The 136,740-nt window shown below is 39.2% G+C and overlaps 4 protein-coding genes and 2 non-coding genes across 7 annotated transcripts; 4 read left to right on the forward strand and 2 right to left on the reverse strand.

Annotated features, from left to right (window-relative positions):
• The first annotated feature begins 7,952 nt into the window (after window positions 1-7,952).
• On the forward strand, window positions 7,953-23,065 carry AMBN (ameloblastin). Its single transcript, XM_024246210.2, has 13 exons — window positions 7,953-8,070; window positions 9,020-9,088; window positions 12,685-12,735; window positions 14,039-14,086; window positions 15,219-15,329; window positions 17,097-17,333; window positions 18,404-18,442; window positions 18,577-18,615; window positions 18,751-18,789; window positions 19,039-19,098; window positions 19,195-19,239; window positions 19,662-19,706; window positions 21,962-23,065. The coding sequence occupies exons 1-13, from the start codon at window positions 8,056-8,058 to the stop codon at window positions 22,505-22,507; spliced, it is 1,344 nt and encodes a 447-aa protein (XP_024101978.1). The 5' UTR covers window positions 7,953-8,055; the 3' UTR covers window positions 22,508-23,065.
• Window positions 23,066-42,285: 19,220 nt separating this feature from the next.
• On the forward strand, window positions 42,286-60,143 carry ENAM (enamelin). The gene is made up of 9 exons (XM_002814836.4): window positions 42,286-42,506; window positions 42,983-43,096; window positions 45,171-45,239; window positions 45,362-45,406; window positions 46,162-46,203; window positions 47,812-48,072; window positions 49,306-49,368; window positions 51,131-51,184; window positions 55,334-60,143. Exons 2-9 carry the CDS (start codon window positions 43,043-43,045, stop codon window positions 58,172-58,174), a joined length of 3,429 nt encoding a protein of 1,142 aa, XP_002814882.3. The 5' UTR covers window positions 42,286-42,506; window positions 42,983-43,042; the 3' UTR covers window positions 58,175-60,143.
• An 8,665-nt stretch (window positions 60,144-68,808) lies between these two features.
• On the reverse strand, window positions 68,809-100,051 carry JCHAIN (joining chain of multimeric IgA and IgM). 2 transcript variants are annotated; one of them, XM_063722652.1, is made up of 5 exons: window positions 99,882-100,051; window positions 80,028-80,115; window positions 75,678-75,801; window positions 70,482-70,562; window positions 68,809-69,812 (listed from the first exon to the last, which is right to left on the reverse strand). In XM_063722652.1, exons 2-5 carry the CDS (start codon window positions 80,089-80,091, stop codon window positions 69,602-69,604), a joined length of 480 nt encoding a protein of 159 aa, XP_063578722.1. In that variant the 5' UTR covers window positions 80,092-80,115; window positions 99,882-100,051; the 3' UTR covers window positions 68,809-69,601.
• A 2,104-nt stretch (window positions 100,052-102,155) lies between these two features.
• Window positions 102,156-104,245, forward strand: UTP3 (UTP3 small subunit processome component). Its single transcript, XM_002814837.5, has one exon. It carries the CDS (start codon window positions 102,390-102,392, stop codon window positions 103,827-103,829), a length of 1,440 nt encoding a protein of 479 aa, XP_002814883.3. The 5' UTR covers window positions 102,156-102,389; the 3' UTR covers window positions 103,830-104,245.
• Window positions 104,246-116,627: 12,382 nt separating this feature from the next.
• On the forward strand, window positions 116,628-116,731 carry LOC112133199 (U6 spliceosomal RNA). The gene has a single exon (XR_002914885.1). It is a non-coding gene; the product is annotated as a U6 spliceosomal RNA (small nuclear RNA).
• Window positions 116,732-117,897: 1,166 nt separating this feature from the next.
• Window positions 117,898-118,003, reverse strand: LOC112133216 (U6 spliceosomal RNA). The gene has a single exon (XR_002914899.2). It is a non-coding gene; the product is annotated as a U6 spliceosomal RNA (small nuclear RNA).
• Between the last annotated feature and the right edge of the window lie 18,737 nt (window positions 118,004-136,740).

The following is a 136,740-nucleotide window of genomic DNA, read 5'->3' on the forward strand; positions in this document are numbered from 1 at the left end:
AACTTGTCCAGGACATACAACTAGACAATCGTGACACTGTATCTCAACTAAGCAGTCTGATCCCCAAAACCGACGCTCTTAGCAATTAAGCAATTCACACCCTATCTTCTTTTACACATTTTTTTCATAGTAAGTCTCATGTCAGCTCATGTGTCAATGTCATGTATTGTTTCTCCAACTAGACTATAACATTTTTTTTAAATGAGCCTGAATTTCTCTCTTTACCTCCATTAAACTTAATACAACGGTCTCTTCATAGCCTTTAGTGAATGCTCTTTAACAAACTCAGCAGTTAAGTGACTAGCACAGGACATGCGCCTGACTTGCTTTTCAGTTATTTACACCAAAAACTTCTGGTCTGAGCAAACCCAAATACCACTTCTACTATAAAACTGACTCTGATGTAATCATGAAGGGTCCATGTGTGAAAAGCCAAAGTCATTCTGTGTTGGCTTGTGGTCAATTCTCTTCTTCCAAAAGTCCTTCTGCATGGGCTTACTACACAGGTACAAACAGCAGGTAATAATCTGGGACAGAAACAAATGAATCATCATTTTAATACACAAAGCAAGTGGGTGTTTTACTTGACAAGCTGCCAAGAGCTACTGTATCAATGGCATATATTTCTGCCGCAAACTCCTCTGTTTGTAAAGGACCAATGCCAAATTTGTTCAGTGTCAGAGTTTCCAGGTAGGTGCCTTTGGAATCCACCATGAAAGAAAGGCAGCAGGGGCAAAAAATGACATCAGCCTGACTCCAATAAGTATTTATGAAGTATACTATCTGAGAAGTTACTGTGAACTAGGAAGCCTTCCAGGGAAGTTATTTTAACTTAAATTTTTATTTTAATGTCTATCAAAAAATTTACATCAAACATGATAAGAGATCCATTCATATATTACATAAAATGTTGTATAATATATGCTCAATGACATAGAAAACACATACGAATTAATAAGAATATCAATTCCTCTGTGGCTAATAAACAAAAACATTAACAATTTACAAAAAAAATGGAAATATAGTTAGTAAATAAATATGTAAAGAAAATATTTAACCTTGGTGATCAAAGACATATAAATTAAAACACCAGTGAAATAGTGCATACCAGTTAACTTATGAGAGGAAAAATTAATTAAATGAACAAATTCTGGCAAAGTTGTGGTAAAACTGGTATAGATGAATTATTAGTAGTGTATAAACTTAGACAATTCAGCAATACTTATCAAAAGTCATAAAAATATGCATATTAACTAGGAATCATACTCATGGTAAATTATACCAAGAAAATAATTCAAAATATAAAAATTGTTTTGAATCTTTACTAATTAAAATACTCATTGTAAAAAATTAGAAACAACCAAAGGTTGAAAAACAGAGGTCCTAAGCATCGACTTGAAGATTTATTACCCAGACAATTAAAAAATGTAATATTTATCTCTGTAGCTACATGTCAATATTTATGACATAAAGACCAATACAAAATGATATTTACACTATAATCATAACTATGTTAAACATGAATTTAACATGAATAAGTACTGTAAGAAAAAATAATTTTTAAGTTGATGTAGTAAAATTCTGTCTAATTTGTCTTCTTTTATATTTGTATCATCATCACTGTGTTGTTTTTCTGATTCTTGTTCTTGATTATGAAATAAATGGAAGCCAATTAAAAACAATGTCTTCTAACATAGTCTGCAGTTTTCAAAATAATTTTGACCATCATATTAGCAGGCAAAAATAATCCAAATTTGACTTCTATATTGTAGCACTATATGATAATTATATCAATAGATTTCACTTATATTTATCATTTATTTTAGTAAGTATTAAAAATTGAATGTAAACGTTAGCCCAAACCATCATGATAATGGGCCCTACAAAAACACTAAAGGATAGCAGGCAAGGTGGGTGGCCTGATGGTCAAGAGCAAGGTCTTGGAGTTTGAGTCCCGGCTATGCTACATACTAACTCTGCAGGATATAAGCCCAGTTTTCATAGTACTTATCTCATAGGGTGGTTCATGAAGATCAGTTAAGGTAAGGAACATGAAGCATAGCACCTGCCACATGTGAAGTGATCAATAAAAATAAGCGACTAAGATTTATATACAATAGACTTTAAGATTCACACAACCTTTATTATTCCTTTTATTATTCTAATATACAAAGGCAGTGTTATTAGTCCATTCTCACGCTGCTATAAAAAACTGCCGGAGACTGGGTAGTTTAAAAGGAAAGAGGTTTAATTCACTCACAGTTCTGCAGGGCTGGGGAGGCCTCAGGAAACTTACAGTTATGGCAGAAGGGGAAGCAAACACATCCTTATCCGCATGGTGGCAGGAAGAAGTGCTGAGCAAAAAGGGAAAAGCCCCTTGGAAAACCATCAGGTCTCATGAGAATTCACTGACTATCACAAGAACAGCATGGAGGTAACTGATCCCATGATTCAATTACCTCCCACTGGGTCCCTCCCATGACACGTGGGGATTATGGGAACGATTCAAGATGAGATTTGGGTGAGGACACAGCCCAGCCATATCAGGCAGCTTTAAAAGTTGGCCTTTCCCTGACATGACCATGCTCTCTGCCTTTGATCCCTTCTACTGAAGCTTAATGCGTGATACTCCATCTGATTCTTTGCTTGGAACACTTAATACCTACCCTTTCTCCCAGTAATTGAGAACTACTGTTCTGCAGCATTCTTATTTTGGAGATTAATTCATGTGGGTTTATGTCTCCTGATATTATATGTGCTTTTTAATTAAGTTATTATTGATTTGTTGTACGCTTCATTAACAATCTCTGTGTTCCTCTCTTCCTTATATAAATATCTGATAAATTCTCTACAGACAGGTGTATGTGGTATGCTCCTTTGCCTCTGCCAGTGATTGATTGGTGCATGTCATCTGCCAGGGGGTAACTAATTCATGTTGACATAGTACCTAAAAGCAATAACTCAGAGCCAGATACCTGAGTCTGAATTCTACTTCTAACACTTACTGACTGTGTCACTTCAGGCAATTTACTTTGCCTCTTTATAGTTTTGTTGTATTATGTATAGAACAGGGAAGAATCACCTTTTCCTAAAGTTCTTGTGAGGATTAAATAAATTAATATATGGAAAACAGTCAAATAATCACCTGTCCACAGTAAGTACTATCCAAATACTAGCTATTAATACTATGATGCACATCGAACACCAAATGAAGCAAGTTAGAGGAATGGCTGGCTTCTACCTCACAGGAATGTTAGACATGAAAGCCATATCCAAAAAATTAGAAGACCACATACAAAGTAAATGTTAAAGATCTTTAATGAGCAAGCTGTCATAATGAAGTGATGAATGACACGTAGTTGGAATTTGGAGAAGGGAAAAATCACAGTGTATTGGAAAGTAGGGGAAGGAGTCACAGAAGAGGTCAAATTTGACTGGGACTTTGCGAAACAAGTTGTAAAGAGACAAGAAAAAAGTCTAGACAAAACCCTCATGTTCATTACAGCATTATTTACAAAAGCCAAGATATGGAAATGACCCAAATGTCCACCGACAGATAAATGGATAAAGAAAATGGAAAATATACGTACAATGGAATATTATTCAGCCTTAAAAAGAAGAAATTCCTGCCATTTGTGACAACGTGGATGAACCTAGAAGACATTATGCCAGGTGAAATAAGCCAGTCACAAAAGGACAGACACTGCATGATTCCACTTATATGAGGTATCTAAAATAGCCAGACTCACAGAAGCAAAGAATAGTGGTTGCCAGAGGCTGCGGGGAGGGAGAAATGGAGAATTGTTCTTCAATGAGTATAAAATTTCTGTTATGCAAGATGCATAAGTTCTAGAGATCTGCTGTACAACAATATGCCCATAGTTAACAATACTATATTGTGCACTTAAAAATCTGTTAAGAGGACAGATTTCTTGTTCAATGTTCTTACTACTTAATAAAAAAGCACACATACAAAAGAACACAAGGAAATTTTTGGAGGTAATGCATATGTTTATTACCTTAGTTGTAATGCTGATATCAAGGTTATATGCATATGTCTAAACTCATCAAGATATATACATTAAATATGTGCAATTATTGTGCATCAATTATACCTCAATAAAGCTGAGAAAATATTTTAATATGAAGCAGATTTTTAGCCTTCATATTTCATTTCCACAAGAATGATAATAACTCATGATCACTGAACATTTCTTGGCTACCAGCTAGTGTGCTAAGCACCTTATATTTTGTATTTAAATTAAATTAATGCTGACCTATGGTAGACCACATTTCATAGATAAAAATATTATATGAGCTTGGGCACAGTGGCTCATGCCTGTAATCCCAGAACATTGGGAGGCCAAGGTTGGTGGATCACCTGAGGTCACAAGTTCGTGACCAGCCAGGCCAACATAGTGAAACCTTGTCTCTACTGAAAATACAAAAAATTAGCTGGGCATGGTGGTGGATGCCTGTAATCTCAGCTACTCGAGAGCCTGAGACAGGAGACTCACTTGAACACAGGAGGTGAAGATTGCAGTGAGCCAAGACTCCATCTCTCTCTCTCTCTTTCTCTCTCTCTCTCTCTATATATATATAAAATATATGTGTATATATATAAAACACATGTATATAAAATATACTATATATACATATATAAAATAGATATACATATATACACATATATACATATATAACATATACATATATACATATATACACATATATATACATATATACACACATATATAAAATATATATATAAAAAATATATATGTGTGTATATATATATAAAATATATGTATATATATAAAGTGAAAACATGGAGGCCAGGTGCAGTGGCTCATGCCTGTAATCCCAACACTTTGGGAGGCCAAGGTGGGCAGATCGCTTGAGGCTAGGAGTTACAGACCAGCCTGCCCAACATGGTGAAACCGTGTCTCTACTAAAAATACAAAAATTATCTGGGTGTGGCAGCGAGTGCCCCTAGTCCCAGCTACTCGGGAGGCTGAGGTATGAGAATTGCAGGAACCTGGGAAGCGGAGGTTGCAGTGAGCCAAGATCGTGCCACTGCATTCCAGCCTGGATGACAGAGTGAGACTCTGTCTCAAAAAAATTAAAAAAAAAAAATACTACATGAAGATTATATAGTGGCTCACTCAATGTCATATGACCAGTGAGTATTACAGAGGGGATTTAAACAGCTGTGCTCTCAACCACTTTACTAACATATTCTGCCAGATATTGTTGCTCTAAATTTTTCATTGTAACTTTTTCTATGGCCTATGTCTCTTCATGTGTCTCACATGTTTTGTCACTTTGAGTTTTTTTTATTTTGCTGTACTTTGGACACAAGTATTTTCTTATAACTGACTCTCTGATTCTTCTTCATACAGGTATGGTCTTGGCCAACATAACATGGTTTCCATCACCTATGGTAATTTCCTTAATATCTATAATCACTGTCAGAAACTCATTCATACATCCATACTAATTTCCAGATTTCCTTGTAATAGAAAAATTTTTTGTAGGATATATTAGTATTACATTTACCAACTTTCCCAGTAACATACACCCCATAAAATCTGACAAAAAACTGTTTATTAGCTGAAAAAATGAAACCAACTCCAATTGATTACAATCATTATTACAATATGAATGCACACTGTCTCATGCAAAGCGGGAAACAAGATTGGAAAGAGGAACTGAAATGTTCAATTGACTGTCTAGTTACAGAGGGTGAACTTTATGACAGCCTTAGAGATCCTTACATAGTTTCTGAGTGGGGCAGTGAAATGCCAAAACCAGTATTTTAGGAAGATAAGTCTAGTGTTGGTGTGCAGGATACTGGAGGAGAAATAAACTACCAGATAAACATCCGGAAGTCAATAAGCCAGAATGGAGTGTGACATTTAAAAAAGGAAGAAGCAACAGTGCGTATGATATACTGGATATTTGGCTCAAAAGCAAAGCGGAACATAAGAATCCTACCAAAACATCGTTATTAGTGTGTCACGATCACGCTTATAAATTTTACAAGACACACACACACTATTTGCCAGTTTTGTAGCCAACTAGGAAGCTCATTCCTATGGATTCAGCATCAACTTCCACAGAGAAAATGTCCTCCATCAGGTCCCTCCTCTACCTCCTTGGAGCTTATGAACCTAGCTGCCAGCACTCCTCCTCCTCCAGCACACACACACACACAAACACACACACAGTGTTCTTGTGGTCTCGTATTTCGTGTAGTTTCTCCTACCAAAAGGACAATCAACTCATTCATTCAGCACCCAATAAATGGCAGCTGCTGCATCTTCACCATCTCACCAAACCTTAAGACAAGCTCAGGCTGGGCGTGGTGGCTCACGCCTGTAATCCCAGCACTTTGGGAGGCCAACGCAGGCGGATGACCTGAGGTCAGTAGTTTCAGACCAACCTGGCCAACATGGGGAAACCCTGTCTCTACTAAAAATACCAAAAAGTTAGCCGGGCATGGTGGCACAGGCCTGTAATCGTAGCTGCTCAGGAGGCTGAGGCAGTAGAGTCGCATGAATCCAGGAGGCAGAGGTTGTAGTGAGCTGAGATCACACCACTGCACTCCAGCCTGGGCAACATAGCGAGACACTGTCTCAAAAAAAAAAAAAAAAAAAAAAAAGACAAGCTTGTGGTCATTAATTATTATCCTTACATAACGGAAGAAACTGGGGCTCAAAAGAGATTAAGGGACTGCATCAAGCACCAGAGAGAGCATGGAAAAATAATACTTTTCATTTCAATAACATTTTGCTGTTTGCAAAACACATTCACATTGTTCATTTCTTTGCATCCTAAAGATAATTCTGGTATCAGTGGAACACAGAGGTTTTCAGGAGCAGCTTCTAAGATAACATTATTTGAAGCTGTTAGGCCTACATTTGGGTATGGATACAGCTTTCTCTCAAAATACCAGCTTCCTCAATGTTCCCTGTAATTGACAAGATCCCTACTTCCCTAAAAAGTGTACTGACTCATCCCTTCTTCAGAACTAATCTTAAATGCTTATCCCTACCATATCTGAAATCACAACTTTGGAAAGACAAGGATGGGCAGAGAAGTAACAAAAGCAGCTAATATTCAATCCACATCCAAGATATTATCTGTTCACGGAGAAAAACCAATCTGTGTTGACGTTAACCTTTTAAGTGATCGAAATATGTCTTATTAACCTGGCTTGATACTAATGCCTGGAAATGTGTCTATCTGAAGAGTGAACTGACACTTGTGCCCATTGATTTGGTTCATAGAGAATGTTCTGATTTACATCCCCGTCCCCACAGATTTTTTTTAAAATGCACCAAACATTTACCTGAAGTAAACCTGATTCTTGCAGAGGGTCCAACTGTAGTTTCTTACAAAAGCTTGGCTATCTCTAATCAATTATCTCCAGATATGAAAATATCTAGGAAATTCAAGGAAGAAATCACACACATTAATTGTCCATCTAACATTTTAGTGTTTTCTTTTAGACTCTGTGTGTGCTGGGGGGAAGGACAGTAGTTACTTTTACTACAACAAACAGGAGGGTGAAAACCTGAAGAATGCTAGCATTGGGTCACTAGCTTTATCTGCAGTTAAAACCAGCACAAAACAGATAATGGCTTGTTTTGCACCCATTTTACATATATTTTCCCCTGCTCACCAAAATAATTGTCTTCAGAGCCTATGTCCATTATTCCTTTACTGCCTTCCCTGCTATCAAGTTCTCTGAATAAGTACAGGGGCTGCAGTACAATTAAAAATAATGAGACCCTACTGGGCCAATGTCCCTGCACGCAATAAAAGGGTGTGGACTAATTGCAGGAGCAGAGATTCCCGCCCCCAACTCCCCCCCGCCACCCCCTGCCATTTTGCTTCACTTTGATTGGTGGATTGGCACTTTAAATAAAGGTTTCTAATCTTCCCTGAATGAGAAGTACAGAGCAAGTCCCACGCACAGTCCTGAAAAAAATTTTAATCTTCTTTTCTTAGAACTATCTTGGTTGGCATCATCAGGCCCTGAGAGAACAGTGCATGTCAGCATCTAAGGTAAAATGGGATTTTATGATTTCCTGTAACTTCTTTTTTTCCTATCTCCAGACAGCTTTTATAAAGAGGATTTATCTTCATTTGTCACCAGTAGCTGAATTATTGCTTGTTGTAATCCATTAGCATGTCCCAGAGATGACATGCCTAACACCCATTCAACTAAAAAAAAAAAAAAAGACTTTTATCTATAGACTGTATTTTTTTTTACTATTTTTGATTATAGTGCCTAATTTTTTTTAATATTAGAAGATGAGTAAATTTCTTGGCTATTCAGATCTCTATTCATGTAAGAATAAAGAGCTTTTTGAATTTATAGAATAAATTTTAAAACATAATTCATTTTAGGAAGAGGAAAGCTAAATTTGAGACATATTTTCCACTAACATCAAAGGAAATTAAGACAGCCAATTTACTCTCATTTGAAAAGATAAGTTTTGGCATGGTTACGTAGATTACCTAAATATGCAATGATGTACCCTCTATTCCTGCAAATAAAGGTTTGTTATAAAATGACTGTTAGTTGCATTACATTTCACATGCATTTCAAAATGTGTCCCAAAGGGTAGGCAAAGTATAAACTTCTGTGAATAATACCTTATAGACCAATATTTTACTTAGTGGGAAGGATTTTTAAATTCATAATTCACTTTATGAAATGAAATATAGCACTTAAAGAATATCGATGGAGGTTGCTCCTACATATTTATTTAGGCTGTAGATCCATTTAAAACGTGCCTAGATATTTTTTAATTGCTTGTTAATTTATTTCAGAAACTACTACATACAAATCAGTTGTTTAGTAACATTTAGTTTTTGTTTTTGTTCTTCTAACCTTTATCCCGGTTGTTTTTGGAAGAGCAGAGACTCAGGCTCATTTTCAAAAATTGTCTTTTAACCATTCTGAATAAAAATTCATCTGATTTAATTCTCCAACTTAATTATGTTTTAGATTCCACTTTTCAAAATGAAGGACCTGATACTGATCCTATGCCTCCTGGAAATGAGTTTTGCAGTGCCGGTAAGTCAGTCTTTAGAGTGTGTCCCAGAAGAGGTTCTTGATTGTCGAACTCCAAACAACACTGAAGGGATATGGACTGAGAGTCCACGCATAGACTCACTTGATTTAATCCAGTGATGTAGTCCTATTGAGTCAAAAGCCATAGTTGCTCAGATGTCAGTCTTGCAATCCAAAAGTGGTAAGTGATAGCCGGGTGCGGTGGCTCACGCCTGTAATCCCAGCACTTTGGGAGGCTGAGGCAGGCGGATCACCTGAGGTGAGGAGCTCGAGACCAGACTAGCCAACATGGCAAAACTCCATCTCTACTAAAAATACAAAAATTAGCCTGGCATGGTGGTGGGCACCTGTAATCCCAGCTACTCGGGAGGCTGAGGCAGGAGAATTGCTTGAACCCGCGAGGCGGAGGTTGCAGTAAGCTGAGATTGCGCCACTACACTCCAGCCTGGGTGACAGAGTGAGACTCCATCAAAAAAAAAAAGCAGTAAGTGAAGTATGATATTTCTACTAAAAAGTTATTTAAAATAGTCCCAAGACAATTTCTAGATTTTATTCCACTCATTCAAAGTTAAAAGACTTAGATAGATGGCGAAATTTTATTATCAACTTATTGCTATCATTATAAAGTTGAAATGGAAAGAGGAAATTTCTCTGAAAAAAAAATACATTTTCTTCATTTCAAAAAGAACCATCTCTAAATTTCTATGGTTACAAAACTCAGCTAGATAATTCCATTTAAAGCTAGTAATTAACTAGCAAATTTACCTTGTAAACATGAAATTGTGTGACTGAGAGCTGAAGTTTCATAAATCAAAACATATCATAGTGATGGGGCTAATTGTTTATTGCAGTCCCACACCTGATCCATTCTAGTATATATTGAAATGATCTCATACAAACACAACCTTTTGAACACTGAACTACTCCAGCCAACAGCATGCAATTCTGTTATCACAAAAACTTTATTTGGCTGCTATATGCATTTAGCAAATATATTGAGCAGCTGCCATGCATCCAGTAAATAAGACATGGAAAAATGAAAGTAAATAAGACATGATCTCTTGTCTCCAGGAGCTCATAGTTGGCCTCAAATGAACTTTAGAATATTTTAATTCCTTGAAAGAAAAGGTTAGCTACTTGGTTTTCTTAAAGTGTTTTAGAGAAAGAGAATGGAAATGGAGAAAGAGGTTGAAAACTGATTATAATGATGAAAACCTTAATTCCACAAATAAAAATAGCCTCTGTTCCATCACACAAGATGAATTTTAAATGAAAGAAAAATTGAGGGTGCCACCCTAGCTTACCTTTGTATGATACTGACATTGGGATCAGCCTCAGTCATTCACCATCAGTCTAACACATTGGCGTTTTTTGAACCTATAATGATCCACACCTGAATCAATTGGGTCCACTCTGAGGAACAGACCAATTGCTTATTATTGCCACCTGATTGCCTGTCAAATCAGATGTTCTTCTCCTATTAATTCTGCATGGGAAATGTATCCCCTATCTGTATACATTCGTGTAAATATTCTTTAAGTCATGACTTAGAGCAGGTGGAAAGCAAAGTACACTTTGTTCTGTGGTTCAATCCAGGATGTGTTATTTATGCACTGGCAAATAGTGGGGAAGAAGGTCCTGCTCTCACAATTCCCCCAAATTCTCAACAAGCTAACCACCACATACACACATACATGCACAATCACTCTTCCTGTCTACACAGCTAACCTCTTTCCTATCCAGAGTATTTGCTACACATTTATAATGCCTTTCCCTCTGTTCTTTTTTTTTTTTTTTTTTTTTTTTAACAGTCTGGCTCTGTTGCCCAGGCTGGAGTGCAATGCTGAGATCTCAGCTCACTGCCACCTCCTCCTTCTGGGTTCAAGCGATTCTCCTGCCTCAGCCTCCCAAGTAGCTGGGATTACAGGCACGTGTCACCACACCCAGCTAATTTTTGTATTTTTGTAGAGATGGGGTTTCACCATGTTGGCCAGGCTGGTCTCAAATTCCTGACCTCATGATCTGCCTACCTCGGCCTCCCAAAGTTCGGGATTAGTCATGAGTCACCATGCCTGGCCCTTTCCTTCTATTCTTGTCCAAAACTGAATTATTTAAAGAAATTCTCACCATGACCCAGAAGGTGGGATTTTACTTACATGAAAAAGGTGGTGAGTGAAAAAGTAGGGGATGTAATTCTTTAACTTCTTACTCATAAAGGAAAAATAATACCGATATATTTGGTAAACATTCCCTAAATCCTTGTGGTATAACTGAAGGAAAGACGGCATTACAACCCCTTGGTCTTAGAAAGTGAGAATATCCAAAGAACCAGAGACTCTCAAAATCCAATTTACTCTAATTCCTACTCTTCCATTCTCCGTGTTTTCTACCGGTATTTGTGTAAAGTAATAAGGATTGGTTTCGAAAGAAAAATATCTTTAACAAAAAAACAAAAAACGAAAGGAAAAGGCTAGGCATGGTGGCTCATGCCTAACATCCTGGCACTTTGGGAGGCCAAGGCAGGAGGATTACTTGAGCTCAGGAATTCAAGACAAGCCTGGGTGACATAGTGAGACCCCCATCTCTATTTTTTTAAAAAGGAAGCCAGATGCAGTGGCTCACATCTGTAATCCCAGCACTTTGGGAGGCCAAGGTGGGTGGATCGCTTGAGCTCAGGAGTTCAAGACCAGCCTGGCCAACATGGTGAAACTCCGTCTCTACCAAAAATACAAAAATTAGCTGGGCTTGGTGGTGCGCACCTGTAATCCCAGCTACTTGGGAGGAGAATCACTTGAACCCAGCAGGCAGAGGTTGCAGTGAGCCGAGATCATGGTACTGCACTCCAGCCTGGGTGACACAGTGAAACTTAGTCTCAAAAAAACAAAAAAGAAAAAAGGAAAATATCTTACATTTTAAAAAGCTAATTGTATAGATAAGTATATTTTTGAACAACTTTTAAGTGAACACATTAAGTATAATAGTATTTTGTGCTAGAATGCTTTTTATTTAAGGAAAAAAAAACCTTTGATATGATCCCAAAGTATAGCAGGTTTACACATAAAATAATCTTTCACTAAAAATGATAGGGAATTTGCTGAAGCCCTTTGAATGGGAATCCAGTTAGATTTTTCATATGATTTTTCTGAATGTCATTATCCCATGCCATGTCTCGTAAACCAAAATCATGTAGATTTGTCGAAAGCACATGAAAATTCAGCTTGAGTTTGTCCCCTTTACTTTTTTCTGTGGTAATTTTTTAAGAATATAAAGTACTAGTAGTTTTCTATTTTGTTGCTTTATTCTACTTCTCCTTGTGTGTAACTTTAAATCATATTTTGCTTTTAAAGCAACGAAGTATTAAGATGCAGACAAAGGATAGATGATGCAGGTGGGAGCAAAATTATCAAATACTATGTTGATTCTCCCAAATAACGTATGCTCTTCTTCATTCTGCCCAAGCACTCAAGTCATTTGCATAATAAACCAAAATGGTGGCCTCTCAGGTAGCCCTTATGTACTGGAGCAATATCCTATGCCCAATGGGCATTGAAGGAAGTTTTGTACCAATAAGACTCAAAATTATTCTTATTTTCATTCAGTTCTTTCCTCAGCAATCTGGAACACCGGGTATGGCTAGTTTGAGCCTTGAGGTACGTATTGTCAGAATTTTTAACATATTAACTTTACATTGGTTATATTTGTGATACAGGAGAAATATAATGGTGTGTTTCTCAGTTTTCCTAGCCGGCAGTTTGTGGCTGTTATCCTAAGGAGTGCTAGAAAAGTTATGACATTTACTAGAGCTTTGTCTTGTAATTCTACTGCAATTTTAAACTCTCAGGTGTTTTAAGTTTTAGAACATTGTTTCTATGCAAACCAAAGCAATATTAGTACTTAATGCCTTATATATAATATGCACATTAATAAAATTACTACATTAATTAAAATACATTGCTCTGTACTCACAGTTTATTTTTAATCCTGCTCCTTATACTATCTGACATGATAAAGTTCTCATGAAAAAAATGTACCTGTACAAAATTTAATTTTTTGTAAGTCTGGTAAATAGCATTAACATTGTACTATGATACTTCCTGCATAAGTTGTACAGTGTATTTGTCTTATTGCAGTTCTCATGTAATATATATTCTGTTTAGAAAACTCCAGCAAAACAGAAATTTTGGTCATGTCAATGAAAAATATTGACAGTTATATATAGAAAGATATTTATAAGATTATAAATTTTTCACAAGGTCTTGTGAAATTTCCGTGCGTCATGGTAAGCTGGGGGCAGTCAATACCTATTTGAGCTAGATGCTTACTTCACATGGAAGCTAATTTCGCTGAGGGTTTTTTTTGTCACTTTTTAGCTTAAGTTCAATCGAAAGCATTCTAAATCTCTTCCCATGAAAAAAGTGAAATTGACATTCTGTTGAAATGGTGGCATTCTCGATAATCTATCCAGATACTTAACATTTCTTTCAATAGTTTTTATTTTTAATATTTTGAAAGATTTATTGTATGGGAAAGAGGTAGAAGTTTTATTTGTTTGTCTTGTTTGTTTGTTTCAAATTCCTCTTCTGGCTGAACTTGTAAAGGGCAAAGTAAATTAAACGAGGAGAAAAGAGTCAATGAAGCAAAGTCCTCACAATTACATTTATATTTCAATGGAATGAGCTATTTTCTCATGTTTCAATGTAACCTCCATTTAAATAATACTTTTTCTCCTTTAATTAATGATAAAAGCAACTGCATTATTTTAATAGCAATAATAATAACAATGGCAGAACCAAATTTAATATTTCCACCTTTCGGTGATGATTTGTGTCTACTTTCATTTTATTAAATTGATTCACACCAAACTTTGTGTTGATAATGTCAAACATCACGAGAAATCAGTTGTGTCAAACACAGCATATGCGATAAACAGTAACCCACTTTTTTTCTTGATAGACAATGAGACAGTTGGGAAGTCTGCAGAGATTAAACACACTTTCTCAGGTAATCATATTTCTTCTTGCAAGTATTCATGGTGGTGGTAGTGTAAATATTAGCAGCAGCATTATAATTCATCAAATTTCTTTATGAAGAGACAATATACTAAAGATTGGAAGAACCAAGAAGTAAATGAGAGCCTAAAACAAAATAAGATACAGTGACAGGGAAAAACAAAAACAATATTGAATTTTATTTAGTTAAGAAAAGAATCTTTTCCTGCATTATTAATTTTATTATATGGCACAAAACACAAGTGCTTAAAAAGCTAAATCTCAAACAAGTTTATGCAAATATTGCAGACTAGCTCAAAATGAAATTTAAGTTCATTGAAAGGAAGAGTTCACCTATCCATTTGATTTACTTATTTTATTTTTATTTATTTATTTATTTATTTAGACAGAGTGTCACTCTGTTGCCCACGCTGAAGTGCAATGGCATGATCTCGGCTCACTGCAACCTCCATCTCCTGGGTTCAAGCAATTCTCCTGTCTCAGCCTCCCAAGTAGCTGGGATTACAGGCATCTGCCACCACGCCAGGCTAATTTTTGTATTTTTTACAAGAGTCGGGGTTTTGCCATGTTTCTAGGCTGATCTCGAACTCCTGACCTCAGGTGATCCACCCACCTCGGCCTCCCAAAGTGCTGGGAGTAGAGGCGTGAGCCACCACGTCCTGCCATACCTATCCATTTTAAATTAACCAACATCACTTTTGCTTTTGCTATATTTATGCTATCTGTTGATTTTTTAGAAAATGAAAACCAGACCAGGAGCAGTGGCTCACGCCTGTAATTCCAACATTTTGGGAGGCCAAGGTGGGCGGATCATGAGGTCAAGAGATCAAGACCATCCTGGCCAACATGGTGAAACCCTGTCTCTACTAAAAATACAGAAATTAGCTGGGCATGGTGGTGCGTGCCTGTAGACCCAGCTACTCAGGAGGCTCAGGCACGAGAATCGCTTGAACCCGGGAGGTGGAGGATGCAATGAGCTGAGATCACGCCACTGCACTCCAGCCTGGAGACAGAGCAAGATTCCATCTCAAAAAAAAAAGAAAAAGGAAAAAGAAAACCAAATATAACCAATGTTATATTTAACATTTAAATATAAGCATGTCTTTTTTTATCCATGTCTTTAGTATTCTAGATATGGCTTTGGAAAATCATTTAATTCTTTGTGGATGCACGGTCTCCTCCCACCACATTCCTCTCTTCCATGGATGAGGCCAAGAGAACATGAAACTCAACAGGTGAGTGAATAGCAACAATATGTTTGAAACCTCAAGCTTTAAAACTTCTTCTTACTTGCCTTCTTTAAGTTATGATATATTAGAAACAGCCAAGTCCTAGCATTAACAAAAAATTATTCTCATGCCAAATAAATCAAAGCCTATAACTGCTTTTAGCGCTTAAGAAATATTTTTAAATTTAAAACTATTTGCATATTTATTTAAAATAGGAAGATACAGACTCCAAAATATGAGACCTATATTAAAGATATCAGTAAACAATCCTCAAAAATCAAAGCAGGCTACATCCTGGACAATTTTCATTTGAATCAAGATTTCCTAAATAATTACTTAAAGGCTAATTTCAAATGATGACAATAATCCTGGTTAAAATACCATAGCCAGGTGCGATGGCTGACGCCTGTAATCCCAGCACTTTGGGAGGCCAAGGTGAGTGGATCACTTGAGGTCAGGAGTTCGAGACCAGCCTGGCCAACGTGGTGAAACCCCGTCTCTACTAAAAATACAAAAATTAGCCGGGCATGGTGGCAGGCACCTGTAATCTCAGCTACTCTCAGGAGGCTGAGGCAGGAGAATCGCTTGAACCCGGGAGGCAGAGGCTGCAGTGAGCCGAGATTGTGCCACTGTACTCCAGCCTGGGCAACAGAGTGAGACTCTGTCTCAAAAAAAATTAAGAAATTAAAAAAAAATCATGAACCCTGCAGAAGTCAATAAATATATCAATCTGTTAACCATTATTGATTAGGTGCCTAATAAATACATAAACCAAATTGTGGTTTGGTAGTAAAAGTGAAGACGTTTCAGAATGGCTCCAAGGATTGTGAAATTTCATATCTTATCTGATTCAAATAGGACAAGACAACATATTTCAAAGTGCTGAATTGTGAGATGTGAGTAATGAATACTGCGTGAGCTCAGAGAGGGGTGATGGCTGGAGAGGCAAAGCAGAGCCCCAAATTGTTGTGAGACTTCCTTGCTGGTCTGAGGAGTTTGCAATCAATCTACAAACAATAGGGAGCCATTCACCACAAGTAATTTCTAGAAGAAGCAACAAAACATGGTGATTTTAACAGGGAATTTTTTCTTTTAATATATGGACTCAGAACCAAGATTTAACAGGGAATTTTAGTTTCAGGCAGTCTTCCACAGCAGGAGCATTACCACGAGGTCACATTCAGTAGGACAATAAATTATGTTAATTGTGACTGTTTCTTCACTTAATTGTTTCCAAAGTGGACTCCATGATGCAAGAATTTGATTGGCATTTTAATTAATTACCCTTTATCCTTTCATTAGCTCGAAAAATATATTAGGCACTCACCATGGGCCAGGCACTTGTTAGGAGCTATGTTATGTACAGGGGCTATAAAGAAAAACAAAACATATCATTCTCTCTCCGTTGACTGGGAGACAAAGATTTATAACAAATAATTATCATCCAGTGAGAAAGTGGTAAAATAAAGATACAGATACATACAGACAGCTATGGGAACTTAGAGAAGGACATGACTCATCCTACCAGGAGGTTCATGTAGCTTCACCTTCATGAGCAATGGTGGTCCCAAAGGAGGTAGGGGAGGCACACACAAGACCTCCCCAAACAACATTAACTCTAACTGGTGCTTGCTATGTAAACTCAACTTCAAGACAAGTCTCCTAGCCTCCCTTCCAGATAGAAAGTGCCCCAAGGCCCTTTGTTTAGAAATTCTAGGCACCGTTGTTTAATGAGCCATCCCTTCCTAACACTCTTTTCAAATTTCTCTGCAGTATGAATATTCTTTGCCTGTGCATCCCCCACCTCTCCCATCACAGCCATCCTTGAAGCCTCAACAGCCAGGACTGAAACCTTTCCTCCAGTCTGCTGCTGCAACCACCAACCAGGCCACAGCACTGAAAGAAGCACTTCAGCCTCCAATTCACCTGGGACAGCTGCCCTTGCAGGAAGGAGAACTGCCTCTGGTTCAGCAGCAGGTGGCACCATCAGATAAGCCACTAAAGCCTGAGGTACTTCCTTTCTCTTGAAGTCAGGATCAGAATCACCAGCTAACCTAATAGAAGAAAACGAATTTGCAGGGCACTTTTAAATAATCGTAGCCTTCAGGCATAATACATGATATAAACATATTCTTAATCAGTCTTCCACATCTGAGATTTATTTTTTGAGTAAAACGTAAATATCCATTCCTATCTTTTGCCATCAGAGACAGGGCATGGATTCTAAAAGATCCTGTGCCTATAAAACTGGGTTTCTTAGTTGCAAAAGATGAAAACTCCCATAGGAAATAGAATAAAACCCCAGAGAAGTCCAGGTTTCCTATCACTGGTCTTTTTTGGTGTTGGAAAGACTGAGAAAAGTGATTGATCCCTCAGCATAACATGTAGGATTTTGCATTATTATCTCTCTGACAGAGATACAATAGACAGAGTTTGCAATCAATCTACAAACAATAGGGAGCCATTCACCACAAGTAATTTCTTGTAATAATGTATTATTATTACAATACGCAAAAGTATCTTGTAATAATGTAGAGAAAAGTGTAATGGATTAAAAAAAAAGGAAGGTACCAAGTAACCAGTATGTTGTAGGCATGTATCATTTCCCCATATCACCCTGCCTACAATCCTATAAAAATACATATTATCAGCCTTTTTAAAGAAAGGAAGACAGATTTTGAGAAGTTACAAAATTTGCCCAGGAGTACACAAAAATTAAGTGGCAGAGCCAGGGTTCAAACCAACCAGGTATGTTTCAGTTCCAAAATTCATTACTTTCTAATCTGCAAGAGATAGGAAAGCCGTGATAGATGTGCCTCATCCCCCTGCAGGTACATTTGAGTAATGTTAGTAAAAGACCATTGCGAACTTTTGGGTCATACCTCCCAAAACACTAAAAGAAAGTAAAATAATGAAACTCATTTTAATTGTTTTATTGTAATTGTAAACAAGATAAGGATGTGATCAGTTCACTTTGTCTATTTTTTTATTTTTAATGTCACTTTGTCTATTTTTTATTTTACTGTTGTCTATTTTGTTTATTTTTTGACCGATAATTTTAATATTTATCTGTGATATAGCTCCCAGGAGTAGATTTTGCTGATCCACAAGGTCCATCAGTAAGTACAGATCTCAATGAGACACTTTCTGTATTTTATTTTTAATTTTTATTTGTTCACTTTTTTATTTTTATTTGTATTTAACTATTTTGTTCATTTTTTACTGATAATTTTAATATTTATCTATAATATAGCTCCCAGGAATGGATTTTCCTGATCCACAAGGTCCATCAGTAAGTACAGATCTCAGTGAGATGCTTCTATTTTTTATTTTTATTTTTATTTGTTCACTTTGTCTATCTTTTATTTGCATTTATTTATTTTGCTCATTTTTTGACTGATAATTTTAATATTTATCTGTAATATAGCTCCCAGGATTGGATTTTGCTGATCCACAAGGTTCAACAGTAAGTACAGATCTCAATGAGACACTTTCTTGCAAAAACTGTCTCTATATTTCAAACAATAAGAGCAAATTTTTTCATTGTCCCATTTATCCATGAATATGAAGTATAATGGGTTCCTTTGTTTTCTTACATATTAAATACTTATTTTCTATACTAATCCATCTGCAAATGTGTTTCATATACCTCAAAAATTACTGTTATGGGGATATGCCTGTGAGAATTACTTATTCTGTTTTCCACCATTTAAAGATTTTCCAAATAGCCCGTTTGATTTCTCACGGACCAATGCCACAAAATAAACAATCTCCAGTAAGTTTTTTTTAATACCACATCTCTGTTTGCAATTTACTTAAAAGTTTTTCCATTGGAAAATGCATTTTGTGATAATGATTGTATTTTATTTAGCTTTATCCAGGAATGTTGTACGTGCCTTTTGGAGCAAACCAATTGGTAAGTCCATATTCCATAAAAAGTATTGTTTTTAATTAAATTTTATCTTAAGAGCTAAAATTCAAAAATCTAGGTCTCACACAAGAGATTCCAAATAAACATTCTCTGAACATTTACATTAGTACTGAAATATTAAGGAGGCAAACTTCCTATTTGGATAATCTTGGCCAGACACACACACACACACACACACACACATATGCACACACAGGCACACAAGGGTATTAAAGAAAAAATAAATTTTAGATCTGAATTATACGATTTGACTACATTTATTCCATAATGACTCACCTCTCCACTTTGCCTCTGTACACAGCATTAATATTAAGGTTTAAGTGAAAATTAAATAACTTTTAACTTTGTCGTGAGTAGATAAGAAGGTAGCTGGTTCGTAATTTGATGCAATATTTCTTTTTGAACAGAATGCCCCTGCCAGACTTGGCATCATGAGTTCAGAAGAAGTGGCAGTGAGTAATGTCTTCTAACTCTTCTTAAAATAGTGGCCAGTGAAGAACAGTCACTTATGACTGGCTGTAAGAGACGTCTGCCATGAATGTAGCCAAATGGGCATGGGACTCAGATTTTTCCACTCCAAAAACTAAGCTTAATTCTGAAGCAATATCCAAAGATTTCATCATGTTTCCTATGTAATCTTTCATTTCTGGGTGATGACTATTCTTGAGCGTAGTTTTGCCCCATTGCTTGTAGATGAACAGAGGAGAAACCTCCCCTTGAAAGACCGTCATTGAACTATAAACACTTCAAACCAAAAAGATACATGTGGTTCATACAGAGTTCTTGTTCTTTCTGGGACCATTTAACTCCTCAAAACATCAAATTCAATAGCATTACAAGTAATTCAGATCTCAAAATTGAAAGATCAAAAAGCAAAAGAAAACCAAGTTTAAAATGTGATTATTGTAAATGTCAATGTGCATTGTCAATGAGCATATACTCTTATTATGTTATTATCCATGCAAGTTTAAGATTTGCGATCAATAAAGTCATACAACTTGACTTTTTCCCTAAGAAAATTTTTGTCTGTTACATCTGTTAGAGCACAAGGCAAGACAAAACAAAAGCTATATTGAATTAACAAATCACTGTCAACTATAGATCCTATCAAGTTAACAAACACACACATATTATCTGTGAAAGAAAAATTACATCTCAGTATTTTTGTGTGCCTTCCATGTGCCACACACATAGGAAAATACTATAAACAAAACAAGGTAAGATTCTTGTTTTTGGCTGGGCGCAGTTGCTCATGCCTATAATCCCAGCACTTTGGGAGGTCGAGGCGGGTGGATCACCTGAGATCAGGAGTTTGAGACCAGCCTGGCCAACATGGTAAAACCCCATCTCCACTAAAAATACAAAAATCAGCCGGGTTTAGTGGCGCGAGCCTGTAGTCGCAGCTACTCAGGAGGCTGAGGCAGGAAAGTCACTCGAATCTGGGAGGCAGAGGTTTCAACTAGCCGAGATCACACCACTGCACTCCAGCCTGGGCAACAGAGCAAGACCCTGCCTTAAAAGAAAAAAAAACAAGTCTTGTTTTCAAGGAACTTACAGTCTAATGAATGGAAAAGATAGGTACAAGGGTAGATATCTAATGTCAAAATCATGGGGTAAAAGTAATAATAATTTTATTAGAGAGAAAGAGTCAGAGAGGAAGGGCAGTTAGCCCAGTCCAGGGATTCACAGTATCATCCCTGGAGGAGATGATGTGAAAGCCGAGAGAGAATGAAGAGTCAGGAGAAAGGAGAAGGAAAGAGTATTGTATCTATATAGCACCAATACAAGTGGCTGGAAGTTCAAAATTCAAGTAAGTGTTAATTGCCATCATATAATATTAATTATTTCTATTCTGCCTCATTCCCAAAAGATTTTGCAGAGCTTATGAAAAACACACAATAAATATAACAAAAAAGTGAAGGTAGGATTTAAAATGAGTCATAATTTCAAGAAAATCAGAATACAGATATGCAAGTCACACAGTCCTGCTCAATTGCTACAAACAGCCTAAGATTTTGGATCCCATATTTCTGGCGGCAAAGGTAGAAAAAGAAACATGGTCAGTTCTGGTATTCTATTTGTCCACAAGAAGAAAATATTTTAGTTACTCCAGGGAAGTCAAATTTTTTTCTTAAACTTTGTGGTTTAAAAAAATTAAAGTCTTAGCTGGATGCAGTGTCTCACCCCTGTAATCCCAGCTACTAGGGAGGCTGAGGCAAGAAGATCACTTGAGCCTAGGAGTTCTAGACCAGCAGCCTGGGCCATATAATGAGACCCCTAAAAGAAAAAAAAGTACATGGAACTTCATTTGGGGGACACTGAAAAGTGCCATTGACAAGATTCTCCCTCAACAAATGCAGTTATGAATTTCAGTTCTTATTTGTTTTGTGATGGTAGTACTCATTTCAACTGCTTGTTTTCTTAAAATTAAATTCAAACTCACATTTGCTTCAAGTCTTGCTTCTGCCCTGTTATCTCCCTTTTGTGGAGATCATGCCGAGATCCACCCAGATAAGTGCAGAATCCTCTTCATTCTGTTTCAAAGCCAGTTTAGAGAGAAATGAGCTTACACAAAGCTATCAATCAGCCAACTTCCTATTCTCTACCAGTTTTTTAGAGATCCTTGGTGAATGTGACCAGGTATAGTTGCATGGTATAGTCAATAGCATGTGATAATGACATCTTTGACCAATGTTTTTTTTTCCAGGGCGGGAGAGGAGACCCAATGGCCTACGGAGCCATGTTTCCAGGATTTGAAGGCATGAAGCCCGGCTTTGAGGGAATGCCCCACAACCCAGCTATGGGCGGTGACTTCACTCTGGAATTTGACTCCCCAGTGGCTGCCACCAAAGGTCCTGAGAATGAAGAAGGAGGTGCACAAGGCTCCCCTATGCCAGAGGCCAACCCAGACAATCCAGAAAACCCAGCTTTCCTTACAGAGCTAGAACCTGCTCCCCATGCAGGGCTCCTTGCTCTCCCTAAGGATGACATTCCCGGCCTGCCAAGGAGCCCTTCAGGGAAGATGAAGGGACACCCCAGCGTCACCCCAGCAGCTGCTGACCCACTGATGACCCCTGAATTAGCTGATGTTTATAGGACCTACGATGCTGACATGACCACATCCGTGGATTTCCAGGAAGAAGCAACCATGGATACCACGATGGCCCCAAACTCTCTGCAAACATCCATGCCAGGAAACAAAGCCCAGGAGCCCGAGATGATGCATGACGCGTGGCATTTCCAAGAGCCCTGACAGCTCTAAGATATTAGCTACTTTCTGTATGCACAAGCTTCCCAGCTTTGTCCCCACAGTGTACCTTTTTGCTAAAACACTTATTACCCTTCTGCAGCAAAGGCATTAAAAGCGCTAAGCATATATTAATAAATGCAAGTGGCTAGAAATAGTGTAGGTCCCCTTCTTGCTTTCAATATCTTGTTGAAATAAAATGTGTCAATTGTCTCTGTGATTTAGAAACACTATTAATAACATCAGAGCAAGGGTCTAAGGGTCTCAGCATTTGATCATCACTTCTTCTTAGCTGTCTTAAGCATTATAGAATTTCTCTTACTAGCATGACACTATTATATCCAGGAAATGTGGCACTGCTTTTTCCTCTAAGCAAAGGCAAATATCCTCATAATTCTAAGCTAATTCATTTAAACTTTATTAAATGGGGATTGGTGGTAAACTCCTGACTGGTATTACTGGGTTTGGTATAATTGAATTTAAAATTCTCATTTATAGAGTATTTTATTTAATCTAGTATAAAAAATCTAGCCTATTTTAAATAAAGAATTTTTCTCACTGAAATTATCAGGAATTGTATGCTTATTATTATTATAGATTTAAATGGTTCAAGAAAAGCATACTCATCCTCTACCTTTGCTTCTCTTTAATTCATTGTATTCAATTCATTCATTCTTTCATCAGAATTTTACTGAATATTCATGTCCTGGGTGCAGTGCAAGGTATCAGAGATACAGTCCCTTCCTTCAAAGCTTACAATGGACATGACTGACAAGTAGACAATCACCATAACAAAACCCTAGACCAAGCTCAATTACTTTACATATATTATCCCACAACAATACTGTAAAATAGACACACTCAACCCCACAGCACATGTGAAAAGTGCTATGAAAAGGCCAAGCACAGGGTGCCCCTGGAGCCACAGAGAAGAGGGGCCTAACTCAGCCTGAGGGTCATTGGAGAGTCTAGGAGGAATCAGACAAGTTTTCTCAGAACAGTTTCTAGAAATGGTTTCAAGAGCGAGAGGCCTCACTCTCCAAGAGGAAGAAACAGAAAAAGAGCCATGTGGATGTCATGTGAGAATTAGCTCATTTCTGTGAAATATAATGTGGGAAAGGGGGATGCAGAAAATGACCCTTGCTTGTCACCAGGGCTAGGTTGTATCAAGCAGAACTATACACCTAAATTAAAGGGCTCCCAGCCCAGATCTGGTCACTCCTACAAAGTAGCCTCCTACCCCCTTCTCTTCAGCTTCTCCTAAGTGGCCCAACCCAGGTCTTGGACTCCATGAAACTCAGATTTCTCTCCATCCATTGATGGAGATTCCGTAGATGCAACCCACGAAAAAGAGCCCTGAGATGCCTCCCAACCTGGGGTACTTTAGGAGCCTTACCAGGAGCATGTAGCCACCATCTATTGCCTCCCTCTCTTCAAGCAGGGTTCTGCTCATCCTCACTCCATCAACTGCAGCTGAAAGAGAGATACAGAAGAAAAATTTCAGTTTGCCTCCCCTAGTGTCCCTGGCAAAGGTGCGAGGGTAGGAGAATGACCTCCACAGTAGCCAGCAGATACCCACTGAGATCTATCTTAGCATCGCAGACAGTTTCCTAAAAAGCAGTATGGTACAATACATATAAACAGATCTGGGTTCAAACTTCGGTATCACATCTTATTATCCATGCGACTTTCAATGTGAAACTTAATCTCTCTGTGCCTGTGTTTTCATTTCTATAATGGGGCTACGACCTAGCAAGGAGAGTTGTTATGAGAATGAAATGAGATAAAGCTCACAGATGAAACTGCTGAATCATAACAGTTTCCTTCTTTTCCAACTGATCGTTTTGGTAAAGAGTATTCAGCAAAACAGCAGCAGCAACAGTGGAAGAATGGAATTGTTCCCATTATCTGATGAATTTGTGTTTTTCCATTAACACTCCAACCATTGCCCTGCTGGTCCTTCTTTGCAATTCAGAGCATGCTTTTGTGAGACACAAATGCTGGTTTCCCCAGTGAATCTTGCCACAGCAGGGGCTCAAAGTCAGTCTCTCTTACTGATCATCTGGACACTTAACAATGGTAATAGCAGCCGGGCGCGGTGGCTCACGCCTGTAGTCCCACACTTTGGGAGGCCGAGGCAGGTAGATCACCTGAGGTCAGGAATTCGAGACCAGCCTGACCAGTATGATGAAGCCCCATCTGTACTAAAAATACAAAAATTAGTCAGGTGTGGTGGCATGTGCCTGTAATCCCAGCTACTCAGGAGGCTGAGACAGGAGAATCACTTGAACCCAGGAGGCGGAGGTTGCAGTGAGCCAAGATCACGCCGCTGCACTCCAGCCTGGGCAACAAGAGCAAAACTCCATCTCAAAAAATAACAATAATAATAATAATGGTAATAGCCAGATCAACTTTGCAGGGGAGACAACATGTTGTTGAGTCCTTGAATAACATCTATCCCTGACACTATTGTCACTTCAAATACTGGACCATTGGGCAAACACCAAGGTGGCCAGGGAAAGAGGCTAATTGTCACTCTCAGAAGAAGCCACATTGATTATTGAGAATTTCCTCTACTTTGGTTTTCTTCTACCAGGCATTTACATGAGAAAAAGAAAATCTTCATACTATGTCCCATTCTGAGAAGACTATCCAGATAAGCTGTCTTCTAGACCCTCCTTATCACCGATCTTTCAATTTTATTCTTTCCAAGTCCCTGACCAGGTGACCCATCTGGTACTAACCCTGAGTCAGTGTAGATCTGTATCACAAGCCATCGTCTCCTTCTACACAAAATTGACAACCAGAAATTCCATTTAAAGTTCTGCTCATTGAGTGGGGTTGTAGTACATTGATTGTCTACTTTCTGCTGATGCCAGAATGCCATACAGAAATCCATGAGCCAGGAACATACTCATCAAGAGGAAGTACATGGAAGTCTAAACCACTTACTGGTGCAACCTAACTGAGCCTTCCAGACCTGCTGGAGCCTGATATCATATATATTTCCATTTAAAATAAAATGCTGTTATGTTCCATTTTATGGTTCAGTTGATCATATATCACACAGTTCAAGATGGGCAACTCAAATAACAATCATTTGGCATCCCGTAGTCAGGCATATTGTGTCTACTGGAATCCAGTAGCAAGGCAAAAACTACTTTTCCACAAAGAAACCCCTAAGGTTCTGTGCTATTATTCTCCCATCGGGGCTTGCCACGAGTCTCATACAGCTGCAGATACTTCCAACACATTTGAGTCTTCTGGGTCATAATGCCCAAGCGACAAGGATGGACCCCTTTCGTGTTCTGTCTACTCAAAATGTCCAGCCTTCTGAGTTATACAATATGTGGTATACTTTACTTTCAAAACACAAAGAAGTCCAACAAGAATTGTGCTTCTTTCTTTTTGTAAGGTGGTGCAAGATGCAACAACTTGGAAACAACTTTAGCTATCCCAATATGCCTCAGGCTACTAGACCCCTAGAAATGTTGTTAGCACTGTTAATGTTTTGGTGTTTATCTTCTACCCTCTGGCTTGCTACCTCATATTAATCAAATCCTGTTGCATTGTGTCTCCAATGTACTGGATGAGCATGATGTTCTATGGAATACAAAGGAGATCCAGTACCCTCAGGACTGTTAGGCTAGATTGCAGGAGAGTTGACATAGTCCTAGGGCAAGAGAGTATAAATTTACATTGTTCCTGTTTTTTAAAAGCAAATTACTTCTGATGTTTCTTACTGATTAGAACAGAAAGAAACAGCTACCAGATCACTAGCTATATACTAGGTGCCATGGGCTATGCTGATTTGCTCCAATAAAGTTATCACGTCTGGAAATACATTTGCAACTGGCATCATCACCTGATTAAGATTGCAACAATCCACTATAATTCCTCATGACCCATTTATCTTTTCCACCAGCCAGACAGGTGAGTTAAATGGGGAGGTGATAGGACACCTTTTCTGTATCTTCCAAGTTTTCTATTGTAATGCTAATCTCTGCAATTCTCCCTACAAGACTTGCTATCTTGTTGGGAGTAAGGAAGAAGGTGTACAGTTCTAAGGTCTTCCTTACACTTGGCTCTTCCTACTATAACTTTCATTCCATTGGTATAAGAATCATTGTGGGATTATTATATATATCTATTCCTGGGCTGGATGCAGTGGCTCACGCCTGTAATCCCAGCACTTTGAGAGGCTGAGGCAGGCAGGTTGCTTGAGCCCAGGAGTTAGAGACCAGCCTGGCAACATGATGAAACCCCTTCTCTACAAAAAAATACAAAAATTAGCCAGGCATGGTGGTGCCTGCCTGTGGTCTCAGCTACTTGGGAGGCTGAGGTAGGAGGATAATTTGAGCACAGGATGTGGAGGTTGCAGTGAGCTGTGATCACGCCATTGCACTCCAGCTGGGGTGACAGAGTGAGATCCTGCCTCAAAAAAAAAAAAAAAACAAAACCGGGTGCAGTGGCTTACACCTGTAATCCCAGCAGTTTGGGAGACCAAGGCAGGTGGATCACTTGAGGTGGGGAGTTTGAGACCAGCTTGGCCAACATAGGGAAACCCCATCTCTACTGAAAATACAAAAATTAGCTGGGTGTGGTGGCGCCTGCCTGTAATCCCAGCTACTCAGGAGGCTGAGGCAGGAGAATTGCCTGAACCCAGGAGGTGGAGGTTGCAGTGAGCCGAGATCGCGCCACTGCACTCCAGCCTGGGTGACAGAGCAAGACTCCATCTCAAAAAAAAAAAAAAAAAAATCTGTTTCTCGTCTTACTTCTATAAGCTTCAACCGGTAAACTATGAAGGCTTTTAAGGTTCAGAACCACTTCCTAATAACCCCCCATCTTACACATTCTGCCTACTTAATTGCCTCAGGTCCCTCTGATAGTGGCTTAGGGAAACTATCATGGTATACAATTTGGCCACATTTCAAGGTTCTTCCTCATAGGAACCTGATGTCCCCTCAGTTGAGGGGCTTTAGGTCTGGAAACTAGATAAGAAACTATAAATCCCACCACAGCGATTTGAGTTAGGCTCAGTGAATGTAGAATTTTTTTTTTTTTTTTGTCTTTTTATGTCAAGCAGCACCTTTATGTCAAGTGGAAAGTGGACAATCAATGTAGGACAGGATGTCTATCTATTTTTTCCTATAGACCTGTGATCAAGTAGCCATCATACAGAACCCTATTGGTCAAAACATGCTGCTTAGCATTGCATCCTGTGGCTTATTGGTCATTGCATCCTTGTCTCTGAAAGATAAGCACCACCCCCTGGCCTCTGTCTACTATTTCAGACTCCTATTTTTCCCATTGAAATTCAAAAGCAGCATCCCTCATTATCATATCTGGTCCACAGAGAAAAACTACAGTCTTCATTTCTTAATGCCTTAGTGAAGAAAGTGTTGTCTGGGCTCTTCTGAGTAGAAAAGGGTGAAGAGTGAATCTAGAGGAGTAAATGCAATACAGTCAGCCCTCCATGTCTGGGGGTTTTTCATCTGTGGATTCAACCAACTGCAAATGAAAAATGTCATTGGATCTACAATGAACATGTACAGACTGTTTTTCTTGTCATTATTCTCTAAACAACACAGTGTTACAACTGTTCACAGAGCATTTACATTCTATTAAGTATCATAAGAAATCTAGAGTTGACTTAAAGTATTTGGGAGTATGTACATAGGGTATATGCAAATACTATTTCATTTTATATAAAGGACTCAAGCATCCTCAGATTTTGGTATCCTCAGGTGGGTCCTGGCAATCCCCCACAGATACCAAGGTATGACTGTACATCCATTATGCCAATGTGTCAGGTGTGGCACACCTACCATTGGTGTAAAGACAATAATCTTTATGTAGTAAATTAATAACCTTTTTAAAATGTACATCATGTGATGCTGGTTTTCCATTTACAGATGCACAAAACAGATTTCTTTTAAAATAGATTTTTTTAAGTGATGAGATGTAAGAAAAAATATTAAGTAAATAGAACAGATTGTGATTGGATATGGCAATAATCATAAAGACAGTCCATAAATGATGATGTACATGAATGAACTTTGGGAAAACATTGATTGATTTAATTCAACCTCCTCATTTATGGGTGAGGAGACTAAAAGTCCAGAAGAGTAACTTCTTTTTTGAAGTTTTGGCTGCTATTGGAGGCAGAAGAACCCAAGCCTCTGGATTTCCCATTTGTCACTCGTCCACACAGATCCTCCACAGCACTGAAGTATTTTTTTGAGAACCTAATGAAAGCTGTGCATTATTATTCCCAAAAACGTAAATGGAAACAACACGTAAAATTCCGCCTACAATGTCAGTGATTACTCAGACAGCCTAAAGTTCATTCACGGACCTAAAGTTAAGAAATCCTCATCTAATCATTTAAATACCCACCAATGTGGAGAGTTATACAAGATGAAGCAAATATTTAAACTGACCCAGGCTAAGTGTCTGAATTTTTCTAGAACTCAATAACATTGTCTTTGGGAAAATGAGTCTTAAACACATAAAAGCTTTGAACTTCTAAGTGTGTTTCTCTTCCTTCCAAAATTGCTCAGTACTAAAAAAGTTGACTTCTATAGACAGTATGTGGCTACCAGTCAAGTGACATCAACAGACAGACTGCTGCATTTTACAAAGAGAAAGATCAAACCAGAAGTTTAGATGATTTCTTTCTTCCATAAACATTAGAGACTGGGGGTAAAGTAGAAACAGCAGCAACCACACTTCACAGAAGCCAGACGTTAGAAACACAAATTCCCAGCTTTGAGGAATGATTATTATAAAGCTGTTTGTCATAATAACTTTTGCTGATGCCTTCAGCTGTCTCCCTGCACTTTCATCTTTCCCCAGGGTTCAGCAGCTTTCCAGCCGGAGACCCGCCTAACAACCGGTTTGATAATTACTTAAAGATAAGCTCTAGAGAGCACAGAGAAGGAAATGACCGTGGGTTTTTCAGAGTGAATGTGGATTTGCATTCTAATTTATTCACAAACTAGAAATGTATGGGTGTTATTTAAAGATGTGTTTTGGAAACACTGACATAAAAAAGATCAACCCTGAAGTTATATGTCTAGCACGCTTTGGATATCATTTCAATGTGACTGTCTAGGGCTGTGCTGCCTCCAAGAAGCAAGGAGGACAGTTTTCCAGAAGACAGAAGCTTCAGCACTTCCATGGGTTGCTACTGTTATTCCTCCTCCTCAGGAAAAATGAAAGAAAGAAATCCTGGTAGAGACTATCTCACTGTCTTGGATCTCTAGGGCTTTCTTTCATATCCACCCAATGCCCAACTATGCCAAGTCAGCTACTTTCAAGCCAAGTTTATGAAATGTAGCTTTCCCTTTAACAGCAGATTCTAGAAGACATAGCTTTTGCCTCCATTTGGCAGTTTTGGAATTGTCAGTGCCAAGTGTACATATTGTTGTGAAAGATCCCACCCTGGTTCTAAGAGTTGTTACCTATCCCAGTTTCCTGGAGAATACATTTGTTCAATAATGATTGAAGTGAACACACGTACCAAGCACTGTTCCAGGCGTTAGGAAACCAGTAAACAAAACACCAGATCTAGTGTTCCATGTCAGGTCATAATAAGCCCTATAAAGAAACTAAACTGAATGAAGTAAGAGAGGGAGAAGGGATGTCGGGAGGGTCAAGGAGAGTGCTCTGGGGAAGCGACATTTGAATGCAAAGATTTCAAAACTGAGAAGTTGAGATGAACTGCCAAACACACACATAAAAACAAAACAAACAAACAAAAAAAACTGCATGCTGAGGAAGCTAAATAACTTACTCTTTGGCTCAGAGGGGAATACGAGACCCATAATTAGAAGACAGCCTGATGCCTCTTGACTGAAACATTTCCAGTCCAGTATTCTGTACTACTTTCTGCCACATTCTGAAGCACCTTCCTAGTCATGGTGTTAAACAGGTGAGGGTGTCAGCTCAGAGCCAGTGTCAATGAAATAAAAATAAAACAAAATTAATTAATTAATTAAATAAGCAGGTGGGTGGAGGGAACATGTAAATTAACCTGCATTCCATGCCTGGTTTCATTAGAACTTAAAAACATTTCTTCTTATGAAAGTGCCAAACAGCAATATGGCATGGCTGTTTAAATCCCAGTTCTGCCCTTTCTTGCTTGTGACCCTGTTACTTAATCGCTCGGTGCCACAGCTTCTTTATCTGAAAAGAAGACAAAAATAATAATAATAGAACCCAACACTCAGGATTAAGTAATAAAATTCAACATGTAAAATTTACAACAGTGACTCACACATTTTAAGAGCTCAGTAAATACTAGGCATTATCGTGCTTTTTAGGCTACTGATGTATATAATATCAGCTGTCATTACAATTATTAAAAAATTAATTATTTGTATAATATTTGTTTAAAATCTGCCTCCCTGCTAGCCTATAAGCTCTGTGATGGCAGGGATGACATTTGTCTTACTTCAGTATCTCTAGACCACAGAACAGTGCCTGACACAGAATGTGAGCTAATAAATATTTACTAAATGAGTTAATGAACTAAAAATGGATAATTTCCATAGTCATGAAAAAGAAAGCAAAGATGATGAAAATTTTGCCAATAAAAACCTCCAACGCACACTGACTTAATGAGGCTTTAATCTAGAACTTACTGCTTGTTGTCATAAAAGAGAGCTTTACGTAAGCAGTAGCCTAACTTTACTTTGTATAACCAGCTGTGTGTACATGCTCTACTACTACTTATTGTCCATAACCACTTATCATAAGAACCAAAGTCAGTTAAGCTGTTGTGATTGTGATTGATCTTCATTCATTCAGCTAACACATTCTGGGTACCCACTAGGCCCTGGCACTGTATGGCACTGTACTAGCCACTAGAGACAAAGTGATACCATGATGAGGAAACCTAGACACTGTGGTAAACGTTACCACCAGAAAAAGGACATGCAGAGGACAGAAAAGCTGACTCCGCTGGGAAAGAAAGGGGAAGTTTCACAAGAGGAGGGGATTTTTGAGCTGGCTCATAAAAATATAGGGGAGTATTCCAAGTAGAAGAAGTAAAGAGGGAATTCTAGGCTCAATAAACCACACATGCCAATGGACAAATATGTAAAAAGATCCAGAGAATCGGGAGAGGGGAAACAGAACACTATGACAAGAGTATCAGCATGTCAGGGAAAAATATGTGGTGTTATTTGGGGAAAATAGGAGGAGGCCAGTGGTGACGTGCATGCCAAGCTTAGAAAGTTGCATTTTGTTCTGTAGTTCCCAGGGAACCACCAAGGGTGTTATAGGATTACTACTGGTTTGGGGAAAATTAATCCTGATAATCCTGATGGTACATGGAGGACTGGAGGGTGTACTTGGATAAGCCACAGCTAGAGTTATGAATCCAGTTAAAGCTGTCTCTATCCTCTGTGTCTTTGTTCTTGTCTCTGTCTTCTCTATCTCCCTGACTGTATGTGTGTGTGTATCACACTCTCATTCTCGCTATCTCACTCTCCGTCTCTCTCTCTCTGCTTCTCCCTCTATTATCACCTGGTGTACTGAGTCTCAAACATAGAATGTGATATTTCCTGGGAATTTCTCATGTAGTGAAATGAACAATAAATTGAAAGTCAACATCCCCACGAACCTTAATCAGTGGTACATACCCTAGAAAAATTAACAAATCTCTCTAGGCCTTCACTTCCTTATCTACACAATAAAAGGGCCGACTTACCAGGTTTTATTTAATTCCACAAATATTTACTGAGCACCTGCTGTGCTCTAGGTGCTAGGGATACTGTAGTGAACAAAATACACAAAACTCCCTGCCTTTATGGAGCTTATGCTGCAGTGGAAGACAGACAACAAAATTTAAGCTAGGAAAATATGTGTTAATTGATGATGAGTGCAATGGAGAAAAATAAAGTAGGAAAAGAGATTTAAAAAGATGATGAAGCTATAATTTTCATGAGGTAAGCCCTCGCTGAGAAGGTAGATTTGAGTGAAGACATGGAGGAGGCAAGGGAATGAGCCATACAGACTTTGAGAAAAAGTATTCCAGACCAAGGGCACAGCCAGTGCAAACGTCTTGAGGCAGCTGTATGCCTGGTATGATCCAAAGTAACAAGGCTCATGTGGCTGTAACAGAGGAGGGATGGAGAGTAGCAGGAGCTGGACATCAGAGAGGTAAGATCAGATTCCACAGGGTCTTGTGGGTACTGTAAGGACTGGCTCTAACACAGACTGAGACAAGGAGCCACCAGAGAAGGGTCATGATCTGACTTATGTTTTTAGAATATCACTGGCTGGGGGTTTGAGAATAAACTGAAGAGGGGCAAGAAGCAGAGGGACCAGGAAGGTGGTAAGATTGAACCGCAGTGCATGGAGATGTGCAAAGCGAGCTGATCTTGAAGGCAGAGCTAACAGGATTACCCAGGAATGACAGAAGAAAGGAGTCAAGGATGGTCTCAAAGTTTGAAGTCTGTGGAACTGAAAGGACAGACACAGCTCTTTAGATGACCCTTACATTTTCTTCTGACTCGAGATTCTACAATTTGGAGAAGCTTTTTCTCTTTCTTTTTGGTGAAATCTTCCACTCATTTAGAAACTAGTTCTTAAAAAACAAAATGTAGCTGGGCTCAGTGGCTCACACCTGTAATCCCAGTACTTTGGGAGGCTGAGGCAGGTGGATCACTTGAGGTCAAGGGTTCAAGACCAGTCCGTGCAACATTGGGAAACCCTGTCTCTACTAAAAATACAAATATTAGCCAGGCTTGGTGGTGTGTGCCTGTAATCCTAGTTACTCAGGAGACTGAGGCAGGAGAATTGCTTGAACCTGGGAGGTGGAGGTTGCAGTGAGTCGAGATGAAAAAAAAAAACCTAAAAGTATATGTCACCTCTTTTAAATTATTTTCTCTCTTCAGATAGCTTTAAATAAAGGAAAGTCTATGAAAAAAACCTTAAGAAAAAACACTGAAAAAATGTGCATTTGTTTAAAAACCTAATCTTTTCCAGTTACTCATCTTTTGAATACTAAATTGTGTTCCATTCCACATTTCTCATGGATAAGGCAGTTATTGAATTTTTGGTGAGTTCAGAATGATCCCATCACCAGAGGAAGCAGATGAACTGAGAGGGGCCCAAGCCCAGAAACAGGGAAACTGTCAGCCGGCTGCAGCACTCTATGGTCAAGCAGTGATCCTTGTGCTGGTGCTTGCCTAGCCCTATGCTTAAGGTATTGTATAACAAGTGGAAAGCAGAGATAGACAGATTTTAGTACAAACCCATGCTCCATGGATCCTAAGCCCAGGTTTGTTACCTCATCACCCTGACCCTCAGTTTCCACATGTGTTAAATATCTATTGTGAGGAAAAAGAGAACGTGTCTGAAGTATGCAACCTTGGAGTCTAAGGATACATTCATCTAACATCCTGAGGGGGACCTTATGAGGTCCACTCCCTGTGAATGGATTAACTGAGGTGATGACTGGTGGCTAGTATAGTTTGGCTCTGTGTCCCCACCCAAATCTCATCTTGAATTGTACTCCCACAATTCCCATGTGTTGTGGACGAGACCTGGTGGGAGATAATTGAATCGTGGGGGCGGTTTCCCCCATACTGTTCTCGTAGTAGTGTATAAGTCTCACCAGATATAATGATTTTGTTTTATCAAGGGTTTCCGCTTTTGCATCTTCCTTATTCTCTTTTGGCCTGCGGCCATCCATGAAAAATGAGATTTGCTCCTCCTTGCCTTCCGTCATGACTATGAGGCTTCCCCAGCCCTGTGGAACTGTAAGTCCAATTAAACCTCTTTCTTTTGTAAATTGCCCAGTCGCAGGTATGTCTTTATCAGAAAATGGAATAATACAGTAAATTAATACCAGTAGAGTGGGTCATTGCTGAAAAGATACCCAAAAATGTGGTAGCGAGTTTCGAACTTGGTAACAGGCAGAGATTGGAACTGTTTGGAGGGCTCAGAAGAAAACAGGAAAATGTGGGAAAGTTTGGAACTTCCTAAAGACTTGTTAAATGGCTTTGTGCAAAATGCTGATAGTGATAGGGACAATAAGGTTCAGGCTGAGGTGGTCTCAGATGAGACTTTGAACTCTGGATTTTTTAGTTAAATGATAAAATTAGTTAAGACTTTGGGGGACTGTTGGGAAGGCATGATTGGTTTTGAAATGTGAGGACATGAGATTTGGCAGGGGCAGGGGCAGAATGATATGGTTTGGTTGTGTCCCCACCCAAATCTCATCTTGAATTGTACTCCTATAATTCCCAGGTATTGTGGGAGGGACCTGGTGGGAGATAACTGAATCATGGGGGCAATTTCCCCCATACTTTTCTGGTGGTAGTGAAGAAGTCTCACCATGTCTGATGGTTTTATCAGAGGTTTCTGCTTTTGCGTCTTCATTATTCTCTATTTGCCTCTTGCCATCCATGAAAGACAAGACTAGCTCCTCCTTGCCTTCCGCCATGATTGTGAGGCTTCCCCAGCCTCGTGGAACTGTAAGTCCAATTAAATTTCTTTCTTTAGTAAATTGCCCAGACTCAGGTATGTCTTTATCAGCAGCGTGAAAATGGAATAATACAGTGGCGAAAGGACCCACACGATGCAAAAGCCATAAACTGAGGGCTGCTTCCACTATATATGGGCCTGTTTAAGAAGAGGGGCTTGAAATGTATGCATTGCTTGAATGTAGATGTGTCAGTGTAGGTGCTAACATTTCTGGAAAAAATGATTAGATGATGTCTGGTAAGAGATGATGTAATTGACTCAACAAGCTTCAACTTACTCAATTATCTAGTCTGCTGTAACTATTTATTTAAAAGTTGATTCATCCGGCCCAGCATACATTTCATTTCCAATACCAAGAGAGTACTTTCTTGATTTCGAGACAAGCAAGGCTTTTTTTTTCTACTTTCCATGCAATTGGACTTTCAAAAAATCATAATTTATGTCAGTCTTCAGAACTGAAATTTCTCAAGCCCATTTCATTTAAGTTCATACCACACTTGATTTTTACAAAAAAGAACTTTATAGAATATTGGTCCTGCGGTCCTGACACCTGGAAAAACATAGATATTGTATATGTCTACACTATTGACAGTGAAGTATCCTCATGAGGATCTGAGTTCAAATTCCTATTCTACCTCTTAGCCTTGAACAAGTTATTTAACTTCATTAAGATTCTATTTTTTCAACGGCAAAATGTCGGTAGGGGATCATAGTACCTATCCCACAGGGTTTCTGTGAATTTTAAATAAGTCTTCTAAGCACTTAGCACAGTGCCTACCACATAGTGAATGAAGTTATTCTTGTTATGCGTTCCAAGGTGCTTTTCTACAAGACAATAGTAATGAGGAAGGGTTTATTGTCACTGTTTTATTTTATTTTATTTTATTAATTAAATTATATTATTTATATGTATATACATATGTACATATTAATAATATAAATTATATTATTAGTATATATTATTATATATTAATATTATATATTTATATTATGTATTATATTATATAATATTTATATTATGTATCATATAATATTTATATTATTATATTATATTATATTATATTATATATTTATATTATATATTATATATTATATTATATATAATATTTATATTATATATTATATTTATATTATATATTATATATTATATTTATATTATATATTATATATTATATTTATATTTATATTTATATTATATTTATATTATATATTATATTATATTTATATTATATATTATATATTATATATTATATTATATTATATTATATTATATTTATATTTATATTATATTATATTATATTTTATATTATATTATATAATATTATATTTTATATTATATTATATAGATAATATATAATATATTTATATATATTTAATATATATAAATATATATGAAATAATATATTTATATAATGTATAATATTTATATTATATAATATATTATATAATATTTGAATTATATATTATATATTATATAATATTTGAATTATATATTATATATTATATAATATTTGAATTATATATTATATATTATATATAACATATAATACATTATATATAATGTATTATATATAACATATAATATGTTATATATAATATATGTTATATATTATAATTAACATATAATAATTAGATATTAACATAATTATAATATATTAATAATATAATTTAATTATTATATTATATTATAATATAACATAATTATAATTAATATAAATTATATTATGTATATACATATAATATAAATTATACTTATAATAATACAAATTATATTATTATGTATATACATAATATAAATTATATTATTAATATGTATATATGTAGATACATATATGTATTATATAATTTATATATGTATGTATATATAAATACATTTATATACGCATATATTACATATATACACATATCCCTTCTCAAAACATTTTTTAGGTAGTTCACAGCAAGAAGCAGTAATAAGGTTAGGATAGTTAGGAGGTAGGCCCAAGGAGAAAGTTCACAGACAGGCTTAATATAGGGTCAGAGACAGAGTCACCATGAAACTGATGAAGCACAGAATTTTTCCACTCCCTAGGAGGGGCCCAGACATATGTTCACGTGACCATGAGTTTTTGTAAAATTTTCCCACAAGTGATTAAGACTCTTGTCTCTTTCTACTCCCATGTTCCCTTCATCACACTTCTGTCAAATCAAATGATATTGGGATACCCATGGGTATTTTGAGGAAATTGAGATGGGGAGAGATTTAGTTTGGGTTTAGTGGGATATATTTATGCAATTCACAGTCAACTTCTGTATACAGTTAAACTATTGCTGGCCCTCCTCATCTAGGAACAGCTTCCAGAAATATTTCTACCTCCCATGTTTAACTTTCAATGCCTACTCATTCAACATGCAACCCGAAGGTGCAGGATCAGGGCTCATATTTCCATATGAATGTGTCCACTAAAGCTGGCACTAGAAACGTATGTGGTAGAGGGAAAGTAAGGCTTGAAATGTGTAGAATCAGATGTTATTATGGTGTTGCATCAGGCAGTTAGGAAAAATATTAAGTTGCTTTTCTGGATTTTGTGATATTGGTACTATTTGTCACCTTTTTAAAATCTGAAATTTGTTACAATTTATTGTCATATGAAAACAAATATTAAGACTGTACTTTCAGGGATCATTTCTATAGTTCATCAAAACAAATATTTACGCTTGTACCTAATTTTGTGTTCATTTTCTTAAAGAGATCCCTTAAAATCTAATTAGCTTTGGCTTCATATAACCTGGATCCTCTGTTAATTAGGCATCAAATTTAGCTCTGAGTTTCCTAGTAACCAGAGTGACAGGAAAACACAGAATGTTACATACTTCTTTTTATGGCAAAGGAGGAAATAAACCATAAAATTGTTGTAAGAAATGTAATGAGATATAATGTATTATTTCCATGATGAGATGACACCTAACCCATCTGAAACACTTACTGGGTCAGGCACCGTTGTAAGCACAGTGTATACATTATTCAGTATTTCCAACCCCAATGCCTGTTTTCTTAACCATTGGATTTTATTTTCTTCTCAAGGTGCCGAGAGAAAGAAGCTGATCTTGAGTACATATAAGAGAGTTCTTACTGCTAGAAGCCCAGGAAATAAACACCACCTCTGAGGGTTATCCAAATATTAATAAATCACCACGCGACAATAGTTACTCACTGACTTCACTGAGCAACTTTCTTATTAGTAGACAAAAAGTAGAATTTAAATTAAATAAAATCTGATAAACACTGTGATCTAGTTTCCTTTTTTCTTTTTCTTTTTCTTTTTTTTTCTTTTCTTTTCTTTTTCTTTCTTTTTTTTTTTTTTTAAGATGGAGTTTCGTTCTTGATGCCCAGGCTGGAGTGCAATGATGTGACCTCGGCTCACTGCAACCTCCATCTCCCGGGTTCAAGTGATTCTCCTGCCTCAGTCTCCAGAGTAGCTGGGATTACAGGCACCCGCCACCACACCCGGCTAATTTTTTTGTATTTTTAGTAGAGACAGGGTTTCACCATGTTGGCCAGGCTGGTCTCAAACTCCTGACCTCAGGTGATCCACCTGCCTCGGCCTCCCAAAGTGCTGCGATTACAGGCGTGAGCCACCATGCCCAGCCTAGTTCCTTTTTTCTATACTCTATGAAGATGCTCAGTTTTTCTTTGGGAGGCTTTTTGTTTGCTGTCTTTTTTTAATGAATAAGTAAGCACAATGATGTGAAACATTCCTCAGAAATCTTTAGGAAATGTGACAGTGAGCAGTAATAAAACAACTATTGAGAAAGCTCTAATGATAATAATAGGTAGCATTTATCTATTTATTTATAATATTTAGTTGAAGTATATATTAAGAACTTTAAGTTATCTCATTAAATTCCTTCCTTTTTTTTTTTTGAGACGGAGTCTTGCTCTGTCGCCCAGGCTGGAGTGCAACGGCGCCATCTCGGCTCACTGCAACCTCTGACTCCCTGGTTCAAGCAATTCTCCTGCCTCAGCCTCCCAAGTAGCTGGGATTACAGGAACGTGCCACCAAGCCCAGCTAATTTTTGTATTTTTAGTAGAGACAGGGTTTCACCATTTTGGCCAGGATGGTCTCGATCTCCTGACCTCGTGATCTGCCTAACAAACCCATGGAAAGAATGTTGTCTCCCATTTACAAATGAGGAACTGAGGTTTAAAGAGGTTAAGTCATTTGACCAAAATTCAAAAACAAGTAAGTTGTAGGAATCAGAATTTGAACCCACCATTGAGTTCCAGCTCAGAAAATTTGCTATCCTAATATTCTATGCAAGATGAGTGGGCACCCAAGTCAGGGCTTGCATGAAGAGAAAGCTCAGGAAATGTTTATGGAATAAAGCATTATCAACCCTTTAATTTGTGAGGGATTAAACTGCGCCTCCTCTTCTCTTCTGATAGAAGGATCTCTCGCATTTACAGCCTGAGAACAGGCTATAGGAATGAATAGTTTCAGAAAGAATTCAAGATTGTGGATGCTTAGACACTATTTGGCACCAGTAATGGAGCTCTAAGACACTACTTTGTCTCAGGCGCTTCATTCAGTGATCCTGCAGTGTTGGAGTGCTCTGTTAATAATAATCCACAGAACTTTACCTTCGTAGTTGTACTTAGAGGATCTATTTGCTCTGAGAACTATGAGAACTATGGCTGCATTTATTGTTCTTAAATCCTTAGTAAATCATTATAAGGTGTAATGTGGAACAATGAAGTACCTTTGTGTATTGATCAGTCAGTCACTGATAGTCGGCTACTAGGAGCCAGGCATTTCACTTTTTTTTTTTGAGACAGGGTCTCTCTCTGCCTCACCCAGGCTGGAGGGCAGCGGTGCGATCATAGCTCACTGCAACCTTGACCTCCTGGGCTCTTTGAGGAGCCCTCTTGTCGTCCCATCTCAGCCTCCCGAGTAGCTGAGACTACAGGCACACACCACTGTGCCTGGTTAATATCTTTTTTTGTAGAGATGGAGTCCCACTTTGTGGCCCAAGCTATATTTATTACTTCATTCATTTCTTAGAGGAAACTTATGAGGAAGGCAATATTACCCTCATTTTACTGAACAGGAAATTGAACAGCTGGATAATTTGTGGAAGGTTTAAACTTAGATCTGGCAATTCCAAAACCCAGCCTCTTCCCCTCACATCTAGAGTACGAAATCAAAAGACTTTTCTGCTCCTGCTGGCTTAAAATCTAGAGCAATGAGGGGATCTTAAAAAGTGGAGGCAAAGAGAAGAAGTTCACAGACCTCCTGGAGAATATGAGTTCTTTTTCAGGGGGAGGAAAAAAAAGGTACATTTACACACAAATGCACAAATTCTTATATGCAATTTCTCAGGTTTCAGCTCCCAGGTTAACACATCTTATTTTAAGACTGAGAAGGGTAATGTAGAGAAAAAAATCAAAGAGATACATTAAAAAAAAATTTAAGCCAAATCATAAACATGTTTCACAAACAGTTGTAATTGTCTGAAGGGAAAAATAATTTACAAAATAAATAGAGATAAAGTAAAGGGGGAAAAACTCATAAAGGACTGATTTCAAAACATTTTATAGGCTGGGAGTGGTGGCTCATGCCTATAATCCCAGCTACATGAGAGGCTGAGGCAGGAGAATCACTTGAACCCAGGAGACAGAGGTTGCAGTGAGCCAAGATTGCGCCACTGCACTCCAGCCTGGGTGACAGAGCCAGACTCTGTCTCAAAAAAAAAAAAAAAAAAAAATTATAAAGTTTGAGCTTTTTTTTTTTAAATGAAAGGAAATTTAGTAATTCTCCCATTCCAATTCAACACTACTAAGAATTCACTCATTCAATAACTTGGCTGGATTTTAGAAACATGAATTATTTCATGACAACTAACCACCCTTGTGGCCAAGAGAACAAGGGTAAATAGAGGAAAGTGATCAAAAGTGAGGTTTAGTGGCAACTCCCAACAACCTATATGGGTAAGGACAAAATCAAAAATTACCCTCTACATGAATGGGCACAGGATAGGCCAGGTCATCCAGCATCAGAACTCCCATTTCACTTCCAAGAACACACTGTAGGTCACTGTCCCATAAGTGTCCTACCATTTGCAAATTCATCTCAATGTGCACACAGTATGATAAATACTACTCGGTTTCTACATAATCAGACAAAGGCAAGCAGGTACTTGAAGCAGATTTAACTTTGCACATCTTGGATACACATAGAGTTAAAAGATAGTCCTAGCTTCATTTAAAGTCAAATATTCTAGCACATTTTTATTATTTGTGCCACGAAATATGTGGAACAGGGAGGCACTAAGAAATACAATGTTATTTGGCCCAAAAGGAATGACACAGCACTTCTCTGTCCTTGGAAGAACAGCACCATGGGCAACCACTGGATTAACTTATATACACAATCATACCAAGTAGGAACAGGTTTTGCCATCAAATTCATTCATTCTTAGTTTTTAAATCCCAACATTAAAATAAGCAAACATCACCACAACAAATGTCTTCTCCTTTGAAGCCATAAGAGAACAGGAGAATCCAAGTTAAGCAAAGATAGCAAAGCTTGCTCTTGTCAATTAAAAGTATAATTGGCCCATCTATTTGAAAGTGGAATCTTTATTATGGAAAGTCAGATTTCAGGAAAAAAATCCATAACATAACTGCTTCTGTGAATTCCTCAAGTCCTATTTTCATTAAGTTGTATTATCACCATAGCTGAGAGTTCATTTGCCATTGTACCCAACTCATCTAAAATTCTGAATCCCCAGTGACTGGATTATGTTTGACTTCAAAAAGAACACTATGTCCTGCTAGCCTTCTGTAATACAAATTAAATCAAGTCACTGAGTTTTCATCCATGGATATGACATTCCAGTTCATTTTAATAAAATGTATATTAAGTAAATATATATATTAGCCTGCCTTTTGATGGAGGCAACTGACTTACGACAATAGCATACAGTTAATATTCACCTTTGTTCCTGAAATATCTTTGTTATAAACATAGTTTCTATACCTTGAAAGCCAAATTCACCAAGGGAAGCATCTTCTAAATCTTACTGCTGTAAGCTCATTTTCCTGGACTGTTATTATACGTAATAAGAGACTTGACTTGACAGCTCCTATAATAACACATTCTAAATTTTAAATTCGATGTGTGTTTTTTATCTTAAACTCTTGTGATGGCAAAACCATTTTCCTCAAAGCTGATTGGTTATGCAGATCTACAACAGTGCTTAAATGGAACCTTGCTGTGCCAAGCTTTCTGACAAGGAGGAATCTTTTTATTTTGAGCCTTTTTGATACTGAACATGATATCTGAGTGAAGAATTTTTGTTTTATTATTAAGAAATAAATGTGTCTTGCTTCATGAGATCTCCCTGGCTTCAGCAATTTGTAGTTATTTCCACTATAGACCATTAAGAATATATTTCAAAGGCAAGCTAACAAAGTTCAAGTAAAAATTATTTTTTATATATTACAGCTTCTAATTGGCATTGGGTGAGTATTAGAGATTATCAACATAAATTACATATAGTGTCAAATAATGAATTTAATTCATAGATGTCGGTTAATTCTCCTTATTGCATTCCTTGTTGTTGGTTGTATAATCATTGTATGCAGACTAATCTTCTGATGAAACTTTAAACTCCTTGATTTATTGGGTGTATTTGTTTTTCTTATAAGTTTTTTCCAGCCTTCTTAGACCTCCTTTACTACTGTAACTTTGTACATTTCCCCATAGTGAAGTATAGTTTTGTCAACACTGCCCTGGAAGTATCTCAAAATACAGTGCCTGTGTCATTTCCTCTCTGATTTAGCTTTCATCCTACTTTTAAAGCAACAGAAGATTAAACTTGAATTTGTGGCCCCCTAATACAGGTATGACTGGATAAAATAATTAACATGACATGTGCTGCCTTAGAACTGAAGCTTTGCTATTCATTTCATTTATTTGTTCCATTTCTATATTTTAGTTTCTTCTCAGGCTAAAGCTGTATTTTTCTTAAAGGCTTATAAAAATTTTGCTGAAAAAAATGTTGGTGCTTCGGTGCAGGCTTGGAACCTCTTTTCCTAAACTAGATAACTTGGTGAGTACTTTCATTTATTTTTGCCAATACATACAGGTTCTCAAACTAGATACTGTCAGAAATACACTTGAGAGGGCCAAACACTACTAAAATGTATCAGAAGAATCAAAGAGCATCTGCTTTCACAGATGGAATGGAAGAAGAACTTACACAGTCATTGTACTTTGTGGCAATCATTATGAGTGTTACTTTCAACTCAAAAAATAACTAATTATAGACTTTAATCACTAACTTTTAGAGATGGAAGGGATCTCAGTCATCCAACATAATATATTAATTTTACAAAACAGAAAATGAGTCTTCTATTTGCAAATATAAAGGCTACATCAAGAATCACTGTGACAGCTACTAGAGAGATGAGATGAATGATTAAGCAAGGCAGAAATTAACCATCCAAAAGCACCCTTAAATCTTGGGCCATAATCTTAGAAATATTTAGCAAAGAAAGCTTTCACCAGTATTCTCTTTATTAGTTTCCACATATTGTTGTAATCTATACTAAACACACTAGATTCGGCTGTTATTTTTCATTCTCTATGATGTTCTAACTCTGGAAATCTTTAAATAGTAGGAAAGGTATTTACATACTACTGCTTCCTTTGTTTAATTACATTCTGCCAATTTTTCTAATATATGAAAGATAACTGATTACACCCACAATTTAGGAAAATGTCCATTATAAAAATGCTAAAGCGTCATTTATGTTGCTCCTATAGGAAGTAAACAGAAGGGTGAGCATTGGCTCCAATTATGCTAGATAGACTTTATGTCCAGAAAAGGAAGAAAGAACGAAAGGAATGAACAACAACTGGGTGTCTACATGTTGGTTACTCTGCTAGGAAATGGGCTATATCTGATATACGATGAAAATGAATCATTCTAATTAAAACCTTTTATTTTCCTCTATTGCATATGCAAATAGAAAGTTTTCTTAAGAAATTACTCAAGTAAATGTTTCAGAATAAACCTTGTTTGAAGATGTAAATACAAGACTTAATTTTACAAGTCTTTCATAATTAACTAGAGTGGGATAAATGAATGAACCCTGTTAAAAACAATCTCCAAACTTCATACATAAGTCTATATGTTTAATCAAGGTATCTAATAAAGAGCCAAATTTACTATTTTGCCTATTTCCTATTTCTTCCTATTTTCCTACCCATCTTAGAGCATAAGTGATTTTTTTTTTTCTCTCTGTCGCCCAGGCTAGAGTGCAATGGCACAATCTTGCCTCACTGCGACCTCCTCCTCCTGGGTTCAAGCGATTCTCCTGCCTCAGCCTCCCAAATGGCTGGTATTACAGGTGTGAGACACCACACCCGGCTAATTTTTGTATTTTTAGTAGAGACAAGGTTTCACCATGTTGGCTCAGCTGGTCTCGAGCTCCTGACCTCAGGGGATCCACCCCTCTCAGCCTCTCAAAGTGCCAGGATTAAGGCGTGAGCCACCACGCCTGTCCACATAAGTGATTTTTAAAGGAAGTGATGATGATAATAATAATAATAATAGGAACAATAGAGGAAACCAGGAAAAAAATTAGATTCTGAATATTCCACTTTACTTAGTCTCTATGTAACAGAATATTATCTATAACATCTTAGAAAGTAGCACAAACTTTTGATTTTGGAGTGTGCCCTCCTTGAAACTGAGATTATTCTGTACAATGAATGTAGTTGGACATAACTATTCCTTTATAAATCAACTAGTAACTAGAAACTCAAACCCATCAATATTCCTATTTTGGGGATAACCTCCTAATTTCTAATTTTCACATTCTGGTGCTATGAAATCTTTCTCTTTCTCTCTCTCTCTCTGTCTCTCTCTCTTTCCCTGTCTCTCTCTCTCACACACACACTCTTATATTTCCTTTTAATCTGACTCTTTTGGCAGCTTGAAAATTACCAGGTGATAACTATCTAATAGTTTCTTGACATAAAATAAAAATGGCAGCAGGGGCCCCATCCATTTCCATACTCTCCTTGACAGACAAGTACGCTAGTACCTAGATAAGTGCAGAGTGCCCTAAGCATACTTATTTCACAGACCAAAAATAAAAATCAATTTTTTATTCTAGGTACCAAAAGGAAAAATGAAGATTCTCCTGGTCTTTCTAGGGCTTCTTGGTAATTCTGTTGCTATGCCAGTGAGTATTTTTTAAATGTTAGCCCTTCTCTTTGTGTTCCATCGTTGCATAGCTTAGGAACAATTGTTGAGCTTATTTCAACTGATGTTCTGCATTTGTCACTGACATTCTCTTACTTCCAGATGCACATGCCCCGAATGCCTGGATTTAGCAGTAAAAGTGAGGAGGTATGTATGTTCAGTCTCAGAGGAGAAGTTATCCAGAGTCCTATCCTACACGTTTACTAAAAAGGAGAATATTGAAAAATTGTCTGATATATAATATTTCTTATGAAAAAGGTAAAGAGGGAGAGTTGAAAGTCTTAAACTCTCAAATCAAGGCAAAGTAGTAATTTCCCCAGCCATCAGCCTACCTATGTACTTCAGTGCTCCTTTTCAAGGTAAATGTGGATTTGTGTTAAAATCTAGTTGATGTTACCTTATCTGCTAAGTTTTTTAGCTAGCAAAAGTGACCAATTGTACCAACGGTTATTAGAAGGTAGATGCTTAAAAATAGAAATATCTTTCACATGACTCATATCCCAGATCATTAATCAAATTCAATACATATCAGAAAGATGAATCATCTTGTCACATAATTCTCATGTTCTCAAATCCTGAACTCTAAAAGAATAGAATAGAACATTCAAAAACTTTACAGTAGACCAGATTTTTATTTGCTATGATTCTTTATTGATTATTCTCAAAATAAAATTCTGACTTAAAAGTTAAAGTGCCTGAGAAGCTTCTTTAATTGTATACTTACTTAAAATTCAAGCATAAGTAGTAAAAGGTAATATGACTGTTGTACATTAAAATCAGAAATTTTTACACTGGGAAGTTCTAAGGTTAAAAAAAGAAATTTTACTTATTTCTTACGATTTGTGCATGGATTTAATAAAAGTTTCACTTTGTATCACATTAATGGATTCCTCTGGTTGCAGATGATGCGGTATAATCAATTCAACTTTATGAACGGCCCACATGTAAGTTTTTCTTTATGTTATTTCTGATGATTTCTTGTTTATCTGGATAACTCCATTATAAAGTTTGCCTTAGCCAATAGAGACACCAATCCACATGTTTTAAGTATAATGTAATCATTACAAAAGTTTCAAGGTGGAAAAATTATTGCCCCTATCCTCTCACACCAAATTTTCTTCTTTTTAATTACTATTGTTCTTTCATGTAAATCAAAATAATTATTAATTAGAAATGTTATTTATTTGAGACTGAATCTCAAATGTATAGTCAAGAAAAGATGGTTCTGGGAAAATATCACATAAGATGTCACAAACAATGACAATAAAAATAACATAGTAAGTATTGGTGGGGAGTAAGTTTTACTTGGATTATCTTGAAAGATAACACTACAGTTATGAAGCAAGTTTTATGTTATTTAAATAAATATAGGTTATTCTTGTCACTGTATGCTAATTGTCAGAACAGAAAATCAAGTATCAGGTGGTTCCTTGGCACAATTTTTCTGATAAAATTGTATGTTAGCACAATAACACTACACATCACTTCTGATTTCCATGGAATGATCCTGAGGGCCATTTTGAGGGGAAAATCAAGGACTACATCCATTTTTTTGTAACCCTTTTTATCCAAGTCATTCTCTTTTAAAGCTCTTTGCCTAAAATAATCATTGTAAATTTCCTCTTCCTCAGCTTTTGATTGGCTCAACTTTTTCATACCCTTGTTTTTAGTTTTAATGACTTTGCCTGTGATTTGAAATTTTTACCAACTTAGTTGTCATGAAATCCTGTGTCTTAGTGCAATATTTGCAATTTTGAATTTCATCAATCCACAAAGCGTGGGTACATCATCCAATAGATAGCAAGAGACTAATTAATGAAGACTGGGGATAGAGACAGGTGTTAAACCAGGGAGGAAATATTTGAATGAGAACTGATGTTGCAAGACTGATCATTCATAAATTATCATAAATTTAGAAATTAGCATTTTTATAAATTATCATACATTTATAAATTAACATTTTTAGATTATAACTACTTTTGCTTCCCTGCCCAACCTTGTAATTGTGGCGATTCTAATAATAAAAATGGATTTAGTGAGGATCCACCTGTAACCAAGAAACATAGACACCATATAAGCGTGTTTACACAGACTGAATTTTTATCCTCTCTTTTCCTTTTTTTCTTGTTTTTTATTTTTTGCTTTATAGTCTCACTTCCTTTATCTTATTTTTGTTTTTTCTCTTCTTCATCCAGCCTTATAACAAATCACATGGGTTCTGAATATGACATTAAATCTTCTGTAACCTGACTTGTATACTTCTGACCTGTTAGGGTTTCAGAGTTAGAAAATCATCAGTCAAATTCTTAAACTATTTCCCACCTAATTCTGCCTTTTGGTTTGTTTTGGTTGTTTGGCTTTCTAGAAGACTGAAGTTCATTCTGTAAGACAATGTGTAAGGAAATTCTAACTAAAGATCTTGAAGCTTCCATAGTTAAGTCCCATAGGACTTTTAAGCTCTTCGACTGAGTTTTAGAGGCTGACATTAGAGGATGGAGACAGCCTGAATCTCAGCTCTATTATGATTTCACTAATATTTGCTACCCTTTCAGATGGCACACCTGGGACCCTTCTTTGGAAACGGTCTCCCTCAGCAATTTCCACAGTACCAGATGCCCATGTGGCCTCAGCCAGCACCCAACACATGGCACCCACGGAAATCCTCAGCACCCAAACGTCATAACAAGACTGATCAGACCCAAGAAGCCCAGAAACCCAAACAGACTCAGTCAAAAAAGCCACCACAAAAGCAGCCTTTGAAGCAGCCATCACATAATCAAGCTCAGCCCAAAGAGGAAGCTCAGCCACCTCAGGTGAGACTTGCACAGAAAAATTCCATATCTGTAAATGGCCTTGGAGAGATTTGGAGGGCCATGCCACCCCCATATACACACTTCAATACAGGTACTCTGTTGCAATACCAATGTTTGTTTTGACATGCATCCAAAACTGCATGGCAAGTCAACTCTAATCTTGTTTGGTTCAAATTACCCAAATACTGTTGCCTTTTGAAAGCTCCTTTTAAATTACAGAGACAACATGGTGTAATAATATGAGCACTAATCTAACAGTTGAGAATCAAAGGTTCAAGTCCTATGCCTGGTCCTTCACCTTTCTAGGTTCCTGTTTCCCCATGAGTAAACTAAATGGTTTCCAAGTTTCATCCAGATCTGTGCTTTGATGCTCTAAAATATTGCTCTTAAATTAACATTGCTTCCGGTACTAGTATGACATAAGGTAAGAAGATGTGCAAATGGTTTCTCAAGATCTCATCCAGTGTGGAGGGAGCTTCAAAAATACTGGCTTTTAGGCCGGGCGCCGTGGCTCACACCTGTAATCCCAACACTTTGGGAGGCCAAGGTAGGCGGATCACCTGAGGTCAGGAGTTCGAGACCAGCCTGGCCAACATGGTGAAACCCTGTCTCTACTAAAAATACAAAAAGTAGCTGGGCTTGGTGGTGTGCACCTGTAATCCCAGCTATTCAGGAGGCTGAGGCAGGAGAATCGCTTGAACCCAGGAGGTGGAGGTTGCAGTGAGCCAAGATCACGCCACTGCACTCCAGCCTGGGCAACAGAGCAAGACTCTGTCTCAAAAAAATAAAAAGAAAATACTGGCTTTTGGTCAGTTAACACTTATTATCAGACACTATTACAGACGTAGGGAGTACAAAATTGAATGAAAAGACACTCCTGGATTGGAATCCTGGCTTCAATGATTTACGAGCAATGAGATTTTGGACAAGTGACCAAACTTCTCTGAACTTCACGTTCTTAGTAAAATGGGAATAGTAATAGTTTATATCTTCTGTGGTTATATGAGGATGAAATGAGTTTAACAATATAAAATGCTCAGCACAGAGCCTGGAATGTGTGTCCAATAATACTAATTGTTATTATCATTATCATCTTTGCCCTATAAAAAACACAGAGTTTAATGCAAAGAGAGATGTAGACTCCCAAGTTTCAATTGTGTTTAGTTAGTTTGCTTCATTTTTTTGTGTATTCTTTTCAATACCACATCACTCTGATTCTTTCTTTCTCTCTAGGCATTCCCACCATTTGGAAATGGGCTATTCCCCTATCAACAACCACCATGGCAAATTCCACAGGTGAAAATTTTTTTTTCTTTACTCCATAAGTGAAAAATAATATTAGTATGTTATAATTCAAATTAATATAAATTCATACATTCTGATGGAATATCATATACCAATCAGTAGATGGTATGAAACAAAACCAGCGCATCAGTAATCGTGCAGAAAAAGAATAGAGAATTTTTTGAATTTCATACTCAGACAAATTGGTGACATAAATACAACCTAAATCACCAAACAGATACTAATAACTTAGGTAATAAATTAATTTTAAAAGGTTGTACTACTTCATTGCTATTTCCCCACATCCTTAAGAAATTTTTAAAATACACACAAATTATCTTCATTTAATGTAATGGGGAAACTGGGACACAGGACAAAGTGGAGTTTGAAAACCATAGGGTGAGCTATGATTAGACATTTTCATCCTATCTTACTGTTTCTAGCCACAGATATATCATTATAAAGAATCTTGGGGCTGGGCAAGGTGGCTCACGTCTGTAATCCCAGCACTTTGGGAGGCCGAGGTGGGTGATCACTTGAGGTCAGGAGCTCAAAATCAGCCTGGCCAACATGGTGAAACCCCATCTCTACTAAAAATACAAAAATTAGCTGGGCGTGATGGCAGGCACCTGTAATCCCAGATATTCAGGAAGCTGAGGCAGGAGACTCACTTGAACCCAGGAAGCAGAGGTTGCAGTGAGGCGAGATCATGCCATTGCACTCCAGCCTAGGTAACAGAGCGAGACTCCATCTCAAAAAAAAAAAAAAGAATCTTGCAAAATATTATTTACAAGAAGCCTCAAAGAATCTTAAACGTTTAAAAACATTAAAATAAAAGATAATACTGAAATTGCATCATAGGCATTAAAAATACGAATGGCAAAATAAACTTTTGAACTAAAGAAATGTTAATGGCCAGTTGCTGCTAAACAAACAAAACAACAGGAAATATTTGTTGACTGTTCATTCAGCTATGGCATAGGTTTTCCTTGTCTACAACTCTATAACCAAGAAGGCTTTTTATCAATGAGGAACGATTCATTTTAAGGAGTAAGAGTTCCTTACATTTTTCCTCCTTAAAAGAGTGACTTCCTTTTACTGGCTATACTGAACTAAGGAAATTAAGGCAGTACAAGGTAAAGATTTTAAAAACAGATAAACATGATTCTCATGCTGAAGCAACTATTAATCTCATCTACTTAAAACTTGAGAGGCAGAAATTCGGCCTCCAAGTTTGATTAGGAGAATTAACTTTAGTCAAATAAAAATATCATAGTAATAATCCAAGGATTGTCAGTTTGCAGTTTGTCTCCCTAACATGAAGCCACAGTCTAAAAATAACATTGTTACTTAATCTCTATTATTAGATGTTCTAATATGGATACTTGGATTCTAACAGCACTCAAATTTCTCTCTCTCACCCTCTCTCTCTGTATGTGTGTGCATGGTGTGTGTTTGTTGGGGGTTGCGGAGGGTGTGTTTTTGAGTGTTAGAGGTGGTAAGGAGGATTGCCAGCAGATGCAGCCATACAGAGTATTTTAAGTAGGATAATCTAGGATCCAGCTGAAGCCTTTGTATTTACCAGTATTCACTGTTAGATCATAATTCTTAGCAGCTGGACTGTGAGAGCTAATAACTCAAACGCTAAAAGCTCAGAGTACTAACTGAGCTCAATCATTCACTTGAGCTATTTTTAGACACCCTGAGTCTTACAAACAAATGGCGGCATCGAAAGTGGTTTTCTCCTGTGTTCACTGTGTTTTTCACTTCTCAGAGGTTACCGCCACCAGGTTATGGACGCCCACCAATCAGCAATGAAGAAGGGGGGGTAAGTACAAGTAAAACTACATTCTCCACTAGAAATTACAATCCATTTGCCCCTGCTTTTTTGTCCACATCTAATAAGAAAGTTAAAATCCAACACATGAACCTGTAGCTCAAGCTTCCGTGATTTTTAGAAAATAAAAAAGTGAAACAAATCAAGCCAGTGGTCCAAAGATTGATGCTGGACTCCAGACAGTGATAAATAGAGAAAGAAGTAAGAGTTTCTTAGAATGTTACCCTCAAGAGGAAATTAAGTGATCTCTAACTTCCTGATTATATTAATACAAATAAATTGAAGCCAAGAAAAGATCAATTACTACTCAATTTCACTTTTAACTTACTGGATAAACCGAACCCAGAACCCAAGTCTTCTGTTACTCTGCTCAATGGCCTTTTTACTATACCACACTAGGAGACGAACCAAATGTATATCACAGAGTGATATACTCTTAATATTCCAGCGCTATGTCATCTAAAAAGTCATTTTAGTGATTGTGGCATAGCACCCCACCCCCCTGGAGCTTACTTCTTTTTCCCTAAATATGTGATATGTCCTCAGTGAACTGTGGTAACTTAATAGCTTGACTGGAGAGTGGGGTACAGATTGTTCTTTTTTTTTTTTTTTGAGACAGGTGGGAGATCACTTGAGCCTTGGGGGTGGAGGTTGCAGTAAGCCATAGCACCACTGCACTCCAGCCTGGGTGACAGAGCGAGACTATCTCAAACAAAAGAGAGATTGGCATTACCTGCTCTAAGAGGTCCCTTTCAGCTTTAAGATTATGTATATACACGTTTTGTAAGTAAGTCTTTTCATCTCCCACAGTCTATTGTTAGCATGGCAGCCAGAGTGACCCTGTGAAAACAATAGTCTAATCTTGTTGCTCCTCTGCTCAGTCCCTGCAATGACTGCCAATTTCTTTTCTTTGTTGTCTTTTTTTTTTTTTTTTTTTTTTTTTGTAAGACAGAGTCTCGCTCTGTCACCCAGGCTGGAGTGCAGTGGCACGATCTCGGCTCACTGCAACCTCCACCTTCTGGGTTCAAGCAATTCAATTCTCATACCTCAGCCTCCCGAGTAGCTGAGATTACAGGTGTGTGCCATCACACCTGGCTAATTTTTGTATTTTTTTAGAGATGGGGTTTCACCATGTTGACCAGACTGGTATTGAACTCCTGGCCTCAAGTGATCCAGCCACCTCAGCCTCCCAAAGGGCTGGGATTACAGGCGTGAGCCACCGCAACTGGCAGAGATTGTTCTTAAAATAACATTGAAGATTATTGCGTCAGTAATGGTATAAGGCGCTCTCAAATATATCATGAAATAACCCCAAATAAAAATGATTCAGATAATTGTATGCAACCTAGAAACTGGTACTTCTGATTTTCATATGAGTAACATAAGAAAGGAAGCAGATCCAGGCAGTTATCATAGGCTTTAAGAAGCCTGTATTTAGGCCAGGCATGGGTGGCTCATGCCTGTAATCCCAGCACTTTGGGAGGCTGAGCCAGGTGGATCACTTGAGGTAAGGAGTTTGAGACCAGCCTGGCCAACATGGTGAAATCCCATCTCTACTAAGAATACAAAAATTAGCCGGGTGTGGTGGTGCTGGCCTGTAATCCCAGCTACTGTGGAGCCTGAGGCAGAAGAATCGCTTGAACCTAGGAGGGGAAGGTTGCAGTGAGCTGAGATCACAGCATTGCCCTCTAGCCTAGGCGACAGAGCGAGACTCAGTCTCAAAAAACAAAAAAGGAAAGAAATCTAAATTTAGATAGGCATAATGGCTCACACCTGTAATCCCAGCACTTTGGGAGGCTGAGACAGGAGGATCACTTAAGCCCAGGATTTCAAGACCAGCCTGGGCAACATAGGGAGAATAAAATAAATGTTAGGCGAACGTGGTGGCATGCGCCTGTGGTCCCAGCTACTCAGGAGGCTGAAGTGGGAGGATCACTTTAGCCTGGGAATTCAAGGCTGCAGTGAACCCTGATCTTGCCACTGCACTCCAGCCTGGGCAACAAAGAAAAACCCTGTCTCAAAAACTAAGATGTCTGTATTCTACCTCTTGAGGGCACTACCTGATTTCCTCCATGATCTTGGGAGCTATTTCCTTGCCGGTCTTTCTCATCTCCATCCACAAATGGGGATTAAAATACTTTTTCTTTATATTGTATTTATTTTAAAAAGAAAAATCAAATGATCTAAATGCCACACAAATGTCTAACAAACATACTGACTGAGTTCATGATGATTTAATCATTCATTAAATGAAAATTTATTAAGAACATCCCACTCTCCTCGGTACTGGAAAACAAGGATGAGAAGCATAATGTTTTCATTCAAAACCTTCACATGGGAGAATTAAATGGAAGAATCCCAGGAAAAATAGGAAACTGAAATTCAGTGGGATGATTGTGATGACAGAAATCTGTACTGCTGTGGACTCCTAGGAATAGGACCTAATTCTGCCCACAGAAGTCAAGACACAGAAGATAGAAGTCAAACTGAGCTCTGAAGGATGAGTCAAATTTGCCAGGAGGAATAAATGTGTCAGTGGAAGAAGTTTCAATATGAATAAGCCATGTGCAAAGGCACTGAAACATAAAAAGAATAGAGAACCCAGAGAATTCAGAATAGTTGTGATTTGCAACTGCATAAAGTGCAAGGGGGAGGAAATGAGGCTGAATGTAATAGTTATAGCCCAGATTATTATAAAAAATTGTATTATTATTATATAATATATAACACTTATTAGGCACTTACTAAGTACCAGGCACTGAGCTGTACTTATTTTGTCTCATTTGGCCCTCATGACAACCTACGAGGTAGACGTTATTTTATTATCATCTCCATATTACAAATGAATAAACCAAGGTTAGCCCAGAGTCATAGTACTAATACTGGTGGAATGGGGATTTTAATGCACATCTGTCTAGAGCCCCACTGTTTAGCAGCATGTTGTACTGCTTTGATGTTATGTTAAGGGATTTAGAGTTTATTTTTTAAAGGAGAACTTTAAATACAAATTTAAAGAGGAAAGGGGCCAAATTTCCATATACCCTCTCTCAGCCTCTACTACTCTGATGGCAGTGCAGAAGCAAGATTAAAGGAAAGTAAGACTGCATCCAGAGTAGCCAGTAAGAAAACTACTGTAACAGTTCAGGGGTAGTGTGGATTAAGGAAGTGGGAACAAGGATGAAAGTTTAGATTTTATAGGACCTGATTATTAATAGTCTGGAGTACTAAGAGAGAGCAGAAACTTGAGAAACCGTACAGATAGTGGTGAATGTTGCTTAAATATAGAACATCGGAGGAGGAGATTTCGCGGGAGATGAGCCCAGTTCTGGGTGTATTCAGTTGGAGGTACTCATGAAATCTTTAGTGAAGATGTTTTGCTGCCTCAACCTTGGGTGAGAGTGTTGTGGGTTAGAATTATGCCTTTGGGAGTTGTTAGCAATGTATGCCTATTGAAAGCATGGGCTGATGCAATAGAATTCTTTTTTCTTTCTTTCTTTCTTTCTTTTTTTTTTTTTTTTTAATTTTTATTTTTTTGAGATGGTGTCTCGCTGTTGCCAGGCTGGAATGCAGTGGCACAATCTGGGCTTACTGCAACCTCCACCTCCTGGGTTCAGGCAATTCTCCTGCCTCAGCCTCCTGAGTAACTGGGACTACAGGCATGTGTACCACCATGCCCAGCTAATTTTTGTATTTTTAGTAGAGATAGGGTTTCACCATGTTGGCCAGGATGGTCTCGAACTCCTGATCTCGTGATCCGCCTGTCTCAGCCTCCCAAAGTGCTGGGATTACAGGCGCAATAGAATTCTTAAAAGAGGTATGTAAAAACAGAACAGAAAAATTAGGAGGATGGAGGATGAAATCATTAAAAACAAAACAAACAAACAAACAAAAACTCTCAGATGTATAAGGCCTAAAAAGAGAAAGCTGAGCAGTGGTCAGAAAAAAATACCAGGAGAGAGAATCAGAAAGAGTATGGTCATGGAAACCAAGGAAGAATCAAATTTCAAGAAAGAAAGTAAAGCTAATGATGTTAAAAGAAACATGTGGCTGATAAGATTTCCCTGTTATACTAAAAGATTCCAAACAACACCATGGTGGGAAACAAAGGGTAATTATTGATTTCCATCTTCTTTCCTACAGAATCCTTACTTTGGATATTTTGGATATCATGGCTTTGGGGGTCGCGCTCCTTATTATTCAGAAGAAATGTTTGAACAAGATTTTGAAAAACCCAAAGAAGAAGATCCTCCTAAAGCAGAAAGTCCAGGCACAGAACCCACAGCTAATTCAACAGTCACTGAGACGAATTCTACCCAACCAAATCCTAAAGGGAGTCAGGGAGGAAATGACACCAGCCCCACAGGAAACAGTACCCCAGGACTAAACACTGGGAACAACCCTCCAGCTCAAAATGGGATTGGCCCACTCCCTGCAGTCAACGCTTCAGGCCAGGGAGGGCCAGGAAGTCAAATCCCATGGAGACCAAGTCAGCCAAATATTCATGAAAATCGTCCAAATCCTAATATAAGAAAATTTCCTTCAGGAAGACAGTGGTATCTCACTGGTACTGTCACGGGGCACAGACGGAATGGGCCTTTTTACAGAAATCAACAAGTTCAAAGGGGTCCTCGGTGGAACTTCTTTGCTTGGGAAGGTAAACAAGTAGCTCGTCCAGGAAATCCAGTTTATCACAAAGCTTACCCTTCTACTTCAAGAGGCAATTATCCCAATTATGCAGGAAATCCAGCAAATCTCAGAAGAAAGCCTCAGGGGCCAAATAAACAGCCTGTAGGAACTAATGTTGCCCCACTGGGTCCCAAACATGGCCCTGTTGTTCGCAATGAAAAAATCCAAAATCCAGGGGAGAAGCCCCTGGGTCCAAAAGAACAAATAATAGTTCCTACAAAGAATCCAACCAGCCCCTGGAGAAACTCTCAACAGTATGAAGTTAATAAATCAAATTATAAACTGCCTCACTTTGAGGGTTATATGCCAGTCCCAAATTTTAATTCTGTTGATCAATATGAAAACTCCTATTACCCAAGAGGAGATTCCAGAAAAGTCCCAAATTCTGATGGACAAACCCAAAGCCAGAATTTGCCCAAAGGGATTGTTTTAGGGTCAAGAAGGATGCCATATGAATCAGAAACTAATCAGCCAGAATTAAAGCACAGCTCATATCAGCCTGCTGTATACCCTGAGGAAATCCCTTCTCCTGCAAAAGAACATTTTCCTGCTGGAAGAAATACTTGGGACCACCAAGAAATCTCTCCACCTTTTAAGGAAGATCCAGGGAGGCAAGAAGAACATTTACCCCATCCTTCCCATGATTCTAGAGGAAGTGTTTTCTACCCTGAATATAACCCATATGATCCCAGGGAAAACTCACCATACCTTAGAAGCAATACGTGGGATGAGAGAGATGATTCTCCCAATACTATGGGGCAAAAAGAAAGTCCACTCTACCCCATAAATACCCCAGACCAGAAGGAGACAATCCCTTATAATGAAGAGGACCCAATTGATCCAGCTGGAGATGAAGTCTTTCCTGGACAAAATAGATGGGGTGAAGAGTTGAGCTTCAAAGGAGGCCCAACAGTTAGGCACTATGAAGGTGAACAATATACCTCAAATCAGCCAAAGGAATATCTTCCCTATTCTTTAGATAATCCATCAAAACCAAGGGAGGATTTTTATTATAGTGAATTTTACCCATGGAGCCCGGATGAGAATTTTCCGTCATATAATACAGCTCCTACTATGTCACCACCTATAGAGAGCAGGGGCTACTATGTTAATAATGCTGCTGGACCAGAAGAAAGCACTCTATTTCCTTCACGGAATTCCTGGGACCACAGGATACAAGCCCAGGGGCAGAAAGAAAGAAGGCCATATTTTAACAGAAATATCTGGGATCAGGCAACACATTTACAAAAAGCCCCAGCTAGGCCACCAGACCAGAAAGGTAACCAGCCCTATTACAGTAACACCCCAGCTGGGCTTCAGAAAAATCCAATATGGCATGAAGGTGAGAATTTGAACTATGGCATGCAAATAACTAGGACGAATTCTCCAGAGAGAGAACATTCATCTTTCCCTAACTTCATCCCACAAAGTTACCCATCAGGTCAAAAAGAAGCACATTTATTTCACCTAAGCCAGAGAGGCTCTTGCTGTGCTGGTAGCTCCACAGGGCCCAAGGACAATCCACTAGCTCTACAAGACTACACTCCATCCTATGGTCTTGCACCTGGGGAAAACCAAGACACCAGTCCTCTGTATACAGAAGGTAGTCATACCAAGCAGACAAGAGATACCATCTCCCCAACAAGCATCATACCAGGCCAAAGAAACAGCTCAGAGAAGAGGGAAAGCCAAAACCCTTTTAGAGATGATGTGTCCACTCTGAGGAGGAACACACCATGTTCTATAAAGAATCAACTGGGCCAAAAGGAAATTATGCCCTTTCCTGAAGCCAGTTCCCTTCAATCAAAGAATACACCTTGTCTCAAAAATGATCTTGGAGGAGATGGGAACAACATTCTGGAACAAGTTTTTGAAGACAACCAGCTCAATGAAAGAACTGTTGACCTTACTCCTGAGCAGCTTGTTATTGGTACACCTGATGAAGGCTCCAATCTAGAAGTCATCCAAAGTCAAGTCCAAGAAAATGAGAGTGAGAGGCAACAACAAAGACCATCTAACATTCTGCATTTGCCATGCTTTGGCTCCAAATTAGCAAAGCATCACCCTTCCACCACTGGAACTCCATCTAGCGATGGAAGGCAAAGCCCATTTGATGGGGATTCAATTATGCCTACTGAAAATCCTAACACATTGGTTGAGTTAGCTACTGAGGAACAATTTAAGAGTATAAATGTAGACCCACTTGATGCAGATGAACACAGTCCATTTGAATTCCTTCAAAGAGGGACCAATGTACAGGACCAGGTACAAGACTGCTTACTACTTCAGGCCTAGGGGTTATCTCAACCAAGCATTCTTGGGGAAAGAGAAATCACTGACATTCTATACCAATGGTTCCCAAAATTTTTTCCCCAAGACTTAATTAAGTATCTGACTGTCTTGGTGATCCTTAAGTTTTCTCCCCTCTCAGCAATAGGAGTAGCGACCCAGGTGGAGCTGAGATTAGGCCTCTGGGGATCACCAGATCTAGCACTTTCACAGATTAGTGCAGACCTTAAAAAAGCAAGAAGGCCATGACCATCCCTGCCTCGAAACTTGGAAGTCACTTGTCTGAGTTAGTTTCCTTTTGCTTGATGACTTCTTTTGCTCTCAAAGTTCCATACTTGCAAAATTGGTTTTTCAAGACTGAAAGGCAGATTAACTTTCCATTCTACATATGGAGATCCACACATCAGTATAGTCCTGATGCACTGTACGTTTTTTGCTTGCGTTGATCTTGTCAGGTTTTTTTCCTACTCAATATTCTCTTCAAGCATTTTTTTTCTTCCACTGCCACTCTCTTTACCTTTATCATTTCTTTTTCTTAGCTTTCTTCCTTCTTTTCTCTCTCCCTCAACCATTCTGTATTTAGCTTTCTATTCCTCATCTATTTCTCTATATATATCACTTCTTACATATTAAGCTAGCTACTTTAACCATTACTAGTCTCTTCTTTATGACTACCTCCTCCATATGTCTTCCTCTCTTCCCGCCTATCTGTTTTGTCTCCCAATGTACCACTTATCAACTAATCCCTCTCCTCTCTGACTCCTTTCTTCTCTTCAATTTATCTTTTTCCCTGTTATACCATTTTCATCTTAAGACTGCCTGTCACTCTCTTCCTTTTTGTATCCACTCTCCAAATCGTACCCTAATTTTTTCTTGACCCAGCTTAACCATCATTACAGAATATATTTTGGAAATGGTACACACTGATAGCTACTTGTTTTTAGTTATCTTAGGGTCTCTACCAAGTAGACACAGTTCAGTTAGAGAGACATATTTAAGGAGAAGGGAAGGCAGGATACCCAGAACTAGCAGCCTAGGGAAAAGGCTTAGGAAGATGGAGAATGAGGAACTGAAGAAACTGCCGCTCTGAGACTGCACATCCAGGAAAAAAGACTAGGACTTGCCACACACTGCCAATTCATAATCCACAGGATCTGTAGAAGACATTTTGGGAAACACTGTCTTAAATAAAAACTCAATGTTTAGTTGTTTGTTTTTTTTTTTAACTACTTCAGCATAAGGGATTCTACCAGTATGTGCTACTACTAACATTCTTCAAGTCCATGCAGAATTACTTACAGACACTCTTTCTTGGTATCTTGAATAAATTGTGTAAATTATTTTGAAAAGTGGATATTTCTATATGCCTTGCTTATAATACATCAGGGATTATTATTCTTATTAATAACATGTTGGCCTATTATCTGGATATCCCTTGCCTAGAGCAGGAAAAAAGTCTCAGAATTGCCTAAAAACATACTTTATAACTTTAAGAGATTTCTTAGGATAAATTTTCAGGGCCAGATTTCATAACAAGATCTCAAAAATTTGGGGAAACACAACGTTGAAAACTTCCTGAGAAAAGGAATCTTGCCCTTGAATCTTCTGAAGTACCTAGCACAGTGTCTTGAACATAGAAGGTACCCAATAAATATATATCAATTGATTTTTTAATGACTTTCAACACTCCCATGAAAACACTGTAGTCTGCTTTTCCTGAAAGGTGACTGTCTAGGTTGCTGAATGAGCCACCAGTCCGTAGCTTTATATATTCAGCAACATTTCCATCATATAATTTCAGCGTTAGAAGGGATCTTAGAGGTAGATTATCCAGGCCATCCCCTAGTGCTTACATTCCCCTCCCCCTGGCCAGTTTTATATTTTAATCACACATTGAAAAATTCATTAACTTATTCTGTATAAAACTGTCTTTTAAGAATTATCCTTTCAAAATAAAAATGTTATTGTTTCACTAGTTTATTTTTCCAAATGATTTTTTTTAAATCTCAATATGAGTACTTTCATTACAAGATACTCACTTCACATTTCACCAATGCACGGGTTCACGTAATTGTTTTGGCAGATATGTTGACGTATCTGAATTTATGAGACACTGCTGCTTATACTACCATCTGAGATCGCTGCAATGTAAAATGTAAAAAGTATAGTGTGACACTTCCAAGCTGTCTTGAGCATAAGTAAATATTTTTTCTAAAAATGTATAGTGTGACCAAAAGAATACACATTTTGAATTTGAAAACACACAGTGAAAAGAAGGGAAAACATCTCTCCAGAAAATAACTGTTTTCTTCTTTTTTTTTTTTTTTTTGGTTTTTGTTTTGAGACAGAGTCTTGCTCTGTTGCCCAGGCTGGAGTGCAGTGGCGCCATCTCATCTCACTGCAACCTCCACCTCCCGAGTTGAAACAATTCTCATACATCAGCCTCCCGAGCAGCTGAGATTATAAATGTGTGCCACCAGGCATGGCTAATTATTGTATTTTTAACAGAGAAACGGTTTCACCATGTTGGTCAGGCTGGGCTCGAACTCCTGACCTCAAGTGACCCATCCACCTCGGCCTCCCAAAGTGCTGGGATTATAGGCGTGAGCACTGTGCCTGGCCCAGAAAACTCTTGATGTCATCAGTACAGGTATGCATTTGCAAGCCTGGATACCAGACATGAGTTCCTTACGGTAAAGAATCAATTATTCTCTATGCTCTTGCTAAGTTATTGATAAAGCTTTTAAAGTCTGCTCTAAAGTTAAGGTGCGTGCGGTGGATATGGGAGGCTCTAAAAGTAACCTTCTTGTCTTAGCATCCGAACCCTACCACTACTACTACACTTCTGTGAAGAGTTCCTACATCTAGTGGTCATCTGCTGATTCTAAACTAGCTGGATATAGTCTATGATGTCTTTAGTTAAGGTAAAGAAGAAGAAAAAAAATGTGAGGATTATAAACACAAGAGATAATCCAGCAAGGTTGACACACATCTGCTTTATATGCACAGCCTACGATAAACTTCTCTAAAGGATGGTTGGGCATTAATCCAGGTGCCTGGGGGAAATCTTGCATTTCCTCACCTGACACAGGAAGCAAAGTAGGATGACAAAATGTAGAGCCAAGCCAGACCTCTGTAAACAGCCTAGTAGCCATTAGCATGGAGAGTCTTCTCTGACTTTTTGGAGCACCTGAACATGTAGATAACATGTTTCACTTCAGTCACTCATATCGGCATCTTAATTTTATACACCTTTAAAGAAAACGCAGAAGTAATGACCTTTGAGTTATTTGTATTATTAACATTACTCAGATGTATCTCTGACCACTTGTTTCCTCTTCTCTCATTTACCCCAGTCTCCTTCAATCATGACCTTAAGGAAACTAAAAAAGATTCATCTTGACCTCAGGAAACCAAACTTCATTTCTAATAACTAAAAAAGAAACCAGAAACGTTGGACTTACAAAATCAACAGCTCTGTCCCAACTGCCCCAATCAAAAGTTGGAAGAAAACTTCACTCGATGGAAAATAGACGTTCACCATTTCACAATAAAATATAGCATTAGGTTTTGTCCACATGCACTTCCGTGTGGCTCCACCTCACCCCTAGTCCAATAACATCAGCCACTGAAACTTGTCTTCTTGCTTTGAATTTACAGTCAATTAGATTTAGAAATAGGATTCAACTGGTAACAGGCAAAATTCCATGCTGGCAGAGGGAAAATTTTCAAATGAAGAGGCAAAGAGGAAGCTGATCTGTAATTTGACAAAGATATAATTGTGAAATAGATAAAGCTATTCTCAGGATCCCTTCACATCCCAGGCAAGGTCCTGTGCTCTCATGATGCCCCCATTTCATCCACCTGAGCACCCAACAACTTCCCTTTCTGTGCCTCATCAGAGCTTGACCAGTAATTACCTCTGAGCTTATCCAAATAACCTTATCTCATTCCTTTCTGCACTATATAAAGCTTTACTCCTATTGCTGATGAATATTATTTTTATCTGGCTGATGCTGAATGTGCTTACTTGGCTTTACTCTTTTTTTTTTTTTTTTCTTTTTTTGAGACAGGCTGGAGTTCAGTGGCACGATCTGGGCTCATTGCAACCTCCAGCTCCTGGATTCAGGCGATTCTCCTGCCTCAGCCTCCCAAGTAGCTGGGACTACGCGCACCATCACACCCAGCTAATTTTTGTATTTTTAGTAGAGAGGGGGTTTCACCATGTTGGCCAGGAGGGTCTCGATCTCTTGACCTCGTGATCCGCCTGCCTCGGCCTCCCAAAGTGCTGGGATTACAGGTATAAGCCACCGCGACTGGCCAACTTTACTCTTTTTTTGTTTGTTTGTTTTGTTTTGTTTTTGAGATGGAGTTTTGCTCTTGATGCCCAGGCTGGAATGCAGTGGCGGGATCTCGGCTTACCGCAACCTCCACTTCCCGGGTTCAAGCGATTCTCCTGCCTCAGCCTCTCGAGTAGCTGGGATTACAGGCATGGGCCAACACACCCAACTAATTTTGTATTTTTAGTAGAGACAGGGTTTCTCCATGTTGGTCAGGCTGGTCTCCAACTCCCGACCTCAGGCAATCAACCCATCTCGGCCTCCCAAAGTGCTGGGATTATAGGCGTGAGCCATCACACCCAGCCGCCAGCTTTACTCTTATTGCTAATTAATATCATCTTTATCTGGCTGATGCTAAGTATGCTTACTTGGGCAAATGGCTAACTTGTCAAGAACTGTGCAGAAGGAAAACATTTCTCACCAATGGTACTTATTTATGCCTGCCTTTTAAAAATATCACCCACTTAATTCAAATTAAAAAGAGAGGGCAAAAAGTGCAAGCGTTATAATAGACTTATGACAGGTTAATGAATTGGTCGCACTAACCTCAAAATGCCACATTAGCTTTAAGAAAATATTACAGTATTTGCTGTGGTTTAACTCAGTAAAAATGTTTTTTTCTCAGCTGGGTGCAGTGGCTCACTCCTGAGGTCAGGAGTTTGAGACAAGCCTGGCCAACATGGTGAAACCCCGTCTCTACTAAAAATACTAAAAAATTAGCCAGGTATGGTGGCCGGCCCCTGTAATCCCAGCTACTTGGGAGGCTGAGGCAGGAGAATCGCTTGAACCCGGGAGGCAGAGGTTGCAGTGAGCCAAGATCACGCCATTGCACTCCAGCCTAGGCAACAGAGTAAGACTCCATTTTCAAAAAAAAAAAAAAAAAGAAAAGAAAAAGAAAAAGACAGAAAGAAAGAAGAAAAAGACAGAAAAGAAAAGAAAATTTTTTTCAGAGAAGACCTTGTCAGTCTCATCCCTCAGCTGTTAAACCACATTAGCAGCTGCCTCTGGATTCAGGCTGTTTTCTGACAGTGCTGCATGCCATACCAGCATTATTCCAGTTTTAATGTGTATATGATTGTGGATTGTGTTAAAACGCAGATGTTGATTCAGAGGCTCTGGAGCAGAGCCCATTATTCTGTGGTATTAACATACTCCCAGGTGGTAGTGATTCAACCAATTGGTGGACAAAGTGGCAAAGTGGTAGGGGTGGCAAAGTGGTAGGCTGCTCCCTCTGAATAAGTGGCAACTTCACACTCACCAGGGAAGAAACAGAAAGGTCTTACCAATGAAAAAACTATCACCAATTTGAGGGGATGTGTGTAAATTAAGCATATAAGTGAAAGATTCAAGACGGAAAGAGAAACAGGAGCAGGCTGATCCTGTCTCTATTCTGACATTTGTGTTATGCTCCTTCCTCTTTCACTGCTTGGCTCATGTAGTTCTAGAAGGTTCTATCTCCATCAGGAAAGGCCCCATTCAGTTAGCATCTCCTCCAAGATTACCCCAGCCCTAACAACCCAGCTTCCCTGAAGGCTCACAGTACATGATCTTTAATATTTATTTATTTATTTATTTGAGACAGTCTCGCTCTGTTGCCCAGGCTGGAGTGCAGTGATGCGATCTTAGCTCACTGCAACTTCCGCCTCCCTGGTTCAAGTGATTCTCATGCCTCAGCCTCCTGAGTAGCTGGGATTACAGACGTGGGCCACTACACCCAGCTAATTTTTGTATTTTTAGTAGAGCAGGGGTTTCGTCGTGTTGGCCAGGCTGTTCTCGAACTCCTGGCCTCAAGTGATCCGCCCACCTCAACCTCCCCATGTGCTGGGATTACAGTTGTAAGCCACCATGCCCAGCCGATCTTTAATATTTAATCACAAATGTGTCTTATACTGTGTGCTAATTTTTTCCTGTGTTAGTTTTGCCTATAGAAGAAATAGGAAAACTGAAAAAGTGAGACCCAGTTCTTATTCTTCTTATGTGGCCCTCATAGCACTGTGCTGAGTACAGAGTAGATTCTAAATAAACACCACTCTCTTTATCTTATGCAAATGAATAAAAATTTAGAATTTCACCAAAATTAATATTAATGTATTAATTAATATTAAAAGTTTAATAATGATTAACACTTTTCTAATTATAAAGTATACAGTCTGTAGAATATTTGGAACATTCTATACTAAAAAGTAAAAAGAAACAAAAAAATTACATTTTGGCCTATTTCCCTCAAGTCTTTTTCCATGTATGTGTAGGGAATTTTCTTTTTTTTTTCTTTTTTGAGAGGGAGTCTCTCTCTGTCGCCCAGGCTGGAGTGCAGTGGCACAATCTCAGCTCACTGCAAGCTCCGCCTCCCGGGTTCTGGCCATTCTCCTGCCTCAGCCTCCCGAGTAGCCGGGACTACAGGCGCCCACCATCACGCCCGGCTAATTTTTTGTATTTTTAGTAGAGACGGGGTTTCACCGTGTTAGCCAGGATGGTCTCCATCTCCTGACCCTGTGATCTACCCGCCTCGGCCTCCCAAAGTGCTGGGATTACAGGCGTGAGCCACCGCGCCCAGCTTGGAATTTTCTTAAAGTCACTCCTTTATGCAAAATCCTACATTTTCCTCTTCACATTGTATATCAATTTCCATAAATTTTAAAACACATGATATTTCACTTCAGTTGTATGTAAAATATTTTGAAGTATACCTATATTACCATTCCCTTGATGATGGACTTAAAGTTTCCTATGAATTTTCACTATTATAAATCACATTGTAATAGATATCTCTGTCTCTCTTTGTCTGTATTTCTGGTTATTTCCTCAGAAGTGGAATTACCGAGGAAGATGGTTTGAAGGATGTTTAGACAGGATAACATACTGACTGAGAGCTTTGGCTTTGGAGTCTGACAGCCTCGGAGCTAATCATCAGTTCTCCAAATACCTGAAAAACATTAGGCAGGTTACTTCATCACCCTCGCAGCTCAGTTTTACCATTTGTAAAGTGAAGACAGTACTTGTTCTATGCAATGTTAGGAGAATTAAATGAAACAATGCGTATTAAAAACGTATATTCATTGTATTTTGTAACTCAACCACTAGATGGAAGTGGAGGTTTATAATTATAAAGTAGTGGCTCTCCTGCAATTCCCAGCCTCGGTAGCACCTGGGGAATTTGTGAGACCTGCAATGTCTCCAGCTGCATCTCTGAGCTACTTGATCAGTATCTCTGAGGTGGAGCTCAGCAATCTACTTTAATGAGTCCTCCAGGTAATTCTCATACACTCTAAAGTTTGAAAAATCACTGATCCTGCTGGGCGCAGTGGCTCATGCCTGTAATCCCAGCACTTTGGGAGGCCAAGGCAGGCAGATCACTTGAGGTTGGGAGTTCGAGACCAGCCTGACCAACATGGAGAAACCCCGTCTTCTACTAAAAATACAAAAAATTAGCCAGGTGTTGTGGCGCATGCCTGTAATCCCAGCTACTTGGGAGGCTGAGGCAGGAGAATCGTTTGAACCCAGGAGGCAGAGGTTGCAGCGAGCCAAGATTGCACCATTGCACTCCAGCCTGGGCAACGAGAGCAAAACTCCGTCTGAAAAAAAAAACCCAGAAAATCACTGATCCAATATATATTCACATATATTTACATTCTTTTCTTATTTGTTGCTTAGGCAGGGAGAAGAGCCAAAGAAAATTAACACATAGTAACAACTGTAAATCATGGATTGTTGCTAATTGCTCCCACGTGGTAATAAGTGATATGCAGACACAGCATGCAACCTTATTTTTATAAAAATCTATGTAGTTATTTTTGCTCCCATTTTTCAAATGAGGAAGCAATCTTTGAATTAACTTGCCCAATGTTAGAGTATGTATTTCAATATAGACCACGGATTTATCCACTAGACTATACTGCTACCCCAAAGCCAAGACCTGGAAATCCCATTAAAGGGCTTTACTCTTATTGCTAATTAATATAATTTTCATCTGGCTGCTGCTGAGTGTGCTTACCTGAACAAATGGCTAACTTGTCAAGAACTATGCAGAAGAAAAACATTTCTCACCAATTGTACCTATTTATGCGTGTCTTTTTAAAATGTCATCCATTAAATTCAAATTAAAAAGGAGGGACAAAAAGTGCAAAAATTATAATAGACTTATGACAGGTCAATGAATTGGTCACATTAACCTCAAAATATCACATGAGGTTTAAGAAAATGTTACAGTGGACATAATGATTCTCTAAGAGCCTCAATTGATATTTGTTAAGACTATAGCAGAGTGATTCAGACTTCTCATTGCCATTTACTAGATAAGTGAACCACTCAAATGGCTAATTATCCACTTAGTTGGTTTTCTCATTTATAATATGAAATACCCAAAAAGTTATTGTAAGGATAAAATGAGATGACATAGATAAATCATTTGGTACTTGAAGAATGCTATCATCGTTATCATCACTAAATCAGATAGATCATAATTAGTATTGTGTTAATTTGGACCCTGCAGAATTGCAAGATGAGATTAGCGGGTGCAAGAGATTTATTAGGAAAACATCTGTGAGGGAAAATGGGAAGGGAGCCAAAGAAGGCTGAGTCATCGGATCCTGATGCAGGTCTTACCCATGTGGAGCAAAGAGGATAGGAAGGATGATTGGACAGATAATGTCTGGAGGTGCAGTGCTAAGAAATTTTCAGCAAAGATAAAAAGGAGTCCCCAAGTCAGTGCCCCATCAGAAGAGTCCTGTGTCTCCCAGGAACTGACCTGTCTTAGTGTCCCTTGCACAAACACAGTGGATCTCAGAACTATAGGTCAATTTCATTCCTTGCAGAGAACTGAGAGGCTCCTTTCATGGCCACCACCTCTTACACTGATTCCTTAGTGTGCCCCTCTAAATGTTCCACTAATACCAGCAAATGTTTGAATACAACTTAAAGAAAGGCTTTAATCTAGCCTCAATAACTCTCATTTAAGAGTCACCAGCTACTCCAGATTTATGTTGAATGAGTTAGTATTTATAAAGCACTTACATTGGTAACTAGCACATAGTAAGTACTAAATTGTTACTAGTATGGTAGTATCAGAGTTTAACTGAACTTCTGAAAGAAGGAAGACTTGTGGGACTACAAATTGCAGTCTTCTTCCAGCTAGCATTTAATGAGATAATAATGCTGGAATAGGGGTCTTTCCTATAAGGATCTGCAATGTGGATCTACAAAACTTCTTCTACTGGGTACACCGAGAAACTAAGGCAAAGATGAGGAGAAAGTAAGGGGTCTCTTCAGAAGCAGTCTCCCATGAATTCTCATAGCACTTTGGAAGCTATTTCTTTGCCTTCAGCAGGCTCTGCCAAATAATAATTATTTATGTGTATGTCTTATCTCTTCAACTAAGCTACACTCATGTTCATTCATTCAACAAATATGTATTGAGTACTTCCATGTGCCAGACACTGTTCCAGATGGTGAGGAAACATCAATGGGCAAAAGTGCGTGCCTTCGTGGAGATTACACTCTAGTGAGGGGAGACAGACCATAAACATGACACATAAGTAAATTACATAGTCTGCTAGAGGGAGATAAGTACATTGGTGGGAAGTAGACTAAGATAAAGAAATGGGGTTTGAAATATTTAAAAAGTAGTCAGGGTGGTTCTCACAGAGAAGATGACACCTAAGCACAGTTCTGGGGAGTGAGCAGTGATAGTGACTTTCTCGAGGGCGCTTACCATAACTTCACCACCACAGACCAATCCTGTGCATTTGGTTAATATTTAATAAATGTTTACTGACTAAATGAAATTCAAAGACTTGGCTAAAACCACACTCTAGATTAAAGATCAGTCAAGAATGGATGTATCTTTAATACATCAAAACTGGAGTTTCTACTGAAGCACCAGTGTCCTATGTATATCCCTAAGGAAACACTGAATAATCGGTGGAAGTCATTAAAAATGACTATTACCAGAACAATTCCTTTTCAAGAAACCAACTCTTACTAATCATCTTCCCACTGTTTTAAATTCAGAGTTAGCATTTACTTTCCATAGTACCCTTGAATATATATGTCAATTGGCCTTGGCTTTCTGCCATAAAGTTTTATGTGCCATAATAAACACGGTATTTATCAGGGGGGATTTTGCCCTTTTATTTAATTATGGGTATAAAATGGCAAAGCCACCTCAAATATGTACATGTATGAGTTCTGTGATTAATGCATCATTACATCATACTTACAAACCGTTCATCAATAACAAGTTAACTTACATAAAGAAAGTTAACATAAGGAAACTTTTTTCCAACAAATTATTTCACACAGGTATATGCTTATGAATCTATTTAATTGCTCAGACTGTGCTAGAGAATATGTACCATGAAATACATATATTTCATAAGGTTCAGTTACAAAATGGATGGTTTCAAATGGGAATTTCTTACACTAACCTGATTATGAAAAAAAGAAGTCTGTATCATCTGCTTCCAAGTCTGTTATGTCCAAATATATTTTTAATTATGCATTTATTTCGCTACTTATATAAATATTAGAGATTTCACCTTAAATTATTTTTGTAAATAGTTCTAGAACACGTTTTCCAATTATTATTTTTCTAATGGAGACATATAATTGACCTGTGTTTATGCATATATGTTCTCTATACAGTGAAACATTTTTTAAAGAGAATAGTAAAGAAAATGCGGAAGCTCTGGCTCTCCAAGGCAAAGCCAAAAAAAAAAAAAAAAAGCGGGGGCAATTCGAGGAACATTTTATTACACCTCCTGATTTTCACTCCTTGAGTTTTATTTTCTCCCCTTGTTTATTTGTTTAATGCTAGAAACTGTATTCCTAAGAGAGCATACCTCTTTCAGGTAAGCATGATAATTGGCAGATTTTGATACTTACAGTATGAACATATAATTAAGAAGTGATTACCTAATAAAGATAATAATGTGACTATTTTAATTATTTTGGTGGCAGGGAGTTGGTTTTACATCACCCAAAAAAAAAAAAAAAAAAACCCTGGTTTCAAATTCATTGGTAATAAATATGCTAACTTTCTGAATCAAAATGGAGAGCCTCTCAAGAAAAAGAGCTATGCAGTCAGCAATGACTTAAATTAGTCAGGATAGCAGGCATCTGGGGTTAAGGCTGCTTCCACCATTTTGGTCTCACCACCATATACGAGTGGGACCACAGCTGTGTAGCACTTGTTTCTGTCATAAGTGTAGCAGGTCTCTGTAGCACTGTCTTCATCACAGATATTGCTCTGGGTAGCAATAACTATCTGATTATCCAGCTCCACTTCTGTAGGATCACATTTTTTACAGCTGAAAAGCAAATACATGTATTAGACAATCCCCTCAAATGTTGTCTCAAAATGTGACTACACATTTCAATCCAAAATCAATTAGTTCTTGCAGCTCTGACGTGACAGCAAAGGATGACTCCTTTCAGACATAAGCAGCTCTACAATACAGAATAGCTTATGAGATTTTCTCATCTTTAATATATATTAGTTGAAAGTAAGCAATATAATTAATGATATGATAATATGATTGTTTTATCTACACCATACAGCAATTTCTACTGTGTTAGGCTTATTCCCAACTGTATATCTGTTTAAACAAGTTATTTATAGTGACAAGAAAGGAAGAATTAAAAAAAAATTGATGTTGGAGTCTGTCATTTCCAAAGAAACACCTGCCTGTTTAAAAGATCAAATCCACTTATTGAACTATTAAGAGAAATTGGCCTTTCTATGAATGCCAATAATTATTTCTTTAGAAAAAATGTATAGCTAAATTTTATCTGTGACAAAGTTTTATGAATTTATGATACCTAATAATTAACATAGGAATTAATGTATTCAAAAGTTCAGATTATGTTTGTAAATCTTTATACTCCAACATATTTTCAAAAACATTCTTACTAACAAGGTTAAAATTAAAAGCTATTAACTTCCACATCTATATTACTATGGAAAAAATATATCTTACAGGTCAGACAAATGGTACACAAATCTGGTTCTCAATGGTGAGGTGGGATCAGAGATATTCTCCCTGTTGTTCAGAGGAACACTAAAAGAAAAGAAAGAAAACAGTTAAAACAATGAAATGCAGATATTGTTATTTTTCGTAATAAGTATACAGCCACTATTTCATCAGAACAGTACTTATTGTATTTAGTACTCTATAAGCACTCTAGAGTAATACCATTATGCAGATTTTTATAGTAACCTGCTATATTTTAAATATTTCTCATTCAAAATAAACCTCACAGCAACTCCGCTGTCAACTATCTTTGCTGACTTGGCAAATTTTTGCTTTTCCTTTAAAACTCAACTCACGTTTTACCTCTGTAATAATTATATTGATGTTATCCCCACCCTTCAACAAACTTCTTCCTCCGCAGTCTCATTAATGCTCATATATATTTATTATATCGAATGCCATAACATAGTTGCTTGTCTACAGAGTGGTTGCTTCCCTGGGCTATGTAAGTTCCTTCAGGCAAAAACATTTATGTATTCCCAGTGCCTAGCTAGGTATGTGGCATATGGAATATGTTCAATATTTGTGAAATGGACAGACAGATATTATCATCCAGATTTTAGAGGAGAGGAAATCATAAATAGGAGAGGTTAGTGATCCACCCAAGTTCACACAACAATTAAGTAGCAAAGCTGGAACTTTTTCATCGTGATGTCCCATGAAAAATTAGATGATTGTCAACGAGTTCAGGTGATTTCATTAACTTTAAAATTTTTTTCATCTAAGTCATCATTCCTTCTCATGTGCACCCCTCCCTACCAAAAGGAACAACAAAAACCTTGTGTTTCCTAACTCAGTATTTAGCAATACCATCCAAGCCAACAACCTGGTTATCATACCTGAATCCTCCCCCGTCACATATCTAATCAATCTCACAGTCCAGTTGATTCTAATTATTTTCATGTGTGAAATCCATCCACTTGCCTCTCTTCTCATTATTACTGCCTTAATTCCGGACACCACTATCCCCTCCTAGATTGTAACAATGTCTTCCTTTTGTCTTGACCCCTTCAAACCACTGGCCACATTATTGCCAAACATCCTTTCTAAAAATGCAAGCTTAATTTCCTTCTCTGCTTAAAACCTCTAGTGTCTCTCCACAGATAACAGGGTATCCTCAAAATAGCATAGAAGGCACATATCCTAATATGCCCCTAACTCTCCAGCTTCATCTCTCACAATGTCACCATGTACAATGCGTGCCAGCTGTAAACAATCACTTGCAATTCCACAAACGTACCATGCTTTTCTTATCTCCCATCTTAACAATAACAGTTCTAACATATAATACTGGTTACAGTGTGCCTGGTACTATGCTAAGCATATTACATGATGATCTCATATAATCGTCACAGCAATCCTGTTTCCTTTTCCTGGAATGACCTCCCCCACCTATTAATTCTCTCACTCCCCACACACATTTAGCCAGCAAACTCCTACTAAGCTAACAGCCATCATCCATCCCACCACTTATTCCAAACACCCTTTCCTGCCTCCCACTGCCACCCTTCTCTCCCCGAGGATTGGATTGGGTACCCCTCCTCAGTACTCCTATAACAACCCATGCCCGTTCCTATCATAGCACTTACAATACAGAATTGTAATTGCCTTTTTAATTGTTTACGGTTTCCTGTTAGACTATAAATTCTTTTAAGAAATGGACTGTATTTTAAATAAACTGTTTTATCCCCACCACCAACCCTTAATATTTGGCAGTTACTAAATAAACATTCGTTGAATGAATGAATGAAAGTATTCTTAATAAGACTGTAAAGACTCTAGTAATATCAGAAAAAGGAGAGGCTACCATAAGCCAAACACCGTTCTTTTATGAATTATTGTATTTAATCCTCACAACCCCATAAAGTATATGTGTATAAATTCATACATATATAATTATCCCTTTTTTAAAAGTTTAGGAAAAAGGCTAGTTAAGTAACTTGCCCAAAGTCACATCATTTTAGTAAGTAATGGAGTTGGGAATAATACCATAATGGCAGGCTCGGCATGGTGGCTCACGCCTGTAATCCCAGCACTTTGGGAGGCTGAGGCAGGTGGATTGCTTGAGGTCAGGAGTTCAAGCCCAGCTTGGCCAACATGATGAAACCCTGACTCTACTAAAAATACAAAAATTAGCCAGGCGATGAGGCATGCACATGTAGTCCCAGCTACTCGGGAGACTGAGGCAGAAGATTGCTTGAACCCGGGAGGCAGAGGTTGCAGTGAGCCAAGATCATGCTACTGCACTCCAGCCTGGGCAACAGAGTGAGACTCTGTCTCAAAAAAAAAAAAAAAAAGAAAATAGCCGGGCACGGTGGCTCATGCCTGTAATCCCAGCACTTTGGGACACTGAGGAAGGTGGATTGCTTGAGGTCAGGAGTTCAAGCCCAGCCTGGCCAACATGGTGAAACCCTGTCTCTACTAAAAATACAAAAATTAGCCAGGCGATGTGGCGTGCACATACAGTCCCAGCTACTCGGGAGGCTGAGGCAGGAGAATTGCTTGAACCCAGGAGGCAGAGAGGTTGCAGTGAGCCGAGATCATGCTACTGAACTCCAGCCTGGGCAACAGAGTAAGACTCTGTCTCAAAAAAAACAAAAACAAAAACAAAAACAAAAACAAAAGCCGGGCACAGTGGCTCATGCCTGCAATCCCAGCACTTTGGGAGACCAAGGTGGGCAGATCACCTGAGGTCAAGAGTTCGAGACTAGCCTGGCCAACATGGTAAAACCTCATCTCTACTAAAAATACAAAAAAAAGTAGCTGGGCATGGTGGTGCGTGCCTGTAGTCCCAGCTACTCGGGGAGGCTGAGGCAGGAGAATTGCTTGAACCCAGGAGGCAGAGGTTGCAGTAAGCCAAGATCGCACCACTGCATTCCAACCTGGGTGACAGAGGCAGACTCCATCTCAAAATAATAATAATAATAATAATAATAATAATAATGCCATAATGGCACAGCAATGGCAATATACTTTCAGAAATCAGAACAGGGAAGATCAACACATCAGGCAAAGTGTCATGAAGTATCTGAATTATCTGATTTCAGTAAACAATATAATATAAAAAGAATCATTTCACAAAATAAAAAGATGAATTAGAAGATGATGGAGGAGATTTTAAAAATCTCCTGGAGGTTTAAACATAAGATAGACACTCTTCAACATGGCTTAAGTGCCAATGTCATGTATGCCATTCTTTCCAATTACCTACTACTCCAGCTATACTATCCCTAACACGAAGCTATGTGGGCAGGATCCGAGTGATCAAAGAAAACCTGCCAGAGGAAGTGATGGCTGAACTAAGACATGCACATTGAGAAGGAGTTAACTAGGCTAAGAGGGGTGGGACAGAGTTCTTCAAACAGAGGAACTAGCAGGTGTAAAAGCACTGTAAATGTGGGGAAATAGAGACACTACAGCAGTGCTGAATTTTTTTTTTTTTTTTTGAGAAAGTCTCGCTCTTGTCCCCCAGGCTGGAGTGCAGCAATGGCACGATCTTGGCTCACTGCAACCTCCACCTCCCGGGTTCAAGCGATTCTCCTGCCTCAGCCTCGCGAGTAGCTGGGATTACAGGCACCTGCCACCACGCCCGGCTAATTTTTGTATTTTTAGTAGAGACGGGGTTTCACCATGTTGGCCAGGCTGGTCTCAAACTCCTGACCTCAGGTGATCTACCCGCCTCGGCCTCCCAAAGTGCTGGCATTACAGGCATGAGCCACCGTGCCCAGCCCTAGTAGTGCTGAATTTTTAAACATAAAGTAAAAGAAAAGTGGCAGTGGATGATCTTGAGAGTTATGCTAAGCTTTGTAGATCAGGCCAAGGCATTTGTAATATATCCTAAGATCAATGTTGGGGAAACCATCACAAGACTTTTAAGCAGGATAGTGACAATAATTGGCACATAGATTAGGTGAATAAATAGTAGTAAATATTTTTTAATATGTCCCAGAAATATATAAGCTCTAAAAGGAATATTCTCTATTTATTTTTACAATATTCCTATGAGTTAAGCATGATTTTTTTCCTCATTTAAAGATGAAAAAGTTGAAGTTCAAAGTAGATAAGTAACTTGCATACAAAAACACACAGCTATTAAGTGTCCCAGACAGAATTTAAAACAAAATTCTTAAACACATTATACTTTTTCCATTGATTGAATGGAATGGAATGCTCTGTTCTCTTTCTATAGGAGATTTGATTGGGGAAAACCTGTTAAGGTAGGAGTGGTTTACAAGGTAAACTTATAACTGATTGGATCCAATAGAAATCTAATTTCTCAAATAGTATTAGCATTCTTGCTATTGAAAAAGAACTGTATAGCATATAACTCTGGACTGTGTGTGAAATGAAATGAATATCTGAAATCCAATCTAAAAGTGAGATTGAATCAAATTAGTTAATGTGATCAATCTGCCTTATCTCGATGCAGACATCTGATTACAGTATAAAAGACTCAGTTATCTATATATGGTACAAAATAAGGCTTTAGTGTTATCTGAAGTTTCAGTTTGAACCGATCAAGGGCAACTGAAAGTTCTGATTCAAATTGAAATAACTTGGCCAGGAGTGGTGGTTCAGGCCTGTAATCCTAGCACTCTGGGAAGCCAAGGCAGGAAGATCGCTTGAGCTCAGAAGTTTGAGAACAGCCTGGGCAACATAGTTAGACCCTGTCTCTAGAGAAAAATAAAAAATTATCCAGGTGTGGGGTGGTGCATGCCTGTAGTCCCATGTACTGAGGAGGATCACTTGAGCCTGGGAGTTCAAGGCTGCAGTAAGCAGTGATCTTGCCACTGCACTCTAGCCTGGGTGACAGAGTGAGACCCTGTCTCAAAAACAAGCAAACAAAAATAAATAAATAGAAATAACTCCATATAAACAGTGCATGTTGATGACTAGATTACAACCTTTGTTTATAATTTGATGTAGCCCACTGATTTGAGATTGGCTGTAATCTTTCATTCTTACCCTTAATTTCAATAAAATTGCCTCAAGCTCATTCACAAGACTCAATTCTTTACTCATGTAAAGTGCTACACAGCAAAAAGGGGAGTAAAGAGGTAGGTATTACATTCAAACAACGCTCAGTGTCAGAAAGTATCTCTGCTTAGAACAGGAAAAAAAGGAATATGGAATGCCACGTACATAATTCGGATGTTTCTCTCCACAATGTCCTCATTAGGATCTTCAGAAGAACGGATGATCCTGGAAGTAATCCGGGCACACTTACATTTATTGTCAACAAGAACAATCCTTTCATCTTCTTGGGCTTGAAAGGTAAATGTATTAAAAAGAAAGGAAAACAAAGGTCAATTTATATATTTTGTATTGAGTTATTTTATCTTTCTTGCCTGCAGAAAAATAGCTTTATGGTTGGTTTGTCTCAGCTTTCTCCATTTGTTCTCTAAGCAGAATCTTACATCACAGTGAAGGAAATCCAAAGATACTCTAAAAGGAATTTTCATTTTTTTCTTGAACCGGTCTATGGGAATCTGGGCTGAAAGAATTCTGATTTTCGCATCCTTCCTGAACTCTCATTTGTACTTAAAATTTTTTTTTGTATAAATTGTATTATAGTTAAGAACAGGCATGTTTTCCTCCAAGACAACCTTATTTTGTAAGACTTTTAAATATTCTCTACCACAATTATCTGCCTTTTCATAATAACAATCAGATTATCATAGTACATGATTCAATAAAAAAAAATAAAGGCTATATTTCTTATAAGAATTATTTTAAGCAGGGCGCAGTGGCTCATGCCTGTAATCCCAGGACTTTGGGAGGCCGAGGCGGGCAGATCACAAGGTCAGGAGTTCAAGACCAGCCTGGCCAACACAGTGAAACCCCATCTCTACTAAAAATACAAAAATTAGCCAGGCATGGTGATGCGTGCCTGTAGTCCCAGCTACTCAAGAGGCTGAGGCAGGAGAATCACTTGAACCTGGGAGGTGGAGGTTGCAGTGAGCCAAGATCGTGCCACCGCACTCCAGCTTGGGCAGCAGAGTGAGACTTCATCTCCAAAAAAAGGAAAAAAAAGAATCATTTTAAAAGATAGAGTATATATAGATATAAAGTGCTGAAATTTGCAAAAGCAATTTAGAAATATTATGAGGTACAATCTCAATTGAATATGCCTGTATACAGAAAAAAATGAATAAATGAATAAATACACATATGACCATTAAAGCCTTAACTTTGAATGTCAACATTTATTGTCTAATCTGAATATTAGACAAAGAGGTCTGATAAGTTGTTTGTTTGTTTGTTTATTTGACAGAGTGTCTCACTCTGTCATCCAGGCTGGAGTGCAGTGGCACGATCTCAGCTCACTGCAACCTTTGCCTCCTGGGTTCAAGTGATTTTCCTGCCAGCCTCCCAAGTAGCTGGGACTACAAGTGTGCACCATCATGCCTGGCTAGATCTTTGTATTTTTTTTAGCAGAGATGGAGTTTCACCATGTTGCCCAGGCTGGTCTTAAACTCCTGACCTCAAGTGATCCACCTGCCTCGAGCCTCCCAAAGTGCTGGGATTACAGAGCCACTGCACCTGACCTTGATAAGTATTGCAAGGAATAAACAAAGGAAATTTTGTATCATCTGGATTTGGATCAATTAACAGATATTATTTTAATTTTATTTTTTGAGACAAGAGTTTCACTCTTGTTGCCCAGGCTGGAGTGCAATGTCACGATCTCAGCTCACTGCAACCTCCACCTCCCAGGTTCAAGTGATTCTCCTGCCTCAACCTCCCAAGTAGCTGGGATTACAGGCATGTGCCACCATGCCCAGCTAATTTTTGTATTTTTAGTAGAGACCAAGTTTCGCCATGTTGGTTAGGCTGGTCTCAAACTCCTGACCTCAGGTGATCTGCCCTCCTCGGCCTCCCAAAGTGCTGGGATTATGGGTGTGAGCCACTGCGCCCGGCAAATTATCAGATTTTAAAAATTCAATAACAGCTTTACATAAGTAATGCTATTAAATAAGAGTGCTAATTAATAATAACAATGATGTTGGCCGGGTGCAGTGGCTTACGCCTGTAATCCCAGTACTTTGGGAGGCCAAGGCGGGTGGATCATGAGTTCAGGAGTTCCACACCAGCCTGGCCAATATGGTGAAACTCCATCTCTACTAATAATACAAAAATTAGCCAGGCGTGGTGGCACACCCCTGTAATCCCAGCTACTCGGGAGGCTGAGGCAGAAGAATCTCTTGACCTGGGAGGTGGAGGTTGCAGTGAGCCAAGACTGCACCACTCCACTCCAGCTTGGGCAACAGAGCGAGACTCCATCTCAAAAAAAATAATAATAATAATAATAACAACAGTGATGTTAAATAGGCTTTTTTCATATAATTTCAGCTAAGTGACCTTTAACAATTCCTCTCATTAAGCCTCAACTAAAAAAAAACAAAGATTTAGTGCACGAATTCAAGTTATAAAGTTTAAATCATCAGAATCGTTATAATTTTAACTGGAAGTCTATTCCTGAGACGATTCCCAGAGCAAAGAGGACCTAATGCAGTATTTCAGTCTTAATGATGAGCCACTACAAAAACATTTTAAGACCATTGTTATTGTACTTGTAATTGTTTGAAGTACTTTATAATGCATTATTATACCATTATTCATAAGTTCCTAATGAATCTTCTGACACAGTCTGTGTAATATTGGAAAGAAACATTATGGAGTCAATTCAAGGTAATGAAATAACTCATTAACATCTGAAAGAGGTAAAATGACTTAAATGATGTCCTCTTTCCTACTTGTGTATCCATGACTCTTAAAAGTTTTTTCTCAATGAAATAAATGAGCACATAATGCCTGACCAAAAATATAGATTGTTGAGGACTGACTTGACTATTAAGTCTTAAATAGAAAATGTCTATATTCTATTATGGCATATAATTATTTCCTTACCAGAAACCTGGGAAGTTAATATAGAAAAATATTAGGCAGCCTAACATCTATCAGAAATACATAGCTGTCAGAAAAGGTACAAATACTTTCAATTCACCAAGACTTAGAGTCTAGCATTTGCTCTCACCAACAGGCAGTATTTTTCCTAACAAACCTGTTATTAGGGACTGTGCCTTACTTTATTCCAAGAGCATCTGACACATAGTAGCTGTTCAATAAATATTTGTTAAATTTAATTCACTTCAAACAAATAAGAAAATAGATTTAACAACATATGCTAGATATAACCATAATGAGTTTACTAAAAAGTGATTGCCTTACACAAGGCAGAATAGGATAGTAGGAGTGCGGGCTATAGGGTCAGATTGCCTGGGTTCTGCTTACACTCTTGCTTGCTGTATGACTTTGGTAAGTTATTTCACCTCTGTAAGTCTCAACTGCCTCAACTGTATGTCAGAAGTAATAATAGTATTTATCCTCATATGGTTACTGAGAGAATTAAATGGAATATTATATGTAAAGGAATTAGCATGATACCTAGAATATCATATTCAGTAAGTGATAGCTATTTTATATACAGATGGTCCCCAACTTACCATGGTTCTATTTACGATTTTTCTACTTTATGATGCTGTGAAAGTGATATGTATTCAGTATGCTCCTCAGCTACAATGGGGCTACCTCCCTATAAAGTCACTGTAAGTTGAAAGTATGATATTTTCAACTTTCAGCTTTATAGGGTTTACAGGGAAGTAGCCCCATTATATATATCGTATATTTTTAGATAAGTATATATACTTATATTGTACATGCTTTACTAATATTTTATATTTTAAATCATTAGAAAGTTATTCTTAATGCTAAATTAGTATAAAATATATATATAAGGCCTATTCTTAATCACAGTTCTGTCATTATTCTTCTTGAAATAAGAACCACAGACTCAGTGATAGGAACAATCCAGACAAATTTTAGTATGTCCTTCTAAATGAAAATTATTTAATACTGTACCTCTAAATTCAGAATGTATTCCGTTTTCTGAAGTTGTTTGAAAGATCAGTAAACAAAATAACAAAAGCTCAGTCATCAATTTATAGGCAACCTGTATAACATTAAACATTGTTAAAGGGTCATAATAAATCTGTGGGCTCAGATCCAGGAAAGCTGTTAAAACCAATACCAGCCTCTTTGGGGAAATAAAATCCCAACGCATGCCATGTTGTACTTACAGTAATTATTATTTCATTTCTCCAGAATATTAATTTAAGAGACTCAAGGGAAGGATTATAGATTTTTAAGATTCAATATGGACATTCATATAAGCAGGACTATCTGTAGTTAGCTAATTTCTTATTCTCTAGTTTGTAGTAGGCAAACGAGTAAGTAAGAGAAGAGAAAAAAGAATAAAAAGAGTCTTATCTATGTAAAGACAACTGCCATAGAAAGATGAAAGCATGTTAGGAAAAAGTAGCTGGCTAGCTGGCCAACTTTCAAAGCATAGGTATAAATGTTTAAAACTGAAAAACAGATCTGTCCTATATTTTTCCTTTGATCTGGGATCATTTTCTAAATATCACATACCTTTCACATGAACAGCCTTAATAAAAATGGCCAGGACTCCCCAGAAAAGCAAATGGTTCTTCATCTTGACTTCACTTCTTCTGAAAAACTGGAGCAAAAAAAGTCAGGGTTAAGGTGTGTGATCTATAAGGAGTGTGCAAATGATGGTGCTTCTGCTTTCTTAAAATAACACTCCAGGCAGCTAACAAACTAAAAACAATCACAACTGTGGTTGAAGTCTGAAGTTTAAATGCTGAACTGGAAAAATGTATGATTCACATTTAAGTATTTTCTTGCAAAGCATCCAAATAAAAACCATAATTTGATACAATCATTTTTATCTTGCATTTACACTATATAAATGTTTAAACCAGAAGACTAATAATAATTTCAAGGAAGGATTCCATTAAGAATGTTGAAATAGGGATTTTCCATTTTATTACCTAGATATATTCATATTAGTCTTCAAATCAGACATCTGACACTTATCATGCCTAGAATAATAAATGAAGGGAAGTGATGGAGGAGAGATGAAGGAAGGGGAGAGAAATGAAAGTCCTTTAAGGTCCCAAGTGTATCTTATGTTAATTTTTTATACTAGTCCTTAATTAACCAAGCTACCAGATTTAAATATATCTTTTGTATATATCTTACAATAGATACCTTTTGTATATATCTTATAAAAGGTATCTTTTGTATATATCTTACAAAAGGTATCTTTTGTAAGATATAATCTTTTGTATATATCTTACAAAATCTATATTTTGTATGTATCTTATGAAATCTATATTTTGTATATATCTTACGAAATCTATATTTTGTATATATCTTACGAAATCTATATTTTGTATATATCTTACGAAATCTATATTTTGTATATATCTTACGAAATCTATATTTTGTATATATCTTACGAAATCTATATTTTGTATATATCTTACGAAATCTATATTTTGTATATATCTTACGAAATCTATATTTTGTATATATCTTACGAAATCTATATTTTGTATATATCTTACGAAATCTATATTTTGTATATATCTTACGAAATCTATATTTTGTATATATCTTACGAAATCTATATTTTGTATATATCTTACAAAATATATTTTGATTACTTTCAGTTATTTTATAAGCTCAAACATGGAATTGGAATTAGAAGCTGGTAGATACTTGGCTGGGCGCAGTGCCTCACACCTGTAATCCCTGCACTCTGGGAGGCCGAGGCAGGTGGATCACTTGAGGTCAGGAATTCAAGACCAGCCTGGCCAACATGGTGAAACCCCGCCTCTACTAAAAATACAAAAATGAGCTGGATATGGTGAGGGCCTGTAATCCCAGCTATGCGGGAGGCTGGGGCAGGAGAAACGCTTGAATCTGGGATGCAAGAGGCTGCAGTAAGCCGAGATGGCACCACTGCACTCTAGCCTGGGTGATGGAGGGAGACTCTATCTCGAAAAAAAAAAAAAGAAGCTGGTATTACTAGAAAAACAAGTTGCCATATTTTAATGTGATAGCATTAAGACGGACCTCGTGTCTAGTTACACCTTTCAGAATTGTAAACCCATAATATGATTTTCATTTGAGATGCCTCAACAGAAAACTGAATCATTGCAGTATTTTGTGTAAAAATTTTTTCACTTAATTAGTGTCTTTTTTTTTAACTGATCTTTTGGACAGAGCACCCCCTGCACTCCCACTCCAACATGCTAGAATTTCCTGTCTCTTAGGCAAGGTTGGTTCCAAGACTATGCTGGTTACACAACAGCATCAAATCTGTGTTACTTTTGGTTCTCAGCTCTAATTTTTGAAGGGACTCCTAGAATTTTAAGAGGTAATTAGGAGTACTTCAGAATCATAAGTAAGGCAAGCGGACTTCAAATCTAGAAATATGAAATGACAGGATGAAAGAGACATTAAAGGCTAGCACATGATTGCACTTCTTCAAAGAGTATGTATTGAAAGTCTGTAAGAACAAAGTGCCAGGCACTATCATATGCAATATTACTATACTGTCCAAGTTTATTCCTATTTTAATTTCTACTATCAGTAGGACTTAGCAACTACTTGAGTTTAGGGAAAATATACTGGCATCACATGAACAGTTTATTAAAAAAAGAAACAGACCTGAAAGCACATTATTTTAGTTTGTGGTCAGGAGGTCAAAACAACTATCAACCACTCTAAAAGATCCTCACCCCCAACTGAAGTTTCTAAATAACTGACTTATTCAATCACTCAAAAAAAAATAGTAATTAATAGTCAGCTGGATACCTTTATAATTCTTGAAAAATAAACTCAAGGCTAGACTGCCTTCCCAAAGCAAGTTGGGTAAATCCTTGGGAACAAATTAAAACTTCTCCAAAAGTTTCTTTTTTTATAACAGCAAAGATTATTTAACTCATAATTACTAAACTAAAGAAAAGCTGTATATTTGATATTTTCATTCTTCCAATCGTGCTTTTTTTTTTGAGATGGAGTTTCACTCTCGTTGCCCAGGCTGGAGTGCAATGGTGCCATCTCGGCTCACTGTAACCTCCACCTCCCGGGTTCAAACAATTCTCCTGTCTCAGCCTCCTGAGTAGCTGGGATTATAGGCATGTGCCACCATGCCCAGCTAATATTGTATCTTTAGTAGAGACAGGGTTTCTCCATGTTGTTCATGCTGGTCTCAAACTCCCAACCTCAGGTAATCTGCCTGCCTCGGCCTCCCAAAGTATTGGGATTACAGGCGTGAGCCACTGCACCTGGCCAATCTTGTATTTTTATATATCGATTATGTAAACTATAAATCTAAAATAAATTGCGTTAATAAAAATAAAGTGTGACACATTTGTCACTAGAAGAGAATTACCTATGCTGGCAACATAGGATCTGGACTAGTGTTTTGCCTTGTGTGCTCTAGGGATCATCTGACTAGAACCACTTGTAGTACTGGTTAAAATATGGATTTCTTGGTAACACTCAGAATTTCTGGAGATGTGGCCTTGGAATATGTATTTTCAAAAAGCATCCCAGTTGATTCTGATGTGCACTGAAGATTGAAAACTAATGGAAAAAAATACTGGCCTAGAGCAGGAGGTAAGGGGGTGCAGAATAACTAGCAGCATTAACCATTTATGGAAGAACAAAAGATTAATAAAGGTAATTTTTAAATAAATAGCCATACTGAAAAGTTAGCTGAAGTTTGTATTTGCTTATAATTCTGCTATAAGTAAGCTGTTGCATATTCTTTTTATCAATAACCTACTATATACAAATACAAGTTCCAGTTTAATTTTTAAACCATTTCTTTGCCAGTTTTAGTTATGTTTTTGCCACTAAAAAAATGTAAAATGTGAATAGTAGAACCCTTTACATGTGTGTTAAGTGATTGAGAACTTAGCCATGGGTTCTAAATTCTTAGCAAAAAAAAGAAAGGCTTATTTTTCTATACTCACATTTAAGATTTGTGTAGGAAGAGATTCAGTGATAGACAGCTAGATGAAAGAGATCTTAAAGGTAATTTAGTCTCACCTTCATGACTCTCAATTTTTTTTCAATATTCTATAACACTGAATTCAGCATTTAGTTGAAAATCATCCGAAATAGTTGGATGCTTCACCCCCTGTGGACACAACTCATTTTATTTTGGGATATTCAAATTGTGACAAGACTTTATTCTCATGGGACACAGAATATAACTCCCTGTTTTCCTCCTCTCACTGATGACTCCTTCTGGGTCTCTTGCTAAATTTTCCTCTGAATATTGAGGACATCAAGGCTTAATCCTCATCTTTTCCATTCTCTTAGCCTCTCCCTAATTAATTTTACCTTATCCCATGCCTTTAAACATAGGGCACACTGAGGACTCTCAAATGTATAATTTTAACTTTCACCTTGCCCATTGAGTTCTGAATGCCTATGTCCAACTTTTTATTTTATATCTCCATGTAGCTATCTAAATGGGTATCTAAAACTTAACCAGGTAAAACGGTATTCTTGATGACCAATCCACCCTCACTCTCACATACCAATCTCTTTCTGTCTCAAGTTTTCCCCCATCTCAGTAAATGGCACCTCCATCAGTTACTCAAGCCAAAATTCTCTTTGCTTCCTTTCTTTTCCTCTCCCCTACATCCAATTTACCAGCATGACCTGTCGGCTTTCTCTCCAAAACATATCCCAAATTCATCTGATTCTCTCCGTTTTCACTACCAACCTAGTCCAAGCCTCCATCCTCTTTCCTGGACTACCATAATAGCTTCTATAGTTAAAAAGTAACTTTTCCTTTCCCTCAGCATTGGTGACTAAGGCACACAGATCATAAACAAGAATGACTAAGTACCACAAATCTAAAGCAAGCCAAATATTTCCTCCAAGGTTTGTTAAGAGGCAACAAAGCCAGACACAGTGGTGCATGCCTGTAGTCCCAGCTACTCAGGAGGCTGAGGCAGGAGAATCGCTTGAGGCCAGGAGTTGAAGGCCAGGCTAAGGAAGATAACAGTAGTTTTCAATGTATAACTATTATGTACACATACAATTTTTTTCTAAAAAGAGGCAACAAAACTCAATCTACTTCCATCAACCACCACTCCACCACTCCCATACACTCCCATCTCATCTTTAGAAGACTAGGGAGGGAAGAGGGGGGATGTTATAAGAGCAGCTGTTACCTTGTTGAAATCATAGTGTTTGTGATAAGAGACTCCCACACACATATCCCACCTCGCTTCACCCTTCGGAGAGTAGAGAGTAAAGGTGGGCCACTTTCTTCTCCCCAGATTCAAGTGAGGGAGAGTTTCAAGAAAATCACCCAAGAGATCAGGGACCCTAAAAGCAGGGGAGATTGAGAAGCAATATAGCATAATAGTTAAGAGAAAGAGCTCTGAGCCTGACTGATTGGGTTTATTCCCCAATTCCGCCACTCTCTAGCTAGGTAACACTGGACAAACCTTGAACAAATCACTTAATCTCTCTTAATTTCCTCTATCTGTAAAAGGGGGAAAATAACAATATATGCTTCACAGGATTGTTGTCAGGTTAATATTTATTACATCTATTACATCATGTGAAGAAGTTAGATCTTGGCACACAATAAGTGTTATGTAAGTACTAGTTACTTATTATTATCATCGTCATCATCATTATGTCTTAACTCCTTGTGGAGTTGCAGAAAATGCAGCTACCAACTGCAATGAAGTTTGGGGAAAGCATTACTGGGAGAACCTGACATGGCCCCTTGGGTTGTGGATGTGCAGGAACATCAAAAATGATACATGATCATGCTATATAAAGTATAAATGAAAATATCCAAAGTTTCCAACTTAGGATGGGTGAGGAGGAAGTACACTTGAAAGATATGTTAGCTTTATTTGTAATAGCCTAAAGCTGGAAGCAGTCTAAATGTCCAAAAACAAATTGGATAAACAAATTGTGGTATATCCATTACTCAATAATAAAAATGAATAAGCTATTAATAGACACAATATGGATGAATCTCAAAATAATTATTCTGAGGGAAAGAAGCCAGATAAAAAATTTTTTAAGAAAGTACAGGCCGGGCACAGTGGCTCACTCCTGTAATCCCAGCACTTTGGGAGGCCGAATTGGGCAGAACACAAAGTCAGGAGTTCGAGACCAGCTTGACCAACATGGTGAAACCCTGTCTCTACTAAAAATACAAAAATTAGCCGGGTGTGGTGGTGGGTGCCTGTAATCCAAGCTACTTAGGAGGCAGAGGCAGGAGAATCGCTTGAACCCGGGAGGCAGAGTTTGCAGTGAGCCGAGGTCGTGCCACTGCACTCCAGCCTGGGTGACAGAACAAGACTCTGTCTCAAAAAAAAAAAAAAGAAGAAGTACATAGTGTATGATTCTATATTTGGATATATTTATATTTTTTTCTAGAAAATTCAAACAAATGCATAGTGACAGCAGATCAGTGATTATCTGGGAAGGTGGGGACAGAGAGAAGGGAAGGCGGGACTATAAGACTATAAAAGGACATAAGGAACCCTTTGGAGATGATGAATATGTTCATTATCTTAGTGGTGATAATGAATTCACAGGTGTACACATATGTCAAAATTGATCATATTGTACAGTTCAAATGTGTGCAGTGCACTGTATGTCAGTTACAGCTCAGTAAAGCTATTAAAAAGTTCACATCTTCAGAATTCAGTTTTTTAAGTATGATTTTAGGTTTTTCTTGGGTGCCCTTTACGAAGTTGAGGAAGTTCCCTTCTCTTCCTGGTTTGCTGTGAGTTTTTATCAGAAGTGAACACTGAATATTTGTCAAATATTTTTTCTCTGTCTATTGAGATAACCATATGGTTTTCCTTTTTTTATTTAATATGGTGAATTACATTTATTTTTAAATGTTAAACTAACTTTACATTCCTAGAATAAACCCCACTTAGTTATGATATAACATCCTTTTTATAAATTGTTGAATTTTATTTACCAAAATTTTGCTTAGAATTTCTGCTTTTACATTCATGAGGGTTAATTGGTTTAAAATGTTCTTTTCTTGTAATGTCTTTGCATGGTTTTGTTACTACAATAATGCTGTCCTGAAAAGATGAGTTTAGAAGTATTTCCCCCCCTCCAATTTTCTGGAGGAGTTTGTGTAGAATTAGTATTCTTTTTCCTTAAATGTTTGGCAGAATTCCTCCAGTGAAGCCATGGCCTGGGAACTCTCTCCAAGGCAACATGGGGCAATGGTAATGGTCTCCTTATTTGTTTCCAGTCTCTCCGAAATCACTGTCCTGCATTGCCTAATGTCTTGAAAACCAGTGTTTCTTCCGCATGTTCTCACTCACAGGTGGGAATTGAACAATGAGAACACTTGGACACAGGATGGGGAACATCACACACCGGGGCCTGTCATGGGGTGGGGGGAGGGGGGTGGGATAGCATTAGGAGATATATCTAATGTAAATGACGAGTTAATGGGTGCAGCACACCAACATGGCACATGTATACATATGTAACAAACCTGCACGTTGTGCACATGTACCCTAGAACTTAAAGTATAATAATAATAATAATAATAATAAAAAGAAAACCAGTGTTTCTTAAATTTCATCAGTTTTTTCTAGTTGGTTCAAATGGCAGGGAAAATCTGCACCATTATTCCATCTTGTTTAGCACTGGAGACTTGAAATTAAGAGTGAGTTTGAGATACAAGCTTTTAGACTGAACTAGACTTTTTAAAAATGAGCTTTACTATTTATAGCACTTTTACAATCACAGCAAATAAACTAGATTTTTTAATAATGAAAAAATATTTTTAAATTATGGAATCTTCTTAAAACATTGTCAAAAAGGCAAAGAAAAATTCAATTATAGTAATTGAGAGGCAATAATTGGACGAAAATATGGTTTCATGTTATAACTCATTAAACTATTCACTTACAAACTCTTCTTTAGTCTTACCTGCCACAATTCATTGTCCACTTACCATGAAAAATGATCTTTTCAAAGGTAAATCAGATCATATCTGATTTAAAACCCTCCAGTGGCTTCTCATTACACTTAGAATAAATTCAGAGTCATTAACCTTCCTGATTTCCTGCAACTCCCCCTTCCACTCATCTCTCTCCAGTTACTCTGCTCCAGGCCTTCATATTGTCTTAGTCCCTCTGCCTGCAACACTTTCCATAGCCTTGCATGGCTGGCCCCTTACCACCAAGTCTCAACTCCAATGTCATTGCCTCAGAGGGAACTTTTCTGGCTGATAATCATCCTAACCAATTACCAATCACTATCATATTGCCCTGTTTTATTTTCTTCATAGTTTTTATTATTGTTTGAAATCCTTTAGTTTACTTAGTCGTAACTGTCTCCTCCTCATTAGAATAAAAGCTCCTTAAGAGCAGCATTGTCTTGTTGCTTACTTCTGTTTCCAAGAACAAGTGCAGGATTGCCTCAAGTATATTGATTGAATGAAGGATGAATGAAGAACGTTTTTACAAGGAGTTGAAAACTGCCTCTAAGTTTACGTCTTCTAACAATATTAGTCTCTTTTGTGGATAGGCTCCATATTGTCAATGTCCTATTTAAAGAGCAGTACCTAGATACATATTCAATAGTCAAGTGTAATCTGGCCAGTACAAACAACAGCTGAACTTAACATTTTTCAATAAATGCCACTTAAGATGATAATATCTCTTTTTTGGCAGCTATGTTACACTACTGGCTTTAATTAAAGTGTACAATCTCGTTTTAAAAAATATAAGTGCTTCTATACAGTAATGACTTTCCCATATTTAATATTTAAACAAGTTAGGATTTGGGCATGAGATTTAGCATTGGTCCCTAAGTTTTATCTTGCTAAACTCAGACCAACATTACAATGTCTTAGATTCTTTTTTAATCCAGATTCAGAAACCTAGCACATTAGTTCTTTCTCTCAGCTTTACAGTATCTGCAAACTTGACACATGCCATCAGATCCTTATTGAAGTCATTAAGAAAAATGTTTAATGGGATAGTGCTTAAGATAGACTTTTGCAGCATACATCTAAAGTCCTATCTCTATCAATATCAGTCCATTAATAAGCACATTTTGGGTGCAGTAGTTCATCTCAAGTTAACTCATACATCCATACTATCACACAGACTCAAAGTCTGGGTTTCATCCATAAGGTAACATGAATACTTATCATAAAAGGCCAATCTCTCCTTTATTCTCTATTTTAATGTCATCTCATTTCTCCCCTTGAAAGCCTTCCCTAATACAAAAGGAGTCTTGATAGCAGCCTGGCATTTTGCCACTTGAACTCTTAAAAGGGACGATGATATTTTTTAACAGCCTTCTTGGCCTTAAATCCAAGATGCAGCTGAAATCTCTTGATTTTCCTTTTAATGGATTAATTTCTACATTTAGTGTAATAATTCACATTTCCCATTTGTCCTTGAACTTTATATGAAAAACAAATTTTACTAATAAATAGTATTGCTTAATCAGCTCTAAAAATTAGGAGGGAAAATATGAAGTCTACACGAAACCTTGAATTAAATGTCAATCTGTAAATTCCAAGTAACCCAAAAATCTTTTAGATTTAGAAATAACTTATCAGTGTTCCCAAATGTGCTAGAAAAAAGAAATCCTTTTTGTGTGTGTGATACCCTAAATATATCTGACAGAATCTTCAGTATTATTATAAGTGGTAAGTAAATTGAAAGAGCATCATCAGTCCCGGATCTCCCTAAAAAGTATCATTTTTCATTTCCTTAGCACTCTCATGAATATATTCCAGAATCTATTTATTTCAGAGGACATAAAAAGAAATAAATTTAAAAGAATACTGTAAAATGTATACTCGAGATAAGCATTTTATATCTGACAAATTTACAAAGTCTATTACAGAGGAACTCCATGACTACTTTTACAACCAGGTATATATAACAATCCCAGAAACCCAGAATTAAATGACACACTTGCAAGGAATACAGAGAGGAAATTAAGATATTTATTTCCCTAAAACATAGCTTCTAAAATATGTCAAATGGCCATTGAATGCACAGCCTTTAACTCTTCTCCGTGTATACTATCTCTCTAACTTCTATACGTTTGAGACACTAGACAATACAAAAGTAAATTTTGAATCAATCCAGAGAAATAAACTGAAGGAAGATTCTATTAGCACTGGAGGAAAGATCTGCTGCCAAGAGAAGCTAACAGCAAAACCATCTCCACTCCATCAAAGTGGAAAATCCATTATATGTGTGTGTATATACACTTGTCATGAATATATAACGGCTATTAATACCACAAAACTAAAAGTCCCCAAATATCCCAGAATTTCACAGATCAGTCAAGCATAAAATTACTAACAAAGGATAAAGAGGAAGAAGTTTTTTGTGTTGGTTTTTTTTTTTTTTTGAAATGGAGTCTCATTCTGTCGCCCAGACTGGAGTGCAGTGGTGCAACCCAGGCTCACTGCAACCTCCGTCTCCCGGGTTCAGGCAATTCTTGTGCCTCAGCCCCCCGAGTACCTGGGACTACAGACATGCACCACCACGCCTGGCTAATTTTTGTATTTTTAGTAGAGACGGGGTTTTATCATGTTGGCCAGGCTGATCTTGAACTCCTGACCTCAAGTGATCCACCGGCCTCAGCCTCCCAAAGTGCTGGGATTACAGGTGAGAGCCACCGCGCCCAGCCTGGTTGTTTTACTGTGACAAAACTGAGGTATAGCCCTTGATCTGACAATCGGTCCTCCTACCAAGATCCTTGCTGGGTTGCTCTGAACTTCCTAAAACTCCTGTAGGTCACTCTGTGTCCAAATCCACAAGAGCAGACATGACTTATCTGGAATCATTATCAATAAAAGTTTTAAAATATGTTTAATAATATTAAGGAGTACAGAAGCAATTGCAACTATATTTGCAATGTTTGGGAGGGACATTATTCTGCCTAACCTAGAGTCAGGCAAACACTATTCCAAGAAAGGAAACAGCAAGTAAAAAGCACAAAATAAGAAAGAGCTTGGCCCACACAGGATGAGGAGCAGGAAGGAAGGCCCTTGTAGCTGCAGCAGAGTGAGGGGGAGAATCATAGTAGATAACAACACCACGCACTTTATAGGATTAACTTTTTTCCCCCAATTTTTTTTTTTTTTTTTTTTTTTTAGATGGAGTCTTCTGGAGTCTCGCTCTGTCACCCAAGATGGAGTGCAGTGACATGATCTCGGCTTACCGCAACCTCCGCCTCCTGGGTTCAAGTGATTATCCTGCCTCAGCCTCCCCAGTAGCTGGAACTACAGGCATAAACCACCACACCTGGCTAATTTTCGTCTTTTTTAGTAGAGATGGGGTTTCACCATGTTGGCCAGGCTCGTCTCAAACTCCTGACCTCAAGTGACCTACCTGCCTTGGCCTCCCAAAGTGCTGGGATTACAGGCGTGAGCCACCATTCCCGGCCTTTTCCCCCATTTCAATTGTACAAGCTTAGAATCTATTTTGAACTTCAGAATTAATCTTAGTCATTCTAAAGCTAAAGGTAGAGAGCCTAAGCCTCTTAACTTACAGTCCATTTTACCTCTCACAATACCAAGAGCCATTAATACTATTTTTTCACATCTATATGGAGAAATTTCTTCTAATTGGCAGTTTTTGGGGGTGGAGGAATTGAAAGATTAGACTTAATCATTTCACAATGTGATGTTTTGATTATGTATACCTTGTGAAATGATACAAAACTTAGAAATCCATAACTTAAATAAGTGAAATAATAAAAAATGATTTTGTCTAACAAAAATGCTTTAGCTGGCTGAACACGGTGGCTCATGCCTGTAATCCCAGAACTTCAGGAGGCTGAGGCTGATGGATCACCTGAGGTCAGAAGTTTGAGACCAGCCTAGCCAACATAGTAAAACCCCAGCTCTACTAAAAATACAAAAATTAGCTGGGTGTGGTGAAGTACATCTGTAGTCCCAGCTACTTGGGAGGCTGAGGCAGGAGAATCACTTGAACCCAGAAGGAGGAGGCTGCAGTGACCCAAGATCACACCGCTGCACTCCAGCCTGGGCAACAAAGCAAGACTCTGTCTCAAAAAAAAAAATCTTTAGCTTATTTTTGCAGAGATATACACTGAATGATTTTTTTCTGATATTATATAAGCATTGAATGATTAAAAGTCAAACAGAGCATTTTTACTCAACTTTCATACTCTTTGATACCCTCTTTCCTAATCTTTGTGACTTCCAACCTCATTAAATGTCTGATAATACTAACTGGCATTTTTTAACCCTAAACATTTTTGTTCTTATATGCAGAGTTTCTTCAAATATTGATCTCTATCCAAGCACAGTATATGTAAAATGTATATTTAGATATCAGGAGGCAAAAGCTGGTCAGCTGGGTGCAGTGGCTTACGCCTATAATCCCAACACTTTGGGAGGCCAAGGCAAGCAGATCATTTGGGGTCAGGAGTTAAAGACCAGCCTGGCCAACGTGGTGAAACCCCACCTCTACTAAAAATACAAAAATTAGCTGGGAATGATGGCGCATGCCTGTAATCCCAGATACTCGGGAGCTGAGGCAGGAGAATTGCTTGAACCTGGGATACAGAGGTTGCAGTGAGCCAAGATCATGCCACTGCACTCCAGCCTGGGCGACAGAGTGAGACTCCACCTCAAAAAAAAAAAAAAACAGAGGCAAAAGCTGAATTTAAAAAAAAAAAAAAACTCAAAATATGAGGAAGAAACTTCATTCCAAATTCTTACTAAAAATTAAAAAATACAAACAAAAAAATTGACTTCTTTTTCTCGAACAGCTTTCCACATAGACTTTTAGGGTAGTCCTTCTGTGGTTAAATGTTTATGAGGAGAATTGCACCTGTGTTGTGGTCAGCTTTTAAATAAACTTGCACCTGCAGTGGTTTTTCATAGAATTGCTGTTTGAGAAATTACATGTCAGTGGTTTGACCATCACACAGAGCTATTTCCCTTCACCATATCACCTGCTAGGCAGGTCCTAATTTAAAAAGGGCCTACTTCCAAAAATTCATTTGAAAAAAAATCTGGTTAAATTTCATGGTAATCTCTCCAGGGACACAATAATAAGTAAGGTTTCCAGGATACCCCTCAAACAAAAAGAATATGCTCCCTTCAATTCATCCATTGCAGTGGTCTGGTCCTCTGCTTTAAGAAAACTGATTTCTGGGAGAGGCTTCTGCTCTAGTCAAATATGTCTGCTTTCCTTTTCCTGTATATGATCTGCTAATTCCTGTTTCAGAATCTTTTTTAGTCTGTCATTTTCCTTACCATAAATTTATTTCTTTTTCCTTCCTGTTCATCCTCATAAAAAATCCTAAAATCTTTCAAACTAATTCAAGTAGGTCTAAATGTCATTCCATTCTGTTCACTCTTTTACTTTGTTTCTTCGTTGCTAATAAATTCATCTTGTATCTTGTATACCATTTTACTCAGTTGGCATATTATCACTTTTCTTCATATGTGTGTAATTTTGTATATTAATGTTTTCTAGATGCAGAGAGGTGTTCATAAAGAGCAATATCAGATGGCACCCCAAAAAAGGATATGAAAGAACACCAAAAGGGAACTCTAAAGATTTAGTTGGAAAAGTAGGTAAGAAAATACAATTTTCTTGTTCTAACTCTTCTATTCAGAGTGTTTACATCCTATGTAAGTGCCATACTAAGTTCATTTTCCCTAATAAGGAGAAAGCATAAATCTGTGGTGAGGAATATCCAGTCAGTTATTTTTAAAATATCAGATGCAACTGTAAAGATGTGTCTTAAGAGACACTTCTACTCAGTCTTCCTACTGAACAAAAGAGCAAAGGCTGTGGAGTCAGTTATTGCCTGGGTGCAAATGGGACTCTGACAAGTTACAAAATCTTGTTTTCTCTGTTTTATCTATAAAATGGGCATCACTGTAGTACATACTTCACAAGATTGATGAGAATTAAATTGATAAGTGTAAAGCATGGAACATGCTAGAACATGGCTACAACATATAAACAATTACTTTAGCATAATGCTTAGCTCTTAATCTGCCTACTTTTCATATCCATATTCCCAGGACCCTGATTTAGACACAAAAACGCATCACTTTGATGACTGTCACCATCTTGCACCAACTTCCGTCAATTTTCCAATCCTTCCCTATTTAAAACCCTCCAATGATTCCCCTTTGCTCATAGCATAAATAATATATCTCTACCCAAAATAGATATAGATCAAGATCACATTTGCAAATAGCTTATTAAATTCTTAGGTCATTTTTAATAATTTCTAATACCTTATTGAAATTTAACAGAGCTTGATTTTTTTTTTTTTTTTTTGAGACGGAGTCTCACTCTGTTGCCCAGGCTGGAGTGCAGTGGTGCAATCCTGGCTCACTGCAACCTCCGCCTCCCAGGTTCAAATGATTCTCCTGCCTCAGCCTCCCGAGTAGCTGGGAGTACAGGTGCGGGCCACCACACCCAGCTAATTTTTGTATTTTTAGTAGAGATGGAGTTTCACCATGTTGGCCAGGCTGGTCTCGAATTCCTGGCCTCAAACAATGTGCCTGCCTTGGCCTCCCAAAGTGCTAGGATTACAGGCATGAGTCACTGTGCCCAGCCAATCCAAGCCTTTTTAATTTGACACCTGGAGATATGTAGTCCTATAACTCAAGTAGCAGGTAGGTAGTATAACACTTTTGGTCTACTAGTTCACGTGTGCTAGTTACTTCAGTCAGAACAACCCAAAATTGTATTTTATTTGCTTTTAGTTAAATATCAAATATGGTCCCATGTTTCAACTGAATTTGAAAGACATCAAAAATTTCTTTCTCTAAAGAGATCCATATATCAAACTGTCTAGAAGACATCTAGACACTTAAATAGCTTCACAGACACCTCAAATCAAACATATACAAAACTTAACTTCCCATTTCTTGGCCCCTGCTTAATTTTTTTTTTTTTTTTTTTTTTCGAGATGGAGTCTCGCTCTGTCGCCCAGGCTGGAGTGCAGCGGCGCGATCGCAGCTCACTGCAACCTCCGCCTCTTGGATTCAAGCAATTCCCCTGTCTCAGCCTCCCAAGTAGCTGGGACTACAGGCACGCACCACCACACCAGGCTAATTTTTGTAACTCCTGGCCTCCAACAATCCACCCACCTCGGCCTCCAAAGTGCTGGGATTATAGGCATGAGCCACCACGCCCGGCCAAAACAAGTACATAACTAGTCTTAACACAAAGGAGAAAATGTTTAGAAATCCCTAAGAAAGGAAGAGTTAGGGACTATTAGATGTTAGTAGAAGGAAGTATATCAGAGAAGACAGCCTAGAGAAGACACAGTCTTAGCTGGGCCTTGAAGGCCATGTAAGTATTGAAATATGAGACAGCCCAAAGAGAGGCCAAGAGGATAAAAATCTCAAAAAGAGAAAAAAAATGAGTATTTAGTTTGGCTAGAACATATAATTCATGAAAGTGGGAAAGCAGATGGGGCCAGATAAAGGCAGGCCCTGAATATTGGCTTAGAGATAAGAACTTGATTCTATAGAGAATGAGGGGTGACTAAAGAAAAAATTTTAACATGGGCTGTGTTTCAAAAGACCTTCACCACCAAAGCTATAATTATCACTGGGTCAATATTTAATATCAAAATAATTGTAGTTACAAGTTTTCCCATGAAAAGAAAAAACTAAAAGGGATTAAATAATGTTTAGAAAGTAATTGCCAACTTTTTAGTTGAATTAGAGTTTGGAAGGGAAAGCAGTGTCATAATTTCACTAAATTCTTCATTTTGTAATGAAGGCTACCAAACCTGTTTTCTAGATGCAGAGAGGTGTTCATAAAGAGCAATATCAGATGGCACCCCAAAAAAGGATATGAAAGAACACCAAAAGGGAACTCTAAAGATTTAGTTGGAAAAGTAAGTAAGAAAATACAATTTTCTTGTTCTAACTCTTCTATTCAGAGTGTTTACATCTTATGTAAGTGCCATACCAAGTTCATTTTCCCTAATAAGGAGAAAGCATAAATCTGTGGTGAGGAATATCCAGTTTTTTTAAATTAAGTTAAATTAAAGCTTAAAAGCTTCAAATATTTACTACATATTTCAGTAGAAACTCTATATTTTACTTCCAAGTCACTTTTAGGACTTTTGCCACTTAAAATAGATACAGACCTTATTTGCAAAAAGAATCTGTGACATATTTGTTTCAGAGTAAGTGGTTTCTGACAGATGAAACTAGATGAAATGAAAGCAGGTGGCAAACTTCATCCATTTTCTTTCTTACAACTAAAAATAATCTTTCTTTCTTTTTTGCATCCAAAAATAGTCCAGCATGTTTCTGGGGTTATATTAAATTATCCAAATATATTGATAGGTACTAACACCAAGAATACATTTTCCCATTATAACTCATATCAAATTATTATTTTTACTATTACTACCTTTATGCACATTTCTAAGAAAAGCTACTTCTTTTGACAACTTCAGTCATCCCAGCCTAGTCTGTGATGCTGGAAAAAAACGTAATATGCTGTTTATTGCAGCACTATTCACAAGAGCAAAGACTTGGAACCAACCGAAATGTCCATCAATGATAGACTGAATTAAGAAAATGTGACACATATACACCATGGAATACTATGCAGCCATAAAAAATGATGAGTTAATGTCCTTTGCAGGGACATGGATGAAGCCGGAAACCATCATTCTGAGCAAACTATCACAAGGACAGAAAACCAAACACCACATGATCTCACTCATAGGTAGGAACTGAACAATGAGAACACTTGGTCACAGGGTGGGGAACATCACACACCGGGGCCTGTCGTGTGGTGGGGGGCAGAGGGAGGAATAACACTGGGAGAGATACCTAATGTAAATGACGAGTTGATGGGTGCAATGGGCCAGCATGGCACATGTAACAAGCCTATGTAACGAGCCTGCACGTTGTGCACATGTACTCTAGAACGTAAAGTACAATAATAAAAATTTTAAAAACAACATAATACGCATTCAACTATAGTCTTTTTTTTTTTTTTTTTTTGGAGATGGGAGTCTTGCTCTGTCACCCAGGCTGGAGTACAGTGGCGTGATCTCAGCTCACTGCAACCTCCACCTCCTGGGTTCAAGCGATTCTCCTGCCTCAGCCTCCCGAGTAGCTGGGACTAGAGGCGTGCACCACCACGCCCAGCTAATTTTTGTATTTTTAGTAGAGACGGTTTCACCATGTTAGCCAGGCTGGTCTCAAACTCCTGACCTCAGACAATCCTCCCACCTCAGCCTCCCAAAGTGCTGAGATTACAGGTGAGAGCCACCATGCCGAGCCTCAACTATTGTCTTAAGTTCACTAAAGCTGTATATTAAATATTTCACCTTGTTAATTACTTTTAAATTTGAAGAGCTGTGCTGATAACTACGGAAGCTCAAAAGACACTATGTTGTTAAAGGCTAGTGCTTTGAAGTGCTGACAGAGTATAGAAACATACATACCTGGACTGACTGACTGCATTTCCACTACCTTCTCACACCCCACTCCAGCCAAGAAAGATTACTATTTAATCTAGTGTCTGTTTTGGAAACCATAACCTTCGGAGTCTGAACTTGGCTATGGACGCTAAAGGAAAAAGTCACTGTCCACCTAACAACACAAATCAGGCACAATTACACATAATTGATAGAGAGGAAGTTTGAGATCTATGCAGGACTGTGGTGATGAAGCATATGAATTTGATCCTGTAGACCAAGCTTGTCCAACCCACAGCCTGCAGGCCATATGCAGCCCAGGAGAGCTTTGAATGCACCCCAACAAAATCTGTAAACTTTCTTAAAAGATTGTAAGTTCTTTTGCGATTTTTTTTTTTTTTTTTGAGATGGAGTCTAGCTCTGTCACCAAGGCTGGAGTGCAGTGCCGTGATCTTGGCTCACTGCAACCTCTGCCTCCCAGGTTCAAGCGATTCTCCTGCCTCAGCCCCCCGAGTACTTGGGATTACAGGCGTGTGCCACCACGCTTGGCTAATTTTTGTATTTTTAGTAGAGACGGAGTTTCACCATGTTGGCCAGGCTGGTCTTGAACTCCTGACCTCAGGTGATCTGCCCACCTCAGCCTCCCAAAGTGCTGGGATTATAGGTTTGAGCTTCCGTGCCCAGCCAGCTATTGTTAGTGTTAGTATATTTTATGTGTGGCACAAGACAATTCTTCTTCCAGTGTGGCCCAGGGAAGCCAAAAGATTAGACACCCCTGCTATAGACATTGGGAAGCTAAAAGATTGGATGCCCCTGCTATAGACGTTGGGAAGCTTCTGCAGGATTTTAAGTTAGGAATTGCTATAGTCATTTTTTGTTTGCTCATTTGTTGTTTAATTAAATCTCAGGTGCAGTTAATTATTCTCCTCAGTTCTTGACATTATTATTGGTCTGTGGAAATGTCCTCTTCTATTCCTTTTAATCTCCAACACTTATCCCATTCTTCCTCTTCCATAAACAGCTGTTCTTTTGTGTTTAATGTATATTATTTTGTTTGATTATATTCCTACAAAATGTGTATTGTTATATTATTGTGCCTGCATTTTTAATTTTTGTGAATGGTATATTATTTATTACATTCTATTTTTTACTTTTTTCCCTTAGCACATTGTTTTAAAAATCCATTCATGTTGCCATATGGATATATAATCTACTACTTCCAATTACTATATAGTTAAAATGACTATAAAATGTATCATCTTGGCCAGGCATGGTGGCTCAAGCCTGTAATCCCAGCACTTTGGGAGGACAAGGGGTGGATCACCTGAGGTCAGTAGTTCGAGACCAGTCTGGCCAACATGGTGAAACCCCGTCTCTACTAAAAATACAAAAATTAGCCAGGCATGGTGGCAGGCACCTGTAATCCCAGCTACTCGGGAGGCTGACGTGAGAGAATTGCTTGACTCTGGGAGGCGGAGGTTGCAGTGAGCTGAGATCGCACCATTGCACTCCAGCCTGGGCAACAAGAGTGAAACTCCGTCTCAAAAAAAAAATTATCATCTTAATCATGAGAGTGAAAGGAGGTGCTATTAATAATTACACCAGGATAACAGGTTAAACAGGGCCATCCAGGGCAAGCCAGAATGTATGATCACCCTATGCTCCTAAATTCCATTCTGTTCTTCTACAACATGTTATTGATCTGCTCTTCCAGTGATGGATATCCAGGTTGTCTCTAACTCACTGCTACCAAAAATAACTTTTCAAATAGCTTCGTACAGGTCCCCTTATGGATGGGCTTACGTGAGAATTTCTTAACCAAAAAGATATCTGCAATGATTTGTAAATTTCTGATACAGGTAATTCTGAACACCCAGAAGATTGGTAAAGTGACAAATGAGAATAAAACATAGTAGAATACTTAGCTTAGCATTGAAGGTTTTTGTAGTAATGAAAAGTATGGCTGGAAAGATTGTTTTGGGGTAAAACTTTAGGACAGCCATGTATGCTGTAAATTTTGTTAGTAAACGAAAGTTTTTACTATCTTGATAGTAAATGAAAGTTTCTGAACCAGGAAATGTGGTGACAGAAATGATATTCTAGGAAGATATATCTGATGTACCAGATCAAATGTACCAGAGACTAAAAGGAGGAGACCTATTAAAGGAAAAGTTGAAAGCCAGTATAGTATAGTAGTTAGTTATAGCACAACATAGATTCTGAAGCTGGACTGTTCTGGTTTAAATCTAGTTCTAACACTTACTAGCTTTATGACCTCACTTAAGCTATATGTGCCTAATTTTCTCATCTCCAATTACAGATTATTACAGTAACTTTTCACAGGGTTATAATGGTTTCAAGAGCTTGTAACAGTATCTAGCACACAATAACCACCCTCAATGTTAGCTATTATTAATTGTTTCAATAGTCCAGGAAGAAATAAAGATTAGTGTAAGCTAATGTGATCATACAATACCTCCAACACCCAGAACAAATGCCCTGAAAGAAGTATCCTAATGTATCATCACCTAATGTGTCATTCATAGACTCCCTAATTCCCATAGTAAGAAAATCCCATAAAGGGCTTAGAGTAAGGCAAAAACAATTTTTTTTAACCTGCTGGCTCTCATTAGTGTAGCTTGCTAACTCCTGAGCCAGACATCGCAATAAAATAAAGATTCAGATTGGCTGGGTGCGATGGCTCACACCTGTAATCCCAGCACTTTGGGAGGCTGAGGTGGGCAGATCACCTGAGGTCAGGAGTTTGAGACCAGCCTGGCTAACATGGTGAAACCCTATCTCTACTAAAAAAAAAAAAAAAAAACAAAAAAAAAAAACACAAAATTACCCAGGTGTGATGGCAGGTGCCTGTAATCCCAGCTACTTGGGAGGCTGAGGCAGGAGAATCAATTGTTCTTTATCAAAAGGATCTGAAAAACTGGGTGAAGCCACACGCACCTTTAGTCCCAGCTACTCAGGAGGCTGAGGCAGGAGATCACTTAAGCCCAGGAGTTCTACCCAGCGTGGGGAACACAGCAAGCACCTGTCTCTAAAAACAAAGGATCTGAGAATGTTAGAATATGATACTCTCTGAATATGCATTGAATACTGCAACTCTGTTCTGGTTAGGAAATTTAATATTTAGTATAAACTAAATAATATTAATGTGATCATTCCGATTTAAAATATCCAAAATATTTTTCTAACTTATATATAATGATATATGCATTTTAGTCTTGAAGTCTGATACTAAATTCTCAAATAATTTTCAATAAAAATGAACAATCTGTATTTATGTGCCTAAATGAAACAATGTTTAAATAATGAAAATTTAACATTTAAAGTAAGGAAATAACTACAGTTCCAGCATAGATGTCATACTCTTTAAGCAATATTCCCAAAACAGCAATCTAAAGGTTATCTCTTACTCCTCTGTTCTCTTACAGCACCGGGTTTACATCATACACTGCCTTGTATTCCGGTAATCTGTATGAGTATCTTCTTTTCTACCTGATTATAAAGTCCTTAACTGGCTGATTCATCACTATTGTCTGTAGCATTCTACAACAAACAGTAAGCAGTTAATATCTGCTAAATGACAAAATGTACTAAAATTTACATTAAAAAATAAATTCATGCTTACCATCAGAACATAACTTTTGCCCACAACTTTCTAATTAAATTTTATTTTCTAAAATCTTGTAAAAATTTCAAAATGTTTCAGACACCTTTAGGCACTTGGAAAATGTTTAGTTCAAAGTATCACTTTTCTAACATTTTGCATTATTTTTATTAACCTAATGACACTATACTTTCTGCAAAGAAATTGTCACCATTGGCTGGGCGCGGTGACTCACGCCTGTAATCAATCCTAGCACTTTGGGAGGCCGAGGCGGGCGGATCACGAGGTCAGGAGATGGAGACCATCCTGGCCAACATGATGAAATCCTGTCTCTACTAAAAATACAAAAATTAGCTGGGGGTGGTGGCGCGTGCCTGTAATGCCAGCTACTCGGGAGGCTGAGGGAGGAGAATCACTTGAACCAGGTCGGAGGTTGCAGTGGGCCGAAATTGCCACTGCACTCCAGCCTGGCGACTGAGCGAGCCTCCGTCTCAAAAAAAAGAAAAGAAAAGAAAAGAAAAAGAAATTGTCACCGTTTATTTTATTTTATTTTGAGACAGAGTCTCTGTCGCCCAGGCTAGAGTGCAGTTGTGCGATATCGGCTCACTGCCACCTCCGCCTCCCGGGTTCAAGTGATTCTCCTGCCTCAGCCTCCCGAGTAGCTGGGATTACAGGTACCCGCCACCACGCCCCGCTAATTTTTTGTATTTGTAGTAAGAGACTGGGTTTCACCATGTTGGCTAGGCTGGTTTTGCACTCCTGACCTCAAGTGATCCACCCACTTCGCCCTCCCAAAGTGCTTAGGATTATGTGTGAGCCACCGCGCCCAGCCATGTCACGATTAATTTTAGCAACGTATCAAAAGTTCAGCTTCCAACTACCTACATTAAAAGGTATCATAATACTAACCCTGAACCTTGCATATGTAATGCCTAAAAACTTACACCCTGAATTACTCTAACATTACAGGGCAGACTTCCTTGAGAAGAGTCAGACCCTGCAGCGGGGCTCTGCCTTCCCACTGTCAGCCTCAGGGTCATCTAGCTTTATCGATCCCCATGCAGCGGGTCACCGAGCCCTGTGAGCAGGGAGAGGGCGATGGGGATGAGTAAACCTGAGCCGGAGGCCCGGCCTGCGCTCTCGCCCGGAAATCTCCCGTGGGATTCTGGAGTCCAGTGGCGCTGTCTGAGGCTGTGGTACCCAGAAATATGGTATTGGGGGTGGGGGGGAAATGAGAGGAAAACAATCTGATTAACTTCCAGCCTGATAAGCAGAAAAGAGAAAACAAGGGAGCAGGAAAACTACGCTAGCACTAGACTGCCGGTCGCAAGCGCCGGGTACACACGCAGTTAAAACTCAATGGAACGCTCCTGGGACTTCTCCGGGGCGTAAAGCGCAGCGCCCTCTATTGGCCATCGGGACCTCGCCTGGAGGTGCCGTCAGGATTCCTTCCCTCAGCCATTCCCAGGCACTCGAGAGTAAGCGCATTAGCCCGAGAAAGCGTTCTGTGGAACGGAACTTCCTTATCCTATCGTTTCCACACGGAAAGATTTTAATTCACCGGAATCGACTGGCGTTAAAGGGCACAGTGAAAAGGAAGTTGGTATCAACGTGATCTCGCCTAAGGGACCGAGCGGAAGTGCTCAATCGTACGCCACGCGGAGAGCATGCTGGGGGCCGGAAGGAAGAGGAAATTCCAGTAGCGGATCAGGAGTCTGCAAACTCCCGTGGTAGGGGAGCGCGCGGCTGTTTAAAGCCACGAGTTACTGGAGCGCCTGATTCCTGCGCCGAAGTCAGAGGTGGCCGAAAGTCCGGAGTCGCTGTAAAACCTGAGATTGTGAGCCATGGTGGGGAGATCCCGGCGGCGCGGAGCAGCTAAGTGGGCAGCTGTGCGAGCCAAGGCAGGTCCCACGCTCACCGACGAAAATGGAGATGATTTAGGATTGCCACCCTCACCAGGGGACACCAGCTACTACCAAGATCAGGTAGATGACTTTCATGAGGCACGATCCCGGGCCGCCTTAGCTAAGGGCTGGAATGAAGTACAGAGTGGAGACGAGGAGGATGGCGAGGAGGAGGAGGAGGAGGTGCTAGCCCTAGATATGCACGATGAGGACGACGAAGATGGAGGGAGTGCGGGGGAGGAGGAGGAGGAGGAGAATGCCGATGATGATGGTGGGAGCTCCGTGCAAAGTGAAGCTGAGGCCTCTGTGGATCCCAGTTTGTCGTGGGGTCAGAGGAAAAAACTTTACTATGACACGGACTATGGTTCCAAGTCCCGAGGCCGGCAGAGTCAACAGGAGGCAGAGGAGGAGGAAAGAGAGGAGGAGGCGGAGGCACAGATCATTCAGCGGCGCCTAGCCCAAGCGCTGCAAGAGGATGATTTTGGTGTCGCGTGGGTTGAGGCCTTTGCAAAACCAGTGCCTCAGGTAGATGAGGCTGAGACACGGGTCGTGAAGGATTTGGCTAAAGTTTCAGTCAAAGAGAAGCTGAAAATGTTGCGAAAGGAATCACCAGAACTCTTGGAGCTGATAGAAGACCTGAAAGTCAAGTTGACAGAGGTGAAGGATGAGCTGGAGCCATTGTTACAGTTGGTGGAACAAGAGATCATTCCACCCGGAAAAGGAAGCCAATACTTGAGGACGAAGTACAACCTCTACTTGAATTATTGCTCGAACATCAGTTTTTATTTGATCCTGAAAGCTAGGAGAGTCCCAGCACATGGACATCCTGTCATAGAAAGGCTTGTTACCTACCGAAATTTGATCAACAAGCTGTCCGTTGTGGATCAGAAGCTGTCCTCAGAAATTCGTCATCTGTTGACACTTAAGGATGATGCTGTAAAGAAAGAACTGATTCCGAAAGCAAAATCCACCAAGCCCAAACCAAAGTCTGTTTCAAAGACTTCTGCTGCTGCCTGTGCTGTTACAGATCTTTCTGATGATTCTGATTTTGATGAAAAAGCTAAACTGAAGTACTATAAAGAAATGGAAGACAGGCAAAAGCTAAAGAGAAAGAAGGAAGAAAATAGCACTGAAGAACAGGCTCTTGAAGATCAAAATGCAAAGAGAGCTATTACCTATCAAATTGCTAAAAATAGGGGACTTACTCCTAGGAGAAAGAAGATTGATCGCAATCCCAGAGTGAAACACAGGGAGAAGTTCAGAAGAGCCAAAATTCGAAGAAGAGGCCAGGTTCGTGAAGTTCGTAAAGAAGAGCAACGTTATAGTGGTGAATTATCTGGCATTCGTGCAGGAGTTAAAAAGAGCATTAAGCTTAAATGAAGTTTTTGCTTAGCATAAGGTTTTTGGCAGTTTTGGATCAATAAATTTTTACTTTTAACTAAAGTCATTGTATTAATATATAATACTTTAAATTTTAAAAATTCTTGTCCACAAGGAAATTTGTCTGGGTTATTGGACAACTTATAAGAACTGTGGGAGCAATATGAAGGTGCTTGAGAAAAGAGATGATGTTGAAGTTTTCCAATATTCTGTTAAGTATTAGCTTAGGGAAATTTCACAGTTCATTGTGGAGTGTTAAACTTAAAACGTGTAACTTTTCACATAAAGAGAATGCACCTTTGACAGTTATCTTATTTGTAAGGCAGCCTATAAAATAGTTCTGAAATATTTTATTTACCTAACTATAATTATTGGGCCAGATACCTGTTAATAAATGGGCTTAATGTTAACATGGATTTCATATGTTCTGTGTGGTTTAAAAGCATAGGAATGAAACTTTGGTTAAAAGTAGAAAAAGGAAAAGATATGCCTTAATTACATCAATTGTCAATATTTTCTCATAGTTCTTCATGTGGCAAATAAGGTAAAAATCCCATTTCCCCTTCTTTACTAGTGATTTGCAGTGGTTGCTGCTTGTACTTGCACTCCATTTGCTAAAACTTTGATATGATTACTACCAGGTAAGTGGTAACTTTAAGTGGCAACAAAGTTCCATTTTTCTTTTTTTTTTTTTTTTTTCTTTTTTGAGACTGAGTCTCACTCTGTAGCCCAGGCTGGAGTGCAGTGGCAGGATCTCTCGGCTCACTGCAACCTCCACCTCCTGGGTTCAAGCGATTCTCCTGCCTCAGCCTGCTGAGTAGCTGGGATTACAGGTGCTTGCCACCACGCCCAGCTAATTTTTGTATTGCTAGTTGAGACACGGTTTCACCATTTTGGCCAGGCTGGTCTCGACCTCCTGACCTCAAGTGATCCGCCCTCCTCGGCCTCCCAAAGTGCTGGGATTACAAGTGTGAGCCACCACGCCCAGCTCAATGTTCCATTTTTCTTTTCTTTCCTTTTTTTTTTTTTATTATACTTTAAGTTTTAGGGTACATGTGCACAACGTGCAGGTTAGCTACATATATATACATGTGCCATGTTGGTGTGCTGCACCCTGTAACTTGTCATTTAACATCAGCCATTTTTCTTTGCTGCTACACTGGTCTTTAAGTAGGGGGAAGATGTTGAGGTGGATTTACATTTGGTAAAAATAGGATGTTGCCAGGGAAGAAAATGAGAGGACTAGTGAAGGAAACCACAAAAAAAGTCCTAATTTCCTAATTGTGTCACTGTTTATTCAGTAAACACTGTGCTAGCTGCTAGAGACGCAGAGATGATGCTTGGTTAATATTTATTGAACACTTGCCATGTGCTAGTTGTACATCACCTCATTTAATCTTTACAATAACTTTGCAAGGTGATACTGTGCTCCACAGATGAGGATGCTGAAATTTTGGAAGGTTGACTTTCTAAAGGACACCTGCTTGAAATCTGAACCCAAACCAACTTGAGCATTCATTCTCTTAACCTCTGGCTTACAGCTGCTTCCTCAGAGTAGCACACAGGACAAATTATTTTGTTTCCTTATAAATAAAAGAGGTAGGTTGGAAATAGAAATAACAGTGCTTACTGAGGTAACTTTCTGAGCACTTTGTGCTTATTTCCTTATTTCTCATAACCTTATGTGGTAAATTCTGTTATCCATATTTTGAAGATAAGAAAACTGGCAAAGAGAAGTAACTTTCTCAGGGTCACACAGCTATTAAGTGGCAGAGCCAGGATTTCAACCCAGCCTTTATGGCTTCAGAACCCAATTCTGTACTTCCTTTTTTTATATATAATAGAAAAAATACAGGTTTTAGAGTTAACAGGATGATTTTCAGTTAATCTCTGAGTTTCATTTTCTTCATCTGTATGAGTCTCTATTATTATACCTACCTCAGAGAAGCCATAAGTCAGTGGTTAAGAACAGACTGTAGTTAGACTGCCAGGTTGGGTCTTTTGCAGGGGTTTTTTGTTTTTTTTTTTTTTTTTGAGACAGAGTCTGTCACCCAGGCTTGAGTGCAGTGGAGTGATCTCAGCTCACTGCAACCTCAACCTCCCAGGTTCAAGCAATTCTGCCTCAGCCTGCAGAGTAGCTGAGACTACAGTCCCAGTTGAACTGGCCTCAAGCGATCCACCTGCCTCGACCTCCCAAAGTGCTGGGATTACAAGCCTGAGCCACCACGCCTGGCCAGACTACTGGGTTTCTAACCCAGCTCCATCACTTAGTACCTGGGATTTGGGCAAATTACTTGATCACTCTGTTACTCAGTTTTCTCAGCTGAAATGGGGATGATATTACCTACTTGGTAGAGTTATGAAGATTAAGTGAATTAATGTATGTAAAGCACTTAGAACAGTGTCTTTTAAGTGTTAGCTTATAAATGAGAAATTAATGTCTTAGGGAGGAAAGGGTAGCATTGGATAAGCACATGAGCTATAGAAAATCTAGGACAGGGCGAAAAGAGAGGACATGAAGTTAGAGGTTGAAAGTATTTGGGCTGGGCACGGTGGCTCACACCTGTAATCCCAGCAATTTTGGGAGGCTGAGGCGGGTGGATACCTGAGGTCAGGAGTTCAAGACAAGCCTGGCCAACATGGTAAAATCCCGTCTCTACTAAAAATACAAAAATTAGCTGGGCATGTTGGCATGCACCTGTAATCCCAGCTACCCGGGAGGCTGAGGCAGGACTATCACTTGAGCCCAGGAGGTGGAGGTTGCAGTGAGCTGAGATTGCACCACTGCATTCTAGCCTGGGTGACAGCGAGACTTAATCTCCAAAAAAAAAAAAAAAAGTATTTGGTGTTCAACCGGGTACCTGTAGTCACACCTATTGGGAGCCTGAGGCAGTAGGACTGCTTGAGCCCAGGAGTTCAAGGCCAGCCTGGGCAACATAGTGAGATTCTACAAAATAAATTTTTAAAAATTTTCAAAGAAAGTATCTGGTGTTTTATATCAAATCCCTGCCATATGTATATGGGAGTAGGGAGAGATGATAGATTGACAGATAGATTTGGTAAGAAAAAATTATGTTTTGAAGATAGAAAAATCTTCCATTTAGAAAAGTGGAAAAAAAATTATGTTATATATTCCTTTAGAGATGTCACAATACTTTATAAATATTATTCATTTTGGAGTAGCTAGGATGTAGATGGTGCTATCCTATATTATAAACATAAAACATGGCTTTGTCTGATGCGAGCTAATAGCAAAATAAGTTGTTGGATATAATATTTACATCTTTCAAATTTTGTTGTTTTTATTTTTTGAGATGGAATTTTGCTCTGTCGCCCAGGCTGGAGTGTAATGGCACAATCTCAGCTCACCGCAACCTCCACCTCCCAGGTTCAAGTGATTCTCCTGCCTCAGCCTCCCGAGTAGCTGAGATTACAGGCATGTGCCACCACGTCCGGCTAATTTTGTATTTTTAGTAGCGATGGGGTTTCTCAATGTTGGTTAGGCTGGTCTCGAACTCCCGACCTCAGGTGATGCACCCGCTCCTGGCCGTTTTTTGGTGCTTTTTTTGGTTGTTTGTTTTTGAGATGGAGCCTTTCTCTGTCACCCAGGCTTGAGTGCAGTGGCACAATCTAGGCTCACTGCAACCTCTGCCTCCCAGGTTCAAGTGATTCTCCTACCTCAGCCTCCCGAGTAGCTGGGATTACAGGTGTACACCACCACACCCAGGTAATTTTTGTATTTTTAGTAGAGATGGGGTTTCACTATGTTGGCCAGACTGGTCTTGAACTCCTGACCTCAGGTGATCCGCCCACCTCAGCCTCCTAAAGTTCTGGGATTACAGGCGAGAGCCACCGCGCCCAGCCGCATCTTTCAAAATTTGTATGTATATTTAACAAACATTTAAAGAGCACTGAGATGTGCTGGGTACTGTCATTTGTACATGAATAAGTTGTTACCCAATGTGATAATCTTTTTTTGTAAAAACTCACTTTGTGAAGTCTGGAGAGCTTCATGGGTAAGAGTTCCAATAAAGTAGATTACTGGTAGCAGGCATCAGTACAAAGCATCAACAACCTGTGAGTTTTATGGCAGTATATTAAACTATAGGCGGCTACGAAAAATACAAAATATTAAAAATTAAAGTAGAAGAAGACAACAAATTAGTGATCCACTAAATAGCTAGTGATGCATTTACTCTGCCACTAATCAGCCGACTGGCTTTGGGCCGATTTCTCCAAGCCAGTTTCTTACCTATATTCTTATCTATGAAGAAGTTAAATAAGATCAACATGCCATTTAATTTTTGTGTAGAAATAAATTTTATTTGCTTCTCAGACCTCTAAGAACTACCTAATGGTCAAAGTTTTTGGCAAACTGGAAAATTACTTTTTGTGATGTAAAAGATAAAATCTAGCTTAGATAACTTGAATAATTAATTTTATTCACATATCTTACACAAAATATTTGATATATCTGAGGAATGGCTGGAGTTGCTATGAAATAAAATAATTTTAAGTTAATGTGTTAAATTATACAAGTTAACATTACCAGAATAATTCAAGAAAAGTAGAACTTAGTATGCTTTACATCTTGGAGATCACAATGATGAACAGGTACTGAACAGGAACACTGAATTATAGATGTTACCAAAAAAAATCATGTTTCTAACTAGAATTTAAAATCACACTGGGCCGGGCGTGGTGGCTGATGCCTGTAATCCCAGCACTTTGGGAGGCTGAGGCAGGCGGATCACAAGGTCAGGAGTTCAAGACCAGCGTGGCCAACATGGTGAAACCCCATCTCTACTAAAAATACAAAAATTAGCCAGGCATAATGGCCCATGCCTGTAGTCCCAGCTACTCAGGAGACTGAGGCAGGAGAATCGCTTGAACCCGGGAGACAGAGGTTGTGGTGAGCTGAGATCGCACCACTGCACTCCAGCCTGGGCAACAGAGCAAGACTGTCTCAAAACAACAACAACAAAAATCACACTGAAAAAAAAAGCTGCTTCAGCTATTCAGATTGTATTTTTTATTCTTAAAAACAAAATTGTAATTTGCCTTTGAAAGTTTAAAAAACAGAAACAGGCAGAGTACGGTGACTCACGCCTGTAATTCCAGCACTGCAGGAGGCTGGGGCAGGCAGATCACTTGAGGTCAGGAGTTTGAGACCAGCCTGGTCAACATGGCAAAACCCCATCTCTACTGAAAAAAAAAAAATCAGCCGGGTGTGGTGGTGCACTCCTGTAGTCCCAGCTACTCAGGAGGCTGAAGCAGGAGAATCACCTGAAACTGGGAGGCAGAGGTTGCAGTGAGCACTCAAGCCTGGACAAGAGTAAGACTACGTCTCAAAAATAGAAAAAAACAGTATAGAACCTTTATACCCCCCCATCAACAAATATTAGTCTGTATTTTTTTATTTTGTTTAAGATATATTTTCTCATAGCTGAGTTTTTAATTGATAGTTACTTTAGCTATGTATTCCAGATGATATATTTTGATTCTTTCAGCTATTCTTAAAAAATAAAACCAGTGATTTTACATTTGCTACAAAGTGAAGTTTTAAATGATAGCAAGTATCAAGAATCAACATTTGTTAAACTACAAAACAAAAAGACCTGGAGGAAACTAGTAAAATGTTCTGCGTTAAGAAAGCCAATAGGGCCAGGCGTGGTGGCTCACGTCTGTAATCCAGCACTTTGGGAGGCCGAGGCCGGCGGATCACCTGAGGTCGGGAGTTCGAGACCAGCCTGACCAACATGGAGAAACCCCATCTCTACTAAAAATACAAAATTAGCTGGGCGTGGTGGTGCATGCCTCTAATCTTGGCTACTTGGGAGGCTAAGGCAGGAGAATCGCTTGAACCCAGGAGGCAGAGGTTGCGGTGAGCTGAGATTGCTCCATTGCACTCCAGCCTGGGCAACAAGAGTGAAACGCTGTCTCAAAAAAAAAAAAAAAAGGCAATAAAGGGAAGTGATTGGGAAGAGTTTGGCCTCCAGAGCCAGATTGAGTTCAAAGTCCTGTTTCACCCACTTACCATGTGTCTTTGGTCTACTTAACCTCTGTACTGCAATTTCCTCACATTGAATAATATATAATAGTTAATAGTTTAAATGGTTAATCATGTAACATCAATTTAGAAGAACACTTGACAGGTAGTAAGTGCTTCATGTTCGTTACTATTTTTTTAATCCAGTTTTAAAAAACTGGCTGGGCGCGCTGGCTCATGCCTGTAATCCAGGCACTTTGGGAGGCCGAGGTGGGTGGATTACCTGAGGTCGGGAGTTTGAGACCAGCCTGACCAACATGGAGAAACCCCATCTTTACTAAAAATACAAAATTAGCCGGGCATGGTGGCGCATGCCTGTAATCCCAGCTACTCCAGAGGCTGAGGCAGGAGAATCGCTTGAACCCGGGAGGTAGAGATTGTGGTGAGCCGAGATTGCGCCATTGCACTCCAGCCTGGGCAACAAGAGCAAAACTCCGTCTCAAAAAAAAAAAAAAAAACAAACTAATTTAGCCAGGTGTGGTAGCTCACACCTATAATCCTAGCACTTTGAGAGGCTCAGATAGGAGAACTGCTTGAACCCAGGTGTTCAAGACCAACCTGGGCAACATAAAACATTAAAAAAATTAGCTGGGCATGGTACCACACATGCCTGTAGTAACAGCTTCTTCGGAGGCTGAGGTGGGAGGACTGCCTGTGCCTGAGGAGGCTGAGGCTGCAGTGAGGCATGATGGCCCCACTACACTCCAGCCTGGGCTGCAGAGTGAGACCCAGTCTTAAAAAGGGAATTTACTCCACTTGAATGAGTTAATTTCTCTTAGGTTCTACCATAATGGTTCTTTTGTTTGTTTGTTTTTGTTTTTGAGACGGAGTCTCGCTCTGTGGCCCAGGCTGGAGTTCAGTGGTGCAGTCTCAGATCACTGCAACCTCCGCCTCATGGGTTCAAGTGATTCTCCTGCCTCAGCCTCCTGAGTGGCTGGGACTACAGGCGTCTGCCACCACGCCCAGCTGATTTTTGTATTTTTAGTAGAAACAGAGTTTCACCGTGTTAGCCAGGATGGTCTCGATCTCCTGACGTTGTGATCTGCCTGCCTTGGCCTCCCAAAGTGCTGGGATTACAGGCGTGAGCCACCGTGCCTGGCCAACCATAATGGTTCTTAAACCAGAATGTCCAAGGATCAGTTGGTAAGTTTAAAGTACGGATTCCTGTGCCCTACCTGCACAGATTCTGATTCAACTCTCCTGGTGTTGGGTCCAGTCATCTCTGTTTTAACAGGCATGCAACATGATTCTGATCCAAATGGTCTACAGAATATGTTTTGAGAAACACTGCTCTGGGTTTCTCTCAGCTAATAACATTAGGCATATGAATGAAGTTAATTACAAGAGTGAAATATGATGTGGCATTACCATGGGACTACTTCTTGAGAATCTTGAAAACAGTAGGCCTCCCTTCACCCCACCCCAGAACCATAGCACAGTCCTAATCACATTTTGCATATGACAGTGGGTTCCTGGACTCCCTGAAGCCAGGAGTCCATAGACCTTAGAAAACTTTATGCTAGCCTGGGTGTGGTGGCTCACGCCTGTAATCCTAGCACTTTGGGAGGCCGAGGAGGGCAGATCACGAAATCAAGAGATCAAGACCATCCTGGCCAACATGGTGAAACCCTGCCTCTACTAAAAATATAGAAATTAGCCGGGCGTGGTGGTGCACTCCTGTAATCCCAGCTACTCAGGAGGTTGAGGCAGAAGAATCACTTGAACCCGGGAGGCGGAGGTTGCAGTGAGCCGAGATCATGCCACTGCACTCCAGCCTGGCGACAGAGTGAGACTCTGTCTGAAAAAATAAGAAAACTTTATGCTAGAAGGGTTGTACCTTTTACCCTTGTGCATTGTTTTATATGGCCTATTTTAATACATATACTAGACAATTTTGCCATGGTGGGGTGAGGATTATTCAAATTAAGTAGATGGCAGAATTTAATTAGCACCTAAAATTTTTTCACATTTATTAAATGACCTCTTTTAGACATACTTACATTTTTATTCACACCACACTTGAACATACATAAAAAGAGAAATATAAATGTAAGCTAAATAAGTTATTCCTTAAACTTCTTATTCAGTCCAGTTTTTTTGAATTGCTTTTATTCAGATACCTGATGGTCACAGATAGAAAAAAAGAATTTTGATGTGATCTTAAGAGGAAAGGGTCTTAAAAATAAGTGAGGCTGGGCGTAGTAGCTCACACCTGTAAACTCAGAATTTTAGGAGGCCAAGGTGGGCAAATCACTTGAGCACAGGAGTTCGAGACCAGCTTGGGCAACAGGGCGAAACTCCATCTCTACAAAAATACAAAAATTAGCTGGGCATGGTGGTTTGCGCCTGTGGTCCCAGCTACTGGTGAGGCTGAGGTGGGAGGATCACTTGAGCCTGGGAGGTCAAGGTTGCAGTGAGCCACGATTGTGCTACTACCTGGGTGACAGTGAGGCCATGTCTCAAAAACATAAAAAATAAAGTGAGGGGCTGAGAGCTACTTAGGAATAGTACAAGGAACAAATAGTACAAAAAATAAATCTTTTATGCATTGTAAAAAGAAGAAAAAACGATGCTAACTTTGGGAAGAGGAATAAATTCATTACAATTAAAACATTTAACTGCTTAAATAGGATACTATGGGACCTCAAAAATGGCATGTACCTTTCTACATGGGGAGAGCAGAGAAAGTATCACAGCTTTGTTTGAGTAGAGTTTGGGAGAGGAAGAACAGGTACTGCAATATGAGTAATGCCAAACATGTTAAAGCTTAGTCAAAGGCAACAAGGGGTAAGACAAGATAGGAGGATAATATTGGAAAGATAGGAAGGGGTTAGATCACGAAAGACCTTACTAGGTAGTTAATGCACTCAGATTGTATCCCAGACATAAAGAAGTGAACCCAGGTTTTTAAGAAATGATGTGGCATAATTAGGTGAACGTTCAGAAAAGTAAATTACTCATTCTAGCTGCTGTAGAGCAGGGCAACAATGAGGAGTCCTTTGCAATAATAACTGGCAAGAAAAGATGAAGCTTTAAAGCAGAGGACAGGCCGGGCACAGTGACTCACGCCTGTAATCCCAGCACTTTGGGAGGCCATGGCAGGTGGATCATTTGAGGTCAGGAGTTCAAGACCAGCCTGACCAGTATGGTGAAACCCCATCTCCATTAAAAATACAAAAATTAGCCGGACATGGTGGCGCACGCCTGTAATCCCAGCTACTCTGGAGGCTGAGGCAGGAGAATCGCTTGAACCCAGAAGGCAGAGGTTGCAGTGAGCCGAGATCACACTACTGCACTCCAGCCTGGGCAACAAGAGCAAAGCTCTGTCTCAAAAAAAAAAAAAAAAGAAGGAGAAGAAGAACCTGAAAGAGAGAGCATGAGAATTACTGGATACATTCATAGAAATCTTCAGCAACATTATTATTATTATTATTATTATTTTGAGATGAAGTCTCTCTCTGTCACCCAGGCTGGAGTGCAGTGGCGCGATCTTGGCTCACTGCAACCTTCGCCTCCCGGGTTCAAGTGATTCTCCTGCCTCAGCCTCCCGAGTATCTGGGACTACAGGCACATGCCACCATGCGCAGCTAATTTTTTTTTTTTTGTATTTTTAGTAGAGACCGGGTTTCATCATGTTGGCCAGGCTCGTCTCGAACTCCTGACCTTGTGATCTGCCCACCTCGGCCTCCCAAAGTGCTGGGATTACAGGCCTGAGTCACCGCGCCTGGCCAGCAACATTATTAAGATAAACACTAGCTGGGCCTGCTGGCTCACACCTGTAATCTCAGCTACACTGTAGGCTGAAGTATCTCTGGAGTCTCTTTAGACCTGTGAAGCAATGTATTGTCAGTGATATAGAACTAGGAGAAGTCTTCTTTCTTCAATTCTCTGATTCATAATACTCGAAATAATTGACCTATAAGTATGATATTATTATAAACTAAATATTTCCATTTATGTCCAAGGACATTATTTTAATTAGAAATCTGATAGTAAGGATCATCTCAAATTTTGGCAAAGGAAATTGTAGTAGGAACTTGAGTAGGGTCTCCATCAATGATTAGGTTATTTGAATATTGTTCTTGAATATTGTTTTTGAATATCTGGACTAACTCTGGAGGCTGAGGTGGGAGGATTGCTTGAAGCCAGGAGTTCAACTGCAGCCTGGGCAACATAGTGAAACCCTCCATCTCTAAAATAATAATAATAAACACTCAAAAAAGACACAAATATGATCAGCTCCTCTTGAACCCTATTTCTCCACAGTATATACAAGGAACACAACTTTGCTGTTAGGTCTTCATAAAAAATATATAATTATGAAACTATGAATTAAAATAGGCCCTCAATGTGTTTTATTTTCTATTTAAAAGCAATGCAGCCATTACAGACTACTTACAAATACAGAAAAGTAGAAAAATGGAAAAATGTATCCATATGTCTGCACCCAAAGAAAACTATCGATTGACCTAAATATATTACTTTTATTTTTTTCTTCATCCCACTCAAGGTAGATAAATATATTGTTTTTACTTCTTAAGAGTATCTATAATATATATAGAGAGGAGATATAAACTGACTAGGTGTATATATATATATGTGGGGGTGTGTGTATGTGTATATATATATATATATATATATATATATATTTTTTTTTTTTTTAGACGGAGTCTTGCTCTGTCGCCCAGTCTGGAGTGCAGTGGCACGATCTCAGCTCACTGCAACCTCCGCCTCCCGGGTTCAAGCGATTCTCCTGCCTCAGCCTCTGAGTAGCTGGGATTACAGGCACCCGCCACCATGACAGCCTAATTTTTTTGTATTTTTAGTAGAGATGGGGTTTTGCCATGTAGCCAGGCTGGTCTCGAACTTCTGACCTCAGGTGATCCACCCACCTCAGCCTCCCAAAGTGCTGGGATTACAGGTGTGAGCCACTGCACCTGGCCTTAAATATATATTTTTAAATTTTTCATTATTTTATCCCCATACTATAATGTTGTAACTAGGTGTTTTTATAATGAATGTTTTGAAAAAATAAGTCATTAAGTTACAGTCATCAAAATCTAGTAATTCTGAACAATGGACTCAGAGCTTTCACAATAAGGCATTATATTAATTAGTATCAATACATTTCTACATTTATTAAAATAAGTTTAACACAAAGGCTTAAATTGAGTACACTGTTTTCAAATATGATGTTTCCCAAGTGCCATACAACGTAAAATAAACAGCTCAAGAAAACAATTATTTTAAAATCATAATAAATTTATATACTATACTGAAAAAGAGTATCAACACTTCTCAAGTGGTATCTTCCCTTTTTTTTTTTTTTCCTTTTTTTTGAGATGGATTCTCGCTCTGTCGCCTAGGCTGGAGCGCAGTGGCACGATTTCGGCTCACTGCAACCTCCACCTCCTGGGTTCAAGCAATTCTCCTGTCTCAACCTCCTGAGTAGCTGGGACTACAGGTGCATGCCAACATACCCGGCTAATTTTTGTATTTTTAGTAGAGATAGGGGTTTCACCATGTTGGCCAGGCTAGTTTTGAACTCCTGGCCTCAAGTGATCTGCCCGTCTTAGCCTCCCAAAGTGCTGGGATTATAGGCATGAGCCAACATGCCTGGCTAAGACAAGTACATAACTAGTCTTAACACAATGGAGAAAATGTTTAGAAATCCCTAACATAGGAAGAGTTGAGAGATTATTAGATGTTCATGGAAGGAAGGATATCAGAGAAGACACAATCTTAGCTGGGCCTCGGCCTCCCAAAGTGCTGGGATTACAGACATGAGCCACGGCGCCTAGCCTCAAGTGGTATCTTCTCTGCTTCACAGCTCTTGTGGGGTTTTTTGTTTGTTTTGTATTTTTTGTAGAGCTGGCATTTTGCCATTTGCCATGTTGGCCAGGCTAGTCTTGAACTCCTGGCCTTAAGTGATCTGCCTGCCTCGGCCTCCCAAAGTGCTGGGATTATAGGCGTGAGCCACCACACCTGGTCTGATTCACAGCTCTTAAGAAGCTTATACTGTACTAAAAATATATTCTTGTCCATAACATTGATCTTTAAAAAGTTTTAAAATATATTTTTAAGTATCTATCCGTAAGATCACCAAAGGATTTTTTTTTTTTTTTTTTTTTTTTTTGAGACGTTGTCTCGCACTGTCACCTGAGCTGGAGTGTAGTGGCGCGATCTCAGCTCACTGCAACCTCTGCCTCCCCAGGTTCAAGCGATTCTCCTGCCTCAGTCTTACAGGCGTGAGCCACCACGCCCGGCCCACCAAAGGATTTTTTAAAAACCAGACATGGATAACTAAAAATAAAATGCAGACAAAGTTGAAAAGCACCTCCTGCTTTATTTCACAAGAAAATTAATAGAGCTCAATTCTTAATTATAGTGCTTGGATGTTGTCACTTTAAAACAGTATAGGGAGATGCTCTGTGCATTCTCAAGAAGGAGCAACATGTTTAGGCTTGTTTTTATAATCTTGGCTTCCTTAAATGTGTATAGCAGCTGAATCAGCCCTTTATGTCACTAAAGCTAATGCAGAACTGTGATTGTATTATTGATTCAAAAGCTAAAAGCATTAAGAAACTAGGAACTTGGAGTACCATCCACCTTTAAAGAAAAAGTTCATAAATAGCCTTGTCTATAAATTGTAAGAACTCATATTTCAGTTGATTTTCTGTATTAATTTTACTGCTATTTAATTAATTACATAAAACATAAATAGAACTCTTTTTAAAAATAGAGGCACAGTGATCTCTTCAGCAGCACATATACTAAAATTGGAATGATACAGAGATTAGCATGGTTCCCGTACAAGGATGATACACAAATTTGTGAAGTGTTCTATATTTTTACAAAAAACTTTTTAAAAATAGAGGCACAAAAATCCAATACGCTGAATGATTTCACAGCATGTCAATGTTTCTATACCTGTAGGTATCTTGACTAACAAGAAAGGAGAAAGCTGGCAATTCAGACTAGATAATATTTCATATTTTAACTTGGTGACTCCCTTGGTTGATTACTGGCCTTTCTCAAGAATGATCTGTGAGGACTCTGCTCTCATTTCTTCTACCTACAGTGGTTAAGTGTAGATTATTGTCAAATTCTTTACCAAAACATTGCAAAACATCTCTGTGAAGGAACCTGATGAGAATATAATGATATTTTGGAATTTCTGCATGTAAAAACAAGATAAAGGATCCAGTTAAGGATGAGTGTTAAAACCATATAATACATCTCAATCTTTCAGTTTTTCTTTTTTTAAAATTATACTTTTAAGTTCTGGGATACATGTGCAGAACGTGCAGGTTTGTTACATAGGTATACATGTGCCATGTGGTTTGCTGCACTCATTAACCCATCAGCTACATTAGGTATTTCTTCTAATGCTTCCCCTCCCCTTACCCCCACTCCCTCACAGACCCCGGTGTGTGATGTTCCCCTCCCTGTGTCCATGTGTTCTCATTGTTCAACTCCCACTTAAGAGTGAGAACATGCGGTGTTTGCTTTTCTGTTCCTGTGTTAGTTTGCTGGGCATGATGGCTTCCAGCTTCATCCACGTCCCTGCAAAGGACATGAACTCACTCTTTTTTATGGCTGCATAATTCCATGGTGTATATGTGCCACATTTTCTTTATCCAGTCTATCATTGATGGGCATTTGGGTTGGTTCTAAGTCTTTGCTATTGTAAATAGTGCTGCAATAAACATACGTGTGCATGTGTCTTTATAGTAGAATGATTTATAGTCCTTTGGGTATATACCCAGTTAATGAGATTGCTGGGTCAAATGCTTTCAGTTTTTCTTATGAAGTTATCATGCAGTTAGCAATTCCTAAAAGACAAATATGTCTTCCTATTGAGATTCTCACCTGCACCAAGAGTTAAGGCCCCAACCACCTTCAAAATGCGAAGGATATAATGAAAAGGCTTTTTTTCCCCAACTCAGTATGTTTTTATTATTGTAAGTTAAATGTTATTTTGCCAAAATGATAAAATATCCCTAATAATAATTATTTTTTAATATGGAACACTTCATAAATTTGCAGGTCATTCTCGTGCAGGGAAATGTTAATCTTTTCTGTATCGTTCCAATTTTAGTTTACGTGCTGCTGAAGTGAGTACTACTACTAATAATTATTTATTTATGTATTTATTTATTTATTTGAGACGAAGTTTTCCTCTTATTGCCCAGGCTAAGGTGCAGTGGCGCAATCTCGGCTCACTGCAACCTCCACCTTCTGGTTTCAAGCGATTCTCCTGCCTCACTCAGTCTCCCAAGTAGCTGGGATTACAGGCACTTGCCCCCACGCCCAGCTAATTTTTTTGTATTTTAAGTAGAGACGGGGTTTCCCCTTGTTGGTCAGGCTGGTCTCGAACTGCTGACCTCGTGATCCACCCGCCTCGGCCTCCCAAAGTGCTGGGATTACAGGCATGAGCCACCGCGCCCGGCCCTAATAATTATTATTTACCCCAATGTTAAGTTGTATTTTAAACGCTTTATTTCTATTTCTTATTTAGCCCTCACAGTATCTATGAATAATATAATCATTTTACAGAGCTGGACAAATAACTTACTCAAACAGGTAGCAGGACTGGGATCAACAGGTCAGGGAAATGCCAGAAACCGAAAAGCTAAGAAATTTTCTAAGACTGTTTGAAGTTATCCTGTAAACATTTCCTTTTTCAATGCTTCTTGTTAAAAGACTCAGTGAAAAGTAGTATTGTAAGTCTCATGGTAATTGCGAGTAGTAATTTCAAGAGTGATTTACAGAGAATAACAACAGTAATAAAAATGTTTACTTTTCCTTTCAAAGAAGTACAACTTCCTCTACACAGGGAAGGGCTGAACAGAGAAGAGGAAAAAGCAGGTGGGCAAAATGTTACACAACAGTGATTTTTAATTATGAGTCAACATGGCTTCTATGCCAGCATTAAACACAAGGCTAATCAGCTAGGAATCCAGAATAAAGAACCATGAGAGTAACTGGAAATTGTCTTTATTGCCGAAAGAAATGTTTACTTAAGGGAATTACTGGATCAGTAATCATTGATTCGAATACTCAAAGCAACGGTGGCTAATTACTAGCGAGACACGGGCACTGTGAAAGAGAAAACTGTCGACCTGTAATTGACATTTGTCGTATAAATTCTAAGCTGTTTGATTTAAAATGCACTCATGCGCACCCGCGGCACATGAAAACCAGGCAGTTAAAGTCAAAGCAAATACAGGATTTCAGGACAGCGCACAAGACGGGGAACAAAAGAGGTGGTGGAAGGAAGACACCCACCTTTGGTTTCTCACATAAAGAGCTCAATACTCAAAACAGTGAATCAACGGTTGAAGTTCCAGTGTGTGAAAGGCAAATGGTACAGTTTAATACCCGGGGGCAGGGAGGTGCTTTTTTAAAATTAGCTTTCGCCTCTTCTTCAACCCAGATCTTTGTGCCTTCGTGCTACCGATAAAGTTGGCGGTTCCACGACAAAACGCCGCCAGGTATTTCGCCAGGTCTTCCACCTTTCAAGCACTAGACACACTTGACCGCCTTAGAGGGCCGAGCGGGGGCGGGTAAGAAGAGGCCCAGGGCCGGAGGGTCGGGAGGGAGTCAGCCCAGCCGGAGGGAAGCGGAAGGTGGGGAGTGGGAAGAGGAGGACGCTGCCCCCTAGGGGAGCCGAGTCACAGGCTGGGGGCCGGGGCGGGAGGGGCTGGAGTAGGCGGCCGGTAGCGAGGCCGCGCCGTCGGGCGGGGCGGTCCCTCCAGCTGGCTTGGACCCCGGCGGGGCGGGCTGTGGGCCGAGCGGCGGAGCCCAGGCGCCAGCCCGTGGCCGAGAAGAAAGGTGGCGGTGGCGGCGGCGCGGACGGGACGGGGCGACGGCTCCTCGCCCTGACCCTCTGCTCCCCCGCCCAGGCCCGGGCGCGAATCGGAGGCGGCGGCGAAGGAAGGAGTGAGCATGGCTGAAACCCCGCCGCTGCCCACCGCTGGTGCCGAAAGTTGCAGCGAGGAGCCGGCGAGGGGCGGGGAGTGGCGGCCGGAGGAGCCGCGCCGCGCTCCCGCCGGGGGCACGGACCGAGAGGGCGAGGCGGGGCCGCCGCCGGCCTCCCCCGCCGGGCAGTCGGAGCCCGACTCGCCGGTGGCCGCCCCCTTCTTCCTGCTCTACCCCGGCGATGGAGGCGCTGGCTTCGGAGTGCGCCCGCCGCCGCCGCAGCAGCGCTCCTGGAGGACCCCGCCGTCCCCCGGCTCCCCGCTGCCCTTCCTGCTGCTGAGCTACCCGAGCGGCGGCGGCGGCGGCAGCAGCGGCAGCGGCAAGCACCGTGAGTGGCGGAGGGGCACAGGGACGCCCGCGGGGAAGGGGGCTTTCGGCTGGGGAGGGCCCGGCCCCCGCGGAGCTCCGCCTCCCGCGGGGTGACCCGAGCCGGGCGGCCGGGAGGCGGGGGCTCTAGGGGCTGCCCTCGGGACGCTGTTGTCCCGAGGCGCCCGGTGAGGAGGCAGCGGGACGACCGCGGTTCGGACGCCGGATTCTATCTCCGCGTCTCCCCAGGCCGCGACTCCTGCCTGGCCTGGTCTCTCTCCCGTCTTGGGCTGGGCGCTGGTCTTCGCCGGCCTCCCACGTGCTTGGGCGGGGGCGAGAAGCGGCCCGCCTGCCCCCCTCCACCCGGGGCGCCCTGGCCCTGTCCCGGGTCCCGGGCTGGGAACCTTCCCCGAAAGAGTCTGAGAGGGGGCGGCGCCCGGAGACCCCATGGCCCCTCTGACCCGCCTTTTTCGGGCTCCCGGCGCCGCGGCAGCTGAGTAGGTGTGGCTGCTGCGCCGCCGCCGCCGCCAGTGCGGCCTTAGTAATACTAGTAACTAATTTTTTACGAGCGTTCCTTCCATGCCGGTAAATATGACAGATCCGTCCCCCGGAGTGGAAAGAGAAATCGGAGCGGTGCATGAGAAGACAAGAAGGGAATGTGTGACTTTGGAAGGGTACCTCCCAGGGTTATATCGGTAGTCGGGAAGAGGCCTCCACTTTTAAAGCCACTGGCACACGCGAGCGCTCTGAATGCAGCTGACCCACACTCCGTGCTGTATTTTTTATTAGTGAACTGTTTACTGCTACTGGCAAATGAGTAGGGCCCTAGAGTAGTCAATGCATATAAGGACTCTTAGAGGAGTGTTAAATCTGATTTTCAAATACAAGCTCTTACAGTATGAAAATGTGGCTGACGATACAAGGCATGCTGTAAATGCCAAATACTTTGCTGTATGAGTTCTGAAAAGGGAGACAGAAACTTGCCTGAAGTGATGAGGGAAGGCTCTTTCCCACCATACACCCTATATTTTTAAAGCACAGGTACAAATCTTTTAGCTGCTCTGCCCTGCCAAGAAACCCTGACTCACCTTTTCTGCCCCGATCCATCTCCTAGGAAAAGATAACATCTATTGATTATTTCCTATGTGCATGTGCTGTGATAATCATGGTTAATAAGTTTGTGTGTGCCAAACTGAATGCCACTTTTTCAGATGCGGAAGCTCGATTTATCCCAAGTAACAGCTTAAGAGAAGGAGTGCAGTTGACCTAGATTCCTTTTCTGCTAAACCCATGCTCTTTAAATCTAACAAGAGATCCAAGACTGTGATGGTGGGTGACAGGTTAACAGGAAGGGTCTATGGGATTCAGCTGGAGGTTGTCCAGTGTTCACACCTCCTTATTACTTACTGAGTAATAAGTCAGTGGGCAGACACTGACCATTGACTGTCTTAGTGAAGCCATAGTTTTTGTGTTGGAGTGGTCTGCACTAATGTGCAGATGGATTGTCAGCTCATGGCAGAAGTGAGTCTTCCTATACAGAGGAGGCAAAGATAAGAATCTTCTCAAGGAGACTTTGCTTTTGTTTTCTGAGGAATCCTTCTGCTTTGTACTTTAAGCACCGCCTCTTTTTTTGTTTGCACCAAAAATGTTCCCTTTCTGTGTAATCTACATATTAAGCATGCTACTATAGAAAGAAGACTGTCATTTCTCTGTAACAGTTATGGTACAAGGTTTGATGTAGAGGAACTTTTCAACTGTTGAACAGTATCAATTGTGGGAATTACCTGAATTTCAGTTGATTGGACTCCCTCATTGTTAAAGGTTATCTTTATGTTCTTAATTATTGTAGAAAATAACAGTATTTTGTTACTCTTATCAGTTAATACTGTTGCTTAAGCATGATCAAGATCGGGACTAGAGGACTTAAAGCTAAAGTTTCATGAGCGTGATCTCAGTCTCTACCTTAGGATACTAGCAAATGTATGGTGTTTTTTGTTTTTGAGACGGAGTCTTGCTCTGTCACCCAGGCTGGAGTGCAGTGGCATGACCTCTGCTCACTGCAACCTCCGCCTCCCGGGTTCATACGATTCTCCTGCTTCAGCCTCCTGAGTAGCTGGGATTACAGGCACCTACCATTTTTAGTATTTTTAGTAGAGGCGAGGTTTCACCATGTTGGCCAGGCTGTTATCGAACTCCTGACCTCAAATGATCCGCTTGCCTCGGCCTCCCAAAGTGCTGGGATTACAGGGGTGAGCCACCGTGCCCAGCCAGTATGGTGTTTTTTGTTACCATGTAAGTTCTAATATTTCCTCATGGTCTTTATTTTTGAAATAGTCTATCGATGTGTATATGTTCAGAAAAATTACTGGGAATATACACGTGTCCCACGGAATATATACGTGTTCCACTTCCTCTGCTTTTAACGATTAGTCACTGAGAACATTTCATATTAGCAAAAAAAAAAAAAAAATCACTGTTACATGTTTTATTTAAATATAAAATTGATTCAAAATAGTTTTTGTTTTGGACTGAGTTTTTGTTTTTACCTGTTATGTTTATATGTACTTTAGAACGTAAGCATACTTACAGAAAGGAACACTCTAGATATGAATAAAAAGTTCCTTGTTACCCTGCAGAGTCAATGGAATATTGCTTTCTATAATGTATCTGGATATCAGAACTTTGATTCTCTTGACTACTCATTTAAGAAATTGGAGACCAGGCCAGGTGCCGGTGGCTCACACCTGTAATCCTAGCCCTTTGGGAGACTAAGGCGGAGGATCACTTGAGTCCAGAAGTTCAGGGCTGCAGTAAGCTATGCCTGCACCATTGCACTCCTGCCTGAGCAACAGAACGAAACTCTGTTTTTAAAAAAATAAAAATAAAATACATGAACACTTGAGACCAAACAGTTTTTGTTTTTTATTTTGTGTTTTTGAGACAGTCTCACTCTGTGCTCAGGCTAGAGTGCAGTGGTGCAATCTGGGCTGACTGCAACCTCTTCCTCCCAGGTTCAAGAGATTCTCCTGCCTCAGCCTCCCAAGTAGCTGGGATTACAGGTGCGCACCACCACCCCAGCTATTTTTTTTTTTTTTTTTTGTATTTTAGTAGGGACCATGTTGGCCAGGCTGCTCTCGAACTCCTAGACTCAAGCGATCCACCTTCCTCGGCCTCACAAGTGATGGGATTACAGGTGTAAGCCACCACACCTGGCCCCAAACAGCTTTTAAAAGACTTCTTAATTACGAGAATGGTACATGGACTCAAGCTCAATGCCTAGCGAATACTACGATGAGTGGCATCTGCCTCTTTAGCAACCCAATTTTTAACTCGCAGTAATGTATTTGCCAAAAGTGTATAAAATATTATAGCTTTGAAAGACTGTGTATTAAGGTGGTATTATCTTTTTATTTTAGAAATCTTGAGTGTACTTAGAGGTTTTAAAAATTAAATTTTACATTTGAGTTCAGAAGCTCTGTTTTTAAATAACAGTGCTAAAGAATAGCAAAAATGTGTGAGACTGGAACAGTAGCTCAAGCCTGCAATCCCAGCACTTTGGGAGGCCTAGGCAGGGGTATCACTTGAGCCCAGGAATTGGAGACCAGCACATAAGCAGACTCTGTCTCTACAAAAAAAAAATTTTTTTAATTAAAAATAAATTAGTTGGGCATGGTGGCACATGCCTCTGGTGCCAGCTACTGAGGAGTCTGAGGTAGGAGGATGGCATGAGTCTGGGAAGTTGAGGATGCAGTGAGTCGTGATCACACCGCTGTATTCCAGTCATGGAATACTCTTTGAAAAGAGCGAGACTCTGTTTCAAAAAAATGTTTGTAAATAGAAGGTAGCCTAAACTTTTCAAGGTTTGTCACATGAATTGTTTTGTTCCAAAATCTTGCAGGATATAATATCCATGAAATCAATATACTTCAATGCAGTGTGAAAGGAGACTTCTGATGTGCCTTGTTGGGGATTATGTCTCTTTCTGAGTCTTTGAGTGCTGGTAATCTGCTAGGTTTTTATACTTCTAACTTTAAATCTCATAAAACTCTCTGCCATGCCTTTTAAAATTTGATTTTATAAAAAGTACAAGTAATACATGAATCTAGCTCATTGTTTAAATGTTTCATAATACAAAAGTACAGTTACAAAGTGAACTTTCCTCTTTGTGGACCTCCAGCACCCTCCCCCCAGTTCCTTATTGGAGGATGCCCACTTTTGAGTTTGGGGCGTTTTCATTCTGAACTTTTTCATGCATTTACAGATGTGTATGTTTTTATATTTCATGGTGGCTTTATCCTCTTGATGTATGTATGACCTTCCATGCCAGTTTCTCAGCAACTACAATATGTAAGGAGGATCTGCTTGCAGGCCATGGTGTAATACTTCCAATGCGTTCCTTTTCCGTCCTGCCGTTAGAGATCATCTTGTGACTGGACAGGATAGACAAAAGATGGCTTCTCTTTAGTGTTGGATGGAAGAGGCACCCTGCTGTTTGCACAGTTACCAGCTTCTATTTAGTTATTCTTTTCTCCTTCCAACTCCCACAACTACGGCAAACATTGTTCAAGGCAATGCTATGCAAATAGCCCACATCCTTGCCCTTGTCTTTTCTCTCCCAGTTAAGGCAATGTCCAAAAAAGTGTCCCAGTCACCAAGTAGCGGCTTTCTGTATTTTTAAGTGCTGTTTTGAGATAGGAGGAAGGCTAGAAGAGGAATAGAAGAAAAAGAATCTTGAAAAGGACTGGCAGCGTTACTATGACTACCAAAGTTGAGTATACTTAACAGCGAGTGCCATGATTAAGCCCCAGATAGTGCAGAGAATGAGGTACCTAGAAGCCTTTGTCTCTGACAGATGCACTTGAAAAATCCATTGTATGGGGAAGGAGGTTCGAAATATACGTGTAAACCCAGGAATTAGTGTTTAAAGGGAGAAAATTTATGCTTGCAGTTTCATTAACATATATACACACACAAGTATACAGATATATATATCATATATATTGCATGTATGTATATGTAGATTGTATATGTGTCTGTGTAAAATATATTTATTTTAGTTTATCCTCTGCGGACATTTCTGTTATTGTCTCTCTTCTTTTTTAATTGTTTAGTAGTACTCTAGAAAACAGTAAAGGTCGGGTGCAGTGGCTCACGCCTGTAATCCCATCACTTTGGGAGGCCAAGGCAGGCGGATCACCTGAGGTCGGGAGTTCGAGACCAACCTGACCAACATGGAGAAACCCTGTCTCTACTAAAAATACAAAATTAGCCGGGCGTGGTGGCGCACACCTGTGATCCCAGCTACTCAGGAGTTTGAGGCAGGAGAATCACTTGAACCCGGGAGGTAGAGGTTGTGGTGAGCTGAGATTGCGCCATTGCACTCCAGCCTGGGCAACAAGAGTGAAACTCCATCTCAAAAAAAAAAAAAAAACAAAAAGAAAAAGAAAACAGTATACCTGGTCAGGAATTGAACACATGTTTTTTGTTTTATTTATTAAAATTTTTATTTTATATAAAGAGATATGTCAATGGGCCGGGCATGGTGGCTCATGCCTGTGATCCCAGCAGTTTGGGAGGCCAAGGCAGGCAGATTACTTGAGGTCAGGAGTTCAAGACCAGCCTGGCCAACATGGTGAAACCCCATCTCTACTAAAAATACAAAAAAATTAGCCAGGTATGGTAGTGCACGCCCATAATCCCAGCTACTGGGGAAGCTGAGTCAGGAGAACCGCCTGAACCCGGGAGGCAGAGGTTACAGTGAGCAAAGATCCGCCACTATACTCCAGCCTGGGCCACAGAGCGAGACTCCGTCTCAAAAAAAAAGATATGTCAAAGAAGAGCCAAAGTGAAAATAAACATTTTTTTTAAAAAAGAGATGAGGTCTCACTGTGTTGCCCAGGCTGCTCTTGGACTCCTGGGCTCAGGCGATCCTCCTGCCTCGGCCTTCCAAAGTGCTGGGATTACAGGCATGAACCACCATGCCCTGCCTCAAACACGTGTTAATCAGTTCACCTGCTGTATCCTTCTTTAAACTTTGAAAAGGCAAAAGTACTTTACTGTGTTTTGTAAACATAGAGGCATCTGCCCAAGCTGGAACGTATGAGGGAAATGGTCAAACTTTCAGAACCCCAAAAGATTGGGCATGGTTACCTTCATGCTAGTAGTTTTGGAAACAGCAGAGTGATGTGTGACTTTTTAAAACACAGATTTTCAATGTAGATCAGTGTCCTCATTTACCATTCTGTGATTCATAAATCTGTTAGCCCTCTGCTCTTTTCCAACCCTGTTAAGAAGGCAAAGAGCCATTTTCTGATCCATTAAGTGCCTTTTGTCAAATAGTAGATAAAAAGCACCCACCGACATACAAACCTCAGAAATGTAGCATCTTTCCAAGGATGTGTAACTGCCAGAGATACTGGAGTTTAGGTGTTCAGTGTCTCGGTGCAGTTGGCTCCTTCCACACACAGCTGACATGACCTTGGACCTCCTGAGCTACTGAGGGACAGGTAGCTGGATCATGCCCCCATTTCCTTCCTCACGACTAAACACTCTGCTTGCCTTCCTGATTCTGCCTTTGTGAGCACGGCTCCCTGAACTCTCACAGTTTGTCTTCCCAGCCAATTCTCCCCTTCTCTTCTGCCACCACCTTTTTGTTGCACCTATTCTTCTGGCCTGGCATTATCAAAAAGTCAAATCACCCTTTTTATTGACAGAGCAACAATTTCAGAATATCGGATGTAATCTTTGAGTCTTTCTTTGGTTGCTCCCCTTCTGATAATCATAGACTCATTCTTTGTAGACAGAGTTTTCTTTTTTCTTCTCATCTTAGTTTGATTCTGGACACTAAAGTGTCCTAAAAGGCTCTTCATTATATAACAAATTTTTTTTATAGTTCTGGAACCCAAACAATCACCAATAAAGGATGTGACTGTAAGATAATAATAATACTAGTGGCCACCATTTGTGGGATATTTTTGTGTGCCATGCAGAGAGCTAGAAACTTCACATGTAATAGTACTTAGCACTTTTATGAACTGAAGCCAGGGAATGAATTCATATTCCTCAATAGTCAGCCTTCAAAGCACATGTTCTTAATCACTGTACGTTCCCTCACCACCAAGGTCTTAAAGAAGCTGGTTTGGGTGGAGAGCAGTAAAGGTTGCTGGGTAGGAGGGATAGCAGAGGAAAGGTGGCAAAGAAAGCAACTTTGGGGACTAAAAGACAAGTATTGGCCTCAAAACATATTCACCTGACTATATTCTGTTTTGTATCTTTTCCCTTTTTTTAAATTTTTCATAGAAATCTACATGTTTACGAGGTAGGATTTTATCAAGAAGCTAAGAGACCATATTTTTCTAGTATGGGCCATAGATAGTAAAAAGTCTAGATGTATGATGATGGAAGTGTAGCAGAATAAACTGGATGAAATAATTTTTTTGTTGGCAATATTTTTCAAAATTCCTTAAATAATTAAAAGAACTAACTAAAAAATGGGCTGCCCCTTTATCATTGCACAATAGGCAACCTGTAGCCAACATAAATAAAAGTAGAATCCCATTTTTGATGAATTTTACAGGACATCACACCTATTACATGTCTACTCAATCCTTACTAATTTTGAAACACACTCCCTACTTTGTGAAGTGGCTCAGGTTATGAGCTGTAGAATTTGTTGTGGGAAGTCATTAGCACACCGTAAGCATTAAAAAATTGCTTTGAAATTGTGTGAAAGGAAATTTTTGTTTTGTTTTGTTTTGCTTTTTTGAGATGGAGTTTCACTTTTGTTGCCCAGTTTGGAGTGCGATGGGGCAATCTTGCCTCACAGCAACCTCTGCTTCCCGGGTTTCTGCCTCAGTCTCCTGAGTAGCAGGGACTACAGGCATGCACCACCACACCCACCTAATTTTTGTATTTTAGTAGAGACGGGGTTTTGCCGTGTTGGCCAGGCTGGTCTTGAATTCCTGACCTCAAGGGATCCGCCCGCCCCAACCTCCCAAAGTGTTGGAATTACAGGTGTGAGCCACCATGCCAGGCCAGGAAATGTTTTTAGAGTTACAAAGCAGTGATACTTGAGAAGGTAAGTAGCAATATGGCCATGCCCCCTACTGTATTTGAATAATTGTGAAAAGGTTCATAGTCTCCCTAAAACTTCTCAGGGCTGCTGGCCAAGGTGGCGTTCCCTCTCTTTGCAAAGCCTTTTTTATCTGACATGCTCCCTACCGACTGGACAAGATACTCAGCTTTGTCAGAGGGAGTGGTGGGGCGGAGGTGGGAAAGTTTGGAAGAAAGGTGTGGGAACCTTATGATGTGTAGGAAAGGAGAGCCTGACAGGCCAAGACAGCAAAAAGCAGGTGGAAAGCTGAAGTCGTTGTAGCATGTCGCCTTTTAGAGTGTGATTCTTCTAACTTCAGAATCTGTTTAGGGACTCTCCACAGACATTTATCTACTTCTGCTGTCTTTTTTATGAACTTAGGAAATCTGATCACTTGGGGTGAGAACGCTTGGTAAAATTCTGACCCATCTCTCTTCCTTCCTCAAAATCTGAGAGATACCACTGTAACCCTCTGCTCACATCTCCTTTTTACTTTCCTTTGCCTCTGTCCCATGAACATTTATTGTTACTGACTTTCATTTTATGTGTTGATAGGGTTTTTCCAGAACTCTCAGAGGAGAAGCACTTATTATAGTGCAGTTATGGTGACATTTACTTACTGCTTACTTTGTGCCAAGTGCCATGCTAAGCATTTAACTCCGAAATAGTTAATATTATTATCCCCATTTTGTCAGTGTAGAAATGGGCACAGAGAAGTAACTTGCCAAGGTTACTCAGCAGCTAGGTGGTGGACCTAGGATTCACTGTGAGCATGCTGACTCCAGAGTCCACATGCTCTGTCACACTCTTTCATCACCTCCCGTAACTGGAATCAGGTCCTAGATTGGAGGCACCTCTTCAGGCAACAGCCCTCTGGTTCCATATTCTACTCACTAATGCCCTATTTACTAAAAATGAGTAAATTAATGAAACTCAAGAGTCACCAATCTGATAGAAAAAATAATTGTATATGTAAAAAACGCTGAATAGGTCCACTTATGACAAACATTAAGACTTTCCTAAACACCTAAAATTGTCTGTTTCTTGTCTATTGCCTTGTTCTTTCTTCTGCATCCCTAGCATATGGGAGGTACCCTGTACATGTTGAGTGAATGAATCTGTTATGTACACATGAATGAAGCCAGTGTTAGAATGACCTGTTTGTTGGGGCATAAATATAGTTTGATTTTATAGAATTTGGGGGTTTTCACAATTGAAGTGAAACATGAGGGTGTAAAAATGCCATTGCAAGGCTATATATATATCTATACCAGCAAGTATCTATTGAGAGTCTGGTATTTGGTAGGGACTATTTTGAGTAGATACGTAAGAGGTATGCAAAATGCATATTTCTTTGGTGGAGCTTCTGGTCTTTGTGGAGCTAGTTATTTAGTTTCATTTTACAACTGAGTAAATTGAGGCAAGAGGAGGATAAATTTCCCAAGGTCACCTACTAAGTTTTTGATAGCTTTACGTCTGTGTAAATTATTGCCTACAGCCACTGAGCCATGAAATCAGTTTTACTTTTCAGGGTAGAGGTTATTTTTAATCTTATGCTGGTTAATTTTAACAAGTGAAAAGATGATGCATTATAATACTCCTGGTAGTGTTTGTTTCTAACAAAGTAATGATAAATCAACTTTCCGGGTATATCATTTTATAGTTATTGTCAACCTTGGTTAATATCTATAAAGTGACACTGAGCCTACCAAGTGTATAAACTTAAAATTGAAGAAATCTTGAAATCAGAGGTAGACATAATAGATTGTGGTTCTGGGAAAGGAGGTGGGAGGGTGTACTGGAGCATGTGAAATAATCATGATCATTGAGTTGAATAATCATATAATTTAACAGAAACATCTGGGCTTTCCACCAATGTCATCATGATGATGATTCATCAAAGATACCGTTTCATGGCTGGGTGCGGTGGCTCATGCCTGTAATCCCAGCACTTTGGGAGGCCGAGGCACATGGATCTCTCGAGGTCAGGAGTTTGAGACAAGGCTGGCCAACATGGCGAAACCCTGTCTCTACTAAAAATACAAAAGTTAGCCAGGTCCGGTGGTGTGTGCCCATAATCCCAGCTACTTGGGAGTCTGAGGCAGTGAGGCAGGAGAATCGCTTGAATCCGGGAGGCAGAGGTTGCAGTGAGCCGAGATTGTGCCACTGCACCCTAACCCGGGTGAGAGTAAGACTGTCTCCAAAAAAAAAAAAAAAAAAAGCTACCCTTTCATGTTTCATGCCAACAGCAACTAGTGAAATAGGGGGAAATGAGATTTTTCTTCTTAAATTATGAAACTGTGATTCAGGAAGCTGCCAGACAGAACTTTGTGAGCTTTACAAATTTAGTTGCACAACTTGACAAATTTTAGGAAGAAGTTTCTATTCTGCATTATGAAAATCAGAAATAACCCAGATGCCTACCAACATGAAAATGAATCAGAAGGCCAGGCGCAGTGGCTCACGCCTGTAATCCTAGCACTTTGGGAGGCCAAGGCGGGCAGATCACGAGGTCAGGAGATCAAGACCATCCTGGCTAACCCAGTGAAACCCCATCTCTACTAAAAATATAAAAAATCAGCCAGGCGTGATGGCATACGCCTGTAGTCCCAGCTACTTGGGAGGCTGAGGCAGGATAATCACTTGAACCGGGCAGGTGGAGGTTGCAATGAGCTGAGATCGTGCCACTGCACTCCAGCCTGGGTGACAGAGTGAGACTCCATCTCAAAAAATAAATAAATAAATCAGAATGTGTTTTTGTTATTGTTTTTTTGAGATGGAGTCTCTCTCTCTCGCCCAGGCTGGAGTGTAGTGGCATGACCTCAGCTCACTGTAACCTCCGCCTCCTGGCTTCAAGCAATTCTCCTGCCTCAGTCCCCTGAGTAGCTGGGATTACAGGCACGCACCACATTGCCTGGCTAATTTTTGTATTTTTAGTAGAGATGGGGTTTCACCATGTTGGCCAGGTGGGACTCGATCTCCTGACCTCAAGTGATCCACCCGCCTCGGCCTCCCGAAGTGCTGGGATTACAGACGTGAGCCGCCATGCCCAGCCGAATCAGAAATTTTTTGTACATACATTGGAACACTACCTTATAATACAGCAGCCAAAAGGATAAACTACATATGCACACAACAGTTTGGATGAATCTTAGAAAATACAGCATTGAAGGCCAGGTGCGGGGGCTCATGCCTGTTATCCCAGCACTTTGGGAGGCTGAGATGGGCAGATCACCTGAGTTCAGGAGTTCAAGACCAACCTGGCCAAGATGGTGAAACCCCGTCTTTACTAAAAATACAAAAATTAGCTGGGCATGGTGGTGGGTGCCTGTAATCCCAGCTACTCGGGAGGCTGAGACAGGAGAATTGCTTGAACCTGGGAGGGGACAGGTTGCAGTGAGCCAAGATCATGCCACTGCACTCCAGCCTGGACGACAAGAACAAAACTCTGACTCAAAAAAAAAAAAAAAAAAGAAAAGAAAAGAAAAAATACGCATTGAGTGAAAGGCTTTAGAAAGTTTTATAGAGCATGAAACACTTTCTATAAGAAAGTTGAAAAAAACTGAAACTAAACATATTGCTTAGACCTTCATATATTTGTAACAATATTTTTGAAATAAGATAATGATTTACACGAAATTCAGAAGGTTGCATTGAAATGAGAGGCAGGAGTTTAGAAGCAAGAAGGAGCACATAAGTACATGTGTTGGTCCATTTCTCCAGTTGAGCAAGGGTTTCAGGGATATTGGTTATATTCTTTAAGGAGTTAAAATTATACATTGAGTTTGCTATTTTTAAAAAGTGCACAATGCATCATTTTAGAAAGTGATTCCCCCCTTCATTTATCTTTTCCTATTTTGGAATTTTTCAGGTGTTCTTAATGTGTCCAACTAGTACGTAAATGTGGAGGGAACTCAGAGACAGAGTGGTAGTAGGGTGAGCCAAGCACATAGTGGAAGCATTTTATCTACCCTTTGTGAGCACATGACAGAAAAATCCATACTGGGTTCTCAGTTTGTCAGAATATGCCCACTTACTAAAAGCCTGAACTTAATATGTAAGTTGGGGGGCCTAGAGGAAGATATGGGTTGTGCAGCATTAAGGTGTAAAGTATGGAAGCTGATAAAAAAAATTTCTTCAAATCTTAAATTTGTTGAAACTCATGTTTAGGAAATTTCATGAAGAGACTTTGCGTGTGTGTGTGTGTGTGTTTGTGTGTGTGTGGTCACGCATGCACGTGTGTGTGTTTTAAATGTCTTTTTATTTTCTCTGAGTAAAATTTAACGTCCGGGGAGGAGGAAGAGTTAGGATAGAGTGCTGAAGTTGCAGAGTGTAGAAGGAACATGGACTTTGGAGGCATCTGGACAGAAGTAGCTTGGAGTAACAGATCTGCTACTTGCTAATTGTGTGATTCTGGGCCAGTTAAGTGGCTGAACTTTGGTTTCATTGTGTATAAAGAGAAGGTATCAATCTCTGCAGTGCTTTTGTGAAGACTTGACGTGGTATTTTTTTTTTTTTTTTTTGAGACAGAGTCTCACTCTGTTGCCCAGGCTGGAGTGCAGTGGCGCGATCTCAGCTCACTGCAACCTCCACCTCCCGGGTTCACGCCATTCTCCTGCCTCAGCCTCCTGAGTAGCTGGGATTACAGGCACCCGCCACCACGCCCAGCTAATTTTTTTGTATTTTTAGTAGAGACGGGGTTTCACTGTGTTCGCCAGGATGGTCTCAATCTCCTGACCTCGTGATCCACCCACCTCGGCCTCCCGAAGTGCTGGGATTACAGGCATGAGCCACCGCGCCCGGCCCTTTACATGGTATTTGTAAAGCACCTAACAGAAAATAGAAATTTAATAAATGATAGCTATTTTAAGTAATTTTTCCACAATATATAACAGAGACATTGAGCCTGTCAAGTTAATCTTTGTCTTATAGTAACAGCCGAGTACAAATATCCTTTAAGAGGAATGTAACTTTTGACTTTGAAGTGTGAATCTTATTTGCTTTGAATCCATCATAATGTGGAAAATACAGACTGTTTAAGCAGCTAGAACGTAGCATTTTTTGGATCTTCATTTTGGATTTGAACTTCACACAGGCCTATTCTTTTAGGGCCACAGACTGAACTCCCACCCGCCTCACAACCATCTTACAAATAGGTGCCATTACTCACAAATGGGATCAAATGAGAAAATAATTCAATACAGCTCATACAGCAATTACTTTGTATATGAGAAAAAAAATCAAGGTTTGAATATCTTACTGATGGCTTAACTTTATCTTCATATTCAAAGCTAAGATGTTTACTTAGTAAAGACCCAAATGTAAAAGCAGTACTAAGCAATATCTAAAATCTTTTTTTTTTTTCTTTGAGACGGAGTTTCGCAGGCTGGAGTGCAGTGGTGCAATCTCAGCTCACCGCAACCCCCACCTCCCAGGTTCAAGCGATTCTCCTGCCTCAGGCTCCAGAGTAGCAGATGACAGGCATGCGCCACCAAGCCCAGCTAATTTTGTATTTTTAGTAAAGATGGGGTTTCTCCATGTTGGTCAGGCTGGTCTTGAACTCCCGACTTCAGGTGACCCGCCTGCCTCAGCCTCCCAAAGTGCTGGGATGACAGGCGTGAGCCACCGTGTCCGGCCATAGAATTGTTTTTGTAAGTTTCTACAAATAGCACTGTTTTCATAGTAACTTCTTTGCCTATGAACATTGGATAACTGTTCGTGCTGAAGACTCAATGGTGTCTACCTAAAGAACAGCGTAGAAGTACAGTGTTTCTTGCCCACCCCCGGGTCTTATTTCTGAAATGGCTGCTAACACCTCAAACTGGTAGATCTGGGAAATTCAAGGATACCAGTACAGGCATGTTTTTCTTTCCTTGCCAAAAACTTTAGTTGTTTTGGGCTTGCCTCTCTGTGTCCTCTACCTGGAGAGAGGCCGGGTGGGATGGATCTTCCGAAGGAATGTTAATCAAGTTTCTTGCCTACTAACCTTGATGTTCCTGTTGTGTTGGTATGTTGCAATCAATCTAGATCTGTTCAAGTTAGTAAATGCTTACTGGGGTGAAGAGATTGTTGTGGTTTGTGACAAGGCCGAATTCAGGTTTTGGACCCCAGGCAATCACATGGCATTCGGATTTATTCATGTATTCTTTGTTCTATTTTAAGAACATATCAGTGATCTAGAGTTTTGATATCACACATACAGATAGCTAGGGCTGTTTGGAGTTGTGGTTCCAGGAATGTCCCATGTAATTTGAAGGGTTTAATGACTACTTACTATGTTTTGAAGTATTGCATGATATAAAGTGAATCTATAAACGGTCCCCTTTATTAATATATAATATGGGAATATTTTTGGCTAGAAAGGAATTGAACTGAATTAAATGAGAATGTGTTAAATGAAGGCTTGTGTTCAGTATTTAGATATGAAAACTCTTGTTTCCTGGAAAAGGTGTTTCTGTCTTACTGCTGCGTACCTAGTGCCTGGATCACTACCTGGCATGTGGAGCACCTCTTAGTGAATATCTGTTGAATGAATGAATGAATGAATGGCTCTGAGTCTAGCTGTAGGGTAATGATGAGAGAGAATGAGATAGAAATAAAACCAGGAGTATTTTGCTTTCCTTAGTAACTTACTGATTTTCCGCAATTATAAATAAGCATATATATATGCCTTCTTACATTGTACCAGTATACCCTCCTTCTTTATTTTGAGACAGCGTAGAGTGCAGTGGTATGATCTCGGCTCACTGCAGCCTCTGCCTCCTGGCCTCACGTGATTCTCCCACCTCAGTCTCCCAAGTAGCTAGGACCACATGTGCGCGCCACCATACCTTGCTAATTTTTGTTTTTGTAGAGATGGAGTTTTGCCATGTTGCCCAGGCTGGTTTCAAACTCCTGAGCTCAAGCCATTCACCTGCCTCAGCCTCCCAAAGTGCTAGGATTACAGGCACATGCCACCACATCTGACTAATTTTTGTATTTTTAGTAGAGATGAGGTTTCACCATGTTGGCCAGGCTGGTCTCGAACTCCTGACCTCAGGTGATCTGCCCGCCTTGGCCTCCCAAAGTGCTGGTATTATAGGCATGAGCCACCGCGCCCAGCCATCCTCTGCCTCTTCGTAACAATATGAAAATGCCAGTTTCTCTACAGAATTTGATTATTAGCATTTTTTTTCTTTCAGTTCAGTCTCAAATTATGATGAAGCATTTGAGATTTTAAAAATATTCAAGGAGAATTTTTTTAGTTTTCAGAAATTAGGTAAATCAAGATGTCCCTCTGATAACAATCCCTAGAAAGGAATAGTCTCAGGTCATATTTCTTGAATTTGTATGTTCCTCCTTAAAATTGGAACCCTTCAATACAAAAACAAACAAACAAACACTTTCTTTCAATTGTCCAAAACATTTTCAGAGAAAATTCTTATTCTTCTCTTTGTAATTTATGTAGTTCATAAAGCAAGTACCTGACCTTTTGCTACCAAGGTATAAATGCCTCATTGGATAATATAGGGCCGTGTGTGTGTGTGTGTGTGTGTGTGTATTAAGAAAATATAATTGTCTTCAGTATGTTATTGAATGGGAGGATTTTAAAAATATAACATGGTTTAATCTTCTGCTTAGAAACGTATTTCATGCTTAAGGCTGGGCGCGGTGGCTCACGCCTGTAATCCCAGCACTTTGGGAGGCTGAGGTGGGAGGATCATGAGGTCAGAAGTTCAAGAGCAGCCTGGCCAAGATGGTGAAACCCCGTCTCTTCTAAAAATACAAAAATTAGCTGGGCGTTATGGTGGGTGCCTGTAATCCCAGCTACTCGGGAGGCTGAGGCAGAGAATTGCTTGAACCCGGGAGCTGAGATCACGCCACTGCACTCCAGCCTGGGCTACAGAGCAAGACTCTGTCTCAAAAAAAAAAAAAAGAAAAAAGAAAAAAAAAGAAACATATTTTATGCTTAATACAGAAACTTGGTAAATACAACAAAATCAAAAAGGGGGGAAATTACCATTAATTGGGAAAGATTTTACTTTTTTAACTTCAAGGTTTTTTTTGCATTTCTGCCTAACCTGAAAGGTCAGGTCTTTGTACCTTGGAGAAGGAAATTATAAATGCCCAAGAATAAGATATTTAAATTGAAAATCTGCTTTAGCTTTTCTTTTTATCTTTTTTTTTTTTTCCTTCTGAGAGCCTAAATTTTTTATGCTTTAGCTTTTCTTAAAACATAACATTTAGTATAGTAAAGAATTTTAATAGCTATGTAGATAAAAATGAAAGAGGTGAATTATATGCTTGTTAAATTAATCTAACTGCCTCTTTTACCATCTTTACTATAGATTATTATCCGGTATTAATTGTCATCCTTTTATTCAGTCCTTGATCCCAAAGTAAGAAGAATTGATGAGGATATGTGCATTGTGTTATGTCTGATCACAGTTTGACTAGCACAGTCTGGAAGTGGGTTGTACAGGATGAGAGAGAGAAGCCTA

This window comes from Pongo abelii, chromosome 3, assembly GCF_028885655.2.
Source record: "Pongo abelii isolate AG06213 chromosome 3, NHGRI_mPonAbe1-v2.0_pri, whole genome shotgun sequence".
Taxonomy (NCBI): Eukaryota; Metazoa; Chordata; class Mammalia; order Primates; family Hominidae; genus Pongo; species Pongo abelii.

Bases quoted from the DNA above. Each gene is read 5' to 3' on its own strand.
- UTP3 (XM_002814837.5), top strand. From the start codon at position 102,390: ATGGTGGGGAGATCCCGGCGGCGCGGAGCAGCTAAGTGGGCAGCTGTG.
- ENAM (XM_002814836.4), top strand. From the start codon at position 43,043: ATGTTGGTGCTTCGGTGCAGGCTTGGAACCTCTTTTCCTAAACTAGAT. The intron at 45,407-46,161 runs GTATGTATGTTC...CTCTGGTTGCAG, and splicing joins TTAGCAGTAAAAGTGAGGAG to ATGATGCGGTATAATCAATT. The intron at 48,073-49,305 runs GTGAGACTTGCA...CTTTCTCTCTAG, and splicing joins AGGAAGCTCAGCCACCTCAG to GCATTCCCACCATTTGGAAA.
- JCHAIN (XM_063722652.1), bottom strand. From the start codon at position 80,091: ATGAAGAACCATTTGCTTTTCTGGGGAGTCCTGGCCATTTTTATTAAG. The intron at 70,563-75,677 runs GTACGTGGCATT...CTTTTCTTTTAG, and splicing joins GAGAGAAACATCCGAATTAT to TGTTCCTCTGAACAACAGGG. The intron at 69,813-70,481 runs GTAAGATATATT...TTTGCTTTTCAG, and splicing joins GTGTACCATTTGTCTGACCT to CTGTAAAAAATGTGATCCTA.
- AMBN (XM_024246210.2), top strand. The intron at 18,443-18,576 runs GTAAGTACAGAT...TCTATAATATAG, and splicing joins CTGATCCACAAGGTCCATCA to CTCCCAGGAATGGATTTTCC. The intron at 19,099-19,194 runs GTAAGTTTTTTT...TATTTTATTTAG, and splicing joins CACAAAATAAACAATCTCCA to CTTTATCCAGGAATGTTGTA.